The following is a 105,898-nucleotide window of genomic DNA, read 5'->3' on the forward strand; positions in this document are numbered from 1 at the left end:
CAGGGAGGTGGGCTAGAAACCAGCCTGTTCTCAAGCCCCAGGCCCCTCTAGCATGCAGAAGAGGGGTACAGAACTTGGGGGGCTCCCCAAACTGGGTCCTGGTCAAACACTGTCTTTGTGGGTACCGAGCTAGAAGCAGCCTCTTTGTTGGTTCCTTGCAGGGCAAGCAGGGAAATGACGGGGTTAGGGCGGGGGTTCCCCATCAGGTGGGAGCCAGATCAGTGGGATGAAAGCTGTTGGGGCGACTCGAGGTCCAGCAGCTGCTTAAGCAGCTCACACACAGGCCTCACTTTAGGTGGGGCCCCTGGCTTCCCCTTGCTACTGGGACCCTAACCCCAAGGAGGTTGCACTCATAACCTACTGTGTCCTGGGAACCACGCTGGGTGCTGGGCCCTCCACCACTGGTCTCACGGTCCCAACTGCCCTGTGCTAGTCAAGGGCAAACAGACCTGGCTCTAAGCCTGGCTCAGCCACAGCCAGCTGCATGACCTTGGGCAAGTGGCCGATCCTTCTGAGCCTTACACTTGTGACCTGTAAAATGGGATAATAAGGTGCAGGCTTCATAGGGCAGCTGGGAGATGAACTGAGAGAAGGTGTGAAAAGTCCTTAGCATAGAGCCTGCCCTTCTGCCCACAGCCTGCCTACCCACCTGTGGCATCCTCCCTTCCCCCCATCGCCCCATCCCACCCCCTCAGAGCCTGCCGTTCCCCAGCCCTGAGACTGTCCAGCCCCCAAGAAAGTACAACCGACTGCACACACACCTCTCAGCAAGGACCCACTGGCACCTGGGAGCTTCGTTGTGGAGCTTAGTGCATCCGTGACTTGGCTCATGGGACCCTCCCCTAGACATCCCAGTGAGGGGAAGACCGTGATGTGCCCATTTTACAGAAGGATCAGAAAGGCTGCACCTGGATTGCACACGGTGCTGCCCAAGCCCCAGGCAGGGGCCACTCTGAGCTTTGAGGATCTGAGCACCTAAGAGTCCCACCCACAGGACCCAAGGCCACGGCAGCAGCCTGAGAGCCTCTCAGTCATCGTATTATGGTCCAGGTGCAGCAAAGGGCCCAGAGCAGGCGTGCTGGGGATGCTGTGTAGAATAATGAAAGAATGAATTTTATAGTCTTCAGAGCGCTTGCCGATCCATTACGTGACAGTAGGAAATAGGCAAGTGACAGCACCTCTGCGGCCTTGGTGTGTTTGCCTGTAAAGTGGGAATTGAATCAGGTGCCTCTTGGGCCCACTTCACGTCCCTCTGGCCTCATCCCTGCTCCCGGGAGCTCAGGGTGGGGACAGGTTTAGACTCAGCACCGGGCCCCTGCGCGCAGCCCCCACCCCGCCCCCCACCCCGCCCCCGTGCATCCTTCAGTTCATTGTCCGTGACCCCTGCCACTGGGAGCCCTCCCAAAGGCATGCTTCGGGGACTGCAGGGAACTTCTCACCCCCCAGGCCAACCCTCCATCAGTGAGGGGAGGGTGCTTGGGTGGAAGGCACCAGGTAGCTTCAGAGGGCCCAGCAGGACGGAGGCCCAGCTGCCCACAGTGGTGAGCAACCCCACAACCTTCCCTTGCACGGTCTTCTGTCTCCCTCTCCCGCCCCTCACACAGCGCCCTGGAGCCCTTCCCAATAAACCATCTGCACCCAGGTCCTCATCAGTCTCTGCTTTCAGGGCAACCCGGGCTCAGACAGGGATGAAAAGCAAGCCAGGCTCAGCCCCTATAAGCCTATGTGATGACCACACAGCCGACTGGCACACGTCCTGGAGCCCAGGCACAGCGGGTATGTGACAGGCCCAGCATGTAGCAGGTGCTCAATTAACAGCTCAGGGTGGGCACCCATTCATCCACTCCACGCATGGTTGAGAGAACATCCATCTCGTGCCGCGCCAAGGCGTGGCCCCAAGAATAGGACAGTCGCTATCCTCAAGGGCCATCGTCTCCTCAGGCAGATGGACAAGTCCACCCCAGGGGGGAAAGCCAAGGGACAGGGGTCATGTCAAAGTGGCAGAAGTGAGTTGAGTGCCGCGGGAGAAGAAAGGAGGGCGTCCCCTGCACCCCCTGCATGAGGGGTGGGAGAAGGCATCCAGACGTGAGGAAGAAGGCGTGAGTGCTTACCAGGTAGACAAGGCAGGAAAGACCCCAAGATGGAGATGGCATCAGGTGGGAGAAGTGGAGGGGACGGGCAGGGATGAGCCTGGGGGCCCAGCGCCACAAACTCTCAGCAGACCATGTCCCTGCCAGCCAGGCACTCACTGGCCTGTGGGTGACGACTGGCTTCTGGTACTGGCAGAAGCACCTGGACCAGTGTGGCACAGATTTCCCTCCACCCTGCCAGCAGCAGCTGGGGCTTTTATGGAAGGGCCTGGGGTTGCAGAGGGGTGCACACAGGAGGGACCCCAGCTGTGCCCAGTTTCCATGTGGCTCTGCCAGGTCTAAAAAAGCCCAACAGAGAAGGGAGGCTGCCCTGTGCCAGCCCTGAGCTGAAGGTCCTGCCAATGGGCTGGCGTGGACCAGAGGCCACATCTGCAAAGGCTGGAATATCCTGTGCAGCTGTGCAGCTCAGCCTCACGGAGACAGTTCTAAGAAGCCATGACTGGGCGCTCCCAGGGCCTCCCCCCAGGGCAGGGACGTGGAACAGTGTTCCCCCATCCTCTCACATGTAGTGGGTGCGGGCCTTGGATGTGCGAGACTGTGTGTTAGTCAGGTGAGGCTAGATTCTGCTGCAGGAACAAACAGCCCCAGATCGCAATGGCTCCACACAGCACGTGTTTCTAACTAATGCTATATGGCCACCACTCTGCTCCACACAGGGACCCAGCCCATGCAGGGCTCCCCCTTCATAGAGCTCCCCATCTGGAACAGGTAGCTGGCCTTCTGAGTCACCAGAATAGGGAAAGAGACAACTAGGAAGTCAACACTTCAGCCCAAAGGGGCACATGTCACTTTGTCCGGGAGGTGGGAGAGCACATATGGAACGTTTGGTGAGCCTGACCGTCCCTGCACAAGCAGCCACGTGAATTCTTAGGGTAGGGTCCCAGGCCTCGTGGCCTTGGGCGTGTAGCTTAACCCCCCAGAATCCCAAGCTCTTCACTGGTGGAGTGGGGAGAAGGGTGGTCTCCATCTCACTGAGGTAGAGTGAAGGGTTAAGAGGTGGTATCAGCAAAGTGCTTCCACACTGGCCTACAAACAGATGTCCCCTGTGTTTGTGGGTTTTCCTCACCATCTTTGACTGCCGTGGTTATTAGTGGGAACCATCAAAACGTGTTATTGAATTTTCTCTTCTTTTATAAAAATGAGTTGAAAAATGCAAGGCAGGACCATGAGCAAAAAGGGAGGAAGGGAGGGTGTCGTGGGCATAACGCCACTAAGGGCAGATGTCACGAGACCCACCAAGACCCACAGATCTTGACCCTCCTTTGGATGTGCTCTGGATGTAATCCAGACAACTGGGTTGGAAACTGTGAAGTGAAATGACTAAATTGAAAAACACACTTCCCGGAATGTTGACTTCACAGAAGAGGGAATATCTGGGGTTGACCTTAAAGAGTGAACAGGGTCACATCCCGGTGAAAGGGATGCTAACAGACATTAAAGGTCAGCTCTCCCCCATCCATTCCCAAAGCCTTACTTCCCCACCTGCCTCCCATCATAGAGGCTAAAAAAGCCACTTCTTTACTTTCCCAGAGGCCATAGGACCAATGGTATATAAGGCAATGTCTGCAGGGAAATTCAGGGAAAGATCTTTTCCTCCCTGATAAAAGGGGAGAAGCCCAGGAGGAGATCACCCTCTCACCACACACACATCCTCTCCCTTCCCTCTTGGGGATTTGGTTCAGTGAAGACACGGAGCCTGAAGCTCTGGCAGCCATCTTGTCACCATGAGGGTGATGCCTGGAGCTGAGCAGCCATCTTGTCACCATGAGGCCAAGATAATCACAGAGAAGCAACCCAGGGCCCTGACCCTGACCCCAACCCTGTGGCTGAATAAGCCCCATCGCAGATCTTCTTAGGAGGTAAACTTTAAATAATTTTATGGTTTTGGCCTCTGGGAGTTAGGTTTTCTGATACCTACAGCTTAAGGCACTTCTAAGGGATACAGGGAGCTCCAAACTGAGCCAACTTTGCCTCTAGAAGCCATCTCAGGAAAGCGGGTAAATTCCCATTTAGGCAAAGACTGCTTTCATGATATCACCTAACATGAGAACTAAGAGTATTCCCCAATGGCACCTAGTCCAAATGCATCCCGGGGCCCCGGCCACTTCAGCTGGACCCCACCTCCTCCAGCCTCATTTTCCTGCACCTTCTCCTCCACCCCCACTCTGCTTCAGCTCACTGTGCGGTGGTTCCTTAAACACACCAAGCTGTGTCCCACCTACAAGACCTTGTCTTCTGGTGCCCCACTGACTGCTATCCTCTTGTGTTAGCCAGCTCGGGCTGCCAGAAGAGAACACCGCAGACCACGGAGCTTAAACAACATAGATGGATTGTTCACGGTTCTGAAGGCTGGGGGCTGAGGTCAGGGAGCCAGCATGGTCGGGTTCCGCTGAGGGCTCCCTTCCTGGCTTGAGGAAGGCTGCCTTCTCACTATGTCCTCACATGGCCTGTCTTGGGTGTATTCATGTGAAAAAGGATCTCTCTCTCTCTCTCCCTCTTCTCATAAGGGCGCTAATCCCATCCTGAGGGCCCCACCCTCATGCCCTCATCCAACCCTAATTCCCTCCCAAAGGCCCACCTTCTAATGCCACCACATTGAGGATTAGGGCTCCAACATCGGAATGCATGGGGACACAATTCAGTCCATAGCGCCTCCCAAGCCTGCAGCTGGTATACCTGGGCACCAACCTCTAGTCATCTCGGGTACACAAATGGTACCTCTGAAGCCTCTCTTATACCTTCATAAGCCTTAGAGCGCTCCTACCACGTACCTGGTACTGAGCTTGGTATTGGTGTTACAGTTGTGAGCAAGACACCGAGAGTACAGCTAGCAGGGGACAGACATAAACCCAGCACGCACAACTCACTAAGGACTTCATTACATTTGTGACAGATGAAGAAATACAGGGTGCAGAAAAGGCATGTCACAGAGGACCCAGCCTGGAGGGGAGGAGAGGGCTTCCCCAAGGAGGTGACACTGAAACTGAGACCTAATGTCACCGACCTTCTCCAGTGGCTGAAGTTGGGTAGATGACCCCACCTCTCTGATCCTCAGTTTCCACACCTGTAAAATGGGGGCCTTGGGGGCCTCCCTCAGAGAGTCAGTGTGGGGCTTCAGGGGGCCACACGGCACAGTCTGGGCCTGCGTCACAAGTGTTTGACAGACTCCAGCGATAAGCATTACTCTTCAGGCAGAGTAGGAGTCTGTTGACCCCTTGTGATGGGCTCACGGAAGAAACGGCCTTGCCAGCACGTCTTCGGGCTTAGGGGACCATGGCGGGGAGGGTGCGAGCCTTGGGACACCCAGGAAATGAAGGGCACCTCTCAGGCACTGCACTCAGAGGGCAGGATGCAAGGAGACAGAGTCCAGGCCCAGGGCAGGCAGGCTGTGAAAGTCAGGGCAGAGGCCAAGGCCAGGCCAGCAAGAGGTCAGGGGTCAGAGAGGAGACCCCAAGGCTGGGAGGGGGCAAAGGGTGCTGGATTGAGAGGCCCAGGCCCTAGAGTCGGACAGACCCAGGTGGGCTCCAGCCCCACTGAGCGCTGTGTGATGGGGCAAGTCGGCCTCCCAGCCTCTAAGCCTTCACGGACACATGGCTGCACGTGGTACCCACCTCACCGGGCTCTGGGGAGGGCCCGTGGGATCACACACTGTGAAAGCCCTCCTGTTCCTCTACTCCAGCCCGGCAGTGCCCACACCTCCATGGCCCGTCCAGGCTGTGATGCCAGGGACAGGGGTGGGCACCCCCCAGGAAATTCTGGTCTCCTTCCCTTCTCTGCTCTCTGCATCTCACCCCCTAGACTACTGGGGGTGGATTACAAGAGGTCAAGAAAAGGCTTGGGAAAAGGTCGTTCCATTTGGGGTTGTCAGATCTAGCAAATAAAAATATAGAAGGCCTCGTTACATTTGAATTTCGGATAAACAAATAAACATGTTAGTGCAAACATATCCCGTGCAATATTTGGCACATACGCATATTAAAAAATTGTTCATTGTTTATCTGAAAGTGAAATTTAACGGAGTGTGCTGTATTTTGCGTGGCGACCCCACCCTAATCCCATTATGTCCTTACGTCACGTCCTCCCTTAAGATCGAGCCATGGCTCCCAGTGTCTTAGGCCAAAGTCCAGCCTGAACATGGGACACAGACGCCTGCGTGGTGTGGCCACTGCCTCTGAGCCAGTCTCAGCAGGAGACGCCGTGGAGACATGAAAGGCAATAGAGCAGCCCTCCATTCATGTCCCAGTGACAGAGCCCAGCTCTTTGCCAAGCCCCGCTCTGGGGGCTGGCGACCCTCCCTCTGCAGCCACCGGGGGTTTCCTCCATGAACCTCATCCCCTCACAGGCTTCAGCCTGAAAGCCACTTCCTTTTGTTTTAAGCCACTGACTCCTCCCTGCTTCCTTCTCTTCATGGGTGGGAAACCCCTGGTTTCAGATCAAAAGGACCCAAAGATTCACATGGCATTTCAAGTTGAACCCACAGCCGAACCATTGACTTCAGAGAGTTCCCAAAAGCGTCACTGGGCAGAGCTGCCCCGGGCTTTCACCCTCTCAGCAGAGGGGGGGAGTGTGGGAGAGACCTGCTTTCCAGAATTGGGGGCCAACAACCAAGGCCACAAGCCTCTCTGCCTTCAGGCTGGCAGCAGACCAGCTTGGGGGTGACTCTGGGGTACTGCAGGGATGAAGCCCCCAAAGGAGGGATCAGGGCAGCAACAGCCAGCATTTATGGGGTGCTATGTACTCAGCACTTACACCCAACCATTTAAGACTTGCCTCAGGTGGACCTTCCCTCACCACCACCCCAGAACCAGCCAGGTCCCCAAGTGACCCTGGGCTTCCCTCACCTGGGGAAGATCAGTTTCATTCAGTTACTTGGGGAATGATGTGTTCAAGGTCTGTCTCCCCCATTGCTGAGGGGAGGTGCAGATGGCCCATCCGTCAACCTCACTGCTTTCTCAGCGTCCCCTTCCTCTGGTTACCCCGACACCTGTCCACTTCCTGCAGGGCTCTGGGTGGTCGAGTGCAGGCCTGGCTTCCCTCAAATGCTACCCATCCCAAAGGCCACAAGCCAATGCAGAGGATGAAGGGGGTCGGGAGAAGGGGAGGAATTCTCCAGACTTCCTCCAGCCTCCAAAGGGCCTCCCTCCAGGGAGGTGGTTATTATAAGGTTCCTCTTTTAAAAGTATGGGAAGGAAATTTTTGCAAATATTAAAAAGTGGCCCAGGGCAAATAGCGGGATGAACTCCCTGCTTGCAGATAGGCAGGTCCTGAGCCAAGGAACCTCAGCTCTCCACGTGGGCAGGGGCTGGACCATTTTGTCCCTGCTGTGTCCCCAGACAAAGCTTGGTGCCAAGCAGGAGGAGGCGCTCCGGAAATATGTGCAGATTTAGCAAATAACATGAAGGAGAAGGGAGCTGAAAGGAGAGATGGGCCAGGATTGGGGGCGACAGGAGGGAGCCCAAGAGAGAAGACAGGAGGGGGCTCCTTGACGGGGAAGGGGCTTGGGCGGGAGGAGAGGGCTCTGAAATCAGGAAAACTGCTGAGCAAAAGCTATCTTTGAAAAGGCCCCAGATTATTCATCTAAGTCCTCATCTCGCTAAATTTCAGTTCAAGCGGCTGCAAATATTTGAAATGAGTAATTTCTCCTGATGAAGAGGGTCTGATTTTGATTCTGCCTAATTTATTTCGAGATTTAGGGGCGCACCCAGAGGAGAGGGGTTGAGTCTGCCATCAAGCATCTCCTGGCCGCCCTCTCTCCCAAGCTGCCTCCTGGTCCTGTCCCACCCTGCCCTCAAGTTGTAATTCTGAGGAGAGAGCGATGGGCGGTGCACCTGGACCAGGGGAGAGGCCTGGGCCACCCAGAGCCCCTGGGCCTACGCAGCAGAGGGACCCCCATCAGGGGACAGAATCAGAGCCAGGTGGGCCCAGGCCTGTATTAGCTCCTGGCCCCTGCAGCCCCTCACCCATGTGCAGAGGGGAGCATGTGGTTGGCTCAGGGCGATTTGTCCCCACTCTGATGGCACCTGCTGGGCACTTGATAAACACGTTTGAATGAATGAATGAAGAATGAATGAATGAGGAAGATCCTTCTTATTCTGGCACTGCAGGAAGGAACAGGGGGTCTGGATAAGCAGCCCTGGCTTCAAATGCTAGTTCTGCCATTTCCTGGCCTCGAGACCATGTCAGGCCACCGGCCTGGGGTGTGAGGCTCCCAGGGTGACTGAGGTGCCTTCTCTCCTGGGGGCCCCAGCAGCCCCGCTCCCTGACACCCAGAATAACAGCACCCACCATTTGTTGAGCACTCACCTGGTGCCAAGGCCTTTTTCACACCATGTGACCCACAAGTGACACCACACTTGTAACCGTTTTACAGATGAGAAAACTGAGGTGCAAAGAGGTAGAGCAACAGGTCTCAGTATAGAGAGGGGAAACATACACCCACAAATTAACTCAGGAAGATGTGGAGGGAGCACGGGACCCAAGTCTGAGCCTGGGTCTAGGCCAGCGTGCCCCTGGGAGGAGACCTCAGCCTTGCGTTACATCTGGCTCCTGTCAGTTACATCTGAGTCCACTGTCCCACGCTCCACATCCAACAGAGGTTGGGGGAGGGAGCAGGATCCGACAGAGCAAGCTCAGGCAGGGGACACAAGTGAGTTCTGAGCCCTGGTGACAGGAGGAGGACAGAGGCAAAGGTGTGTGACTAGGGTGGAGGGGGGTGAGCTCGGGCAGTGGCAAAGGGCAGTGACACTAGAAGCTAGGACAAGGTGATGCATTGACTGACAGCTGGGTGCCCGAGCTAGGTGCTCTCATTTGCATTTTCTCCTGTAAAGGAAAAGTAGCATGTGGGTGGGGGGTAGAGGGGCGGAGCAGGGCTGTCAAAATCACCCGGGCAGTTGGTGACGAGCTTTACACACATGTCCGAGAGCCTGAATGTGCTTCAATGGGGGCCACTGAGACTTGGGTTCATTTCAGAGGATACTGACCCAGCCCTGCAATGTGCCAGGTCCTGTGCTGGGAGTGGGGTACAGAGGTGAGTAAGGGCGGGGTCCCTGCCTTGAGGATTCAAGGTGGGAGTGGTGAGCCAAGAGGAAGCATCATTCCAGGTGGATGTGGCAGGAGCTCCGCTCCAGGCAGGTGGGGCGGGTGACTCAGGGAGGAGGGAGCCCACCACCGGGGATCAGCTTCTGGACCAAGGGGCAGTGGCAGGCCCAGCACTCTGCCCTGGCCTGCAGAGACCATCCTCCCAGCGCAGGCTGCGCTGGGCTTAGACCCCACAGGGGAAGGGTTTGCGTTGGGTGAGTGGGTGGGTTCCCATCCCCACTCACTCAGATTTCAGGATGCATATAAGGGCATGGGGTGGGGTGAGAAGGTAATTCCTGGTTTAAAATACAGATTCCCAGGCCCCACCCCCAAGGCTCTGATTCTATCAGTCTGGGCCCAGGCCCAGGAATTTGCATTTGACCAGCAGCTCAGGTGACTCTGGTGCAGCAGGTCAGGCAGGGTGTCACTGCCTAATACTGTATTGGTGGAAAGCTCCAGCTATGGGGCCTGACAGACTTGAGGGAGTCTCACCACCACCCCTTCCCTACTGTGTGGTCTTACACCCTCTTTCTGCTGGTGCCCTGTGCAACCATTAGAAGAGGCTGGCAGGGGCAGGGTTTAAAAGCTCAGGCCCCCCAGTCAGACTAGTGAGCTTCCGTCCCACCTTTGCTGCTCACTGCTGTGTGACCTTCCACAGGCTAATTAACCTCTCTGTGCCACAGTTCCTTCATCTTCATGGGGAGGTAATAGTAGCATCTGCCTCTCAGGGGTGTTAATGGAAAAATACATGTGTGCCGGCACCCACTAAACACTCAGTGAACGACAGGTATTGTGCATGAATTCTGGACTTCCCTACAGCCTCCCTGTACCTACCCTCACCCCCACAGCAGCCAGGGGATCCTGTATAAACCTGTGTCTCACTGGGTCACTCGCCAGCTGACAGCCCTCAGTGGCCTCCTGGCAAGTAGCCATCTTTCTCCCCAGGCACACTGGCCCCAGGGGCTCCCAGCCCTGCCTGTCCATGCCCTCAGCCCTGCCCCCTACCCGGCCCCACCCTCTACCAGGAACTCTCCCAGGTTTGGCTTCTCATTCAGGTCTCAGTGCAAATGTTGGTACCTATTGTGTACTGACTCCTTTGTTTGAAGAGAATATTTATATTTGCTTGTATCTGCCAATAGAAACTCTGAAAGATTCTTTAAAAACTAACAACAGTGATTATTGCGACGGGGAACCAGGCACATAGGGACAGCGGTAAAAGAGGGGCTTCCCCTTATAGCTTTTTCTCTATTCTGGGTTTTGAACCACGTGAATGCTCTTATATTTACACACACACACACAAAGTATGAATACATGGATGGATACATTTTTTTAAAATCTCCACCTTCTTGGAGGGGTTCAACCTTACTAAAACTGCCGCTTCCCACCACTCTTCGTGCCCTCACGTGCTTTATTTTCATTCATAATCCTATCACCAACTGTCATCGTTTTCAGTGTGTATTTGATTGATTACTGTGTCCCTACCATTGGAATGTCACCCTGTGAGCACAGAGCCATGTCCTGTCCCAGCACCATGTCAGAGGTACTTAATGGATCCCTGGGGAAGAGGGAAAATTGTCACAGAGAGGCTCCTCTGCCCAGCTGTATGCACCTCCACGCACTGCCCAGGGCTTACTGAGGATTGGACCTGGCAGACCATAGGTGCTCAATAAATGTTTGTTGAATGAATAAAGCAATGGATGTCTAAAAAGAAATCAACAACAACCCTTTTAATAGATGAACATATACCCTCCAGGGGGATAAGCAAAGCTTTTTAAGAGGAAAGCACCTAGAAGAGCTCCTGGCACAGAGCCGATGTTCAATACATAGTAGCTACTCTAATTATTACTAAAGTGTAAATGACTTACTTGGACCTCTTTCTGTGAACAAGAGGAAGGGGTGAGGCCAGGAGAGAACCCTGAGAAGAAAAGAGGAAACAATTCCAGAGACACCAAAGTCTTCTTTGAAGTGTTTCTCCAATAATTGTATAATTTCCTTTTTCTTTTCAAACTATCTCCGTTCATGTGGGTCTCTGCTTGCCTGCCTGCCCTCCTGGCTGTAAGTCGCCCCAAAAAACTCTATGGAGAGGAGCCCCCATCAGAGAAGCTATAGGTTTAGACTAGTGATCAGGCAGCGCATAGTTCCCCAGGTTCCAGTGGGGCCACACATAGGTGCTGGGGGTTGGGGAACGCAGGGAGTAACCGCCTCTCAACCCCCCACCCCAAGGCTCCTCCAGGCCCACCCCCAGCAGACATCAGAGGCCATAAACCTACCGCAGAAAGAATCAGCCTCTGGAATCTGACAGCCCTGGATCCTGTGCCAGCTCCGGACCCTCCAGCACATTCTATGCCCCAGTCACCTTACCCACTACTTGACATGCCTAGTCTTATTTCATCCTCACAGCATCTTCAGGAAGCATTTGTGTTTTATCGCCCCATTTCACAGCTGGGGAAGTTAAGGCTGGAGAATCACTTGCTTGAGATCACACTGCAAGAGTGTCCCAAGACAGAAATCGTGCCCAGACTATCTGCACTCTGTCCCCACAGCGTACTGCCTTAGGCCAGGTGCTCCACCCCTGTGAGCCTCAGTTTTCTTATCTATAAAATGGGGGGGGGGCAGGAGGCTCCTTTTCAAGTTTATTGTAAACATTTAATCACTTACAATGTGACTCACAGAAGGATTTGACCCAGGAGGGTGTCATCAAACATTCATCTCCTTCCGTCCCTGTGACAGCCCCTCACTGGGACGACAGCCTTGAACGGATCACTCCCTCAGTTTCTTTGTGAATGGGATAAGGATGGTGGGGGAGGCACCGAGGGGGAGGCTGGGAGGACCTGCAGGGGGTAGTGCTCACCAAGCCGGACACAGGGAGGGGCTCGGGGCTCGAAAGCAGCAAAGACTGGCCTGTCTGCCAGGGCGCTGCACCACCCCTGTCATCGCAGCCACGTGGCGCCTGCTGCCATCAGTCCTCCAGCAGTGCCACGAGGAGCCTGCAAACAAGGGGTGGAGAAAGAGGAAAAAGGAAACCCCCCCACCCCCATCTTTTGTTTCTTCCTCACAGTGCTGGTTTTTGTCTTTTTTTTTTTTTTTTTTTAATCCAGCCACTCTGTGGTCCCATCCGGGGCCTCCTGCCTCCTCCCACCTCCTCACTGGTGGCTGTCACACGACAGACATTTTTAGTGGTGACAGCTGGCCTTGTGGAACTCAGCTCGAGTACGGGAATGGGTTTTAAAAAAAGAGTGAGCCAAACCACCGCCACTTTAAATAGCAATGCAGCGTGAGGAGAGGCAGGGGAGCGTGTGCAGGCAGGAGCGCTGTGTGGCTGGGTTTCCACACGCGGCGTAGATGGAGGAAGGGCCAAGCTGGGAGGACCTCGGAGCTCATCGGTCCCAGCTCTGCATTTGCCTGAGGGAGAAACTGAGGCCCAGAGGGGGCAGATGTCACACCCAAGATCACACGCTTGTGAAAGGCAAGGCTGGGTCTCCAACCCAGGGGTGTGCGGGGCCAGCACCAGGCTCTTCACTGATACGGCCCTGCCTCCCAGTGCCACCTGCCCTTTCCTGACCTTAAAGACGGACCGCTTCGATGGGCATGACCAGTGGCTGCTTCTGAGACCAGCGGTCCCAGGTGGGGACACCATGAGGGCAGAGGCCCCCAAGGCCTAGAACAAGCCACGTCTTTGCAGGAACTCAGTTAACATTTGCAAAAGAATGACAGGTACAGGCTAGGACCCCAAAGGGTCCTCAAGCATCCCAGGACCCTCAGATTTGTAGCTGCAGGATTTGGAGCCTGTTCAGCTCGCCTCGGTCCAGTCCAACACCAGGTCCTGTCACTTCTGTCCCCACAACTTTTCCTTTGGTAGCTGGAAACTGACGAGCGTGGCATTACTGACACCTGTCCCTTCTCCATCCAGGTCTCCCCTCTCCGGACCTACGCCCCTTTGCTTCTGTCATCGCTAAGGGGTAACCGATGCTCAGAACAGAACCCCCACATGCCAGTTTGGCCTGAGCAGGGAGAGTGAAAAGAAGACATTCTTTCCTTGTTCCGAGATTGCACTTTCTTAGTGTAACCTAAGAATGATGCCCAAGGCTTCCAGACCCCCTCACTCCCTAGTCCCCTTCCAGTTTAATGTTCTCCATGACGCTTCCCTTCAACGTTGTTGGTTTGTTTAATGCCCATCTCCCCCCTCCCCCTCCAGAATGCATGCTCCACTAGGAGAGTTTGCTGCGACATCTGACATCCGCAGTCAAGCCAGGGGCCTGTCACCCATGAGCACTGGATAAACAACCACTGAGGCACGAACGGCTTCTCCAAGCCACATTCCAAAGCAACCTGGAACACTGTGGGTGATGTGAAAAGTTAGAGAAGGGGAATGTGAAGCAGAAGAAACAGATGAGATGTACAGCCAGATGGGATTTTTGTGTCCTAGGAACTTTAGTTTAAACGCACACTCTATATGCCCTCCTCTGCTGGGAACCTACTGGGTAGCTCTCATTTGATCCTCACAACACCCTTGGAGGTGGATTTTTTACTATCTCCCCTACTTCACTTTACAGAGGACATTAAGGCTCAGAGAGGTGAATACACTTGCCCAAGGTCACACTGCACTAAGTGTGGGACCCAAAATTCTAACCCAGGTCTGATCTGACCCCAGACTCTGTCCTCTTGCTATTAATAATCTATTAATAATCTCCAGTCCTGCCCAAGAGAGTCATCCTACATCAGGGCAAAGAGAGAGAAGTTTCTTCACTATGATGAAGATTCAGAAATGAAGCAGGCTGGTATATGAAACAGGGAGCTCCCCATTGCGATAAACATTCAAGCAGAGGCTGTACAACCCCCAGAGATGGACAGAATGGCAGGGTTCTGCACTGGGTGGGGGTGGGAGTGAACTAGAGGGACTTTTGGTCTCAATGCTGAGCCATTTCAGTTCTGTGATTCACACCCCAGGCTATGAGCTGTGGGTCCCAGTTTCAGTAAGCAACACTGTTACTCTGTGTTTAAAGGCTTAGAAAAGAAAAAAACTAACCCCAAGGAGTTAAATAAATGTATCAGCATGTCATGTGATACATTGAAAAACACTTACTTTTACATGAAAAAAGCTTAATACTATCGAATATTGTATAGAGTTACTACGGGTCAGACTCTAACACAATATTTTAATAGGTTAACTATATATTTTTAAATATATTATCTCATTTAATCCACGCAACAATCTGTAATGGGTACTATTATCATACATGTGGATTAGTCAGGTTTCTGCTACAATGCTACTGCGTAACAAAAAAAATCCCCACCAATCCAGTGCCACATTTCTCTTCCTCTTTTGTAGGTCTGCAGGTCACCTGGGATGACTCTGCTTCACTGTGTGGGTCACCTGGATTTAGCTCCAGGCCAGAGGTTAGAGTCAGGTCAGCTTCACTAGTGTTTCCTTCTAGAACCATCAGCTACCTGGGACATGTTTGCCTTGTAGCACATGGCAGAAGCTCAAGCCGCCAAACCAAAACAACCGTATTTTAAGCCAACACTTTTGTCACATCCATTAACATCAAATTGGTCAAAGGAAGTCATATGGCCAATGGGCTGGGGAAATATACTCTGCCTACTTCAGAGGGAGGCACTGCAAAGCCACGTGACAAAGAACATGGATGTATAATTCTATTACAGGAAGGAATGAAAATTTGAGAATAATATCCAATCTACCCCCTAGCGTTTTCACAGATGAGAACCCAGGGCCTCACATAGAGGCACAAGTGGCCCAAGTCACACAGCTGGTTACTGTGATTCCAGCTGGGATTCTGACCCATGTTGTCTGACATCAAAGCTGCTCTGCCCCCATAGGTTGTCAGGCAAGTCCCTGATTACATAATAGGTGCTCAATTAATTATGAGTTCATTGTTAAAGTGTTCACTTCAAATAGGTGCATTTATTGCATGTCAATTATATTCAATGCAACTGTTCAATTGTTTTTAAAAAGAAACTGTACAGGCAAAAAAAAAAAAAATCATCAGTCAGTGAATGAAATGTTAGTACCTGGTACAAGACTTGCTTTTGAAGATCTCAGCGTCCACAGCGAGAACCAGTGACCTCCCTAGGGGCTGGTCATGGATGGGGGTGGGGGTGGGGGGTGAGGCTGCCTCTGGGGGAGAGGCCAAAGGGAGGCCCACTTCCTCTCAAGAACCAAAGGCTGAGAGCAGGCAAGTATGGCCACCCTGCAGACGGAGCAGCCAGCGGTAAGGAGAGAGGTGGGTCCACTGCTTGTGGGGAGCTGTGCCAACGGTCTCACACACTGATGCGAAGAAGGTGACACACCCGAAACAGCACTGAGTGTGGGGCAGGCTGCGGGATTCAGGGAAGGTCAAGCCTGCAACCCAAGGTCAACTCCAATGTGACACCTGTCCTTTGATCTCTTGGGTTGCAGAAGAGACCAGTGGAAAATCGTGGGCTTCTTTCTAGCCATTGCCCGGTGGAGCCCTTCCAACCCCTTTGCTTTGTCACCCACAATTCAGGTCACATGTTGCCTCAGAGCCTCAGCTTACTCCTCAGTCAAAACAACAACAAAAAGGTGGGGGGGGGAGGGGAAAGTGGTGGATAAGGGGAAAGACGGAGCACTGCCCTGCCTCACCTGCTTTTGGAACATAGAGGAGAAACATCCCAGCTAGCAGAGGAGGAGGGACAGACAGCACTGGGCTGTCTCCCCCTCACAGACCTCGAGAATCAATGGGTCTAGCAGCCATGGGCAACCGGCTGCTGACCTTCCACAAAGGCGCACACCAGAGGGTACTGTGCCCTGGGGGGAAACCCACCACCCCCGAGATGTCCCCTTCCCCAAAAAGGCAAACCCGGTCTGGACAAGCTCTAGACCTGATGCCCATTTACAGAAAATACAGGGAGTGGAGAAACAGGTTCGAAACCGGGAGGATAGTCAGCAAACTCCATACTGAGGGAGACGCTCCAGGGCGAACATGTGGCAAGGAAAGAAACACAGGCCCCGGGGCCTATTGACAAAGAGATTTTAAACACCAATGTCAATGTGTGGCTCTTATTTAGATCTTGGTTCAAATGAAAATAATTACATATGAGTGGGTGGTGTCTATATTTTATATGGCGTGAATCACATATTAAACACATAAATATAATTACATATTAAATATCTAACATATGAACACACTAAATATTGTATTAAATAGAGCTATAACAGAACTATATATTAGAGCTACATAGAGCTAATATATTTATTTTATACCAATACAGCTATATATTATACTTATATGCTTATAATATACTGATAATATAAATGTACAGAGGGTGCCAAAAAAATCATACACATCTTAAGAAAGGAAAAAACTGTATTAAAATTGTAATAGTCAATATATACCGATAACAAAAGATGAATACAAGTCATGTGTATGCATTTATTTGGCACCCCCAGTATACTTATAAATATAAACTGAGACCAAGGGAAGTTTGATGATACTACACATGTGTTTTACACATATTAGGTTGGTGCAAAAGTAATTGAGGTTTTTGCAATTATTTTTATCCTTTTAAACCACAATTACTTTTGCACCAACCTAATATAAGCATGTATGAAAGACACATTCATATACATTTACACTTATGAGAAATGTGATATATTGGTTTGGTTTTTGTAGGTATTGTAGCTTTGTGTTACGTTTTGAAAGGCCCTTAGTTTTTAGAGCTGCATACTGAGGTATTTCCAGATGAAACAATATGATGTCCGGCATTTGCTTCAAAGTAAAGAGGACGAGGGAAAAGAAGAGGATGGTACAAAAGTGAAATGAGACCCATCGTGAGACATGGTTGGTACAGGGTGATGGACACACAGGCTCATTATACTATTCTCTCTGTTTTTGATAAATGTCTGACAATTCCATCATGAAAAGTTAAAGCTAAATAACTCCCATAGTGAAAAACTTAAAGATTGTTTTCCATTTTTTTATTATGGTAAAATACACATAACATACAATTTACCATCTTAGCCATTTTTAAGTGTACTGTTCTGTGCCATTGTTATATTCACACTGTTGTACGACCATCCTCACCCTCCATCTCCAGAACGCTTTCTGTCTTGCAAAACTGAAATTCTGTATCAAGTAAACGCTAACTCCCCATCCCCTCTCCCAGCCCCCAGCACCGGCACCCATCATCCTACTCCCTGTCTTTATGAACTTGACAACTCTAGGGACCTCACATGAATGGAATCATACAGTATTTGTCCTTTTGTGACTGGCTTCTTTCACTTAGTATAAGGTCATCAAGGTTCATCCATGTTGTAACATGTGTCAGAATATCCTTCCTTTTTAAGGCTGAATAATATTCCACGGTGTGGAGGGATCCCATTTTGTTTATCCACCATCCGCTGATGGCTCCCTGGGTCGCTTTCACATTTTCCCTGTGGTGAATGATGCTGCCGTGACCATGAGTGTACATACGTCTGTTGTTGTGTTTTCTAATTAACAAGAGAATGATGGTAGCCATCCTTTCCATGCCAGAAGTGGGAACTCATAGCCTTGCATGCCTGCAATATTCAAACTAAAATATATTGAGCACCTGATAAATGCTAAGCACCGTGCCAGTCACTATGGAAACGGCAAGGGCACCGGACACACCCTTGGCTTAATGGGACTGCCCATCCCATGGGGCCTGACAGGTCAGAGGGACAGAGCGTTTGGGGTCAGGCCTGTGCTTTCAGGAGCTCTGGCTGAAAGGGGATAATGCTCGCAGAGGTGGAACAAGTTCACCAGCCAAGCAGAGGATCACAGTGTAGACATTCCATGCGTCCCCATCAATGTCATTGTCTTGCACCCATCCAGGAAAGCGACCTTCTAGTCCCCTCCCAGTACCTTCCTCTGAGCCCTGGGATGAGGCAGCCTCAGCTGTCAGCCCCAGCCAGCCGAGCGAAACTCTGGGGTCACCTCTCCTTTCACAGGAGAATAACCTGCAGGCAAAATTCAGGGGTGATCTGAGGTGCCTCTTTCTCCGTTTTTCTAATCAGTGCCCAGGAGATGCGCGTAGTTGGTGAAGCTGTGATGGCTTCTCTTCAGAACCCCAGACAGCTGGGACAGTGCGTTCCACCCCTCACGGTGAGCCGCCACATGCCCGGGCCTTCACACCTGATGGCAGTGTAGCAAGGAACGCGGGGGAGGGGGGGGGCGGTGAGGTGAGTACAAACCCCACTGAAAGGGGAGACCTGGGCCGACTCCTAGAGGGTGGAAGGGTCTGCCTCCAGGGACTTGGAGGGGGAGGTGGCCATGGTGCTCGAAAAGAGGCTGAGAGGTGGGCAGGGCCAGAGAACTGAGAGCCTGCAGGCACAGAGGAAGGGTCTGGCTTTGATCCCAGGGCACTAGGGAGCCACTGAAGACTGTTCAGCAACAGAGAGACCTCAGCAGATATGCCCTAGAAAGTGGGAGGGGGGCAGGCTGGAGGATGGCAGAGGGGTCCGAGGGTCCCACTGCAACCACAGGGAGCATCTCCATCCCCATCTTAGGAACCTGCCTGCAGGGCAAGCCCCGCCTCCACCCCCAGCACTGGAAATGCCAGAAATCTCCAGGGCTTCTTCTTTGGCCTCCACCCACCCTCCTGCCAAGGCATTCAGGAAGACGGGGCTAAATTTGCTCGGCTGCTGCAGAACCCACGTGGGCCCGAATGGTGAAGAACTTGGGATGGAAGTTAGAGAGCCCCGCTGGGCCATTTAGTGTTTGCAAAGCCTCTCTGGGCCTCAGTTTCCTTCCTGTAAAATGGAGCAAGCCAGAGGGTAAGGGGGGTGGGGGGTGGGGGGTGGGAGATGAGGGTAAGGGGGATCGAATATATGGTGATGGAAAGAGAACTGACTCTGGGTGATGAACACACAATGGGATTTATAGATGATGTAATACAGAATTGTACACCTGAAATCTATGTAATTTTACTAACAATTGTCACCCCAATAAATTTAATTAAAATAAATAAATAAATAAATAAATAAATAAATAAATAAATAAATAAAATGGAGCAAATGCATGTGCTTCCTCTACAGGGAGGAGGACAGAATCAATGAGAAAATAAACATCAAGTGCCAGCCCAGTGCTTGCTCAACAAACAGTGGTTATTGGTTATCAGCAGTAGTAATGAGTATTACTATTGCATATTTCCCAACAGCCCACAAAATCCCAGGCCCTCCACCCCAGGCAGCAGGGTTCAACTGTTCCTGGTCTTTTCCACTTGCCTTCTTGTGACTCCTTCTGCTCTGATAGGTCCCCTCCCTGACTCTCAACCCAGTGAAATCCTGCCTGTGCCTCAAAGCCCAGCCAAAAGGTCACTTCCTCCGCAAAGCCTGCCCAGATTCCCTCTCTCCACAACACTCACACCCACCACCCCAGGCCTCACCTCTGCGGTGACTGTGGGTTTCCCATGGGCTAGAAAGCTTGTGTCACCTTGTCTCCTCTCCCTTCAGACTGTGAGGGCTGAGGTCCCAGCATAGGGGCCACTGTGGAGCAGGAGCTCAGCAAATGTGGGATGGATGGGTGGACAGATGGACAGACAAATGGGTGAGACAAGCTTTCCGCATTATTCAGAACTCATTGCAAATACGGAAACCCAACTCAAACTGCCATAAGGCAAAGCGGGAAGCCTGGCTCAAGCACGGCTAGATCCAGGTGTTCAAACAGTATCGTCTCTTCCTGTTTGTCTCCACTTCTCAGCGCTGCTCTCTCCTGCGCTGGCTTCACCCTTGCCCAGGCTGCCCACCAGGTTGACCCTAGCAACCCTGGCCTTGCCTCCTACCAGCCTAGGCTGCCCCTTACCTGAGCCCGAGTCCCAGGACTGCCTCGGGTTGGCCTGATTCAGGTCACATGACAGCACCCACCAAGGCCAGGACCACAGGCTCGACCTCGACACAGGACAGGGAACCACTTGAACCAACAACCTGAGGGTGAGAGTGGGGGATGCTTGGTAGTAGAAACAACAGCCACATCCCAGGATCCCAGTCTCATCCCCGGGGGGTGGAACTGTGAGCTGAGTCTGGGGGAGTGCAGTCCGCTGCCTGTCGTGGCTGGAGAGTGAAGAGCAGACAGAGGGCAGAGGACCCTGCTCAGAGAACTCGGCCCCAAAGAGGAAAGCAGCCAGTAAACACAACACCAGGAGCCATGCGTGCGGCCATCAGCGCTGAGCAGATGGGCCACAGAAGGTGTCTGCGTTGGAAGCCGCAGCCTCTGCTTGGGGGGTCGGGGTGGGGGGCTGTCCTGAGGAGGAGATCCAGCAGGGTGTGGAGGGCCATTGTACTCCTCCCGGCCACCGCCAGGCATCCTGGACCCTCCTCCCACAGGGATAAACTGTCCCACCCACCTCCACTAGCAGATGTTTCCAGCCACACCCCAGACCCCCGCAGGAGAAGGCCAGGAGCCTCCAGCTCTGACGGGCCCTGATTCTGGAGGGTGGTTTCCCTCTGAGCACAAGGGAAGGTACCACATCCCATAGTGTGCAATTGAGGCGAACTGGAGTCATTTAGATGGCAATACATTCAAAAGCAGTTGCCTCCTCTTCTTTCCTCCCAATAACAATAACAATAACTGTTCATACTGAAGGTTATGCACACCCTGTGCAACCGTGAGAGGCGGCTGGCATTATAACCACTCGATAGACAATGACCCGCGGATCAGAGAAGAGACGTCACCCACCCCGTGTCATACAGTAAGGCTGAGCTGGGCCTGGAGCCTGGGTCTGGGGGAACCCTTCGCTGCTTCCTTTCACTCTAGAGCAGTGGTCTCCATACTCAGATGCTCGGCACCACTGCCTCTGGAGCTGCTTAAAAATCCACGTTCCTGGGCCCCTCCTCAGACCTTCTGCATCAGGATGACAGGTGGAAGGGCAGGGAATCTTCCGGTAACCCGCCTCCTGAGAGGTTCTGGTACAGCCAGACCAGCAGGCATGGGGGGAAACATTTGGTTTCCAGAATATCAGCCCAGAAATCCCACCAAACGGGTAGATTCAGGTGGAGACAATTCCAATCCTCAGAAGCCCAAGAGTCCCACTGGGAAAGGGACCTCTGAGGGACAATGTCCCCCCCACCCCCGTCCTTCCCTGCCCCTCTTTGTGGTCCCACATACCCTAAGTTTTTGACCTAGATATTCAGGTCCCTTTCCTGTTTAAGCACAGATGTGCTGTTCCACCAGGATTTTTTGGGGGGGGTTGGGGAGTCTCAGACCAACGCTTTCTGTGTGTTCCAATCTTTTCATGAAGAAGAGGCCCCAAGCCTCAAGAGATATTTTTTCCTACCGTCTGAATTACATTTGTGAAGGGGTAATTGATTTGCTTCCCCATTTTTTATTAATCAAAGACAAACCACAGCCAGCCAGGCCTCTGATCTGAGGGACGAGGCCACATAAGATGCCATCCTTGCCCAGAACACAGACATCCGATGTTTCTGTTGGGGCTTTGTTCCTGAGGGGCTTTCTCAAGTGTCCAGAACACTTCTCAGAAGTCCAGGGGCCCGAGGTGCCAGGCAGGGAGCCTGGGTTCAGGGCAGAGGGAATGGAGAGCAGGCCGAGAACAGTTTGGCAAGATTCCCATAGAAGCAAAGCCCAGGTACTATCAGCATAGAGGCCTGGACCTTCTGTCTCTCTCTTTAGATGTGACCAGAGCCCGAGAGCATGTCCCCTGAGGTCTCTTGGCCATTGGTGCCAGAGTAGGGGAAACCAGAATAGCAACCCAATTAGGGTTCATGTTCAACAGCGGAGCTCCAAACACAGGCAATTTGCTGGGCCTGTGGACCCCCAACATCTGGCCTGAATCCTTCCTGCTTCTGTCACATCTGGGATGGGGGGAGGATGTGAAAATGACCCTCCCCTATTTCCCAGGGCTGGTCCCTGACAGTTGAAGAATCTGAGCAGGAAAAGGCTTTTCTTGGATCTCACATAGAAGCTCATTCAGCAGACATTTGCCAAGAGTCTCAGTTTCCCCTTCAAGTAGCCAGCGTGCTGTGCCTTCTCCCACCTCCACTCCCTGCCTGGCTCCTGGGACAGCCCTGGGCCAGCTCTTGCTGCAACCCTTTCCTGGGACATCCCCTGCCCCCAGGGACAAGCCAGAACCTGGAAACAATGCCCCTGGGCTGAGTCCAGGCTCTGCCATTAACCCCTGGTCAAGCTCGGGTCAAACTTGGTCATCTTGCCTAAGAAACAGTCCCCAATTAATTTGAGATCAATGGACATTCCTCACTGTGGTTCCAGTTCCTCCAGATGCCCAGAGTAGACATGCCACCTCTCTCACTGCCGCCTCCCCATTGCCATCTGCCCCCAGCCCTCTCCCATTCTTTTGCTTCTCCAAAAGCCCCAAGTCCCCTCTGATTCCAGAGCCCTCTGTTCCTGCTGGCAGGAACACCTTTCCTTGCTCCTGACCTGGCCAACCCAGGCCCAGTCTGAATGTCACGGTCCCCTGAAAGCCTTGCCCATACGTTGGGTCCTAGTTCAGGTCCCTGTGCCGCCCTCCCCACGACTCAGGTGGGTCATCTGATGTGTTATTGATGGTTGACTGTGATCCCCCTTCTCACGCCCTCCCTGACCGTAAGTGCTGTACCCCAAAGGGCCTGACGCACAGTTGACAATCAATGTTCGGCCAACGGAGGCTGGAAAAGTTTCAGTGAGATCACGGGTTTTAAAGAGAGGGATCAGACGCCGCCGGGGGCTGACGTTTGTGAGAGGAGGGTGGGGGAGTCAAGGATGGGGCAGGCACCCGGCCCCGCCCCTTAAAGGGCTCCCGTAGACCGCGACGGAGCTGTCCAGGGGGTTCCCGGCGTCGTGGGCGTTAATTCAAAGGGCTTTCCACAGGCGGGGACCCCACAGTGGAGAGGGACCTGCGCTCGGTCCCCCAATCGCGAGACCCGAGGGCGCCCAGCTGCTCCGCCCAAGTCCGCACCGGGGCCGCCGGGCTAAACTACAACTCCCATGATGCCGCACTACCCGGCAGGCTGGGCGGAGCAAGCGCCGGTGGCATCGCCCCTCGCAGCCTTCTGGGGATTGTAGTTCTCCCCAGAGGGGCGAGCCTGGAGACTGAGGCGCATGGGAGTTTTCTGGGGGCCGGGGGCGAGGTGAGTCCGGAATGGGGAGCCTCAGCGGCCACTAGCAGGGAAAGGCTGCGGACACTGGCTGCCTGCTGCCCAGCTGAGGCTCCTTTCACTTCAGCAGCTATCTCTCCAAACATCATTTCTTCTTCACCATTATCACCATCACAACAGCTACTCTATTTACTGAGCACCTACTATGTGCTGGGCCCTGTGCTAATCTCTTGGAGGTCAGATACAAAGACAGACATGGACCCCGTCTTTGCTGGCACACAGTCCAGGCAGGGAAACAGACATGGGACCTTTAATCGCACAAATAATTACTTGTGCTGGATCCAAAGCAGTGCAGCGAGCAGTTAAAATAGCAGGGGCGACAGGGAAGGTGATGATGATGATTTTCTGAGCCAAAGACGGACACAGAGAGTAGACAATAGACTGGAATCTTTGAAATTCAAAGGGTGAATTTGATGGGTAGGGTGGGAAAATCCAGAACCATCCCTGCCAGCCCCTTCATTATCCCCAAGAAGAAATTGGCCCAGAGACATGGGACTTGCCCGAAGTCACACAGCACATAAGAAGAAGTTGGTCCAAGGAGGCAGCCCCACATGTTAAACTCCCCCAGGACAGGGCCTGGGTCCTATGTGTCTTCTAGAGCCCCCTCCAACACACACACACACACACACAACCTCTCACCCAGCTTTGCAAACAGTGCATTTGAGGAAGGGACACAGACATCTAATGCCTTTGGGTTCTCCCTCAGGGTGGCAGAGCCCAGCCTTTTTGGGTGCAGGTCTTCACCTCCCTGAGCCTGTTTCCCCATCAATGAAAGGACACCGTACACCCACATTGTGAGGTAGTTTCAACAGAAAAACCAAAGACAATGGCTATGAAACTGGCGTTTAACAAGCAGGAGAGTGCCAACGTGAGTCACTTTCCATTCTGTGCCCTAATGTGATGCTATGGGATAGCCAGGAGCTATCCATGGACTGCTGCTGAGTGCCAACTGGGGGATAGCTGCCAGGGAGGAACGTGCACGAAGGAGAGAGACCCTAGGGGCTGGAAGCCCTTCCCCTTCTCGAGGAGTTTAATCTGATCCCTGAGGACTCCCCAGTCAAGTCTCCAAGGAGAGCATGGGATGTGTCTCCCTCCGCTTCACAGGTGCTCTGTTTAAATAGCAGAGCTTCATTGCAAATCTGACCATGGCTTCCTCCGACCTCCAGGTGAGGCCCACACTCCTCAGCCTGGCCCCTGCCCACTCGACCTTCTGCCCCTTCAAACCCTCCCCTCCTAGGGGCCTTTGCAGGCCTTTGGCCTAAGCTATGGACTGGCAACCCAAAAGGCATTCCAATCCCATCTCCCCTTCCTTCCTCTATGATAGAGACAAGCAAAATTTTAAAACTTGATTTTCCCAGCCTCTCTGGCAGTTCAAGGTGGCCATGGAACCCAGTTCTAGCCAATGAGATAGAACAGAAATCCCTGGGAAGCAATTCCCTTTCTGAAGAAAAAGATGGAGCCTGGTGAGGAAAAGGCCTTTTTACCCTTTGTTCTTCGTCCTTTTCCTCTTTCCCCTTGTTCCTTCCTGGAACAAAGACATGAGGCCTGGGGGCTCAGCAGTTAAATTGTGGCCATGAGGCAGCAATGTGAGTTCAAGTTCTCCATCTGAGGATAGTGGAAAGAAAGAGAGCCAGGGTGCTTGGTGTCATTTATAAGTCACCTCACAGTGACTTCTCACCCCAGGCCACTGTTATCTAAGTCAAATCCCCTATCTGTTTAAGCTGCTGTAGCAGAGTTTCTTTATTTGATACATGACCCTGAATGAGCGGCCCCTGCTAAGCTTAATCTTATTGCTCTCCTTTGGGCTCATTATACTCCAGCTGCTGTACTGGTCTCTTTTGGTTCTTTGACCATGCTGAGCTCATTCCTGCCTCAGGGCCTTTGCACTGCCCACATCCACTCATGGCTGGCTCATTCCATCCTTCAGCTCTCAGCTTAAATGCCATCTCCTCTGAAAGGCCCTCCCTGGCCATAGCACAATCTCAGGGAGCCTCCCAGGCACCTCTATCACATGACCCTGCTTATTTTTACCACCATTCCTACTGCTATCTGACACTTTCTCATTATCTTTAATTCTTCATTTGCTTATTATACGGAATGTGAGTTTCATGGGAGAGGGTCAGGATTTTTGCCTATATCACTCGCCTCTGTATCCCCAGTGCATGGCACATAGTAGGCACTCACTAAAGGTTTTGGATTTATTAATGTGTTAATGAATGTTGCTCTCCTGCCTGATGTGGTCTCTCTCCCTCTTTGCTTGGGAACTGGAAATTCCCACTCTTTCCTTCCAGCCACCGCCTCCTAGGAGCCTTCCCTGATACCACGGGACGTGGACTGGGACAGGTCTGGTGCCCCCACCCGTGTCAATGTCTCTCTCCTCTGCGCTTTCACACTCATAATTGCAGGACACTAGCATCTTCATCTGTCAGATGTCATCTCCCCCTCCAGGATGCAAACTCCAAGTGGGCAGGGACTGTCTTCTTTGTTCCTTGTTCCATGGCCAGTGCCTGGCACAGGTAGATGTGTTTATTGAATGAATGAATGAATGAATGAATGAATGAGCTACTTACTGTGTGCCAAGCACTGGGGAAGAGGCTACTTTAATGACAGTTCACTGTCCCAACCTAGAAGATTTCGGTCTCAAGGGCAGGGACCATTTATGTCCCCCGTGTCCCCCAGCTACAAGTAAAACGAAATCAAAGCGGCATGTGGGGTTCAGATCTGCCTTGTTCTGAACAAAGGGGCAGCTGCTGCTTCTGCCCAGACAGGCGCCTGCATCAGCAACACTGAGCAGAGCCATCCTGGCTGCACAGCCCAAGGGGCTCTGGGGCTGTTTCTCAGGAAGATTCCGCCCCTTCCCTCCACCCCATCCTCCTGCCTTACCCTCTCCCCCAAATAACAGCCCAGGCCCTCAGCCCTTGGGTAGAATTTTTCGTCTTCAAAGCACTCTATAAACATTGGCTCATTAGCAGAGCAGCCCCTTGACACAGGAGGCTGCTCTCTGGGTGTCTTCTGAGTCATAGCGCCAGAGTTTACTGACAAAAACAAGTTTTTCCCATAGAGCGAATGTGGCGCCACAGCCAAGATCACTATGTTTCTGAAAAAAGGAAGAAGGAAGGAGAGAAACGCTGCCTCTGGCGAAGACCAGCCGAGCGCTGAGCCAGTGTCAGAGCCAAGAACTAGGAGAGCCGAGGGGTGCCAGGCTCAGGGAGGTGGCACCAAGAGCTTCTGTCCCCTGCCCAGGGCCCTAGCCCTCCACGGGGGTATAGTTGCTGGAGCATGGCCCCCAGCAGACTGGCACTTCTTCCTGCATCTCCCTCCTGACCCCCTGCCTTTCCACCACTGGAAAGTTCTCCACCCCCACTCCCCACATCCCTACCCCCCTATACACAGCCACAGCCAAAGGCGCGGTGACCACTGCCTCCTGACAGAGGACAGGTGGCGTCAACCACCCGGGACAGACGGTGGTTGCTTTGGGACTAGATGACCTGTGCTCCAATCCCAGATCTGCCATTTACAAGCTCGAGGACTTTGGGCAAGTGACAGACTCTGTTTCCCCATCTGTAGAATGGGGCCATATTGGCACGGCCTCTCCCAGGATGAATTGTGAGTGGTCTGTGAGATGCTGCATGAAAAGCTCCGAGCACTTGAGAGTCAGCATTGTTCTCAGCAAAAGGGGCAGCTCCCAACCTCCCTGGCTTCCCATGCAAAGGTAGGGCAAAGGTCTCAATGTAGGGTACTAAGCCCTGTGTAGCACCACAAAAGGTGGGGTGTGGTAGCCTTCTCCCCGAGGGAGGGCCTGGTCTTAGCCCTCCCCGCCTTCACACCCCACACCGTCTCATCTACAGAGGGGGCATTTAATAAGGCCCAACCTAAAAGCCCAGAGGACACCACATAAACCACTGCAAAAAGCTAGCCTGGCTCATTGTACAAGCCCTGGCAATACTGCCTTCTAGAAACTCCTCCACTCTGTCCCAACAAATATCGAATGAGCCTCTACTGTGCACCAGGCACTGCACTGGGCACAGGACACTGACTCCAAGGATGATAAAAGATTGCTGAGGGGTCTCTTCTGGGCATATGCCAGCTGCTTCCTACTTCGTACTACAGTGAAAGGTCCAAATCTGTGTGGTCCCCAAACGCAGGCTCCTTGAGGACAGAGACCCTGTTCAGCAGGTAAGAACACTGCTGGCCAACTGGGTGTCCATTTCCCCATCTTCCTTCCTAACAGAATCTTGGTTTTGTTCAAGTGGGCAAATATGCTCAGATAGAAATATGCACCTCCCAGACTCCTTTGCACCTAGTTGCAAAAGACCCATTCTGGCCAGTGAGGTGGAATTAGGAGTTTCCTGGTGAAAACATCCAGGAAATCAGTTGTTTTTCAAATAAAAAGAGGAAATCAGCTGGCAGGGACCATTTGTCTTTTGCCCCTCACCTTTCTCCAATCTTCATACAAATTTTCCTGCCTGGAATGCTGTCATGATACCTGGAGGGAAAGCAGCCATTTTGTGCCACAAGGATGAAAGCCACATGCTAGAGACAGTGGAGCAGAAAGACAGAAGGACATCACGAGAGGCTGGGGCAGTTCTGACTGCCTCCTGTAGGTCTGTCTGGGTTCTGTGCTTAAGCACCGTGGTCAGCTTTCTGTGACGTGGAGAAATCCTGACTCATCACCAGGCCACCTCAGAGACCCTCACAGTACTCAGCAAAAGAACCAGCACAGAGCAGCTGCTTAACAAACATGAGTGAACGACAGTGAATGCATGGATGAGACCGACCAGACCTCTCAGGTTCCCTACAGCCCTGGGACTACAGGGCCTGAACTGCAAACTCAGCCCAAAAAGGAAGTGTGAGACAATTCCATCAGAGTTAGGAGAACTGATTCCTGGCCCAGCCCTCCCCGAGCCATGCTGTGTGATCCTGAGCGAGTTCCTTCTCCTCTCTGAGCCTGTTCTCCTATCTGAAAAATTAGTATGTGGGATTGGTGGTCTTTGGGTAGGTCTGCAAGAGAAGTAGCCAGGTTCATGGGCAGTGCTCCGACCTCCCTCCACGATTCTTCTTTCTTTTCTTTCTAATGGGGAAAGATGGGGGCTCCTCTCATCTTCAAAATCAAATTCCACAGAGGGGACAATAGAGGAAGAAGCTGCTGGGTTGGTTATTATCTGGGAAGGGTTGGCCTTGACTGAGCTTTCCTCCTGTGCCAAACGCTATGGGTCATCTCTCTGAATCTTCACACCCTGCGAACTGCGCTGTTCTCATGATCCCTACTGAACTAATGAGGAAACTTGGGGCCGGCCAGATGGCTCGGGTAGTTGGAGCTCCGTGCTCCTAACTCTGAAGGCTGCCGGTTCAATTCCCACATGGGCCAGTGGGCTCTCAACCACAAGGTTGCCGGTTCAACTCCTCGAGTCCCGCAAGGGATGGTGGGCTGCGCCCCCTGCAACTAACAACAGCAACTGGACCTGGAGCTGAACTGCACCCTCCACAACTACGATTGAAAGGACAACAACTTGACTTGGAAAAAAAATTCCTGGAAGTACACACTGTTCCCCAATAAAGTCCTATTCCTCTTCCCCAATAAAATCTTTAAAAAAATAAATGAGGAAACTGAGGCTTGGGGGTTAAATAGCTTGGCCTAATTTTCAGGGTGAATATGCAGCAGGGCCAGGACTGGAGAGCTGAAGAGATGAGGCTGGACATAACTACAATCCCCAGTTATGCGGGTCCACAAAAGGTGAAGTCATTTTTTCCAAAGTTCCAGGGGAAAATTCAATAGGCCAGACCCCGGGTCTTTCTGACTCCAAAGCAGGTGCCCCTGAGCATAGCATCCCCTTCCCAGGAGGAACTGGTCACTGATAGGGGAAAAGGATAGGCTAGATAGACACCCATATCAATCCAGCCCATGGAATGTTTGTTAAGCAGCGATACTCAGAGCCATGGGAACAAAGGGAAGTGAATGGTCCTGATGGGGACATCAAGGAAGGCTTCCTGGAGGAAGCAGCCTTGGAAGGGGACATTTTGAAGGGATTGTAGTTCACGCTCGAAGAACCCACAGGAGGGCTGGGCACTCGCTTCACTGTGTTCTCTGAGTGTGGAAGGAGGCTGACTGTGGAGGCAGCCCACACATGACTCTGTTTCCCTCATCAGACCACGCACCCCTCCAGAATCTTCCTCAGCACTTGGCACAGGTCAGGGTTCAGGGGAGGGAGGAAGGCTGAAGTCCAGCCATTGGATGTGACAGAAGAGGAGGGAGGGAAGGAGACTGGATGAGGCTCAACTGGGTCCCAGGGCACCTCAGGGTGAGTGGAAATGAGGGCAGAAGCTCTTGAAGGGCACCAGCCTGGCCTACAAAGCACCTCCTTCTCTAATGGGCTCTCACCTGCTCCTGCCTCTCCCACCTTCTGAACCCATGACAGTCCCACTAGCCCAGAGACTCCTCCAGGAGGCAGGAAGTGCTGGCTGGCAGGGGAGGCGAGAGGGAAGGGTTTGGCTCATGTTAGAATCTGTGTGACCTCACTCTCCCTCTCAAGATTCTTCATTATTAACAAGCTCCTGATTGGTTCTGAAGCACAGCCAGGTTTGAAAACCACTGACTCAACCTGTGCAGGCCTCAGTTTCCCTATCTGGAAAATGGTGGAGTATAAGTCCCAGCCCTGCAGCAAAGCTGTGATGATGGTGAGTTTAACATGGGGAAAGAGCCCCGAAAATAAATGATGGTGACTATTATTCCACACACGGGACCAGTAACTGGCCACAGCAATGAAGCAATGGCCCTGACCTCTACAAAGCTCAGGTCCAGAGACTATGCAAGAAGCTGGAGGAAATTCCATTTTATTTGTGAAAAGTTTATTATGACCAAATAGTTGTTCAGTATCTCCCAGATCATTTTTTTAATGCAAATTTTACCAACAAAGAGGAGAGCCTAATGAAGTAATTAGCAGAGGGGAAAGCAGAAAAGTTAATAAACAAAAAATCAGCTTCCTCCCCACCCTAAACACGCCCAGCAGGAGTCAAATAACCACTCCTTCCACTTGGACCCCGTTTGCAGAATTCACTTGTTTGCTATAACAAATGCTGCGGGAGCCAACCAGCAAACCCCATCTCTTCAGAGGAGCCCAAAGTCACCCATACCACTTGGCTGGACTGGACCTTGGGGAATTTTTTTCTTTAAAAAATGCACCCCAATTTTCAGTTATTTGTATCTGATACCAAGAAGCAGAGGTGTGTGGGGGGGGAGGGGGGCAGGGGAGTGATTAATTTTACCTGTATTGCAAGTAGCTGGAGCTGTCAAAAACTTGCACTCTTGAAAATAATAATCCCACAGAGCACTTAAATAATGATCATGGTATTCAGGCACAAAGACAATTTCAACAAATTCCAAAGTAAAACACATTCTCAACACAGTGAAATAAAAAATTTAAGTTAATAGCTAGAGATTTTTAAAAAATCTAACTTGGTGGAAATTTGAAAACTTTTCCAAATAACTTGATATAAAGAGGGAATGCAAAGGAAATTACATATTACTTAGACATTTCATACTATTTGGATATTAAATGAGAGCATTGGATACTAAAACTTAGAGGATGCAGCCAAAGCAATACTCAAAGGAAAATTCATATCCATAAATATACCTAAAAGGTATTAAGTTCCTAAGAAAGAGATTATTTTAACAGAAAGTTGGCTTACCCATCTGACAGCCCTTGATAAGGGGAGAAACTTCTGTCTAATCATTTTACCAAGTTTCCTTAAAGCTCATACAACAGAAAGATTGCTAATACATGGTTTTCTTTCCAAAAACTCTGCATCTCCAAACTTGAGATGTATGGTGATGAAATTCCAGAAGTAGCCAAGATGTGTTGATATATACTGGTTTGACTATCTCCATTAGACAGACAAAGAAAGGAAGCTAGAGAAAGTCCGTAATGCCTACAGAGAACCCTCTCTCCCTGTTCTGTTCTCATTACTGGATGCCTTTACCTGATACCTCCAGATAAGCACTGGATAGAGAGAATAAGGAGGCCAAAATTCTAGACTCTATGTGTGTGACCTTAATCAATTCACTTAACATTAATGTAGTAGTCAGCTTTTGACATAATGATGCTGTGTAACAAACAACCTCAAACTCTCAGAGGCTTCCTACACAAATATTTTTTCTCATACTTATTGGTCTGTATGTTGACCGCAATTGGCTGGTCTAGGTTGGACTCAACTAGGTAGTTCTGTTTCAGGCTGTGGGTCAGTTGAGCGTGGCTTCAGGCTGTGGGTTGGGTCCAAGTTTGCCCCATGTGTCTCCACATTGTTTTTGGATCAGAAGCTAAATGGGATATATTTTGTCATGACAGATTACAAACATGCAAGACATAGGGCAAAAACATATGATATCTCCTAAAGCCTCTTTTTAAGAGGTGTGCTGTCTCTTCTACACAGCCCATTGGGCAAAAGCAAGTCATGTGGCCAAGGCCAAAGCAGTGAGGCAGGAAAATCTATTCTGCCTCATGGAGAAGGGTAGTGAATGATTGCTGAACGATAATCCAATCTATCCTACTTTCTTAGCCTCAGTTTTCTTGTCTGTAAAGTGGGGTTGAGAAAATTCCTACCTCATGGAACAAAAGTCCTGAGCTTTGCCCTTACCTAACTGTACCTGAATCCTGCACTGGTTGACTCTAGACCTGGGTTATTTCCCACCGCTACTTGGTGGGGAGATGGGGTTGCCAGGTTTGGAGCTGGGGATAGAGCCAATACCACCCAAACCACAGGTCTGTTCCTGGATGGAGAAGAACTGGAACCTGTGTCAGGAACTTTACCACAAAGCCCACTACTAGTGTTGAACACATTCTTGTTAGCCATCAGATTTAGTTCCTGAGTTCCCCAAATTACTTACGTCCCACTAAAATGTTCACCACAGGGATTACCTCCCATTACTCAGGCCCCTCTGGTGCTGTAAGTGAGGCTGGCATCACTAATTTTACCAGCTGCCTTTTGGGCTTCATCAGTATTCTGAGTCCCCCTGGCCCAAGACTAGCCCTGTGGGCGTCCTTATCCAGAACCTGCTTTAAGGTTTGGGCTCAGGGGGATTCCCCAGTCAGTCCAGGCTCATCTTCAAAACCATGGAGAAGCTAAAGGCAGGAGATTAGCATCATGAAGCATTTGGGTTCTGAAGAAAAAAAGGCTTGAGTTCAAACTCCAGCCCTGACACTTTCTGACTCTGTGAATTTAAGCAACGCACCTCAGTTCCTGTATCTGGGAAATGGGGCTAATGACTACACCACAGGTAGGCATGTGCATGGACAGGTAGAGAGGTGATGCAGAGCATGGCTCTAGAGAATCCCTTCCAATGAGGGATTCTAGAAAAAGCTTTGGTCTCTTCATCTGTAAATTGGGAATGATACAAGCTGCCTGATGCGTGTATAAAACTTCCATGCTGTAAACCAACAAGCGCAGTGCCTAGTAGATACTCAGTTCTCAATAAAGAATGTTTCCCTCCTCTTCTCTGCAACCCTAAACATACCACAGAGGCTGCCTTAATCAACATGGGGATAGAACTAGTCTCTAATGTGGAATGATGGGGTATATTGTATGATGTGCCTTATAAATGTTAATTAGCCCAAAGAGTGAAATACCAGATTTTGTCAAATCTAAGGTGTTATCCATGGCAAGACACATTCGCTTGGCAGAGATGTTAACTATGGACGGGGGTGATGGTGAGTGGGGAGTGGGTGCTTTAGAATAGATAAAATTCATTCTGTGGCATTACAGGTAAGAAATTAAGCTGTGGTTTCATAGAATTAAACAGCGTCTGATTTCACCACCTTGGGATACCCTTGTCTCCCTGAGTATATTGCATGCCATCGGAGAGCTGACTGTCCTTTCACCTTCTCTAATGACCTGTAAAGGGTTTAGCACAGTAGATACTCAACTAATATCTGTTGAGTCACTCAATCTATCCCTCCACTTATCAAAGAATCAATGAATGAACCAACAATCAATGACGCTTGTTGATTAAAAAAACTATTCACCACTAGGGAAGGTCAAGACTGGTTACAACTGTTTTTTCTTTTCAGAAGAGACTTCCATGCTAGACTGATATTAAAATACATTTTTGTACACACCTGATACATGCAAAGCTAAAGCAGTTCTTCATCCAGATCCTTACACACACACCATGTTTATCTTTGAACAGACAGTAGGTGGGCACCTATCATCTCCTAGGGACTAGTTAAGCTGCCAAGCAGAGACTTATACCCTGCCCACAGGGAGTTTAGTCTAGTGGGGGAGACAGACTAAACTGAATGAAACTTTTCTTGGTAGCCATGAGATGAGAAGCCCTCCTGGCCCCCAAATAAGAGTGCTTTAGTTTCTTTTGGTGACCCAAGAATGGGTCAAGTTTCCCTCTTTGCTTTCTTCAAGGCCTTTATGTCAGTGGCAAAGCTGTGTGTTCACTGAACTGAACCTAACCATTTGCCTCTTGGGTGCACCTGAGGACTACATTTCCCAGCTTCCCTTGCAGCTAGGTGGTACCATGTGACTCCAGTCTGGCCAATGGAAGGGAGGAATGCTGATTCAGCCTTCACTATAAAACATCTTGGAGCATCATCCACATACTTGCTTCACCTCCCATCTGCAAGGCTAGAAGCAAAAAAATCTGGGATGGGGGCGGTCGGATGGCTCGGTTGGTTAGAGCATGAGCTCTGAACAACAGGGTTGCCGGTTCAATTCCCACATGAGTCAGTGAGCTGCACCCTCCACAACTAGATTGAAGACAACGAGCTGGCTCAGCTGGTCAGAGCGCGAGCTCTCAACAACAAGGTTCAATTCCCGCATGGGATGGTGGGCTGCACCCCCTGCAACTAAAGACTGAAAACGGCAACTAGAGTTGGAACTGAGCTGCGCCCTCCACAACTAGATTGAAGGACAATGACTTGGAGCTGATGGGCCCTGGAGAAACACACTGTTCCCCAATAAAAATAGAAAATAAAAAACACAGACAAAGAAACAAAAAAAAAAAATCTGGATGGTGGAACCGACAATGGGAGGAGCCTGGAAGAAAGCTGCCTGACCCACACTGAACTGCAGCATGAGAAACAAGAGACTTTTATTGGGTCAAGTCCCTAAGATTTCAGGAGTTATTTGTTATTGCAGCAGGACATAATCCAACTCACACAGCCCTTTATAAAAATCACTCCCATTTCTTATGAGTAAGACTAAAGATGTCCTCACTGCCAAGGAGGAAAAGCAGGCACTAGAGAGAGTCTCTGACACGAGGAAAGACGGAGGCAGCACAAAGGGGACATGACATTCCTGGGGCCATTGCTATGCCTAGAGGAGCAGTGATGGGCCAAACTACCCTCCTGACTCTGAGCACTAAAAACCAGTGAAATCGGGCTGAAAAGATAAGCCAGAACAGCATCCCATGTTCTCAGGTCCACAAAGACGGAAGTTCATGAGCCTCAGCTCTCATTCCTAGAAGCTACCTTCTTCCTCCTGCCATCTGCTTGCCAGGTGTCGGGGTTAAAAGAACGGCTCTGGAGGCAAAGCAGTCTAGATTGCAGTCACGTCACCTCTCTGAGCCTCAGCCTCCTAGTCTGTAAAATGGGTGTGATAAGAACAGTACCTCAGTCATAGATTCTGTCATGAGGATTCAACAAGGTGATTCATGGGGCGGCCGGATGGCTCAGTTGGTTAGAGCGTGAGCTCTGAACAACAGGGTTGTGGGTTCGATTCTCACATGGGCCAGTGAGCTGCACTCTCCACAACTAGATTGAAGACAATGAGCTGCCGTTGAGCTTCTGGAGGGGTGGCCGGATGGCTCAGTTGGTCAGAGCGTGAGCTCTCAACAAGGTTGCCGGTTCAATTCCCACATGGGATGGTGGGCTGTGCCCCCTGCAACTAAGACTGAAAACGGCAACTGGACTTGGAGCTGAGCTGCACCCTCCACAACTAGATTGAAGGATAATGACTCAGAGCTGATGGGCCCTGGAGAAACCCAATATTCCCCAATAAAAATTGTTTTGAAAAGTTCACTTTAAAAAAAACCAAAAGACAACAAGGTGATTCATGTAAAGAACTTAGTGGCTAGTATACAATAAGTGCTCAATAAATAAGCTAAGAGGAGGGCACTGGGAGCCACCACCAAGAACACAAGGCAGAGACCCACTTCTACATCCTCGGGTCAGTTCTGGGGAAAGGCTCTGCCCACTCCCCCGCCCTGGCACAAACCACTAGGTCCACTCTCCTATCCGCCACTGTGAGGTCACCAGCCGGGCTCCATCTCTCATTTCCATCGTCCTGAGGCCAGAGGACGATGCAACTTTAGGGCAACTCACTTAATCCTGAGTGTGTGTATGTGTATGTGTGTGTGTCTGTGTGTCTGCGTATGTGTGTGTGAAGCTGCAGAAAGAGCTTAGTGTCCTAAGTGGGAATCTTGCCCCCCACTCCACACTCATTAGCAGGAGGACCCGGCACAGAAGCTTCTTGTTTCTGTGCCTCAGTTTCCTCATCCGTATTACAAAGGTGATGATAGTACCTGGGCCCCCAAGGGCCTGGGTGGGTTCACTGAGGACGTGGATGTCCAGGGCCCTGTCGGGTGCCCTTTCACCAGTACAAGGTCCAGAACTGAAATCCTACTTGGCCCCATTTTTTTCAAAAATAAAAAAATAAAAGAACCTCAGGAGATGAATTGAGGACAGGCAACCAGTACTCACTGGGCTGTCTCTCGCTCACTCTCCACAGACACTTGAGAAACAATTTTTTTTTTTGAGAAACGCTCTCAAAACAAAAACTCTGCTTTGTTCCACGTAAGCAGCATTAAAAATTCACCAGTTGTGGGGCGCAAGAGGGACAGGAGAGCAGCCTGAGCTCAGAACAGATTGCTGGAGAGTTTGGGTCCAGAGAAGCCAGGATAGTCACTCTCCCCTCCCCCCAGCCTCGTTTACTTCCTTTATCGCCCTCATAGTAATCTTGTTTATTTATCTGCTTACTTATTTCTGTTTGTTTCCCATCTGGTCTGGAATGTCAGTAAGGTCCATGAGAGCAGGGTCTGCCATAGTTCTAGGAGCTGGAGCACAGCCTGGCACACAGTAGGCCCTTAATACTTGTCAAAGAACAAATGGATGAGGCAATAAACGAACAATTAAACGAATGGACAACGGAGCAAGGGCAAGGCAAGGCTGGTCAACGATGGATCTTGCCCTCACTCAGACCAGAGACTGGTCTCCACACAGCAGCCAGAAGATGTGACCTCAGAACTTTTCTGTGGGTCTCAGTTTCCTCAGCTGTAAAACAGGGATTGTACTACTACCCACCTCGTTAGATGGTTTGGAGCAGTAATGAAAAATCCCTCTTAAACATAATTCTGTGTCTGGCACAATGGGCTGTAGTTTCAGTCACTCAGTGGGGAGATGGGGGAGGCAGGCAGAACACACACCAGCTCCCACCACTCAAATGAAAAACAAAAAAAAATTCTAAGATTCAGTTCCTAAGATCCAAGGAGCTTCTCCTTAGAAACTCCCAGCTGAGCCCTGTGTGGGGACAAAGGTCTGTACTAAGTGAGTTACAAAAACAACTCTGAGCCAGGAACCGCTGAGCTGCCCCCCACCCACCCACACACACACCCCCATCCAGGGCCAGCCCAGGATTAACTCTGGCCTGCCCGGTCTGCTAGCCTCTGGCAGGACTTTGAGAAAGGAGGAAAGAGGGAGAGGAAAGTTTTCCATTTCATTTCAATCCTAATCCCCTCAACTCTTCAAATCACTTTCCAGTTATCTGATGCTCACAAAGCCCCCAGGAGGAAGGTGTTAGCGAGGAAACTGAGGCCAAGAGTAGTGATGCATATTACCCAGGACAAGAGGCCAGCCGGGCTAAAACCCATTTCTCCTGACCTCCGGGCCCCACTCTGTCTGCTAGGCGCCCTCACCCAGATGTGCAAAGCACTGAACAGACAGATAGTCCATCCTCATCTGGGGAGCAGCTACCCAGCAGGTTTGCCATAAAGGCTCCCAGCTGAGCCCTTGGTAGACATCACTAATCAATTGGGGCATGTGCCAAATCCCTTCCAACCCTGGGCTCCAGGCAGACACTACTAATCAATCAGAATTGGCCTAGGAGATTAAAGGGATCCTCAGCCCTGCCCTGGGCAGCGGGAGCTGCCTGGTGTTACCCCAGGGCTGGTAGCACAGCTCCTGCACATTGGCCAGCATTCAGTCCTAGGTGACTGAGTGAATGAATGAGTGAATGAAGAAATGGACACCCCACTTGTGCCGGGTGTTTGGACAGAGACCTCTAGTTGGGAGACCACATTTGCCCTCATGCGCATTCCACTGGTAAGCACTGAATTCATTCAAAAGGCCAATGAATCCAAAAGGAGCAGCACGCTCCGTTCCTCTCCAGCTGCTCATGGTGCTCCCACTTCCCCAGAGCGCTGGGATTGGAGTCACTTCTCCTTCCTGCTGTGTGACCCCAGGCACAGCACCGAGGCTCTCTGTGCCTCAGTTGCTTCGTCCCTAAAATGGGAATTGTAACCAACCATGCCTATAGGTTTTCATGGAATTCAAGGAGACCACCAGGGGAAACACTGGCCCAGTGCCCGGCACTGAGCAAGTGATCCAAAAAGCCAAGCTGCTGTCACCCTTTCTCCTTACTCCTAAGGACCTTGAAGCCAGGGGTCATGATGTCTTTTGGGCACTGAGCCTGTTGCCCAGGCCCACGCTGGGCTAGCATAGATGCCAGTGGGGGCATTAACCTCCACCGGGGACAGTGACAGGGTACAGATTCTGGGGCAGGAGGAAGGGCTGCCTGGGCTCCGGGACCCCAGACAGCTCCCCAGTGCCCACTGGCCAACAGAACAGCCTTCTTGGGGTGCAGCGCAGGGCTCCCACATACCCAAGCACCAGTGGCTCCATGGCCTCGGAGAGGACTCAGTAGTGACCCCTGCGGTCAGCTGCACCCCACTGCCTTCTCTGCCACTGCTCACAGTCCCAGGGCTCAGTGCCCACAGAGCAACACCCACTCCAAACCATAGAGACAGTGAGCTGGGGCAGCTGGAGGCTGGAGTGGGAGGTGGGACATCTGAGGTCCAGCCCCAGCTCCAGGCCAACCCCCTCAGGGCTTCCCTCCTCCTCTCTGGACCTCAGTTTACCTGTCTGGAAATTAGGGATGGAGGCAACCTGATCTTCAGGGGCCTCCCAATTCTAACAGTGTCTCCTGCATACTTATATTTATTGACTGGTTTATTCCACGAGAATTTATTGAGTGCCTGCTGTGTACCAAGCCCTATGCTGGGCCCCTTGCTGTTCTCTCGGCTAAAAGGCCCCTCTCCCTTCTTGGTCTCCAAGTCTCAGCTTCCTGAAGGAAGCCTTCCCTGACCAGTTCTGAGGCCCCTCCCGGCCCTCCCCCCGCCTGTCCTTCTTCCTTTCACAGACTCCTCACTCTGTATCGGTCTATTTATCTGTCTGCTTCCCTCTAAATGTGGCCTCCTGAGGGCAGGATCATGTCTTTTTCTTTGATCCCTTTGCAGGGATTCAGAGTAAGTTTCTGGAAATATCTCTTAGGCAAATGAACAAATGAATGATTCCGTGAATTCCAAAACTCTGTCCCCAATCCTCCCCCAACACAAGGCCCTCAATTAAGTTTTTTGTCCCTGCATTCTCTTCCCCAAAGCAATCCCTGGAAGCCCACTGGGCAATTCCCACTGCCAACCAAGAAGCTTCCTAGACATGTCTCCCACCTCTGAGCTGGGTGACCAAAAGGTGCCCACAAGGCATGGGTGGCATTTTTGAGGTGTTAACTGCTCTGGGGTGGGGTTGACAACACCTGTGGTTTGACGGGAACCCAGGTCCTGATTGGTTCTGGGCCCTGCTCCACGCTGTCCCAGCAGACACTCAGTCAATATTTAAGCATTAATTAACTTCCTCCAGGGAGCACTGATTCAGCGCCAGATGTAATTGCCCAGCACCAGGGGAAAGGTTAGTGCCCCAACCTTTCTCGGGTACCCAAATAGGTCCAGTCCTCATCCCAAGAAGCCTTGTCTCACTGGGACCTGACCCCCTGCACAGGATGCAGGTCTGAGGGACCCTCCTCCCCACAGGTATGCACACAGGTCTCATACACACACGTGCACACTTGCTGCCCTGAGTCGTTTATAGCACCCTGCTCTGAGCCACTGTGCATCCAAACAGAAGCTTGTCTGCGACCCACCCATTCTATAAACACTTGTGAATTCCTACTGTGTGCCCCCCAAGCTTCACTGCTCCTAGGGGCACCAAAGCTCAGCTGTTCCATTACCTCCTTTGGCAAGTGTGTCTTACAACAGCTGTGGCAACTCCCCCTCCCAGGCCACCCCAAAAAAAGACCAAGGGTTTTTATTAAGCTAGACAACTGCTTAGCCCTCCCCACTAGCCCATCCCTTGATTCTTGAGGAGGGGAGACCAAGCGAGCATGGACCCCAAACAAGAGGGCCCAAGGAATGGGGTCCTGTACATGGACTGATAACTTGTCAGCTGGCCCAGGGAGGGAAAGAGCCTTAGCAGAACTCAAACTCACCTTGGGGCAGAGGTGAAGCTGGTAGGCTGGGAAGTGCCAAGAGGAGCCGCCCAGGGAGCCAGGGCCTGGCTCCCCAGCCCCCAGCCTATGGATGGAGGATCCACCATCATCCCTAGCCTGATCTGGGCCCTTAGAATTATGGGGTGCAGCTCTGAGAATGGCTGTGAATGATGCGCTGAGGCTGGGACAGATATTGGCTTCTTCATGGGCTCCTGCAGGCCCTGGTCTTGGAGCAGTTGGCAAGAAAGTGGTGGGATGTCAAGCAAATCAAGGTCACATTCACATGAGCTGAACCCTGAGAACTGGACTTAGACTTACCAATGGCAGAAGCAAGCACCTAATTTTGAAGAACCTACAGCAAGCTCTGGTCCCAGAAACAGATGGGGTTCGAATCCCGTCTCCATCCATTCTTGGCTGTGTGACCTTGAGCAAGACAATAAACTGTAAGTCTTACTTTCCACCAATGAGTTCTGGACAAGGACAGAATAAAGGCCAAAGTCAGCATTAATAATGCATTCTTGGGCTCTTGTTATGGGCCAGAAACCGTGGATCCCAGACTTAACTGTTGCATATGGCGTCCTCACAGTTATAAAGCCAGATAGGACCTCCTGTTTCCCTCCACATGTCAGTGATGTAGCAAAAGTAAACTTCAAAAATAAATAAAGACTTTGTGTGCCTTTAACACAGACTCTAAGGAAGTAAGGAAAAGTATATTTTTATTCCTACAGGTATTATCACGAGGACAAGTTCCACACCTGTGTGTCCCTGTCATCACATCACCAATAGAATGGAATTAAGATGCCCTTTCTCTGCAGTCCCCCTAAAATGTCAATCCTGGCTTCTCTGGTTGGGGGTAGGGAACATTACTACTAGTCACAGGGGATCAGACCAGTTTGAGATTGTCCGTAGAATGCATGGAAAGGACAGAGCACTGGACCTGGAACCGTGGGACCTTGGACAAGTCCTTTCTGCTGTCAGTGCCCAAGTTTCCTCATCTGTAAAACTGGGTAAACACTCTGTAACTTTGTTTTCACCCTGGCACTGAGTAGATGCTGAAAATTTGTTTGAGGAAACAAATCTGGAGAACTCATAAGACTAAAGGGAGACCCAGAAACTGCAGGATGGGTCGGCTGGGTATTTCCACTCCTGCCAAGGGACGAAGTACGTGCTGAAGACAACAGGCTCAAGGGAAGAAGAGACTCCGAAGAAACCCCAAGGAGAGGGTGACACAGCAGGAAATTTAGTTCTGAGCATCTCCCACCATGGCCCCCACAAGGCCCGCCTAGCTCTGAGTCTCTGTGAAGCCCTTGCCTCCTTCGAGGGCTCCCCTCTTCAGGCAAAATTCCTGACCACTTTAAGGAGACACCCACCCCTACCCCAGGCACCTCAGACCCCCCTCTCTGAGCAGCAGTCAGCCCCCTTGCAGGCCTCCCAATCTGGAGCGCCCCCCCAAGATCACAATCCTGTCCGTCTGTTCTCTGTCTCAGTCCCCAGCTGGGAGGAGGTGGTCCATGAATGCTTCAGGACAAGAAGGAAAACAGTGTCAACAAAAGTTAAGTCGGTGAATTCCTCAGCCCTGGGTATTCACCTCCCCTCTGGAGCTCACAGTCCTGGCACAAATCCTGCTCTGCCCCTTCAGAGTCGTGTGATTCCCAAGTCATCCGACTCCTTTGAGACTCAGGTCCCTGCTCTGGAAGCAGTCACAGTGAGAGATTCAGGGAGTTTCTGGCAAGGACCTGCCCCATACTAGGAACATAATAGTCCCTATTGTCATTATTAGTAGTTAGAGAGGAAAGGTTACAGAACTGGTGATTGGGACACTCGGTGTTAGCTCTCACAGCGACTTTGGACCTCAGCCGGTATAAAGCCCTCAGCGAAGCATGCCTCGAAGCCTCCTCTGTCGGAGGAGACCAAATTCAAGAGGTTTTGGGTTTTCCCATCAGACAAATGGGGAGGACGGTCCTTCCCCAAGTATTCCCTGAGGCCCCTCAGCCAAAAAGGTCAAGGGGTAAGGCCTAAAATTCTCTACGGTTTAGGATACCTCCAAACGTTTCTCTCTTGAGGGCCTCCCTAGTCTCCTGGCCTTGGGTACCACGGGTCACCTGGGGGAGGGGGGGCGACAGAATGCGAAAGGAACTGTCGCGTGGACAGGAGCGGGGAGACGTGCGCACCTGCCGCAGGTGAGGCCCAGCCGTGCGGAAGGGGGAGGAGCCGTCGCCGCGGCACGCAGGTGAGCCGACCCCCAGCTCCCAGGAGCTAGGCCGCGGGCGGCCGCGGGCTCCAACGTGGCGGTTGTGAGGCGACCCATGTTGCAGACGGCAGCCCCAGCGCCTCCGAGTCCCGCGCAGCGCGGCGGCCCCAGGAGAACATTCGAGGCAGCAGCGGCGTTAGAAGCCCGGGGTCCGTTCGGTATTTGAATAGCACAAAGGAACCGCCTTGGTCTGATTGGCCAGCCAAGTGGCCCCGGGGCGGGCAGCGCCTGTCACTCGGGAAGCTCTGGGCATTTCTATTGGCTTATCCGGCGTGGGGCGGGGTCTGAGTGCCCGGCTAAATAGCTGGGGCCGGGGCCGGCCGAAGCTCATTGCTTTGGCGCCGTCTGGGGAGCACGGTCCCGCGGGTGGCGCGCAGCGCAAGGTGGCGGCTCCTCTCGGAGCGCAGCCGACCTGCTGACCCGGACTCCGTTTCCCCTGCCCGGGGCGTCCCGTGGGCCGGCTGGAGGCCGAAACAGCAGCAGCATTAGCAGCAGCAGCGGGTGCGGCTGCTCCGCCGCCGCCGTCTCCGCGGGAGCATGGAGTGCGCCCTGGACGCCCAGAGCCTGATCAGCATCTCCCTGCGCAAGATCCACAGCTCCCGAACCCAGCGCGGCGGCATCAAGCTGCACAAGAACCTCCTGGTGTCCTACGTGCTCCGCAACGCGCGCCAGCTCTACCTGAGCGAGCGTTACGCCGAGCTCTACCGGCGCCAGCAGCAGCAGCAACAGCAGCAGCAACAGCAGCAGCCGCCCCACCACCAGCACCAGCACCTCGCGTACGCAGCGCCGGGCATACCGGCCAGCGCGGCCGACTTCGGCCCGCTCCAACTTGGCGGCTGCGGGGACGCGGAGGCGCGCGAGCCGGCCCCCCGGCACCAGCTGCACCAGCTCCACCAGCTCCACCAGCTGCACCTCCAGCAGCAGCTGCACCAGCACCAGCACCCGGCGCCCAGGGGCTGCGCGGCGGCGGCGGCCGGGGCGCCCGCGGGCGGCGCGGGGGCGCTCTCGGAGCTGCCCGGGTGCGCCGCGCTCCAGCCGCCGCACGGCGCGCCCCACCGCGGGCAGCCCTTGGAGCCCCTGCAGCCGGGTCCTGCTCCGCTGCCGCCGCCCGCGCCCGCCGCGCTCTGCCCGCGGGACCCTCGCGCCTCGGCCGCCTGCTCCGCGCCCTCTGTGCCCCCTGGGGCCGCCCCTCAGGCCGCTGCCGCCGCCTCCCCTCCCACCTCCCCGGCCCCCGCCTCCTCCCCCGGCTTCTATCGGGGCGCGTACCCGGCCCCCTCGGACTTCGGCGTGCACTGCAGCAGCCAGACCACCGTGCTGGACCTGGACACTCACGTGGTGACCACGGTGGAGAACGGCTACTTGCACCAGGACTGCTGCGCCTCCGCCCACTGCCCCTGCTGTGGCCAAGGCGCCCCGGGACCGGGCCTGGCGTCCGCTGCCGGCTGCAAGCGCAAGTATTACCCTGGCCAGGAGGAGGAGGACGACGACGACGAGGACGCGGGAGACCTGGGGGCCGAGCCCCCCGGGGTCGCCCCGTTTGCCCCCTGCAAGCGCGCCCGCTTCGAGGACTTCTGCCCGGACTCGTCCCCGGACGCGTCCAACATCTCAAACTTGATCTCCATCTTTGGCTCGGGCTTCTCGGGGCTGGTGAGCCGACAGCCGGACTCTTCGGAGCAGCCGCCGCCGCTCAACGGGCAGCTGTGCGCCAAGCAGGCGCTCGCCAGCCTCGGCGCCTGGACTCGAGCCATTGTCGCCTTCTAGGGACCCCTGAGGGCACGGGGACCCGGGGCCCCGCGGGGCTGGGGCCAGACAAAGACTCGGCCAAGGGGCGAGAGGAGGGAAGGAACGGGCGCCCGGCCACTCGGGGCTGAGCTGGGGACGACCAGGGGGAGGCGGCTTATGTTTTATAAATTGTAAAATAAAAAAAAAGAAATCTAAGATCTTGGACTTTATTTTTGCAGAGAGAAAAAGCGCCTATTTAAGTATGCTTTGTGTTTCTCCTACTCTTTTTTTTTTTTCTTTTTATTGTAGTGATTGCAGTGGTGTTTAGCGAGCAACCAGCCACGTGAGGCAAGGCTGCTGCCCGCAGGAGGTGCGGGGCAGCCGGGGACGAGGCTGGGAGCCCGGGCCACCGGGGCGCGCCGGGGGCGCAGCGCAGGAGGGCTCGGGGCCCCGGACGCCGATCCCAATCAGTTGTCAGACCCAGGAAGCCCGGCGCTCGGTTCTCTCGAATCCCTCCGTGGGGTGAGGAATGGGTCTTGTGAAATCCTGAGGAAAAACAAAGGCAAACTCTATCTCCGAAAGGGACGTTTGGGTCACATTTCCTCTCTGGGGGCGGCCTCCAAAGTTCGCAAAATGAGAAGGCAGAAATGAAAACACTTCAACTTTTTTTTCTTTTCTTCCCGGGGCGGGTGTCTTGAACCCCTCCTCTCCCCGCCCCTCTGGCTCCGTTCTCCTCCCCTCCTCCAACCGTCTCCCGGACTCGGGGGTGGCGCCGGACACCCCGACACTCGGACACTGTTTGGGGAAGGGGTGGGGGGCGGGCACCGCGGACTACATTTCCCATCATGCCCAGCACTGCGGTCCTCACTAAACAAAAAAGGAAGTAGATTCCTTCACCTGGATCCCCCGCGGCCCCGAGGGAGGGAGGGGCCGGGACCGCCGACTGCGTCGGAGACTTTTCACTAAGTTCCTGGTCAGATGTGGTGTTTGTGTGTGTGCTTCTAAGTTGCAGTGTTCTGGGTCAGCCTTCAGTTGCATTTCATGAAACCAGCATTGTTCGAGCCTGTGAGAAACCGTCCTGTGTCTTCAGCTCGATAGATTGTTTAATTTAAAGCCTTTTGTTGTGAAAAGGTGGGGTTCTGCAGCCCCTCTGGTTCTCTGCCATCAGTACCATGTGGACTCCAAAACAAGTTGCCAACCCTTCCTTTCTTGGCCCTTCTCCCTCATTCTCCTGTATTTTTGTGCATACTGAATTGTACATCACCGGGTGAAACTGTTCAGATTATTTGTTTAAATTTATAATCTTAATAAAAAGTCGATTATAGAGGATGGTGGTGCCTTGTTTTCAAGTAGGCCTGGAGGTGGCGGGAGGATGGAGGTGGAAAGAGACCCCTGCCCCCATGCAAATCCTTGCTCTCCTGGGCCTGGGCGGCTGAGATCTGCCCACATCCGCAAGGGCTAGGAGTGGGGAGCCGGATTGGGGTAGGGTGGCTGCTGTTTGCTGGGGTTGAAGCCAGTGTTGCCCGCCTCGGGGCCATCCTCCCCAAAGGAGCCTGCCCCCCACGGGAACAGGCCGCCCCGGGGTCTCCTGCAGGAAGCTGAGCAAGCCTCCAGCACATTTCCTGCCCAGCCAGAGGCGAAGGGTCTGGTCGGCCTCAAGTCTGAGCTCTCTGCGGCAGGGGAGAGCTGCCTGGGGACGCCTGGGGGCTTCTGGGCCACCCACACTTCCCTCCCCGAGCCTCCGCCCGCACGTCCGCAAGTCTCGGGCTGCAACTTAGGGAAGTTTTTTCCTTTTCCTTTTTTTTTTTTTAAGTTGAGTTTGTTATCACTGCTCGGTGCCACTTGGTGGTGTGCTGGCGGCGTCTCCCTCCCTCCTCGCGCCCCTCCCCTCTCCCTCTCCCCTCCCTCCCGCTCGCCTCTCTTCCCTCCCCAGTGGATGGAGGCAGGAAGGCTCCAGGCCCGCTCTCCCCTCTGACCACCTACGGAATGACCTCAGAGTGGGAGAATGTGCCAAGGCCCCGAGGAAGGTCGCATTCTCCCCACTGGAACCAAATTCACATCTGGAGCCGCGGCTCGGGCCCGGGGGCGTGTGGGGTGGTTCCAGCTTTGCAAAGAGGGGATAGGAAAGAAAGACTGGGGGGGGGGGGGGAGCAAGAAAGAAAAAAGCAAAGTGGCTGCTTGCTCTGTTTATTTCATAGTATCTGTCTCTCGGTGTCTCTCTGTCTCTGGCTGTCTCCCCAATGCTCTCGCTTTCTCACCCCTGCGCTTCCCCCTCCTGCACCATCCACTCCGCAAGTCGACGCAAGCCCCCCACCCGAGCCTTCAAGCCTCTGGCAGCAAGAAGAGGGGCTGCTGCCGAGAGGCCCACACCCCAGACTCTGAAAGGCGGACGCAAGCCAATCCCAGGGGTCCGCGAGGTTCTAGGTCCCGGTGTCGCGCGAGGCGAAGTTCTCAGGGACACCTCAGAGCGCAGGGGGCGGCGAAGGTCTGCACTGGGGGTGGAGGAAGAACGAGGCTATGGAGGCTTGAGTTACGGGAAGGAAAGACACCTTCAACCCCGAGGGCTGTTTTCTCTGCCTCCCATGGGAAGAGTCGGGAGCTGCCAAGGAGGGGGAACGGTGTGTCTCCCCTCTCTCCATTTTTCCCCCTGCAAATCCCAGGAATCGCGCTGTTGCATGCCTGGTTTTGATTCCATCTACCAAGCCAGTTGCCAGAGCTCCCCCTAGCGTTGCTTCCAGGGCGCTGCAGTGACTGCGGCTGGGAATGGGCGAGGCACAGTCGGGGGCGGCGGGGCTGCGAGGGGTTGCTGCGCGCCCACTTGGGGCGCCGCGCCGCGTCCGGATCTAGCGGCGGATGGAACCGGAGCCTGGGGCCGCGTGTGTCCCCACTCCAGGCGGGCGTCGAGGAGGGGACACGTGGTCGGCCGCCTTTGTTGGGGGCGTGGACCTGGGAATGGAAGGGATCAGCCAAGTGGCTTGAGAACTGCCCACACGTCCCCGGATCCCTATGGCAAACGAGTGTGGGTGGTGAGCTGCAAAATAAGAGCTCCGAACTAACAGGACCCCAGACCAGAATTATCCTCCGCTCTGCCATGTTTTCTGAGCTTCAGCTGCGCCGAGAGAGTCAGGCACATTAGGATCTAGTGAAGTGAAGGGATGAGGATGGAGGGCTCTAAGAGCATCGAGAAGAGAGCTGCCCTTCCACCCGTTTATCTTTTCAGGACCCAGGGACCTTGGGCAGCCACACAAAGGGTTAATGCCCTGAGCATAATCCGCAGTGACCCAAAACACAACCCACCGGCGGCCATCTGCATCTCACAGAGACATGCCACGCAAAACGGTAACACAAGCCCAGCCCTGATGTTACACACTGCACACCGCTTTGGGGGCCACACCAGCCAAACGCACTGTCCCCAACACAGATGCTCTAAGTAGCATCCTCACGCCACTCACCCCCCTCCCCACCCCCACCCCCCTAGTCCTGGTGCAGCATGCAGCAAGCCCATCCAGAACCTCTGAGAGACTAATACTACTCCGGGTATAGCACTATTGAAAGGCTGGGAAGGGGCGGGGTGTGTGTGTGTGTGTGTGTGTGTGTGTGTGTGTGTGTGTGTGACGGGAACATATGCCTGGCCATGAGGGTCTTCCAAAGGGGGAGAGGAGGCAGGCAGCCTGGCAAACCAGGAGTCCACAGACCCAGGTCCACAGGCAAGCCTCTCTCTCTCCAGTAAAAAGACCAAACAGACCCCACAAGAGCCCCAGGTAGAACTTGGGGAAGCTTCTTGGAAGACACTGGGGGACTCAGGGAGCGATGAGGGGGAGCCTCCAGAGAATAGCGGCTCTAGAAGGGAGAGCTCCAGCAAACCCCTGGTGCCCCCAGGTCAACTAGCATCCTCCCTCCCCTCCCCCCCCCAAACACAAACACTGCCCCAGCTCCTAAAACACTGCAGGTCCTGCTGCCCTTGATATGTGGTATAGGGCTGAGCTAGGCTCCAAACTGCACTCCCAGCCACGTGGAGCTGCTGGAATGACAGCCCAGAGCCTGTGAGAGCTGCAAGCTGGCCTCCAGAGAAAGCCAGGGGCTGGGGATGCCCTAGGATCCCAAGGGGGCCACTGCGCAGGGCACTGAGATCTGAGTGCTTCTATCGTGTGTGTTGTGCACACCATGAGCTGTCTTTCTGCATCTCCACTGGGCAGGTGTACAGAGTGCCTGGCCTATGCAGAGCCCTGAGCTGACCACCACGAAAAGTTACAACAATCCCTCGGTATGGATTCACTCATTTAATTTTCCCAGCTACTCTCTCAAATAGACACTACTTAGCATTCTTGTATTAGAAATGAGAAAACTTGCCCAAAGTCACACAACTAAATTGTCAGTCCTCCTGTTGGGATTCATAGTCTAGTGGGAAAGAATTTAAAACATATAACATGAGCTGGCGAACGACCCTGATGTTGTCTAAATAGTAACATTGATAAGTTCTAGCTGAAGCTGAACTAGCAGGTTGGGAGCACCTCCCTCCCCCAACGCTCCATGCTCCAGGTCCTGGGATCGAGGGATAAAGAGACACACAGGACAGAGGTGTCTGTGTCCCATTCCACCCAGGGCAGGGACTGACCTTTTCCTGGTGTCTGTCAGGATTCGTGGTAGGGGACAGCAGCCCAGCTGGAACCAGCCTGGGCAAAAGGTGGGATTTCTTGGCTCATGGCTCAAATTGGGCAGTGGGCAGTGGTGCAGCTGGCTTCAGGTACAACTGCATCCAAGCACAAATCTCTAGCTATCGCTCTCTCCCTCTCTGCCTTTCCCTCTCCCTCTCTCCTGTGATTTTTTTCCTTCACTTGAGCTTCCCAGTCTTCTATTGCAGGCCCACTTCTCACTAGACCTGTAAGAGGCAGCTCTTGGCATCTCATCTCACAACTTTGCCGCCCAAAAGGGACCAGCCACTTCTCTTATTTCCAACTCAGAAAATCTCAGGATAGGATTCTATCCTGTCCCAAACCTGTGGCCAGGTTGGAGGATGGTTGCTAGCCCTGCACCGGAAGCTCATGGGCAGAGAAAGGATATTCTTCTCAGAAAAGGGTGGTAATGGGTGACAGGCAAAGATGTCCTCCAAAGAGAGGGGCTATAAGCCAAGCTAAAGGAGGTGTGTTCATGTGGGACTTGGGGCGACAGGGCACAGGCATGGCTGCCTAGGGCATTGGGGGATGAGTGCAGCCCACACAGCTCTGGGGAAGGAAAGTTGTCCTTGGCCCTCAACAGGACAATGGGGCTTTAGGGCCATCTGGTGCTGCTCAGGTTTGCCACTCAGGAATCACCAGGGGAGGGGGTTGGGTTGTTCCAGCAGGCTCCATGGCAGGGGCAGTGACAGGGGCCACCCTCAGGGGACTTAGGGCAGTGGACATCCACAAAGAGGCCAAAGTGGAAGAACTTGACTGGAGCTCAGATGTGGCTCCTCCAGGCCCTCCCAGCTATAATGGAAAGTTTCTGAGGGGAGGCGAGGTGCTGGCCAGAGGGCGGACGCGGAGAGGCTGCACTCAGGTTAACGTGCCCATCTTTCTACCCCCAGCTGGTGGGGTCTGGGGACATCTGGGGACCAGGTAACGTGACCTAGTCACATGTGCAGGTAAAAGAGGCTGAATCGAATTTGACAATGTTGAAATTGTTGGGGGATTACAGATGACCTTTGTTTTATCATTCATGCATTTCTGTATTTTCCAAATTTTCTACAAGGAGCATGTATCACTTTTATATTTAGAAGAAAAAAATTAACATTACATTTTTCAGAGAAAAAAAATGTGATGTGACAGGTGCTATAACCGATGTACAGCGTGCTACAGAGCAGGACGGGGAGCAGCCATATTCAGCCTGTCTGGGGCAGGGTCAACCCATGCGAGATACTAGCACATTCAGCCAACAAGCCTCAATTCCCCAGAATTCACCCTCCTGCACTCTGTCCTTGTTAAAAGAAGTGTAAGACAAATAGCAAGCTCATCTGAGGGATGGAGACATTCTGGAAAGAGGGCTTGTTCACTCTCATCTCTGACCCCCGTCCTAGCTCTGCCCAGTCTCACCATCAGTCATCACAGAATGATTTGCTCAGAGTTGCTAGGTCACCTGGCGAGGTGGGTTGTAAGAGGCAAATCGCTTGGGAAACGTTTTCGGCAACTTAGGCTGAAACTGAGGAGGAAGTGGCCAAGTTTGGCAGAAAGAGCACTGGACCTGGAGTCTGGAGACCCAGTGACAGGTCGTGACTCAGCCACAGGCTTTCCTTGGGACCCGGGATGAGTCACTTTCCTAGAAGGTCCACATTCCCTCATCTGAAGAGATAGAGTGTAAGGAGAGAAGGCAGGTGGTCCTAAACCAGGGTTGACGCTCTACCAGTCAAAAAAGCAACCATTGCCTTTTGATGATTGGAGGCTTGTGTCCAATCACAGTAAGAAAAACGCAGGTGGCAATCATATTCCACATCTACCTATGAGCATGGTCATGTGCCTATTTCACTCACTCTTTCAATAAATGTATTCATTCATTCAAGTATATATTGAATACGTATACATGCTAGGCACTGTCCTAGGCCTCAAGGGTGCAGCCATGAATAAGACAGACAAGGGCCCTGCCCTCATGGAGCTGACATTCTGGGGAGGAGACAATACCCAAGTGAATCAATAAATAATTAGGTGTTAATTAGGTGTTAAGTGTTGTGGGGAAAAATTAAAACAGGGCTAGAAAAAACAGGTGAGGAGGGAAGCCACCACTTTAGATTTAGTGACCAGGGAAGGGGATACTTGAGCTGAGGCCTGGCTGAGTCAGCTATATTAGTCAGTACAGGATAGGCTGTGCTGCGGTAACAAATGAGTCCCCAAATCTCAGAGATTTTACACAACGGACTGATTTCTTGACCATGCGAAATCTGACTACATGGGACAACTTTCCTAGGCCGCCATCTTCCATGACAGAAACTCAGGAGCTAGAGTCCTGCAAGGGAGGTGCTTCTCCTACCTTCCACTCAGAGCCCACTGGCCAGAAGTGGTCCTCTGACCCGTCCAACTGCAAGGGGCCTGGGAAGGACAGGTGAATCACAACTGGGTGAGCACTAGGAATCTCTACCATACCAGCTGGACGAACGATGGTGGAAGAGCATTCCAGGCAGAGGGAATAGCAGTTGCAAAGATTCACACAGGAACTAATCCGGCGTGGTCAAGGAACTGGAAGAAGGCTGACATGGCTGAGGCAAAGGGCAAGGGGGAAAGTGGCAGGAGACAGGGCCACAAAGGAAGGCAAGGACAAGAAGATTTGGTTACAACGACCCATGAAGGGACTTTATGCAGTACCTGGCACACAGCAAGCACTCAAGAAATGGTAGCAATTGTCGTGTGGTTATTTCAGGGAGCTTCCTTCCTTTCCCCAGGCCAATGGGGAGAGAGTGCCTGGGGGGCTGAGGGAAGGGACAAACCAGCATAACCACAGCCTGGGACAGCTGCCCCAACCAGTTTCCTTGGTCCTGCCGGGCAGGCTGAGTCTCCACGCCAGTCCAGGCTCTGTCCGTCTTCCCAGTGGACCGGACCTCATGAACATACCCATCCAAGGAACCCTCAGCAAAGAGGGAGGATGGGAGGGGTTGTTCCAGGGCTGCGAGAAGGTTCCTGGTGCAACATCCTCCCTGGAAGTTGTTAATATCACATGAGTGAATGTGGATCACCAGGCATAGGCCAAGCACCAGAGGGCTCCCGGGGCCACCAGGGCCACCCCCATCTGGGGCGCCCTTCCAAAGCTCAGGCTCATGGTTCCAAGCTCAGCCACAGACCCCAATACAAACTGGGCACTGCCACTTTCTAGGTGATGATGGACTGTCACTTCCCCTCTCAGAGTCTCTGGTCCCTTGTCTATAAAATGAGGATGGTGGGTGCCCACCAGCATATAGTAGGTGCCCAATAAACGAGAGCTGCAATACTGTCACCAGTCAGCTCTGCCCAGATAATAACTTCTCACTGCAAAATGCAGGATGGTTTTCCTTCTGACTCTCTGCTGTTGCACAAAATTGGTGACCTAAGAAGTAAAAAGATGAACCTTTTTCCAGAGCTGCATCTTTTGGAAAAAAGGTGCAACCCAATCAAGATCTTTTTACTCTGGGGCTAAGAAAGGAGAGCAGAGGAAATGCCCTATAAACTTTGTTGGATTTTTTTTTTTTGTCTTTCCATAAATTGGCACTCGTGTTTTCAAAAAGGTTAATCTCCAGGAAGGTGTGTGGGTATCTTCAGAGCCTGACCATGTCTGACAGTCAACATTTATCAGTGAGTGTTTAACAATTTCATTCAGCACGTATGCTTGGCAATTGAATGAATGAATGAATGAATGAATGAATGAATGAATGAATGAATGATGGGTGAATGAATGGACTATTATTCATTCCAGGGAGTGGTTTAAAGGGGAAACAGTTGCTGAGAGACTGTCTGCCTTCCGCCAATCAGGCCCTTCCCTATCCCCATCTCCCTCAGTGGCCCCCTCCTGCCCCCTAACCCAGTCATTTCCTGATGTTTCTTGAACATTCCATGCACCTTCCCACTTTCATTCTCTAGCTCCCAGCCACACTCCAAGCCACCACACACACACACACACACACACACACACACACCTACAGCCCCCACCTCAGGGTGGAACTTGAGGGTCTCCTTTGACACATCAACCAGCCTGGGGAACGCTGGGAAGGCTGAGGAATAAAGCTTCCCTTTGTTCCGAGGAAAATCTGGAGGTCTAAGACAGACAAAGGACCTGGCTGAGAACAGAACAGGTCCACATGGGGAGGAAGCAGTTAGATCTGTAAGTGACCTGCAGACATTCCGATCGATGGACAGTTCCAAAATGCTTTAAGTCAAGAAGGGAAGTCGGTGCCAGATTCCCAGGCCTGGATCCCCACCTCCGTGGGTCCCGCACTGCTCAGGCCTCAGAAAGTCAACTCACGCTGACTTAAACAAAAAGGGCATCGATTGGCTCAGGAACTGGGGAGTCCATGGGTGTTTTAGCTCAGGGCACAGCTGGACCCAGAGGCTCCCATGATGTCATCAGGGCTTGCTCACTGTCCCTTGGCACTTCCTGTCTCTCCTTGGCTTCTTAGGTTTTCTCCGGGGCATGAGCAAGATGGCCGCGGGCCAGGGCCAGCCTCACAGTCATGTGACCGGGGCAATTGCATAGGGCCCACATTCAAAGGACCCCATGCTTGGGGTTTAATATTCCGCTATCTTCATGGGATTTAATGTTAATGCTCTTCTGAAATCCATCATCATTTTGACCTTGAATCTGTGTTTTGTAAGTCTGATGGGACAGTGAAGCACTGCTGAGGGCTTAGAGCTTTCGACTCGCATGCTGTCTTGCTCCTGCCACCTCCTTGCCTCCCTGGGACAGGTTCTTGGCCCCACTACCCTACCCACTGGCACCCCAGTCCTGCCTGGCCTCCTCCTCCTCTTGACCACTGCCCCCTCCACCCTTGGCACAGGCACAGAGAGGGCTGGGGTCAGACATGCTTGCCCAGCACCTTCCCAGGGCATGATGGCAGCCATCGTTGCCCTGGATTGGCAGAACCACAGCCCATCTGGCAGCCAACCAGAGACTGTGTGTAGGCAGGGCAAGCCTCTCACCTACTCCCAATCTGATTCGGGCCCGAGATCCTTGGGGATCACCCCTCTATTGCAGGTTGAGGTGGGGGCCTGTGGGAAGTGGAGGTGCCTGGTCGACTTCCCTGGGCCAGGGCTTGGGACATCAGTCTGGTGCTTGGTGGGAGGGGTAATTCAGCACCTGTCAAGCCCAAGGGAGCGAGGGAGCATGTATGTGGGTGCACATGGCGGGGTGGAGGGGTGCCGGGACAGGCTGCTTCCCTAGCCCGGAAGCACTCCCTCGGCAGCTCCACATGCCTGGGGATCCTTTCCTCCTCCCAGAACCTTCCTGAGTCTGGCTGTTAGTCTTTTCTGGTCAGTACAAGGCACCCTCAGGGACAAGCTGCAAAATACAAGTTGTATCATTTTGGTGATTCCACACAAATTAGATGCTCTGATATTTTCACTTAAAACTGCTATTGTACAATATAAAGATAAATGGTAAAATTCGTGCTAATCATTTAACAGTTTAATTTTTCTTTACTTAGAAAGACATTAAATAGCAAATAATAAACACTATGACAAATTGAGAGAAAGCCTATGGAAGGAAGGAAAAGCATTCTATGTACCTTTAATGGCACTTTCTCCTGCTTTTTGGGTAAGGGGCCCTGCATTTCCTTTTTGCACTGGGCCCCACAATCACACAGCTGGCCCTGCCACTAGCATCCTGGGCATAACATCTTCCCAGCTTAGCAACCCTGGCATAAGGGGCATCTTCCCAACAGCTCCAACAGGAAGTAACAGGGATGACATTCATTGGCACAGCCTGGGTTACATGCTCATTCCTGAACCAATCACAGCAAATGGGGAGGCAGGGGCCCTCTGATTGGCCAGATCTGAGCATGTGTCCATCCCGACTAGGGGGCTGGTCAGCCCACCTCAGCCCCTTCTAATGGCTTCTCCACAGGGAAGAGGGATTCTATTTCCAGAGGAATGGGGGCTACACAGCCACCAACCCTCACTGTCCTTCCATTACACAGCCCTCATGTTTAGTTAAAAAAAAAAAATACCAGCTGGGCAGAGAGCAATTTAGTTCCACTCTTGTGGCCCCTGTCTCTCCAGTATCCTTTGCTGGGTCCTCCACCCCTTCTTCTAAATGCTGGGGAGGACCCAGGCTCGAATCTTGGTCCCCTTCTCCCTTCCTGCCACCTCCTCCCGGTGCAGTTCATGTGGTCTCATCAACCCAACCCGCTGACAGTTCTGTCTCCAGCTGAGAGTGTATGCCGAGTGCAGCTCGGGGTCCCAGCCCAGCTCCACCTCTCCTCTTGGAGTACCAGCCATCTCAGAGCTCACCTGAGAGCCCCCGCACACCTGCTTCTGCCCCAGTCTTTCCCATCCAGTCAATGGCACCACCAGCCTGCAAGTTGTTCGGGCCCAAAACTCCAGAACACCTTCTCTCCTTCTTTTCTCATGAACCCAAATCCAGTCCATCGGCAAAGCCTGGCAGCTCCTCCAGAAAATATTCATGACCCGCGCTCTTCTTACCATCATGGCTTTTGCCTCCCCGTCCAGCCACACCGCCTCGTGCCTGGAGCGCTGCACTAGTCTTCCCACTTTTGTTCTTGCCCCCCCCCCCCCCACTGTCCATTCTCCTTCTCTCCATTCTCTTACATGTTTAAGTCAGACCATGGCACTCCCCAACTCAGGGGAATAACGTCTTCCCAGCTTAGTAAACTGGACTCACTCCCCAAGAGTGTAACCATCTAAAACTGACTGGGGGGCAAAGCTCATCTGTAGCATCTACCGATCTCTGTGGTGTAAATGCTCCCACCTTGGTCAATTTCCAGCTACCAAGGTGACATCCGTGACTGTGGAAAGAGACGTGCACAATCCGCTCTCGAAAAGCCAGCCTGAGTGCCTCCAGCACACCTGGAACAAAATACGGCGTCCTCACTGCGGGCTACACGGCTCTACACCACTCAGCCTGGCTGCCTTTCCGCTCATTCTCCCACTCTCGCCACACTCGGTGCCCTCCAGCCTCCTCCTCGTCTCCTGCTGTCAAGGCTGTTCCCACCTCAGGGGCTTGGCACTTGCTGTTCCCTCTGCCAGCAGTTGTTCAGGCCTCCGCTCAAACTGCCCTGACTGCCCCTCTAAAATAATACCTCTCTGTCACACTCACCTTCATTGTGTTCACAGCCCTTATTGCTGCCCGATGTTTTACTGCGTATTTATTTGTTCATTCGTCTGTCTTCCTCCCTAGGTTGTAAACTCCACAAGGGCTCCCTGCACCGTCCCCAGCCCCTGGAGAGAACAGGGCCTCACACAGTCAGTGCTCAATAAACTTTTGGTGGCTGAACGAACTCACTGCCTGGGGTCAGGCAGGCACTGGGAAGATGGCCATGAATGAACACTGGTCCCCCATCAGTGAGACAGAGGAGGCCCCAGGGGGAAGCCCAGAGGTGTGGAGAGGACCCGACTGTCCCCGCGAGAGCCTTGAGTGCCCAGGTGACCACTTGGACCTTACCCTGCTCTGTCAGGTGGCATCTTCATCAAAAGCCGGACAGCTGCTGGTTGGTCTCTGTTCCTGCTGCCCCGCCTCAGCCTACCCAATGCCAAGTCCACGCAGTCTGCCTCCATCAACTGTGCTTCCCAAACTTGGGAGTGAACATAAAACCTCAGAGCTTGGGGCACTGGGATGTCGTCCTGCCAGTGTGACCCTCCATGGGGCCCCAGAGCGCCTGCAGTGGGGTGGGGGAGGGGCAACTTGGCACCAGGGCGCTGTCCAGCTCCCATTCTCCAGCCTGCTCTAGGATAACCCCTTGGACAGGGAGCTCTACTCATTCGTTCACTCAACAAATAGCTGTGGGGCACCTACCTACTGGGGGCAGCCACTGTTCCAGGTACTAGCGATTCAGTGGTGACCACACAGATGAGACTTAGGAGCTCACCAAGCTTACGTTCTACTGAGAGAGGAGATGATAACCAAGGAAACAAGTCAACAGATAATAAGCTTTCAGATCATAAGGAGTGTCATGAAGGCAACCAGAACAGAGGGCGGGATGGAGAACAGCTGGTGTGGTGGAGACTCCCTCGGCAGCAACTCAGAGAAGCAGGGTAGGCCCCTTGGAGGTGATGGCATCTAAGCTGAGCCCTAAACTAGACTTACCACGCGGCCCAGGCAGTCCAAGCAGACAACAGCAGGTGCAAAGGCCCTGGGGCAGCAATGAGCTTGGCATCTTAGAGGGCCAGGGAGAGGGCAGTGTGATTGGAGCACAGGAGTGGGGGGAGTGTGTAAAGGGTCAGAGGGGTGAGATCACGTGGTGGACTGTGGTGTTGGCAGCGAGAAGCCGCTTGAGGAATATGATGGGACTCATATAACGGGCAGCTCAGTGTGGCATCCAGGAGACCAGAGAGAAGGCAGCACAGTGGTCCAGTGAGAGCTGACAGCAACTAAGAGTGAAGTGGCTGCAGTACAGGTAAGAGAGAAGTGACCAGATTTGGGTTATAATTTGGAGGCAGATCCAATAGGACCTGCTCACGGGTTGGATTTGGGGCATGGAAAAAAGAAGTAAGGATAATACTTGGATTTGGGGCCTGATGGCTGCTGCCCACTGAGATGGGCGGCCTGGGCCTGGGGCGGAACGAGGAGCCCACTGGCCATGAGCAATTTCCTTGACTGCAGAGGTCTTCTCCTTGGCCAGCCAGAAGTGCTCATCCTGCTGACCCACGTGGGATCCGTGTCAGACAAAGCTGATTCCACTTTGACGCCGCAGGATGAGCGGAGACCCTGGCAGTCACGAAAACCCTCCAAGCCCCAATTTCATCATCCCTGCAGTGGGAAAGCAATGCCACTTTCTCAGCTCACCATGGGGATTCCACGAGGGGACACGTAAAGCACGTCTTGCAGGCTGACACATGGCTATCAGCCAAAATTGTCATTACTGTCCCTGCTGTCCTGCCTCATTGCCATCTTTGTGGAGACTGCCCCTGCCTCTTGGAAAGAAACTGGGCTCCAGGAGGAGGTACTTCTCAGACAGGGCGAGGGCCCGGGACCAGTCCTGGGCTTTGCAGCAGCAAGAGGAAACCTCTTGGGCCACCTGCGTGGGGACAATACAAGGCAGCTGGGACCACCTTAGGCCCCAGGGAGAGGCTATAGGAATGTGAGCTTGGGCGTAAAGAGACTCAGCACCTCCCCTGCCCAACAGTGAGTTGACCCCCCTGAGTCTCAGTTTCCTCCTCTGTGAAATGAAGACATAGTCAGCCCGTGGTGAGCATGAGGTGGGACATGCTTGTAGCACTTCACCCAGGGCCGGACACACAGGCTGGGCTCAGGAGCCACCAGCTCCAAGGTCTCTGGGGAACCCCCAGGGCTCAGGGTGCAGGCAGCTTTTGGGGCCTGGAGTAGCAGTGGCAAATGAGAACATGGTGAGGGGTGGGAATTTGCATGGGTTGGGGTAGGAGCCACTCCTAAGGGACCTCATTGAGCCAGGGAGGACTCAGCAGGCCACCATGGTCCAGGCTGGGGGTAGCAGTCAGCTGTGGGACAATCACCTCAGCTACACCTCAGAGCCTTCCCAAGGGGTCTTCGCTCCTAGAGACCCTCACCCATCCTCTCCAGTACCCATTGCTCTCTGCAGGGCCTCGTACATCATTCTGAAACCTCCACAAGGACCTAAAGGCCATTACTGAGCTCAGTGGTTAGAATGTCCAGGTTGGGTCCCAATGGTCCCTTCATACCAAGAAATCCTTACCTGTCCTTACCCCTCTGTGCCTTGGTCACCCACTGCATACCCACCCCGTAGGGTGACATAGTGCAGGCAACGCCCTGTGCTGAGTGCATCCCTTCAATGGATCATGCAATAACCCCTGTAAGACCGTGTTTACTTATCCCCAATTCATACATGAAGAAACTGAGGCTCAGACTGGTTAAGTAACTGGCTCAAGGTCACATAGTGTCAAGTGCAAGAGCTGACTGCAGAGCCCATGCATGCCTTGACCACTACACTTCCCATGCCTTGCCGAGGTTAGGTTGCCAGCTCTCGGAGGGTCTGCCCAGGTAGCAGTGCCCATTCAAATGTCCCCAAGTGGAGGTCTAAGCAGTCTGGCCCACCTGCAGCCTCCCACCTGTGGCTGGACTCTAGTTATCTGGGAATGAGGTGTCTGTACTCTGCCTGCCTTTGAAGTATCCCTTCTGGAAATACCCAACCTAGTCCCAAGCAAATAAGGAGGGAAAGGGGATTTGTTCATAGCCAGGCCAAGAGGTGTATCTAAAGGTCAGCAAAGGTCCAGCTGGAGAGGGTGGTAAATATCGTGGAGTGACGGCCACAGATAACGGAGATCAAGACCAGAACCAGGGACACAGCTCGCTGCCCTGCCAGAAGGGGACATGTCTCCCACCTCCCACCTCTTCCTGTTCCTGGAGCTCCACCTTCATGCCAGGCACCGTGGACACTCGATCTCAGCGTCACTGTTCTGGACTGCCACCCATGTGCAGGTAAGAGAACTGAGGCTTAGAGGTCACACAGGTCACAGGTCACACAGGTCTGCCTGATTCCTGGGTCCTTTCCACCATCACATTTCATAGAGACCTTGTGATGTCCCAGGATTCCCTGGTACTGGGCACAGTGTCTTCAATGCTCTCTGCCCAGAGGAGCGTGGTGGATGAAACAGGACTCAGCAGGAGCTCTGCCCTTTGCTGGGACTTGGGAAACTGCCCCCTGCAGTATCGCAAGCATTTGTCACTTGGTTTGAAACCACCAGCACCAGCAGCACCACCACCACCATCTCCAATCCAGGCCATAGGCAGAAGAAAGGGCACCTCGATTATGGGATTGAACTCTGAGTCCCAGAGGTCACTGCCAGGCCAGCTAGGCTGCCGATGGCCACGAGGGAACTACTGGTTCTCCTTAACTCTCCCCATTCAAAGGCTGTGAGGACTCCTGACTGCCTCCCCTCCAGCCCGCTGGTCCTCATCACTGATCCCCCCTTAGCTCCCGAGCCCACCTGCCTGCCTGCCTCTCAGGGAAGCTCTGAGCCAAAGCGCCTGGTGAGAATCACCTCCTGGTACTTAATCCTGACATATCTGAGCAAGGGTCCCCACTCCCACCTCTCCCTCCTGTCTCCCCGCCAGAGGTAACCAGACTCCAGGGATCTTTGGGGGGGGGAAATTTTTCAAAATCAGTTTCTTCTTTCTTATTACAAACTGTGGACAGAGATTTTAAAATCAAATATGAAAAACAAACAGTGAAGTTAAAACTTACCCACAATCGCTTTCTCTTTTGTGGTTCAGTAATGTTTAACATGTTTATAACCATCTTTTGAGAGCAGAAAAAGCAACAAGGATTTCCCCAAAACCCTCACATCCCACCATCAAGAAATAAGCATATTACTACCTGGAGAAACAACCTTCTGGTCCTTTGTCCATGTAGATGGACAGAGACAGATGGATCAAAAATGTTGATTTTTTGCTTTTTTACAAAAAGAAGTTGTACTTTACCTACAGTCATTGTGACTGTTTTCTCCGCTTAACAGGTCATAAATAGCTTCCAGAAGAAAAAACAGGAAGCGTGTCATCTGATGACCCGTCGTATGACTGCTCCATTCTCTAACAATCCCCAACTGCTGGACACATAGGGTATTTCCAATGTTTCATCAGGATAAGTTATGCTAGAATATTCTCCAGGAGGGAGGGCCCTGTCTGTCCTATTCTCTGCAGCATCCCAGCACCTGGCACAGAGCTCGGAGCAGAGAAGGTTCCAGCAATGTCTGTTGGACGAGTGATCCAATACAAGCCACAGCGTGCAGCCCCCCAGCTCTGCGCTGACCAGTGCCTCTCCAGCCTGCTCTATCCCCATGAGGACTCCGGGTCCTCAGCCTGTAGTGGCACTCAGGATCCCCACGGCTGCTCCAACAGCCCACCTTGGGCTCTGCTCTTTCCTCCTGCCCCTTTTTTCTCTGCCACCTTAACTGCACCCTCATTTCTCCCTAGCCCACGGCACTTCTGCCTCAACCCCAGTGCCCTGAGAGCTGCTCTGAGGTCCCTTGCAGTCCCCAACTCCAGTGCTGGCCTGCTGGCCTCAAGGCAGCAGGGGACACTGAGCACCCCTTCTGCCACCAGCTGGTCTCCCAGCCTCCAGGCTGTGTGCCACCTGCAGCCTCTCCCGCAGGACTCTGATTGTGGGGACAGAGCCAGGAGTGCAGTTTCCAGGCTCTCGGTCTCACGTGGAAAGGTGCTCAATAGGGTAGTAAGTGGCCATCAACTGTGATTGGATAGCCGTCAGCTGTAACCAGTGAGCCATTGGCCAATAATATAACTGTCGTGGCTATGCTAGCAGCAGAATGGGAGCTAGCAAGAAGAGGGTGGCTGGCAAGCGCGGATTGCAGTTAGGATGGCGGGTTGCAGACAGTGTGGCTCCTGCTTCCTGTGTCTCCAACCCAGCCGCCAGCGAAAATATAGTGGTATGAGTCCCCTACCTATGGCTCTGTGGGTGTTCCTTTTTGGCCTCACCATGTCCTGCGTTCTTATGTGGGGAGCGGGAGCTGAGACCCTGCAGGCCGCTCCCCCATGACACTGATCTACCTCGGTGCTGCCATCATCCCTCCACAGGAGGGTTCCTAACTCTATCACAGACATTCACAAATATGGCCTGAGCTCCTGCTGTGTGTGGCACCCTCCTAGGACAGACGTGGACGGTGCTGATATTTGGGGGACAGGCCTCAGCCCCCCCCACGAAGCAACCTCAAGTAAAGAGAAGCTGTGTCTGCAAACAGCCCCCACCACCCCCATCTTCTAACTAGGTGGCTGCCCCTTCAACAATCCCCCTAAAGATCCTGGAGCTGCGGACGCCACAGACACATGCAGCTAAGGTGTGCTGAGAGCTGGGACAGGTGGGCTGCATGTGAGCACATCCAGGACACCTGCCCTGGTCTAGGGAGCCAGGTGATAACTCAGAGGAAGTGAGGACTCAGCTGAGCCCTGAAGAATGACCAGGGGTTCCTAGCCGGGAAAAGGATTCTGGGAAGAGGACCCCAACTGTTCAGTGGCCAAGGGAGTCTGAGGAACAGAGAGGAGGCCAGTGTGGCTGAAACCAGAGAACAGGGGGAGGGAAGGAAGCCTGAGGCTGGAGCACTGGTAGGGCCCAGGGGGTCCTGGGAGTCCCTGCAGCCCGGGATCCCCCACCGGCCTTGGGCTGGGTCTCAGTAGCCGTGCCAGCCCCACCATCAGCCAGGTCCAAATGTCTACCCAACAGCTCTGCGAACTCAGCACCCCAGCTGAGCACAGCATCCACCCCCTGGCCTGCTTCTTCCCCTGGGGTCCTCCCAGGTACAGAGCAGGGAGTCCCCAGCGTTGTCGAGAACTCCTCCTTCCTTGGGACCAAATCCTACCTGGATCTCCCGCTTCCCAGCCCAGGCCCCCTCTGCCCTGCACAGGGCCTTCGTGATCTCTTACCTGGGTCGAGGCCCCAGCCCGGTCATCTACATCGAGCTTCTGATCCAGCACCCGGACAGCCCGGAGTTTCCTAAATCTCAAGCCCTGCCCCCTGCCCCCAGCAGTTAAACATCTTCCTGGTCCTGATTTAATGTTTCTTGGTGCCTGCTGCGTGCCAGTCTCCTGGCACTGGGATACAGCAGCGAGTGGGTCCCTGCCCACCTGCGGCTTGCCTTCTAGCAAAGACAGACATTAACCCCATACATCACGTGATAATTAAAGACAGTTGTGTTGCGCATTGAGGGGCTGCGCAGCGTAGAGCTGTGGAACTCTCTTACGAAGTCACTCGGTGCCCTCCGTAGGCCAGCTCTGCCTCCTGTGACCCACGCTTCCCACCTCTGCTAACTCACCATAATGCCCTTATCTGTGCCCATCATTCAAGGTCCCATTCAAATGCCACCTCCTCCATAGAGTGTTCCCGAAGCTCCCCCTGGAGTCCATCATCCCCTTTTCTCCACAGCTGGTCAGCCATCGGTTTCCCCCACCAGGTTGAAGTATTTGAAGGCAGAACGCTCACCATTTTCATCTCCGTGTCCCCCGAATGCCTTGTGTGTACGTACTTAATACTTGTTGGACTCACCGACTTGGCTGTGGCTCGCGCATTGAGCCCTCACCTTTGTCCTTCCAACCTAAACGCTGTCTTGCAGGGTTTTTGTTCTCTTAGGAGGCCTCTTGGCCCTCACCTCCTGTGGGCGTGGTGTGACCTGGGACCTGAGAGCCAGCTGGAGTTCCCCGTTCCCTGGGGCCTCTCTGGCCCAGAATGGAGAGAAGCCAACCCCACCTCCCCAACTCTGGGGACCAGCCCCACTCAGGTGCCCTTCGGACCCACTGACCCTCTAGGGATGACAGCACAGCAGACATCCTTCAGAGCAGTGTGGGCAGGAAGTGCGAATCCTTGCTCCATCCCATGGGTCCTCAGCAGGCTTCCCACCCTGCCCTGAAGCCCTAGGCCATGTCTTCCCTTCCCCTCACCCTGCCTCATGGGCAGCCTGTAGCCTCGACTCACATTTCTCTTAAGTAAACACAGAAGCACGCGCCACACAGGCGCTGAGGGTCTGCCGTCCGCCCCGTAGAATGGACGGGCAGGCTGGCGCCTTTCAAGGACTTGCTCCCATCTGTTCTCCCCTCACCCGCATCACAGCCTCCTCCCCACTCCCTGATGTTCCCAGCATACAGGGCGTGGCACGCAAACTGGCCTGAACGTCACCCCCTTCAAAAGCCTTCCTCACTTCGAGCCCCTGCCCACTCCCTGGGTCTGGGCTTTCATCCCTTTACAACAAAACTAAAGGCGGAAGTGACGTGTCGAGATAGAGCATATGAGGTGTGATCAAAAAATATGGTGAATGCTGCTGCCAAGTGCCATCCCAGAGAGAGGCAGCGAAGCAGCACGTCGAACCTTAGTACCAGTGTGTGACAAGTTTCAACTTGTTTGGTTCAGTCAGTCAGGTGTGAGCTACAGTTGAGAGGAGGTATGTTTTCAAGTGTGCCGTAAATCATCCTCCATCATGACAATACACCGTGTCACACATCGTTTCTGGTATATGGCAATTTCTGTCAAAAACATTACGGTGTGTCCTCATCCACTTTATTCACTGGATCTGACACTGTTTGACTTCTGCTCTTCCCCAAGGTCAAAACGATTCAGGACATTGAGGCAGCCACAACAGCACAACTAAAGACGCTCACGAAAGAGGACTTCCAGAACTGCTTCAGAAAGTGGCAAGAGTGATGGGATAAGTGTGTTTGAAGCGAGGGGGAGTACTTTGCGGGGGATTAATGGCAATGTGTCTTTTACTGTAATAATTTTAACACTCACTGTATTTTTTGATCACAGCTCGTTGCTCTGCAGCCAGACTGCCCACCTTCGCACTCCTGCCTTCAGCTGCTGGACTTGGACGAGGGACCTCTTTGCTTCCGTGAGCCATCTCCATGTCTCATTCCCATTACCTCCCCACCCTCGCCCAGCTGCCCCCTGGCCCTCCAAGGTGTCTTTCCTGACCCTTGTAGCTCCAGTAAACGCCCCTCACCAGCCTAATTAAATGCCGTTACTTACTTCATAATATGTACCCCTACCTAACATTCTGGTGTATTTACATCTACTGCTGTCATCCACACTAGAATGAGGAATCTGCAGCCACGACATATTTGTGAAATGAATGAATCTCACAATCTATGATCTAAATATCATTATGCCCATTTTTCAGATCAGGAAGCTGAGGCTCAAAAATGAAGTCAATTATCAGGTCTCCTCACGACTAAGTGGCAGGCCCCAGGTTGAACTCAGGTCAGCCTGGCTCGAGGCAGGGCTCTCAGACAGCGGCTCTCCTGTGCTGTGCAAGGCCTCCAGGGCCAGGAGAAAGACCAAGGGTTCTGGTTTCCTGTGAAGACTCATCTGAAGACAGAAGCCCCGGAATAGGAGTGTCTAAAGAAGTATCTAAGAAGTTTCGAGCACAGCAGCCCCCCCAGACTCCCAAGTCCGCCATGACAGGGACACGAGTGGAGAGGAGGGAGAATGGAGGGCGTACCCCTTAAAAATTGCAGGGGCATGTTTCATAGCCAAGTCCAGTCCAAAGACTCCCTCAGGCCAGCCTGGGGCTGACCCAGGAGTCCAGAAGGGCTGCCACAGTCAGCCCTGGGCATTTGCTGTGTGCCAGGCCCTGGGCTGTCAACTTCATAGCCTTCCTTCACTCCTGGCAGTCGCCCTGTGATTGTCCCCATTTATTAGATGAGGAAGCTGAGACCTTACAGCTGGAGATAGAGAGAACCAGGATTTGGGCCCAGGGCTCTGCTCCCACACCTGCTTGGGCAAGCATTACTCGTGCAGTAGGGTGCATTCCCACTGCCCAGGTAAGGCTCACCCCAGACCCCAGTGAAACAGCTCAAGTCCCAGACTCCGTGGCATGAAGGAAGGGATCTTGATGGGAGAACAAAGAGTCCTGTGGAGATGGAACAAGCACGTGGCATGAAAAGACACAGTGACAGGTGCAAAACAGAGGCTTTAATCCAAACAGCAATGAAGGTGCGAGGGGCTCGGGGCCGTGGGGGCACAGGAAGGAGGGGCCCAGGAGGCACTGGTCTAGACCCCAGGAGAGGCAGGCATGGAACCTCTCCTTGGAAAACTGTCTCTGTGACTCATGTCCCAGCTTCCGCCCAGGCCATCAGCCCACATCCAAGGGTCAAGCCCCTGAACTGTGTTTCTTGGGTGCTCCCCCTTCTCAAAGGTTATGTGGCCCCAGATACGAGGAAGGGATAGTGAGAATAGGCCTGGGCTTGGGCAGGGGAGAGTCTGCAAGAGCCAGGCCTGGGAGCTGCCCTAGAAGAAAACTCTGGAACCGGCATGCTGCTACCAGTATCCCTAACCCCTCGGGTAGGCCTCCGGAGCCCAGGCCAGCTGCCCCTCCTCAGAGCCAAAGCCCGGGCTCAGGGAGCCATCACTAGCTCATTCTGGAAGGCCAACAGGTGAATTCAGGGAGGTGGGAGGACAAGGGAGTGGGCTTTCGAAGCCCTCCTGTGGCCAGCTCCCCTCCCCACCCCACTGCCACTCCAACCCGTCCAGAGAGCCAGGGAAGCAGGGCCAAGGGCCTGGAGAAGCAAGCAGCAGTGAGGAGGGAACAGAAGCGGCCCTAAGAATGTACCGAGAAGAATCCAGATTCTCACCAACCAAAACTGGCCCCAAGCCCCACCCCTCCCAGGCAGAGCACGCTTGGCAAAGGCAGGCCTCACCCAATCAGCCCTGAGCAAGTCCTGCTGGGCCTCTCCCAGGAGCCCAGCGCCCACCCCAAGGGCAGCTTCCAGAGGCTACTCTAGGGAGAGGACAGGTGTGCCTATGGCAGGAAACCCCGCAAAGCCAAGGGCCAGAGAACAGAAAAGCTGGATGAGGCACTGGACACAGGTGCCCGCAGGCCCAGGGGCAGCCGTGAGGAGGAGCTGGGAGGGTCACCGGCCAGAAGCGCCAACGCTGCCCACTGCCCCACGCCAGCCCGGCCTGGCCACCAGCCTCAGCCTCCAGCCCTCAGGACACCCAGACGGCCGCCCCAAACATGGCTTGGGAAACTGACCCACCCTGAAGGGAGCAAGTGCTCCAACCCAGAGAAAGGCAATGGGACATGGGAAGGGAAAGCAACGGAAGCAGCAAGATACCTCCCTCTCCCCACAGTGGTGCAGAACAGCAGGTGTCTCCAAAAGGGCCTGGACAGCAGGGAGCGGAAGAAGGCGGGGAGCAGGGGCAGGGCCCAGGGACCGTGTCCCAGCCCCTCTTCTTACCTGTCCACCACAGGGGAAGTCAGGAAACTGGCCATACTTTGGTCACTTCTCCCAACTTGGGTCCTTCAGCCTTATGCCCCGAACCTTCCTCAACCCTGCGCTCACCACCCACCCCAGTAAACAGCCTCTCATCAAACAGAAAGAACAGAGGGAGGGGGTGGGAGGGGGCGCAGCTGGGGTGGGGAAGGGCGGGCACAGGGACTGCAGCCGGGACGCTCTGGCTGCTCAGCGCCTCCTAGCACGAAGTGACAGGCTGGATGGGTAGCAGGCTCCCGAACTTGAAGTGCTGGATCACGGGGAACTTCTCCAGGCACTGTGAGGAAGGAGGTGGGAGAGCGGAGAGGTGAGGCCTGCACTGCACCTGCCGAGGCCTCATCGGGCCTCCCAGGGACCCCTGGACAACTCTGGGCACTCAGAACAGCACAGTTCCCAACGGTGTCCATCCAGGGCCCAGGCAGTGGGCCAGTCTCAGAGCTGCCCCCTGGCCTTTGGGAAGGACAAGGCTTCCTTCCTGTTCCCGACCACCCCCTCCCATCCAAAGACCCCACTCCATGACAATCAGATCCACCAAATAATGACAATGAGAGTGAGGAGTGGGAGTGGGACAGGGAGAGGGAGAGGCAGCCCAACCCCACAAAGCATAAGCCAAGAAGAAAGTCAAGTGACATCACGGCCCAGAGGGGGAGTTGGGACCAGAGGCAAAAAGAAGGTCCCCGATCACTGGGGACCTTCTAGCCCAGGTCCTAGCCCTGGACAAGAGGTGTGGGGACACCGGGACACAAGCATGAGAAGGGCCCAAGACCTATTTTCTCCAATTTTCAATTCTTTGGACGGAAAAAGGCATCTTGGCACTTCACAGTGAGACAATAAGAACCAGCTGACAGCCCCCCACCCCCAGGGCAATTCCCAGCAGCCCTGTGCGTGGGGCAGAGAACAAGAGCCCTGAGCAGGGGGGTGGCCCTACTCCCCAAACCCTGCCCACCAGTGCCTCAGCCCCAGAGCTCTGGCAGAGGGAAGACGGAGAGAGCAACTGACCTACCACAGCAGGCAGCCGGACCGCAGGCCCGCACCCCTCTGCCCTCAGGCATGGGACGTGGGGAGGCCCTAGCTCCCAGCACCGGCCCTGCTGTGCCTACTGCACAGGCCCTGGTCACCAGCGAACTCTGAGGCAGCAGCTCCAGGCATCTTCGGATCTGCCTCCTCTCACAGCTTTGGCCACAGAAACTACCACAATGTGGTGGGCACCTCCCGGCTGGGGTGGAACAAAACTTATGGCCTCAGAGGGGGTGAGAGCCCCATTCTGTGACTGGGGTCTCAACCTGAAACTACCTTCGAAGGGCCAAGGCATGCGGTGACTGGCCCAGGTTCCCTCAGTTCCACGACCAGCTGCAGAAACGAGGTTGTCTCAGGCAGCTGTGTATCGGGGCGAGGGGTAGTCCACAAGGACCGAAGGGAGGCCAGAACGTGAGCAGGGAAGGAAAACCGTTTGTGTAGTGGAAGGACGGGGAACCACGCTCAGTGTGGGAGCAGGACTCCAGGCCACATCCAGGCTCCCAGGCCTGGGGCAGAGAAAGTGGGGAGCAGGCAGCTGGGGGTGGTCCCTGGTGGGGAGGAGGAGCAGGAGCAGATCTAGGCCACAGGGAAAGGCAGCTGCCATTGTGCTTATGTCATGAAGGAAGTGGTGGGAGTTTGTAAAAGGGGGAGCCAGGGCCCTGGAATTCCAGAGTCAAAGGTCAACCTGCTTCTAGCTCTCATTCAGAGAGAAGCCACAAAGGCAAGAGGCTTAGGGGGAGGGGGCAGGGGCAGAAGTTCTGCCCACTCTGCCCTCGGGGACCCTGCACAAGCTTCCCTGGGGCCACAGGACAGGAGAGGCTCCAGGGCTGACAGCGGAAGGGGCCTCTCCGGTGAGGCCTTTCTCCCATCTAACTGTGCACCTGTGTACCAGGCCGAGCCTGTCCCCAGACAGACCTTCAGGTTCGAGGCGCAGGCCTGCAGGCCCTTCGGGGCCTGGTGACTCCAGAAGGAGCAGAGGCTCTCCGGGCCCTGAGGAGGTCCTTCTGAGGGGAACGCCAGCCCAGTGACAGCCCTCGGCAAGGACACGCCCCGCCACACACAAGGGCCCTGAAAGCATTTGGTTCTTCAGTTCAGAAAGGCCAGACAGCTTGGAAATGTACAGTTGGTCCCAAATCCTGAGGCACCTAATGCCAGCTCAAGTCCCCCTCAGCAGCCAGCTCTGGCTGGCAGGCCTGGCCTTGCTAACCCCTTCCAGACTTGAAGACAGGTGGGCTTCGCCCGCAGACCGAGAACTGCCTGAAACAGCAAGTGCTCCCCTTGGGCCTCCCCTTGGGCAGGGAGCATGGGACCCCCTGGACTCTCAGGGACCAAAGACTAAGGGCCACCTGCTGGAGTCCGACTGTCACAGAGAACTGGTGTTCCTCCACTAAAGTCGGGAGTTCAGCACTGTCCTGCCAACGCGGCTTCCGCCACACAGCGCCTGGCAAGGCTGCCAGCTCACACTGTGCCTGTGCACCCAGGGCTGGCACTTTCCGTTTCAGAAAGGACACTCGGTCATCTGCTCGTCTCCCTCTGTCTGAAGTGCAGGTAGTTTTCAGTCACTGTCCTCCTAGTGTTCAACATCCGCAGAAATACTGACAACTGTTAACACCTGAGGCTGTTTTGTCCTGGCTGCACTATAGCCAGTTCCAATCTTCATTTGCTCCTCCCTCATCCTGTCAACTCAACAGTTCTTCTGCCTCTGGAAGGGGCAGGTCGAGAAGGGTGGCAGGGTCTCCTGGTCTGCCTCTAGGGGCCCAGGTCACAATAAGTTTAGTCACCCAAGTGAGAGCCTGCAGGAAGGACAGCATTTAAGACCCAAGCAGGAAAGGCACCCGAGTCCTGCCTGGGGTGGGGGTGGGAGGCTGAAGGGGGCCCTGAGCACAGCCCCCAGCAGTGGGGAGCGCTCAGCAAGGTGACTGAGTTCCGCCTCAGCACCCACTGGGGGACTGGTGGGGGCAGGGGGTGTCAGGAACCACAGGACACCCAGAGGGCAGTGAGAGAGCCAGAGCAGAGTGCTGGCGGCTGCCTGGAAGGTGCAGCCCAGCTAGCCTCCTCTCAGATTAGAGAGGTATGTGGGCTGGAACCTAAACACAGGATGTGAAGTCCAGAGGAAGGGGATGGAGGGGGAGGGGCGGAAGGGAAAGAGGGGGCTAGGCCTGGTCAGTCCCAGCACCATTAACCCCTTCAGGGCCATGCAGAGCGAGCCAGGCCCAGCCACAGCAAGCCGCAAACCCCCTTTTGTCTCTGCCCCCCGACTCTGTTGATGCGATCTGAGTAGGCTCTGGGTGTACTGCAGCAAAACCCTGAGAACCTCCCTTCCGCCCGCCACGGAGAGGGACGACCAAGAGCGGGATGGGCACCGCAGACAACATCTGAGACGCCAGCCTGAGGCGAAAAGAGGAGACTGGGGATCCGCTGCTCCAGGTGAGGGACTTCACATCCAGGCCCTTCCCTAGCCACGGTCAAGCAGTTCCAGGACTGGTCTGCCCAAGATGTGGAAGCAGCAAGTGGGAATGACAGGGTGGAAAGCAAATGTCTCCTCCCCACTTGCAAGAGAAAAAGCCACCTCGTTGGCTGGAGAAGGGCACCATGGACGAGGAGAGAGGTCAGGAGCCCCCTCAGGAGCTGGACAGCTGCCTCCCAGCAGGGGCAGCTCCGGAACCTGGACCTCTCCCTGCCTTTCTGACTTGAGCAGGGAAGACCACCTGAAGTGGTCAAATAAAAATGCCAGCTCCCACCTGCCCAGCGATCAGACACCAAAGTTTGAGAAGCACCACTTTGGGTCATGCCTTCAAAGGCTAAAACCCTTTCCCAAGCGTGTTTTCATTTCTGTGTCCCCACAGGTGACAGCTGCCAGGGGCCTCCAGCCATCTGACAAGTGGGAATGGAGATTTCCCCCTCCCCCCACCAGCAGCAGGGCCTTGCCTCACTCAGTGCAGAGCTGGGCCTCAGTCCAGTGCTTCTTTGACAACCCATCCCACAGATGGAGATTCTGAGGCCACAAGTGTCAGCGGAGCCGGCCTAAGATTCAGAGCAAACCAGTGGAGTGTGGAGGGGGGGGAGCAGCCGAGGACCGGGAGCGCCAGCCAGCCAGCCCCCACTCACCTCGGCCTTATACATGCGGATGAGACCCTGGTTCACTTTGGACCAAGAGGGGACAGCACTGATGTTCCACAGCTGGTTGGAGTGCTCGGCAAAGGGACCCGTCTTCATCTGGAAAAGAGTCCACGAGCTAGAGAGGTGGCCTCCTGGGAGCCCAGCCCTTGCTCCCCTGCAGCGAGGTCAAGCGTATATACACACACACACACACACACACACACACACACACACACACACAGATGCATGCACGCATAAACGCACGCACATACGTCAGCACGCACGCATGGGGACCAGGCCGCACACGCATACAGGCACACAGAAGTGCCAGGGACAAGGGTCCCCCTTAACCTGCAAGATCCACTGGGAAAACATAAGCCCCACAGTCACCCTTTTCCTTCCACAGCCAAAAAAAACGGGGCCTGATTCCCACGATCCACTAAATCGAGCAACCTCAGAAAAATCAAATCTCCATCCAAGCTCCTGGTGCGGCTCCCTCCGAGTTCCTGAACCAAAGAAGGTCCCCCCAGCACAGGGACCCTCCCCCATTCAGATATCCGCAGGAGCAGCCTGGACCCCGACCCCCCAGCCCAGCCCCATATCCAGGGTGGGTCTGCCACAGGGCACTTGGTCTCCACCTGCCACTGGCAGAGGTGGAACAGTCGAGGGAGGGGTCAGCTTGGAGGAGGGCCAAGGGGGTCAGACCAAATCCAGGCACTGACTGCAGCACATTCAGGAGGAAGGTCTCTTTAGAAAGCCAGCCTGACCTCGACAGGAAGTGTGAAAGGGGTGGCAACCACAGCGGCAGGGACAGGCAGGAGCAAGGACAGCTCCACTCCTGGTCCCTCCTCTGGCCAAAACTCTGGCCTCGGGGAAGGAAGAGAGCAATTCTGCAGCAAGCCCCGGGGAGTTACCGTGACATCAGAAGCCACAGCACAGAGACAGGGAGTCTGTGTGCCTGAGTGTGCCCCTCAGACAGCATGAGGCCAGCACATTTGCACAGATTAACAGGCAGCTCACGGTCCCCTTCTATGCTGCCTCCCTTCCCCGGCCAATAAGCAGTATTGATGCTGGGGAATCAGGGTCCATCCAGCACCTTGAGCCCCAGGCTTCAGAACAAAGTCTGCAAAGCAAAGAGGCTAAGCTGGCAAGGAAGCATAGACTTGGACCCTGAGTGTATGGAAGGTTCCAGAAGAGGCTGTGCTGGAGGCGGGCCTGAGGGAGAGCGATTCTAGGGAGAAAGGAGGGGTCCAAAGCTCTCTCTGCATGTTGGGCATCACAAGAATAAAGGCTCACAATCCCACCACCCTCACCCCAGCCCCTGCCCTTTGGCTGTGGTCTCTGCCCAGTGCCCCACTCCCACCGGCTTCTCCATTTCTCCAGTAAGGGCAACTCTTACAAAGCTCATTTTTACCCCTGTCATCTCCCTCCCCTGGCCCAAAAGCCTGTCTCAACCCCCCAGGTTCAGTAACAAACTCCTTCCTCCAGCAGTGAGGCCACAGCCCACGTTGCTGGATAAACCCACTCTGGTGCCCACGGGGCTTATCCTGTGCCAGTCTCTTCACCCAGAATCTTTCCCCTCCTCTATCTAAAGCGCCCTCCTCCAGGAGGGCAACCAGGCATCCCCGCCTGCAGTGGGCCTGGCCTTCACAGAGCTTTGTTCCAAGGATCCCACTCAAGCAGGCTCCACCCCCATCCCTCCCCATCCCCCTCGCCCCGCCCCTTCCCCATGCTCTCTGCACCTTTGGGACAAGGGCCAGGCTCCAGCCCTCTCTTGCACACTTCCAGGCCCTGAGCTCAGGGATCATGGGAGCTGTGTGACCAGTTTCACTCTGGTCGGGGCTCCGTGAGCAAGCCACCCAGGAGGCACCCTGCTTTCTTCGGCCCACAGCAGCAGCTCCTGGGGAGTGCTCAGCAAGGCAGGCCTATGGATGCTGGGAAACCAGAGGCTCTGCTTCCTGGGCCAGCCTCACCCACTAAGGGCATGGGGGGGAGGGGGCGGTCTCTCTAGACTGCTGACAGAGCCTGAGCTCGAGAGCTTCAGTGGCTCTGCCCTCCCACCCATGGGAACGCTAGAGATGCTATTTCTCTAGAGGGGCTGCCCCATTCCCTCCCCCAGACCTTCAGTGTCCCAAGATCTCCTAAGTCCTTCAGAAGGAGACTTTGCAACTCTGGGAAAGGAAAACAGATGAGGGGGAAAAAGCAATGGGAGCGAGAAGACCAAAAAAAAAAAAAAAATTAGCTCATTCTAGCCACAAAGGGAGAAGAGAAAGAGCGAGAACAAGCAAGCAAGCTGCAGTCCCGCAGTGACCCCAGGGGAATCGTGTGAGTCAGAGCAGCCATATTGAGCAGGAAATTACTCACAGACGCTGCGTTCCTGCCTCTCCACTCCCAAGAGAATCGGCCTTTTGTAAATGGTTCCTCTGTCAGTAACTGAGGGGGGATGGGGCGGGGGTGGGGGAGGCTCTGCACAGCACCTTCCTGTCAGCTCCTTCCCTTCCAGCTGAAATCTGATCCCTCCCTTCCCAAAACTCCAAATTTAGAAGCCAGATTGAAACTGAAATTCTTTTCCTGCCTGCCCTGGGCTCTTAAAGGCGCCAGGGCTGCATTTCCTGAGGCAGCAGAAGCCCTGTGAGATGCAGTCCCTCGTCTGCGATGCCCACGGGTAGCTGCCCAGGTCCCAAGCTGGTCTCCCAACCCCGTAGGAGAGCGGGAGGAGAAGCCTGGTTCCATTTCCAACTTCTTGTTTGGTTTCCTCTCCTGCTTGCACCAGCCCTAGTGATCCCAGGTCTGCAGAGGGAACACCGCCCCCTTCCAGACCAAAGCACCCAGAACCCCACACGGGCCTCCTGGTCCCGGCCAAAGTGTCAGACCTTGGGCCTCCCTTTGTTAGGGGGTGCCAGGCCAGGTGGCTCACTCACCAACTAAGGGCTGCAAAATGCAGGACTGAGGTGGGCAGGGGAGGGGTGGCGGGTGGCCCAGACACAAGTTCTGGAGAACTAGCACTACGTGCGCTGTAATCAGCAGCCCGACCAAGTGGGTGAAAAGGGGCCCTCACTACTGTCACCTCGGCTCTCACTACCTGCTAGCGTCCAGTGTGTACCCAAGCACCTAGACCCAAAGTGAACAGCAGGCCTTGCAGAGGCTGCGGAACAACCCGAAGTCTAGGGCCTGCCCCCGTTCCCAGTTCAAGCCTCTTCCCCAGTAAATGTTACTCGAGCCGTCTCCAAGTTCAATGTGCCTTTAGTGCCACCTAGTGGCCACTGTAGGATTTTTCTCTAGCAGAAGAACTGGGTCTCAAACTTTGTGAAAGCATTTGGGTTTTTACACCAGCATAACCAACCAAACAAACAAAAACACAAAGTTTTAACCTGGATTCAAGTCCCATATTCCCTGAAGCCCCACCTGGCCTTCCTCCTTGTTAGTTACTGACAGGGACCCAGGGGGTTGGTCTACCACCCGGCGGAGCCAAAACAGCTTAACCGTCTACCCCCAGTAAGCAAAGCCACAGCCGAGCAGAGAAGGTGCACCACCCCTTTCCCTCCCCTGCTCCTCCTGGGGTCTTCTGGGGCTCCGAAGATCCACGAGTTTCACTCCAGAGAGAGCAGCACGTGACTGGCTTTCTCGGCAGTGAGCCAGGCTGCCCCGGAGTCCTTCCGACCTTGGGCCGGCTACACTGCTGAAGGCAGCAGATCTCAGAATGAAGCGGTGGCCGCCCAGCCCTCAGTCCGGGGTCCATTTGCTGACTTGGAAAAACATGTCATTCCCCTCTGGCCTCTGGAGCTTGGTGGAAGCCTGAGCTGAATGCTGACCAGGGGGAGCCTGGAGCTACGGCTGCTTAACCAGGCTTCTTCCCCTTTGCAGGGGGGCTCAGAATAGGCAGCTAAGACAGCAGTCCCACAGGTGGGGGTCCACAGGTAGCCAGGCGTGGCACCGAGGCCAGGAGACATGCATGTGGGCATCAAGAAAGAAAGGAGGCAAGACCCTCTCCAGATAGGAGAGCCAGGGCACCCTCTGTAAGTCTGCGGGGGCGGCGGGTACTCAGCAGGGAGGACGCAATGTCCTGGTACCTCCTGGAAGAGACGCCCTGAGAGCAATGGGTCCCTAACTTTCATGTGCAGTCACCTAAAAGTATGTTTAAATACAGGTTCCTGGCCCTTGTCCCCCAAGATTCTGATTCAGAACGCTGGGGTGGTGCCTAGGAATGTGCATTTAACATGATCTGCAGACAATCTTCAGGGAGCAGTTCAAGGCTGCACTGTCCCCTGCCTTAGCAGGGGACAACAGCGCTGTTAAACCACCCCTGTGGGGTGGGCTGGGGATCCAGGCCTGCTTATTTACACCTCCAGCACTATCCTTGGCCCACGTCCTCAGGCACTGACAGATGTGCCCCTGCAGCAGAACTCTGTCCTGCTGTCTGCTCCAGGATCTCTCCAACTCCTGCCGTGGTTTCATACACATGTCCCCAAACGTGGACCTTGTGGCACCACCTGCAAGATGCTGACACCCATCCCCCCCTCCGACCTGCTGCATCGGTCACCAAGTCCAGCTAGTGAGCGAGTCTTAGTCCCGCAGCGCAAGGAGAAACCCCGGACCCCTGATGGGGAAGGAGATCTGGGCGGTCAGGAGATGACCTGACCTTGCAGAGGCCTCGTGGGGCTTCCTTTTCAATCACCTGCCTCTGGGGCCAGGCCTGCCACCTGTGAGCGCAGCTCTGGCTCCTGTCCAAAGCCACCAGCCTCCGTCCATTTCAGCCTGGAGGCTGCCGCGGGCTTCCCGCTCCCCCTCCCCTCACCTCAGTGATAAACAGGATACACTCCAGGAACATGTAGTCCTTGTGATTCTCGTTCACGGCCTTCTCATCCACAAAGTGCCTGGGCTCCAGACACGGGTGATCTGGGAACAGCAAAGAGTGCCGGCTTCAGAACCAGGTGCTCACGCCACCGGGGCACCTCACCCCACACAGGACCGCGAAGGAGCAATAACCGGCCTTGTGCGTGTGTACATTCTAGTGTAATAAGCTCCAGCTCTGCCACTTGCTGGCCCTGCGACTCGGTCCCCTCCTCTGTGCAGTGGGGATCAGCACAGTACCTCCCCTGCAAGGCTGCTGAGTGCCACCTGACACTCACGGTGCGTACACAGGTGTCAGTCAGTGCTGGCAGAGATGCTTCCCAGGGGCACTGAGAAGATTTGGGGAGATAATCTACCTGAAGCCCTTAGAGCAGCGCCTGGCACAGAGCAAACACTCAGCAAATAGTCACTTATTAATCCGAGTTTGTCGGCAGTTAGTGCTACGTGGAAACAGAAGTCATCCCCGCCCCCTCACCCACTTCAGCTTGCACGTGGGAAAGTGGGAGAACCACCAGAGTGGGCCCCGAGCAAGCAGCCCACCGTCCAGCACTTGGTGGCAGCTCTCTGATGGCCCCACACACACGGCTCAATGATGACAGTGCATGACGTTGGTCACGAAGTCAAAGAGCCCCTGATTTTCAACCTAAAACCCCACAGCTGCTGCCAGGAGCTGGGCACATTTCACACCAGTCCATTCTGCGCCAGGCAAGGGCCCCAGCTCCAGCCCATGTCACGTCCCGTTATCTCGGTGGCGCTCTGCCTCCGCCTCCCTCAGCCTGCCACGCTGGCGTGGCAGAAGGTCGACAGCTCGCAGCCTCCGTGAATAGCCAGTCTAATGCCTGCTTTACAAGCTGTCACTGTCTGGGCAGCAGGAGAAGGAAGGAGGGGAGGGGGGCTGGGGGGAGGGACACAGAACACACTCTGGAGAGTGGGGGAGTACGTGCCCCCTTCAGTACCTATCAGCTGCGAACTGCCCCATATGAAGGGCAGAAACTGGAAGTCATCCAGGCCCCACACGCCCTGGCTGCCCGCTGGCTCCATCCTGTATGTTTTCTGGAGTTTCCGCATCACCTCAAGGTACCTGCACAGGAGGATGGGGAGGAGAGGGGAGGCAGCAGAAGTGAAAAAGACAGTCCCGCTGGAAGCACAAGGAAGCCGGAAATAAGCACCTAAGAATGTGCCTGGTCTCTATTTCAGTGAAAACCTACACGCACAAGTTATGATCAGCTGGTACTCTCAAAATACTGTAGCTTTCTTTTTTTCTCCCACACTCGGCCTGCTTTTGGCCCAGGAAAGGGGCAAAACACCACCTGGGAAAGGGAGTCAGGGCCATCAACTCCTGACAACGTGAGCCCCTTGGCAGGAGTCTCAGCTGCCCTAACTCGGCCTTACCCATCGGAAAGTGGCTAGGAAGTGAAGAAGCTTGTCTCCTAGGTCCTTTCAGCACCATCCTCCAAGGAGCTATGTCCAGTCCTCGTGGAGCTTCAGCACTGGCATTGGCAGTGGGCCTGCAATGGGCACCATCAGCGCCCTCTGGGGACTGAAACTCACCTGTGCTGCCAGGCAGGTGGTTTGGGTGGTGAGGGGAGGAGGTCAGATCACAGCCTGACCACCTGGGTTCACCTAGCTGTGTAACCTCAAGTGAACAGATCTCGTTTCTCTGAGCCTCAGTTTCCTCATCTAAAAATGGAAATGACAGTTGCTACTTCCTAGGGTTGTTGTGAGAATTACAGTCTTGCGCCACTTAACGACCGGGATGCGTTCTGAGAAAGGCATCGCGAGGTGATTCCGTTGTGCGAACATCACAGTGTGCGTCCGCAAACCTCGATGCTACAGCCTAGTAAACGAGTTGTGTGTAAAGCGTGCCTCCGCGTGGTGAACACCATGGAAGTGTTAGCGGTCGGTGTGTAACCTTTCCTTCACTTGTTTTTACTTGAATTTGAACTTGTTGGAAGGAGGAGGCTTGGACACGCCATCCACAGCCAGAGCTCGATTAGGACAGGACGAGAGAACCCTCCAGCACCCTGTCCCCAGTCTGACCGTACGGAGGAAAGAGACCCCCTCGCTCCTCCGCCCACTGGCAGCCACCCCTCCTGCCCTCCTCTCACTCACCGATTGAACACCTTAAAGACAATAGCTATTTGGTCATCCACCCGGAGCACCCCAATCTTGCAGAGACAGCAGAGGAAAGCAGCAAAGGCTGCTTCATGTCCTGGGGGAGTAAAAACAGCCGAGGTTGACAGTCTTCCAGAAAAAGGAGTGGGATTGTTCTTGGTCTCACCAGTGTAGGAATCACGGATAACTGCCCCCTCTAAGAAGGGAGGTCAACATGAAAATAATGGGGCCTCTTCCCCATCTAGAAAGACCTAGGGTCTTTTAAGAACCACCAATACTATAATTCTACTCCGAAAAGGCCCAGGCTGCTGACTTCTTAAAACAGGCATTACATTTCATTTTGTAGGTTTATCTCACTCACCAATTCCACCCTATTTATTGAGCACCTACTATGGGGACAGTCACTGTCGGTGTCAGGCACTAGGGAGGAAGGCCCCATCCTTGTTTCATAGCTTATGACAGACATTAAATATACAATCACTTCTATGATTCTAGCTCTAAAAAAGGATATCGTGATAATTGCAGGATATCACAGGCAGACCCTGACATAAGGTTCAAGGTTTCCCTAAGGAAGTAATGCTAATTGGAAAGATGAATAAGAATTGGCAGGGCATGGGGGTGAAGAAAGCAGAAAGAGCATTCTAGCCAGAAGAAACAGTGTGTGCAAAGGCCCTGAGGCAAGGAAACAATTCGATGTGTTTGAAGAACCCTAAGAAGGCCAGTATGGCTAAGGCAGAGAGCAAGGGAGAAAGTGTAACAAGGTGAGATTAGGGATCAGACAGACCTGAACAGCCATAGTAAAAAGCTCAGACTTGATTCTGAGAGCAGTGGGGAGCCACTGAAGGCTTCTCAGCAGCTCACATTCTAAGCAGGGTCACATTACAGGGTCAAAAGGCACGCCCCTTCCTTTCCCAGTCACGTCAAATAGGAACGGTCAGCACTACAGAACCCACTGACTGGACCCTGGACTGAACCCATGGTTCATAGTGTCATAGGAAATGTATTTGGAGGGAGGTGAAGAGAAAATATTTTAGTGACTTCCTGTCCTAGCTCTGCAAAAGGAAGGTCTTTCCAAGGGCCTGGAAGCTTGTGAACTGTTACTGTCACCTGCAGTTTCTGATCATGAGCAGCCAGAGTCCAAGTCACATCACTGCACACCTGAGAGCACCTGAGAGTGGAAGAAAACCCCACCCCCTGCTGACCTGGCCACTCTCCCCTCCAGAGTCTTTCCCTGTTAGTCTTAGTCATAGCTCTACCCCAGAAAGTCTCAAAATACTTGATAAACCTGTTTGCTAGCAACACAGGAGCAGACACAAAACTTCCCCAGGGCCCAGGTCCAAGGGGGCCCTTCTCCGGGCCTGCCTCTGTAGCATGGCTCCTTCTGAGGCTCCCAAGCCCCAGCAACGAGTGTGTGTGTGTGTGGGGGGGGGGGGGGTGGGGGGGCGAAGGGGCAGCAGCATTTGCATTTGCCTGCTTCAGGGTGGAAAGGAGAGGCAAGGCGGGCCTACCAAAGCAGGGATCCTCTCAGCCACCCCCTGACCTAGAGAACACCCTTTTAGGGTGCCCGCATGCTCCCTGTCCTTGGGAGCTCAAGAACACAGGGACCGTGGCTAAGAGCAAGAGGTGTATGGAGAGGGAAGCCACAGTGATGCCAGAGGACACCGACCTCTTTCATTTCTCAAGGCTTCCAGAAGCAGCTGCCTTGAGATACAGTAAGTGCTCAGTAAACCATTATTTTGGAGATGATGGTCTCTCACAGAGAGACCATCTTTAGAACAGGAATCGCTTTCAGCATACAGGCAGCACACGTATGGCATGAGCTCCCCCTGGTGGCCCCAGCCAGGGCTGCAGGGGCAGCACAAGGCCTCCTTGTACCCAGCAGCATTGCACCCCAGGGGGCCCCCACAGGCTGCTTGCTCAGGGGTGCCCCAGAGACAACCCGAGAGCAAAAAGGAAGCAGCCCAAGAAAAGACCACCGTGAAGCGAAGAAAGTGCTGGGCATGGCAGGTACCTGTGCCATAGTCGATGCGCGTGGAGTTCCCCACTGACTCCTTTAGGTAAACAGCCACCTCAGGCACAGCAGCTGCCAGATGGGTGGGGACCACCGTGGCCACCAAGTTTTCTGCTTCCTGATAACACAAGAGACACAAAGTGGTGGCAGCAGATTAGGCAGCATCCTGGTAGGCGGGTGCCCAGGGGCAGCATGTGGCTAGGGGCCAGACTGCCACAGCAGGTGGCCTGGCTCCCTGCTCTGACTGGCCACAGAAGGAAGAGGGGGAAGAACATTTATTCTTACACAACAGACTACCCTGGGGTGGCTTTTCACCTGCTGACCTTTCCTCCAGGTGACAAGGTTCTGGTGGCAAGACAGCAGGGATCTGAAAAGAAGCCATTCAACTCTCCCATTAGGTAATTCATCGACATTCCCACAGATGTCATCTTTCTTCATACTTCCAGCAAGGGAGTTCGCGCCATGTGTCCACCAAAAGACGTATGCAGGGATTACATATGTATAGTAGCCAAAACATGGAGACAACCCACAACTGAGACGTCCATCAACAGGAGAAGGGATAAACTGGTATGTTCACACACTGGAATAGTATGCAGCAATGAAAAAGACCCACTGCCATGCACAGCAATGTGGATGAGTCACACAGACGTAACATTGAGCAAAAAAGCCAGATATTTATATGAAGTTCAAAAACAGGCACAGATCTATCTCTGGGAAAGAAATCAGAAGAGCTGGGGGGATATCAACTAGGAACAGGCACAAGGGTGCTGCTGGAGTGCTGGAATGTTCTAAAGCTTGATATGGGTGGTGGGTGCGAGGGTAAAATCACGTTGAGTTGTATAGCTATAATTTGTCAGCTTTAAGCTACAACTTAATAAAAACCTTTAAAAAAACAAAACAAAAATCAAGCCCATGTGCCATCTTAGAATCCAGAATCAGACCAAGCTACTCTTAGGGAGAGAAAGTGTTCTGCTGGGTCCTTGCGACTCCCGAGCAATTAGGACCCAAGTTTCTCTAAGTTCAGTCTATGGACCCCTGGCATGAGACCCTCCTGGAGACCTGGTGAAAACCTGGATCCACAGGCCCCACTCCAGACCTCCAAACTCTGCTTTTCTAAGGAGGGGGTTGCGATCCTGCATTTGTTTGCTTTAGACAGGTATCACCATCATATGATTCAGAAACAAACACGTAATAAAAGGGATGCATTGCGAAGTCCCCATCCACCCTTCCCTCCTCTCGTCCTCAAAAAGAAAGCGCAGCTTCACTGGTCTTTTGTGTGTCCTTCCAGTGATGTTTCTCTATGCAAACCGAGGAACGCAAACACACTTTCTTCTCCCTCTTACCAAAAGGCAGCTCGCCACGTGCGTCCCAGGCCTTGCTCTTTGACCTGACAATACATCAGAGTCCCTTCCCCGAGTTCCCTGTCAGCCTCCTCCTCTCTTACAGCTGCATAGTGCTCCGCGGGCAGTACTAGTTTATTTAATGGCTCCCCTGCAGATGGACACTTGGGACATTTCAATCTGTTGCCAATACAAACAGTGAGCTACTGAACAGCCCTGTGCAGAGGACTATGCACCCACATGGTGATTCCCGGAAGCCCGCGGGGGCAGAGATGCCAGTGATTCTGATATGCAGGGAAGCTCCGCCCAGCCCAGCCCAGCCCAGCCCAGCCCAGCCCAGCCCAGCCCAGCCCAGCCCCCACGCCTGTCTGTGGCAGCCTCACCTCTTCGAGTTTGGCATACCAGGTCCTGTAGGCCTTGTTCCCAAATCGAGAGGGCTGGTCCACTGGAGGAGTCTCATCAATCCACCTGTCCAGCGTGTTGAGAAGAGCGACCAGTTTCTCAATGGCCTGTTGAGGCAAAGTAGAGGGGGCCAAGCTAACAGTGACCAGTGGCTCCAAGCTAGAGACACAGACGGCAGTCCCAACTGCTGTTGGAAAGTGAACCCAAGGCATGGCACTAACTGGCATCTTCCTTGCTGTCCCCGCTTCTTCCCAACCATGCTCCATATGAAAAAGAGGTCAGGGGAGCATAGCGAGCTTTATCGAAAGGGACCAGCACCAGGTGGAAGGGACAGGTGTGGCTTCGGCACCTGGGTCGTCTCGCTAGCTAGTATCCAAGAGGAGCTGCTGGGTAAGCGCAAACTGCAGCCCTGACCTTCTTCAATAGATTTTTGTGGGGCCTACACCTGCCATCACAGAAAACAGAAATGTAAAAGGAAAAAAACCAAAAGGACCAGTAATCCAGCCACCAAAAGTAAACACTACTAACCTTTTATTAATAACATACTCTTAACATTCATCTTTTTCTAGTGTTTTCTGTTGCTTATCAGGGTGAGAATTTGGAAGGCAGCTGAACCTGCTGGACCCCAATCCCGGCTAAAACACCATTTAGTTGTCGCAAGACCTTGAACAAGTGACTTGAACTCGCAGCCTGTTTCTTCATCTCAGAAACGGGCACGACGATAGATGCCGCCTCAGGCGCTGACAAGCACCACACGGCCACCCGTGAACAGTGCCCGGCACAGGGGAATGGGGTGTGGTTACACACATGGAGTCGAAACACGGCTCACAGGGCACGCACAGCTTTGGAGCCTGCTGTTTCCTCAAGAACCTCATTCCACGTCAAGTGTCAGTACCATTTTATGAGGGAGAATACGTCATTGTGACCGAGTACTGCAACTGATTTACTGCTATCCTTGCTGTTAAAGGCCTGGGTTAGTTCCAATTTTTCAGTACCACAAACAACACCATGATAAACCTGGCAACTCACCTTTGTGGAAATGCTGCGTCAGAGGCACGAACAGGGGTCGCCCCTGTAGGGCTGCCAGTGTTCGAGAGCCCACCCCTCAGGTCTACCTTTCCCACGGGAGGCGGGCCTCAGGAGTGCAACGGGCGTCACAGGTCAGGGCAGCATTGGCACACAATGTTACTCGGTGAGGAAATCAGGTGAGGCTGCCTCTCCAACGTGGCTTACAAAAACGGGCCAAACGTGGGGCAACGAAGGGCTCGGGGAGCGCCCGACGCAGGGGACATGCAAAGTGAGGCGGCGGCCCTGGGAGGAGGGACCCTGTGTCTACTGGGCAGATGGTAGAAGGAGATGCCTCCCAGACTTCCTGCTGGCACTGGTAGGAACCAGCAGGGTGGCTGCCCACAGGAAAAGTTGTGACAAGGAGGGCAAGACATGGTCAGGAAAGCTTCCTGCAGGAAGCTTCCCGAGAGCTGTGTGTGTATTTGGGGGGTGGGAAAGGCGGGCTTGAGCTAATGAATACAAGTTAGCCAGTGTCCCCGCTGCGTAGATCCAGGAGGCACGAATCACATCGCTATCCATGAAAATGGTACCTCCGGTCACTGCTCAACCTGACGGCGGCCCTCCCTCACCTCCCTTTTCCCCATGCTTGAGGCCGGGGAGGAGAGAAAAAGACACCTGTAAGAAGAGAACGTTCCTGTTATATCTGGCTGAGGCAGAGAGCCCGGGTGACAGAAGGCTGCCTTGCTGAAATGTGACAGAGTGCTGCCAGAGCCTGGCTTTGCCAAGAACCAGTAACACCGGTAAGAACAGAGCAAACCTGAGCCCGGGCAGCACTGGACGTGGGAGGGCCGGCGCAATGAGCGGGCGCCAGGAAACACCCGCAAGGCCCAATGCCGGCGATCCCAGCCTGGGGGAGGCTGACGGGAGAAAGCAGCCAGGCCCCAGCTGCCAGCTCAGCTGAGCCAATCAATAATTAAAATGCTCCGAGCTCTTCCTTCTGGAGAGGGTTTGGGGGCTGTCTCTGCTGTCTGGCTAGTTGGGAGGGAAGTGAAAGGGGCGGCACCGTGGGCTGGAGCCCCTCGGAAGCACGAAGTACACGTTGAGCCACACTCCTTCTCCCTAATCCACTGCTTCCTTTTCGGATTTCATGGACAAGTAAAAGTTTCTTCCAAATTTTACTTACCAATTTTTTATTTTGCCCTCATTTTAAAAATCAAACAGAGGGGCAGCCAGGGTATGAGCTCTCAAAAACAAGGTTGCGAGTTCAATTCCCACGTGGGATGGTGGGCTGTGCCCCCTGCAACTAAAGACTGAAAACGGCAACTGGACGTGGAGCTGAGGTGCGCCCTCCACAACTAGATTGAAGGACGACGACTTGGAGCTGATGGGCCCTGGAGAAACACACTGTTCCCCAATAAAAAAATCAAATAAAAAAATCAAACAGAACAACAACAAAACACCAGTCTCCTATCTATTATCACCTTTATTTTGCAAACACTTTAACCCCCAAAGAACAGGACAGACATAATCTCAAAATGAAGGCGAGCCCTCCTAACATGGTGCAGACAAGCTCACATCGCCCATCTTGTCCCTTTGTTGTGGGCAGTCTGGAGGCCCCCCGCAGCCCGGCTGCTCCCTCCCCAGCTGCAGCTGCCATCCCTGCCCTAGGAGGCAGGAGTGACGAGGAGGAGGAGACCTAAGCTGCACCAGAAGAGCCCCCACCTGTGGGCCGAGGCCACACGCTGTGAGCAGGCCTGCTGCTGCCCCTGCCAGCTGTGGGCAGAAGCTGGGAGACCAAACTCGTCCCCTCTGTCCACCAACTGAGCAGCACCCACTGCCCGGCACCGGATGAAGCCCCGCTCAGGAAGAACCCTAACTGAAGCAAGCACACTACTGCCAATGAGAAGCAGAAAACAGCTAGTCACGACAATGTCATCTAGTCTGTGCCAGGCACTGTGCAAAACAGCGCCCTGCACGGGGGATCTCAGCGAATCCTCCCAGGGGCCATGAGTAGGTCTGTGGCTCTTCCCACTCTACAGATGAGGACATAGAGGGTCAGAGGGGACAAGTCCACTCAGCTCAGAAGTGAGAGGTTATCAAAACCCAGTCAGCCTGACTCTAGAACCCCAGCAATTATCCGTGCTGCACACCTGCCAAGAGGGCAGCTCCTGGGCTAAGACAATACCTGGTTGGTGTGGACAGCTACCATCAAAGCCCCAAGGGCAAATAAGGGGCTTGAGAAGGATTTGGAAGCTCAGGACCTGCTGGGGTAATTAGAACGCTCCCCTTTAATTAGCCTTCCCCACCACATTCCCCAGCCCACTCAGCACAGCTGAGCACCCCTTGCCACCGGCTCAAGGAGGAGCCCTCTCTCTCCTCAGCCATCTGTGCCCACGGCGAAAGTCCCATAGCAATGGGTGGGCCCAAGAGGAACCAGGAAGTTGCTGGTGGGCCAGGTCCCAAGAGAAGGCTGTCAATCCCCAGCACAGGCCTGGCTCCCCACAAGTGAGAGAACAGGACTGTGGACATCCAGCAATCAGGGCCCAAGAGTAGGAGGGTTAACAGGGCAACGTGAACCTCAGGACAGGAGGAGAGGCTGGGCCCCGAGGGCAGGGCCCGGCCTTACTCAACAGGCAAGGCTGTGGCTAGAGCATAGAGCAGCAAAGAGAGGCTCCCAGGCCCTGGGGTCTGAGATAAGAGGCTCACGGTGGTTCTGGGCCACAGGAACAGGAATCCAAGAGGCCACTAGCAGCCTGGGACTCAGCCCTGGAAGATGGCATCCAGCAGAGCAAACAGCCTGCAAGACCACACCTTCCCATGGGTATCAGCCTCCCCACAGCTCCTGCCCTCCCTCCACAAACAAGCCTGTCTCTGAAACACAGCCAAAAGCACCCACCTAGCAGTGCGTGCCCTTCAACTTAGTATTTCCACCACTAGGACTGAATCCTTGGGAAATAACTCCCACAGATGCAGGTGCAAGAATATTCAGAGCAGCAGTGCTAAAAGTCTACGGTTACGGAGCAGTTTAAACAAATAAGGGCATGGCTCAAGGAGGCAGCCATTTCCACGGCAGAGAGGAGCAGCTCACAGGACAGGTCTGGGTGACACTCCCCAAACTAACAAGGCTGCCCCTGGGAGTCAGGTATGAGGCGGGCTATGGGAAGAAGTCAGCTTTTTGGTTAATGCTCTACATTTCTATCAGTAATCTCTTCAGTCAGCATGTTTTCCTCTTTTGTGATCTTTCTTAATTTAAAAAGTTACATAAAGACACCAGTTAGCAAAAACGCAGGCTATAAAATGGCATATTTACCTTGATCCAATTTTATAAATATACATCTATTCACAGATTTACAAAGATTAGAAATATCGACAGCAAAATGTCACCTGCACATGTGCTTGGGGACCTTATTTGCAGCACTGGCCCTGCTGTGGGCAGTGAGCACACGTGCCTCTGGGGCTATTTTTGGACAGGCCCTGCGGAGGCTCCCGGCCCTGCCTACCTCAGAGACTTTGTACTCGAAGGTCAGCTTCTTGCCCTTCACACCTTCGTTGAGGGTGAGGATGAATCCGATGTAGTCGGCATACGCCTACCAAACAGAGGGGGGTGGGGCGTGAGACGGCTGAGACCCCACTCCCCCCAGCCCAGCCGGCCCCCAGCTCCACCCGGTTACAAAATTGCTCCAAGCTGCCCCTGGCTCCTAACCCAGAAGCAGGAGCAGTAGGAAGGTCACACCAAGCAGCCACCCCGCCCTCCATCACAACCACTGGCAGGCCAACAACACCTGGGTGTCCAGCCAGTTCACTCTGCTCACTAGTGCTGCCATCGGTTTCTTACACAACAATGTCATGACCTAGATACTATCGCTGTCCCCTTTCTACAAACAAGGAAGCTGAGGCTTCAGGGAAAGTGACTTGCCCAAAGTTTCCCAAGACCGAGATCTCATGAAATGGGGAGTAAGATCCAGGAGGCCAGACTCCACGGCCGAGTCCGTGACCACGGCACTGTACCAGCAGGAGTCCAAGGAAACCACCAAGGGTTCCTCCCCTGGTCATCTTCCAGATGTTTCCTGCACCAGACGGGCCAGGCTGTCTGCCGGCTGTGCGGATGCCCTGCTCCCACGAGAAGAAACTGTTTTCTGCCCATGGCCAGGTCTCTCAGCACACCCACCCCAACGTACACCTGGGCTGCAGGCTGTCCCCAGCACAGGGATAAAAAAGCACGGAGCTGCAGGCCCCTGGAGAGGCAGTTCCTGGGAACAAGCGACTCGTGTTCAGGCTTCTTTCTTCTTCATCCCTTAGCCCCTCACTTTCCTCCTTCCTCCTCATCCAGGGTTTGCGGATGCCGGCAGCACGTGCAGCAGGCCCTGAGATGAGCCGTGAGAACCGACCCTCAGTGCCGAGAAGGGAACATCCTACAGCCTGGTCCTCCTGCGCGTCTAAGGAATGGCTGCAGGGGGAATGAGGGGTCCCCGGCAGGCCCGGTGGGTCACACACAGCCAGCCACTCTCCCAGCCCAGAGCAAGTCTGAACTCTCGTCCTCACTCTGGCAAAGCACGCTGGGATGCAAGGGGAGGGAGCAGCAAGGGACAGCGTCACCCTCCACAGGCCCTGCTCCCACACCGGTCCAGGTCTCTTAGTGACTGAAACTCAGGACACTTTCATGAACATGACTGTGTGCAAAGTCTCCACCGACGCCGCCATCATCATCGTCATCACAAGAATAAAAAAAATCACACCTACTGCTCACTGGATGTCTAGCACTGGGCCAGGTGCATTTTGGGCTTTGAATCATTTAAGTCTCCAAACAACCCATTTTATAGTAGAAGAAACCGAGGCTTGACCAGGTTAGACCTTGCCTACGTCACAAGAAGAGAAAATGGCAGCCCGGGCTTCAAGCCCTGACCCTCTGACCCCAGGTCATGCTCCTGGCCACTGCGCTCTGCTGCCCAGTGAAACTGTGGGCCACAGCAGAGTCACTTGCCTGGTCACAACAGGTCCACGCACTTCGCTGGTGAGCTTCAGAGGGAGTGAAGGCTTCTATTAGGTATGCTCAACACGCACACCGGAAGAAACAGTGGCCAACGCTTCCCCAAAAGTGCTGCTACCTACAGCAGGGCTGGAAAACTTTGCCTGCAAAGGGCTAGACAGTAAATACAGACGGTGCCAAAAAAAGGTGTACACATTTTAAGGAAGGAAAAAACTGTATTGAAATTGTAATGCTCAATACATACCGATAAGAAAAGAATACAAGTCATGTGTACGAATATTTTTGGTACCCCCGGTATTTTAGGCTCCATAGCCCATACAGTCTGCTTCATAAATTCTCAATTCAGCCCTTGTAGCACGAAAGCAGCCATGGACAACAGATAAATGAGTGTGGCTGTGTTCCAGTAAAACTGTATTTACAAAAACAGGAAGAGAGCAGATCAGGCTGGCAGGCAACAATTTACCAACCTGTGGCCTAGACCAACGTAAGCACAGCAGACTCCTCATAAAGAACCTGCCAAACTTGCCAGGGACCTCCCGAGCCTGACTTTTTCTACAGGTGACACTCCCTACCCCAGCCGACCAGACCAGGTGTTGGCACCTGGCCGGAGCTGGCCCCAAGGCCTTCCCTGGGGATTTGAAATTGCCTTTCTTTATCTTAGTCCCGGTCTTTTCCCACAGCCTGACCATAGCCCGGGAAGTATAAGCTGTTAGCATCTGCCCACCACGTGGACTGGGCAGCACAGAACGCTGGTCTACCCCACGCTCTAGGTCCCAGTTCCCAGGTGTTTTTAGACTCAGCCACTTCCCTGCACTAGGATTTCATGTGATCACCTCCTCTCCCTTTGATTACTGGCTCCCCAACTCTGTTGTTACTTGTAACCAAGAATCAAAGTGACCTACTCCATCATTTAGGGTATTCACGTCCAGCCAATATAACAACACTCCAGGGGCGATGGTGCAAGAGAACCAGGAGTAGAACTCTCCAGGGTTACCTGGCCCCGGCGCCCAGGGACCTTCCCACTGAAGCATCTCTGAGTGCTGGCCTGGACAGGGAGGGACCGTCATCTCCCCTGTCACCTCTCTCCCTAGCCTCTAACAGCTCTGGCTCCAAGAGCAAGAAGGATCAGGAGCTCAGAACCCCAGTCATGTCTACAAAACACTGCCTTTGAAAAATCCCAAGTTTCTCATCCCAGTTCTGACCCTACAATGCAGACACTACTGGTACCTGAGAACGCTTCCATTTGCCCATGTCTGGAACCGTATGGATCTCCTTTTTTGGAATGATGAAGTTCTGAGTGGCTGGAGGGATATCCTCCGAAGAATCTGGACAAAGAAAATGAAAAAGGAAAGAGATAAATCAAACCCTCCCTCCAACTAACTCTCTCTCTCTCTCTCTCTCTCGCTCTCTCGCTCTCGCTCTCTCTTAAACCAAGACTACAATACCCAAGCCCTAATGTAAACCAGACAGACATGTACTCCCAGGATAGAGTATTGGCTAGTTGAACCAAACCCACTGGCCTCATGCCATTCCTTTCTCTGCAAGGAAAGTTAAGGTATCAATTGTTGAGGGATAAAAGTGCCAGGAGACCTGGAGACCTAAGGAGAAGAATAGAGAATCTGAGATAAGAGCAAGGCAAACCTCTACCTAATTCAAAATTCAAAAAGCGTCCAAGAAAGAGCAGAAAAACTCTCTTCCTCCTCGCACCTGTTCTGCAAGCCCTGTTCCCAGCACCCAAAACTGAGAACCCCCCTACTATTAGTAAATTGCTATTTTAAGATGCTAAATAAAAAGTTTTGTAGGTCAGGCTGGTAACCTAACCACATTGTTTTTAGGGGAAAATGTGTTCCACATTCCAAATAATCAACTTGCAAATGATCTTTGGGAACAGAGCCCTTTTGTGAGTAAGCTGGAAAGAACTATTTCCTGCAAGGGGATAGCCCTCCTGACATTATTTCACAAGGAGGAAAACCTCCAGGCCAGGCTCTATTGCCAGAGGAAAGGCTACCTTATAGGAAGCATTGCAACAAATCACTGATGAAACACACACACAAATCGCCAGAACATAAAATGCTAAACAAAAAAAAAGCCTTCAAACTCAGGACTGGGATAAATGAAGTCACACCCACAGTCTCTCCAGTGTCAGATTCTGCCTCTGACAAAGGGACCAATGGACAATTGGATCCCCTAAAACCTCTCGGTATAAGATGGAAACATCCAGTTTTAGAGATGTTCCTAAAAAAAAAAAAAAAATCCAGAGAGTAAGTATAATGTGTAATACATTTGGGAGCCAGTCCACATGTACAACCTGTACCACTTCTGAAAAGGTTCACAGTAATCCACACTGACTGACTTACCCGCCATGTCCCATGCTTCGTCCACATCATCTATGGAACACACACTACAGCTCTGTGAAGAAGGTATAGTAGCCCCCATTTTAGGAGATAAGAAAACAGGCTCACAGAGGCTGCGACTGGCCAAGCAGATTCTCTATGTCTGTAAGAGCCTCTCTTACAGAGAGTCTATGTAACTCCGAAATCCAAGGTTTTCACCACTACACTGTCTGAGTTAAGTTGTTCTCTCCACTTGTCCCAAAACAGCCTGTTTCAACTTCAAAGAAGGGCCACGTGCAGGGACCCTGGATCTTCCCAGCCATCGCTAACCTCCAGAGCCTTCCTCTCTGCCAGCACACAGCTTCCCTCCCCCACCCTATGCCCCACCACCATGTTCAAAGACATTCATCTCAGTGACAACTCTGGTTGCCTTGTATCTCCTGACGTCATACCAAGACTTCTAAGAGAACACGCACAGAAGTTTCGTACCAAACAAATGTCAGCTCTTTGTTCATCTCTTTTTTTTTTTTTGGGGGGGGGGCCCTCTTTTGATCTTCAGAGTTTATGAGACCTTCCCAGGGATCACAGAATGCACGACAAAAGAGAAGGACTATCAAATGCTTTCAAAACATTACCTACGTTTGTCCAATCTATTTGCTCCCAACAGAATTTTTAAAGTTTTCTTAGCTCAAGGTGGGGGGGCTGATGAGGGAATGTCAACAAACAGCCTTCCCCTACACAGTTCTCTAAGAGCAGATTCTTTCCCTAGCACCTCCATCCCAGGTATTGGAGATGCACTAGAAAGAGGCCAGCCACAGTGTAAACAGAAGTTACAGATGGTGATGCTCTAGAGACTCATCTCCTTGCACAACCTGCCTTTTTAAATTAGTGGTTTAGCGGACCAGTTTCTCTCAGGCAATTCCCCGCCACTACAAACTCCAGAGGCGGCTTCCCAGAGAGAGGGGAGGTGGATGCGCGGGGGGCAGGGCACGGAGGAGGCTGGGAACCGGGTTGAGCAGGCCCAGGCCCACAGAGCACCTAAGCCCAGCATCCCTCGCGTCGTCCTCACCAGATCAAGAGCTCAATTCAGCACGCGTAGCCCAGACGTGGAAAAGGCCCCCCCCTCTGGCCAAGGCGCTGCCCACCCGACCCACGGGCAGCCGGGGCTCCCCAAGTCGGCTGCTGCGCCCCACCCACCACCCCTTCGCAGCCCCGAGTTCTTGCCCTCCGCTCAGGAAGGTCCCCTCCTCACCACTTCTCCCGCAGCGCCCCTCATCTCTAGTTCCTCCTCCGGGCCCATCAGCTCTTGCCCGGCGAGTTCCTCCATCTCGCGGTCATTCCCTTGCTAAGACCCCCGCACCACACCTCTTCCCCGCCCCCACGCCTGCCGCCGCCCCCGCCTCCCCCACCCCGGCCGGGCCCGACGCGCCCTACCTGGCGGCGACTGCCGCTCGCCTTCAGCCATCTTCCTCCGTCAGGCGCTGGACCTCACTTTTCACCTCCGCACCCACCCTTCCTTTTCCCCGTGCTCAGAGCTTTCTGAAGAGAGATGAGCACCCGCCGGCTATACCCGAAAACCGAGAATTAAAGTCACCCCAGCGAAGGCGACCGCCATGTCCGTGCGGGGCACTCAGGGAGTATGACCAGCAACGGCCGGCTCGCGGCTGCAGGGCTCACTGGGAGGCGGCGGCCATGTTGGTGCGGGGCGCCCGGCGCATGCGCACCAACGGCGGGCTAACCAACCGTCAGGCCAACCGCCCGCGGGGCCCTGGGAGCGCGGCAGACATGCTTTTGCGGGGCGGGCGACGGAAGTTGCGCAGCCATGCTTTTGCGGGGCGGTCTCCACCTGTCATCTTTGTGCGTGGCTCTGACCCTATCCTGAGGGATATTAGAAGACGTTCTCCTGTCAAACGGTTGTGTTTTCCTACCACTATGAGAGTAGCGCTCAAGGACACCAAACGGACTGAGAGAGGTGCACGCCACTGCCTCCAACAGATTGGACGGCATTCGGAGGTGGGGAGAGCGAGCTGGACCGCTGCCCCCGCCTTCCCCACTTCCCGGTTGCACCACCTCACTGTGAACGCAACCCGCTAACTGCACCCCGGGTTTCGCCCCTGTGCTGTGGCCCCGCCCCCGCCGCCACTGTGGCCCCGCCCTGCGCACCCTGCTAGCCGCGGGGGCTAGCAAGTGGCCGTGGCCCCGCCCGGAGAGGCCTCCTTGAGCCTCCAGCCGACTAGCCGCCGGCCCACCACCCGCCAGGCCCGGTGGGTGGGCGCGGGGCCACCTCTACCGGCCCGCGGCGGTGACTCGGCGACCTTGGCTAGGAAACTCTAGCGGGGACCCACCAACGGAGGTGGCAACGCGGACTTTGCCCAGCGCGGGGGCGGAGCGGACTGTGTGTCCACTGGCGGGCCGCAGAGATGTTGGCTTTCGCGGCCAGGACAGTGGTAAGTGAGGCCGGAGCCCGACCTGGCGGGCCCTGGACTAGGCGGGCGGGCCGGGCCAGCCACGCAGCTGCGCCCGAATAGGGAAACGGGCACACAGGCTGTTGAGGCGATAGGGCCGGGGAGGCCGCTGTCCAGCTCAGCCTGCAGCTGCTGGGGTGGGGTGGCAGGTGGGCTTCCTCGTTTGTCAGAGGAGGAGACTGAGGCTCAAGGTCAGAGGCCGGATGGAGCCCGTGTCCTGTCGAGCTAAATTCTGACGACCCAGAAAAGACAGTGGCACCCTGGCTTCAGGCAACACTCCCACCCTTAGACCTGGAGCCAAGGAGCCCGCTGCCCAGGAGTGTCTCACCATTATTCTCTGACTCACACACCCTTCTCTCCCACGCTCAGCCTAAGCCATCTCTGCCCAGGCCAGAGCCACTTCTCCAACCCCATCCAGTTGGTCAGCCTGCTTGGGCTTATCAAATGGTCCCTGGGTAATTGTGTGTGGCCAGAGAAACTCGCATGGAGACATCAAGCTGGGCTGCTCAGAAAGTCCTGAGAATTGACAGGAGGTGGCAGGTTGGCAGCCCCATGCCCTCCCTCTCTGCCAGTTTCTCCCCTAACCTGTCACGTCTACCCCCCCACACCCTCAGTACTCCCCAGAGGGCAGCCTAGAGCAAGAGGTGCTGCAAACCTGATTTGAGTTCCTTTTCTCTCTATTCCAAGCATACCTCTGCTTGTATCTCCCTCTGTGCAAGGAAGAATGTTCAAACAGACACTACCAGGCACAGATAACTGAGGGTACTCATCCGCTGGCCTCTGGACGAGAGGCTCTACCCGGTCTTCCAGGATCCTAAGGCTCCACCTCACTCTTGCCGCTGTCACCTGAGCTGTGTCCCCACCCCTCAAACAGCCTCTAGGTCATCCTCCAGGACCTGCTGGGTGGCCTGATCACTTTCCTGCTGGGGAAACTGAGGCAAGGAGAGACTTGGCTAGAATCCCCTGGATGTGCTGACTTAAATTTAATCCAATCCCAAAGAGTCCTTTGGTTTATTTTTAATGCCCAAAGTCCTCCACTCTTGGCCCCCAACTGAATGAGCCACTGCTCGAGAGAATGAGGGTTTGGCAGAAGGGTGGCCTAGAAGGGTTCCCAAGAATCTTGAAGGGAAACGGGATGGGCGGGGCTCTTAGGAGCCACTGTCCACTTAGAGTTTTTCCAGTGTCTGTTCCCTTGCACCAACCCCAATTTTCAGGACTAATTCCAGGGTTGTTGTATACTCAGCAGCCAGGCAGTTTCTGCCCTCCAGCCAAGTTTTCCTTCATCAGACCTACGCACATTCTAACAGGTGGATTTTTTAATACTTCTTGGCCTGCCTCCCTGGCTCTGGGCCCATCCAAAGAAGAAGGAGAGTTTTCCAGGCTTGCTCCTATCCAGTTCCCACCACCGGCCCTCTCACCCACTCCCCAATCCTCCACTTCTGGAAGCTAGGGCAAGTGGAGCAGCTGTTCTTGCCACAGCCACAACCCCACATGCCACCACAGCCACTATAGCCATCACCACTGCCACCTCTACCTCCCCCCTGAATCTTGGCTCTTGTCTTCTCTTTCCAGCCCAGGCAAGTGGCTGCCTCTTGCTAGGTTCTGCTCACCCACTTGGTAGCACAGTTAGGCTTAGAGATCCAGCCCAAGGCAGACAGACAGGGCTCAGAACCTCAGTCCTGCAATGGAGGACGGGCAGCGGAAAGAGAAGGTATGGACCGGAGCCTCTGCCGCTTGCCTGCCTACTGCTGCCAGCAGCCTTGGACCCTCCTGTCTCTTTTTCTGCCCACCTCCACAGTCTACCAGAGTCTCTCTCTCTCTCTCTCTCTCTCTCTCTCTCTCTCTCTCTCTCTCTCTGCCATCTCTCACCCTCTTTGCCAGGCCACTCAGCTCTCTCTTGCCGCAGCGCCGCCCCCATGCCACTTCTATCCCCACCCCACAGACAGGAAACAAATCTGTGGCTTCATCCTCATCTAAAGGTTCTGTGATCATCTGGCTCTCCCTGATTTTCTCTGCTTCACTCCTGTTTCTCAACCTGGCAAGGGCGGGAGAAAAGGAGGTGGGGACCTCTGGGAGGGCCCCCACTGCTGGCTGGCTCATCACCCCAGGGTGAGAAAGACGGGACCCTGAGCATTCAGACAGGTGAGAGGTTCCTGTCACCTCTGCCATTCCCAACAGGTGCCATTCATCCTGACTTGGTTCACCTGAGCCCTGCCCAGATCAATGGCCACACCCCACCCTCCCCCACCCCTACCTGCATCTCTAGGCTCCTGATAGGTGGAGACACCTATAGCTTGAGGGCTGGGAAGCCAGGGCGGGCACCACCCAAGAGACCATCTCTGATCCTGGGATGGGCACATAAGTGCCCAGGGCTGCAGCGTGGGACTGGCAGGGCCTCCCAGAGCTGGTGAGAAAATGAGCAGAATGTTCTGCTGCCTGCAGGTGAAGCCCCTGGGCTTCCTCAAGCCATCCTCCTTGACGAAGGTTTCTGGCCGCTTCAAGGCGCACCAGGACTCACTGCCCCGGCTGCCCGTGCCCCCACTCCAGCAGTCTCTGGACCATTACCTTAAGACACTGCAGCCCATCGTCAGTGAGGAGGAATGGGCCCACACCAAGCAGCTGGTGGAAGAGTTTCAGACCGCGGGGGGCGTAGGAGAGCGCCTCCAGAAGGGGCTGGAGCGCAGGGCCAGGAAGACGGAGAACTGGGTGAGTGAGAACCGAGGGCACCCCGGTCCCCCAGTTCCCATGGAGGGTGCGAGCGTCCCACACTGTGGCCTGTTGCTGCTGCACACAGAATCTTCCAGTACAAGCTGCTCTGGGGTGTTTGCTGGTGCCACAGAGTTTCTTGAGTGCTTACTGTGTGCCTGGCAGTGAGAGAATGCTGCATGAGCAAGATGGACACGGTTGATGGCTTCTTGGAGCTGATGTTCAAGTAGGATGGGCGAGAGGTGATTAAACAGGACACAGTGGGTGGATGAGGTCATTTCAGGCAGTGAAATTCCATAGAAATAAAAGGCAACGCGAAAGAGGAGCGGAGCACAGCAGCATCTTTATTCTGAATAGTGGGGGAGGCGCCCCAGGGAGATGGTGGTGGTGGATCTGAGACAGACAGGGAACAGCACTGGCAAAGGCAGGAACAGCCTGGAGAGTTCAGGAACAGACAGAGGCTAGAGTGAGCTCAGTGGGAAGGGGCCATAGATGGCTTCAAGCAGGGGGTTAGTGTCCAGTGACAGATCACCTGAATTCTGTGTCTCAATCTGTCGTGCGGGTGTTCAGCTCATGGAAATGTGTCTACTCTAATGGTCTGTGCAGTTTTCTGTATGTGTCTCTTTTTTTTTAAATTTATTGGGGTGACATCTGTATGTGTCTTATACCTCAGCATAAAGTTCAAAATGACTGCGTTGGCCACTGTGGGGAAACAAGAGTGGGAGCAGGAGGCGGGTGGGGAGGCTGGTGCCATCACCCCGAGGTAGATGCTGGCAGGGGGAGGGTGGAAAGTCATTTGGTCCAGAATAAGTTTTGGTCCCAATGGTAGTTGCTGATGGGGGTGGTGGGAGGGGGTCCTGCCCTGAAGCGACTGTGAGGGGGAAAGGAAGGGGGATTTACCAAGAAGGGGACGACCGAGGGAGAGGTGGGTTTGCAGGAAAGAACCGAAGCCGGGTCTAGCCCCATAGAGTAGGAGGTGCTATGAGGAGGCAGGTGCAAGGGTGGGGGCTGCACATGGGAGGTGGGAGTCATCAGCTGGGCGGCAGCCGTACTGAGCGAGCTTCGGCCTTGCATTCTGGAATCGGGAGCTGAGAGAGTCTGAAGTCTGGCAGTTTTCCAACTTTGTTTAGCCCACAATTCCGTCAAATACAATTTTCTGGCTAAAGGGGGAGCACCCCATCTCCACTTACAGGGTCTGCCCAGATTCTCACTGGGGGAATGCCCACATCTGCGGGGTCTCCCCTTGTCTTCCGAGGTCTGGTCAGAGGCTCTGAGATCCCTGGTAGAGGGGGGGCTCCTGGCAGAAGGGCAGTTCTACTGTCCCCAAGGGGAAGGAGTGCCTGTCCGCCCCTCTGATCTACAGAGGAGGAAACAGGCCCAGTGAGATAAAAGCACAGAGCCACACAGCAGCTCTCCAGGAGGCTCCGAGCGACACAGGGGGGTCTGGCTGAGGGGCGCTGTCCTCAGGCTACCTGTCAGCAGACAGCAGTCACCCACTGGCCTGCTGTTGCAACCTGGGCACGGCGCCATCCCTCGTCCCTTGCCAAGAGCCCAAGCCTAATGGCCTGGTGCCACAGGCCAGCAGTTCCCCAAGGGGAATCTGTGTGCTGACGAGATATGTCCCACCGCTGTTTGAGATGGGATACAGAAGCACAGTGGGGGCCCAGGTCCCTAAGGATTAAGAGACCTGCCAGAGAGAGGTGTATTGGACATGTGCTTGGGAGGAGTGGGGGCAATGTCGCAGTCAAGTACATAAAGCTTGAGGGTGACAATTACCTGGGAGTCTGCATAGCCCCCAAACAGGAGCCTGTAACATGTCCATGGTGGGTCCCCAGAGAGACACTGCCCACCCACCAGAAATAGCCCCACCCCGAGCAGAGGACAGACTGCTGAGTGGAGATGCTGCATGTGTCACTAGTACAATGATTTATCCTCACAGTGAGCTTCCCCCAGACAGCCCTGACCTTGATATTCAAGTGAGTGTCCACTCCTCAGTCTGACACCAACAGAACTGAGGCCACAAGGGACCACAGCCCCCTGGGCTACACTGCGCCTGGGCTCCCGCCTTCCTGCAGAATGCCCGCCTGAGACGAGCAAAACCTCATTCATCAGACTTTCTTTTTCTCTGTCTTTCTCTTCTTTTCCTTCGTATCAGGCATAAATTTTTATTTCTAAAATTAATAAACTCAATCAAAAATTTATAAGATAAACATGATTCACATTTTTGCCTCTTTTCTTCCCCCATCCCAGGTTTCCTGCCAGTCTTTTTTCTTCTCGCATCTTTTTCTTGACAGTGGTGCCTGATTTCTTCTGCTAACGCTGATTGGCACAGGCTAAGGGCAAGATGATGGGACGCTGCTGGTGGGTTTGAGGGGGCAGAGGGTTCTGGGTCTGAGCATTCGCTTTGAGAATCTGTGCTCCACAGAGGGGCCAGAGGGTACCCAGTCAGGTCCCCTGGCCCTGGGGGGAAGGGGCACCAGGTCCCTGCCCACCCCTCCTGACAGGCTCTGGTCCTTTCTCCAGCTGTCTGAGTGGTGGCTGAAGACGGCCTACCTCCAGTACCGCCAGCCCCTGGTCATCTACTCCAGCCCTGGACTGGTATTGCCCAGGCAGGACTTTGTGGATCTGCAGGGCCAGCTCCGGTGAGTGGCTGAGCGTGGGGGAGCGCGTTGAAGTCTACTTCCCCTAGGAGATTGGAGGGGCCCCAGCCCTGTTCATTATCTTTCATCCCCACAAATAGCCTTATGAAGTAGGGAACATCATCCCTTTTTTACAGATGGGGAAACTGAGGCTCAGAGCAGTGTGAGGGTCTGCCCAAGATCCCCTTTCAGGATTGGCTGACCTGGGACAGGAAGCAGGGACTTCCCAGCTCCAAAGCCTCAGAACTGTTCACCACGACACTGCGGACTGGGTTCCCTCCCTGCCCCTAAACCTGAAGCTATCCCCCACCCCAGTTCTGGCACTTTACCCCTCCTTCCCTCTTTCCTCAGTTGGCCACAGGGTTGACCTTTGTACACAGTCCCCTTTTCCACATTCGGCCATGTCACTTGCCCTGGCCTCTGTTCCAGTCCTACCAGCGATAAAAATACCAGTGACAGGGATCTCCTCCCCAAGTATCCGCCACTCACAGCCACCACCTGCTTCTCTTAAAGGCACCAGGGGACCCTGGGAAGGTTTGGGGGTTCAGGCCCAGGAACTCTAGCTGGTGGTCCCCATGGTGGGGGCCAGGGCATGACTGGTATGGCCTAGACCAGGTGTGTTCAAACTGCGGCCCGCGGGCCAACTGCGGCCCACAATCCATTAATTGGCCCGCAGCAAATTCCAAAAATATATTTAGTTTACTTAAATAAACCAGGTGAGGCAATATGTACTTCACCTCAAGTGAGTGGCCCGGCTGTTTGTGTATTTTACTGCATATGGCCCTTGGTGAAAACCGTTGAAAAAAGTTTGGATATACCTGGCCTAGACAGTCCAGGGAGGAAGGCCAGGTTGAAAGGTGGCTTGGGAGACACAGAGGCCCAGAAATAGGGAGGACCTAGCGGAGGAGCCTCTGCCCGCCCATGCGTCCTCCCCTCCCCTATGGTCCCGGGTCCCTCCATAACTGATGCCTGAGAGGAAGGTGACCTCCTTCCGGTCTCCAGAGTATGGTTCAGAGCCTCAGGCCCTTTGTGGGTGGAAGCAGCCAGCACTGACCCGTAATCCAGTCGCACTCATGCTGCCGATTGTTAGCCCCTAAGTCTTGCCAGGCACTTATTGGCCAACAGGTTTTCCTTGAGCCTTCCTCCCTCTAGAGATTGCAAGAAAGCAGGCTCAGAAGAGCAAGCTGGGACTTGAACACAGGTCCTGAACTTGAACTCCTTCAGACTTCTGCAAGCAGTGAGCGAGGAGTGAAGTAATGGATCACTTCCTACACATGTCCCAGACTCAGGGCGCTTCTTCAGGGTGTCCACACAGCTTCTGATCTCTACTTGTTTCCTTCAGGTTTGCTGCTAGATTCATCGAGGGCGTGTTGGATTTCAAGGCCATGGTTGACAAGTGAGCAGCCCCGCCGGACCCCACCCTGCTTGCCTAATTAGCAGTCACTCCAGCCTGGCCCAGCCTGACCCCAAGCCATGGGTGCTGGGCAGGCCCAGAGCTCAGTTGCTTTCACTTCCTTGGCCCAGCCTCTGTTGGGGTTGGGGAGACAGAGCCTGGGAATTGGGATTCCTGGGTCCTCTGCTCCAGCTGCTGGGACTTTCCCCTTGTGATCCTATCCCAAGAGGCCCCTGGGATTGGCGTCCCAGCCAAAGAGGGCCCTGGGAGCTGACTGGCTGCTTCATCTCCGAATGGCAAGCTAAACCCCGAGACGGGCAGGGAGTTTCCAGGCTGACTCACAACAGGCCTCCTGACCCCAGCCCAGCTCTGTCAGGCCCCCCGCATAGGCTGAGGGAAAGTGGGGACACGAGGAGCCTGACACTGCTTGTGTGACCCTGACTCGGCCTGGCCCAGCCCCAGCCGTCCCCAGCAGCTCCTCCTCCCCTCGTACTTGCCCCGTGGCCTCTCACTGTCCCCCTGCCCCACAGTGAGAGCCTACCCGTGGAGTACCTGGGTGGCAAGCCGCTGTGCATGAACCAGTACTATCAGATCCTGTCATCCTGCCGCGTGCCAGGCCCCAAGCAGGACTCAGTTGTCAACTTTAGCAAGACCAAGAAGCCACCCACGCACATCACAGTGGTGCACAACTACCAGGTGGGCGCCCGCCTCAGCCCCACACTGCTGCAGGGCGGGGCAGGACCGGAAGTCCGCTTCCCCGGCGTGCCCCGGGCATCTCCAGTGGCTGCCCGGCCTCGGAGACCAGGAGGGGCCGTGGGCCTGCCCAGCCTGGGGAGAGCCATGCAAGGGCAGCCTCCCATCTCTGAGCCTTGACCTGACCCCGTCCCCTCAGCTGGGCCCGGGACAGCACTGGCTGTGACCTCTGGGCTGCTGGGACCAGGAGGAGGCCGGGGTGGGAGGTGACAGCTCTCAGTGTGAGACCCCTACCCGCCCCCTTCTCTCCACCCGCCTGCTCTGGACAGTTCTTCGAGCTGGACGTGTACCACAGTGATGGGACGCCCCTCACCTCGGATCAGATCTTCGTGCAGCTGGAGAAGATCTGGAACTCCTCACTGCAAGCCAACAAAGAGCCCGTGGGCATCCTTACCTCCAACCATCGCAACTCCTGGGCCAAGGCGTACAACACCCTCATCAAAGGTATGGGCGATGAGGACATCGCGCTCCTGCTCACACCGAGTCCTCTCACCTCCCATCACCACGGCTCCTGGGCCAGGGCAGACAGCACCTCATCAGAGGTGCCCCTGGGGTGGGGGGCCCACACCAGTCCCTGCGTGGCCACATTTCTCACTGAATCCTCAACTCACCGGGTGGTGTTGGCCCCATTTCACAGATGAGGAAACTGAAAGTCAGGTTAAGTTCATTTCCTTCTGTTAAGTAACAGCCCACCTCTGCTGCCATAGCCCCTCCAAACCCCGTGTTAGGGGCCTTGTCCCCGCGTCAGACCCCTCTGTGGGATCCTTCACTGCCAAGCTGGCTCTCCGTGAGATCTTGGGCTTGTTTCCTCATTTCTAAAGTGGGCCAGGCATTGGGCCCTGCTTCTCGGGGTGCGGAGGGGCTGCAGGGCCCTGTGGAGTGTAAAGCTCTGAAGCTTGTCACAGCAGTTGGTGAATGTTCTAGAGGCCTCCCAGGCCTGACACCCCCACCTGTGCCACCTGCAGACAAGGTGAACCGGGAGTCAGTGCGTTCCATCCAGAAAAGCATCTTCACCGTGTGCCTGGACGCACCCGTGCCTCGGGTCTCAGAAGACGTGTACCGCAGCCAAGTGGCCGGCCAGATGCTACACGGGGGCGGCAGCAAGCTCAACAGCGGCAACCGCTGGTTTGACAAGACGCTGCAGGTGAGGGCCTGCCAGGGCCGTGCCTCCCACCCAGACACACCCCCACATGGCCCCTGTAGCCTCCGGACTTCCTGCCCCTCACCAGGGCGTCCCTGGACTGCCAGCTTGTAAAGCAGGTGGACGCAGCAGTAATTACCAGGCAGTCAACCTGTCATTACTGGGCCTGGCCCAGAAACTGCTGTCACTCCCAACACACTCCTTCAGCACAGCAGAGAGAGCTTGGGATGCGGGGCCAAGCAGAGCGGCGCAATCTTGGCCATGGCTGTGCGTCTCTGCACCTGTAAAATGCGGGGGCTCTTCAGGAGAAGAGTAGCAGAGACTCGATGAGGTGTACAAGCATGGAACGGGCCCCAGGGCCCTGGCGAGTGTTAGTTCTTGTTAATAACAGTAATAAATCAGTGTAACTCCTGAGGTGGCTTCAGAGAGGCGCTTCCTATGGTGCCCATGGCTGTAGGGACCTGGAGCTGACAGGTCCCTGTTCCCCTCCACAGATCATCGTGGCAGAAGATGGCTCCTGTGGGCTTGTTTATGAGCACGCGGCAGCAGAGGGGCCGCCCATCGTCACCCTTGTAGACCATGTCATTGAGTACACGTGAGTGTGGTTCTCCCATCCTCTACTCATTGCCCCACTTCCTGGTGACAGGTGACACAAAGACAACCGGCTAGCTTGTGGGAGAATGGCATTCTCCCTTGTTCAAAGGAAGCCAGGAGAGGGCATGGCTTTTAGAGCCAGACAGACCTTGGTTTGAATTCTGGCTCTGCTCCTTCCCAGCTGTGTGACCTTGGACAAGTCCCGTCCCCTCTCCAGGCCTCCTCCATGTGGCTACTTGAAAGTGGGACTGAAGGCAGTTGCAGAAGAGCAAACCCGAGAGTCTCCCTGGGCTGGCCCCCTTGAGTTTCAGGGCCCCAGCCTCCCACCCCAACCCCAGGAGTGGACCTGGGCTGCCCAGTGCGAGCATGAGCCTGAGGCCCCCATGTCCATGCAGGAAGAAGGCCGAGCCCGTGCGGTCTCCCATGGTGCCCCTGCCCATGCCCAAGAAGCTGCGGTTCAACATCACCCCCGAGGTGAAAAGCGACATCGAGAAGGCCAAGCAGAATCTCGGCATGTGAGCGCTGGGTGCTGGGTGGGGGGCCAGGCCCCTTGAGCTCCCGTTCCGGGTCTGTCACTGTACCCAGCTCGTTCTGACACCGCCCTCCCTGGGCTTGGCAGGGGCTGCCAGGTGCCTGCTCTTCACCTGCCTCTTCCCCGCCCCCAGCATGATCCAGGACCTGGACATCACTGTGATGGTCTTCCACCACTTTGGGAAGGACTTCCCCAAGTCAGAGAAGCTGAGCCCCGACGCCTTCATCCAGATAGCACTACAGCTGGCCTACTACAGGTGCGCCCACCCTGCCTGCCCATAAAGGATGGATAAAACCTGGGGCAGAGGTGGGGACGACCTGCCACAGGTGTGCTCAGCCCCGTTTCCCACCCAGGATCTACGGGCAGGCATGTGCCACATACGAAAGCGCCTCCCTGCGCATGTTTCACCTGGGCCGTACTGACACCATCCGCTCGGCCTCCATGGACTCGCTGACCTTTGTCAAAGCCATGGATGACTCCAGTGTGACGGTAAGAGGTTCATGGCGAGGGTAGGTGAGCTGGGCTTGCTTGAGCTATCTCCCTTTCTGTTCACTCTCAAAACACATTGCTTGAGCACCTACTGTATTCCAGCCCTATGGTGGGCACTGGAAATGTAACAGAAGATGGAGCCAGGAATTTAGCTCCGAGCTTCCTGGCAGACAAAGAGAAAAAGGGAACTATTCATTCACTCTTCAGCCGTGAGCATCTGCCCTATAGTGATGGTAGTTCTACTTCCTCCTCTCAAGTTGCTCAGAAAGTAGTGCTGGGTGGGGAGTGGGCCACTGAGAAGGGTGACAGGAATGGGGAAGGGACGGTGCTTCAGCTCCCTCTTACCCTCACCTCACCAGGAGCACCAGAAGGTGGAGCTGCTGCGGAAGGCCGTGCAGGCCCACCGAGCCTACACCGACCAGGTGAGTGAGCGCTTCCTGTCCCTACTTGCTTGACCCGTGGCATCGCCCATCTGTCCATCCATCTGCCTGTCCATCCCTGCAGCAAATGGCTGCTCAACCTTGGCTTGAACCACCCTTCCCCTGAGCCTTGGGGTATTTGGAGCAAAGCTGAACATCCCCATTTTAAAGTTGGAGAAACTGAGGCTGGGCCCAGTGACTGCCCTGGCCCCAGGCCTCAGGTGAGCCTCTGGAGTGTGTGTCATGCTGTCCCCAGTGCCCTGGAGTCCAGGATGCTGAGGGTGTACACAGGTGGGCAGACCTCAGGGTTCATGCCATCTGACACCTCAGGCTCCAGTGGGGAGGCCTGGGTTCCCATCCCGGCTCTCTGAGACCTGTGTGCCGGGCTCTGCCCATGTTACACAGATGTCCATTTAGATCTCACTGCCACCCTGCAAGGGGAGTTCAGTGACTATCCCCATTTTACAGATGGGAACACCGAGGTTCCAAGATATAAATGCCCTGCCAAGGTCCCACCGCCAGGATGCTCAGCTCCAGGCTTGGGCTCTTACACCCTCCAGTTCCTGCCTCCCTGGGCAGAGCCCTGGGCTTCAGTGGCCCCATCTGTGAAGTGAGGGCTCTCCTGCCTGGACGCTCTGGCCTCGGGGATCCCAGGACCAGTGAATGGAGGAGGTGTTGCTGCCACAGGCTTCGGAGGAGGGCAGTGGCGCCCTGTGGGCCCGCAGCTCCTGCTCTGACAGTGCCCCCTTCCGCAGGCCATCCGCGGGGAGGCCTTTGACCGGCACCTGCTGGGCCTGAAGCTGCAGGCCATTGAGGACCTGGTGAGCATGCCTGACATCTTCATGGACACGTCGTACGCCATCGCCATGCACTTCAACCTCTCCACTAGCCAGGTGGGCCCCTGCCCCAGGGCCGTCTGACGGTCCCTGCCCTCCGGGTCCCGCTACTGCCCTAGGTGCCCTGGGCTGCAATGGAAAGGAACCCACCAGAGCTGGAGCTGAACAAGCGCTGCACTGACTAGAGCCAAGGTTTAGAACGTGGTCAGACGTCGGTGGTGGTGTGGCCCGTACAGGCCACCACAGGCCACTGCCGAAGCAGCTGAGTTCTAGCAGAGGAGCTGGGCTCCGGGGGTGTCACTGCAGCTCAGGCAGGCTGATTCTCCCCAGGGGAGAGGCAGCTTCATTATTCACTGGGCAGACATGGGACAGACCACTGTCCTTGCCCCCAGGGGCTCACAGTGTAGGCTGGAAGCACAGGGACTGAGGCAATGAGGGCCCTCTGGGGAGTCCCGAGGAGGGAGCAGTTAAAGGCCCCCCAGGAAGGTCAAGGAAGGCTCCATTGAGGGGTAACACCAGGACAGCACCCCGAGGAATGAGAGGGATGGAGAAGAGCAAAGAGCATCTCGGGCAGAGCACAGTGGGAGCAGAGATGTGGGAAGGCAGGCAGGCACCACCATGGGGGTGAAGGGGGCCGGCAGGGTGAGGACGAGAGCCTTAGCCGTGTGCCGCCCCCAGGTCCCTGCCAAGACAGACTGCGTCATGTCCTTTGGGCCTGTGGTCCCCGACGGCTACGGTGTGTGCTACAACCCCATGGAGACCCACATCAACTTCTCTGTGTCGGCCTACAACAGCTGTGCTGAGACCAATGCGGCCCGCCTGGGGCACTACCTGGAGAAGGCGCTCCTGGACATGCGCGCGCTGCTGCAGAGCCACCCCCGGGCCAAGCTCTGAGCCTCCCGTGCTCGGGCCTGCCGCTGCCACAGCCAAGCCACCTTCGGGTGGGCCACTCACCAGGGCTCCACTTTTGCTCCCTCTACCCATGGACCCCGGAGATCTGACCAAGCTGGGGACGGCACCCCCAGTGGGGCCTGCAGGCCCAAGCCAAGTGCCTTCCATGGGTCATCCCCAGTACCTGTTGGGGCTGTGTCCTGGGCTGTATTCAGAGGCTGAGCAGGACATAGGCCCAGACTTTCCTCCTGGGAAAGCAACCAGGTGAGCCCATCCCCCATCAGGGCGGGAACGGGGAAGTCCTTTTCTCCATAGCTCAGCCAGTCCCTGCCATCTGCACAGCCAGCCCGGGTCTGTACCTGGATCCCCAAACTCCCAAGGCCCTATAGACAGGAACGCCCGGGCGCTCCAAGCCTCCCCAAGGGAAGGGGAAGCCGGGGCCCCGCCTTACCTCTCCCTGTACCGTCTCCCACTGGACTGCCATGCTCTTGTGGAGAATGTGTCTGAGGCGCTCCGGCTCGCTTGCTTCCACTCAGCTTGATTCCTGATCCACGTTCCTGGTTGTCTAATAGTAACATGTGAGGTAATTAATAAAGGGGAAATTTGTTGGTGAACAGGCATCCCAGCTGAGGAGACAGGCAGATGGGGGCGGACGCCTGCCCTTCTTCCAGCTTTCCCTGCATCTCGGAGCTGGTGTCCAAGCAACCAATGGACCTAAGGGCTCCCGGGGGAGCCAAGAAGAGGGACCCTCACTCAGGCTTAGATCAAGGAGCCAAGGCCAGCACCAACCTCAGAGCTCTGGGCCAGAATGGCAGCAGACAGGACTCCACTCTTAAAGACAAGTCCCACCCACCCATGACCTGGGCTGTGGGTGGGGACAACTCTCCCAGGGGCTGTGGGGCCCTATAGACCTCAGAAGGGTTTCCAGGTGGGAATTCGCGCCCGTTCTCAGGAATTGTTTTAGCTTTCCCATTCCCAAATCCTGAGATATAAACTGTTTTCTGTTCTCCACGATGAATTGTTTCCAGTGATGGCCAGTACTACCAACCACCTGGGTTCAAGGCGCTGATTTTCCCGATCAACTTTTCTCAAGATTGGGAAACAGGAAAGCGAAAAAAATTCCTGAGAACGGGCAGGAATTCTTGCCTGGAACCCCTAGGCCTGGGGCTGGTGGGCTGTGTGTGGCTGACCCCCAGGGCCCAAGGCCTCATCCTGCTGCTTCCCACTGAGCCCAGCAGAAGGTGCCCTATCAGGGCCACCTGATGGGAACCCTGAACCTGCCTGCCACCCTCAGGAACCTGGCAGAAGCAGCGTGTCTGGCCAAAGTTCATTGAATTGTTTGTGGAAAGCAGAGTCTCTCCCTCCAAGGGACACTCTGGCCCTACAGCACATGTGAAAACCCAGAGCAGATGACGTGGGGTGGGGGTGGGAGAACTCATCCAGCCTATGAGCTGCCTCATGGCCTGCCTGACCTGTGACAGGCACGTGAGGATGGGTCCTGTGGTCGTCTTCAATTTTTCAGACGAGGAAACTGAGGCTCAGAGAGGTTATGGTCACTAGGCTACTAAATGGCAGAGATTCTCAGAGGCCACACTTTGTCTCCTTCAGGCCAGGGTATGGGGAGCCCCTATAGCCAAGCCCCTAGCCCCATGCCACACCCACC

The 105,898-nt window shown here is 54.4% G+C and overlaps 3 protein-coding genes across 6 annotated transcripts; 2 read left to right on the plus strand and 1 right to left on the minus strand.

The window, feature by feature from the left end:
• The first annotated feature begins 42,436 nt into the window (after positions 1-42,436).
• IER5L (immediate early response 5 like) lies at positions 42,437-45,167 on the plus strand. The gene has a single exon (XM_074331171.2). It carries the CDS (start codon positions 42,659-42,661, stop codon positions 43,880-43,882), a length of 1,224 nt encoding a protein of 407 aa, XP_074187272.2. The 5' UTR covers positions 42,437-42,658; the 3' UTR covers positions 43,883-45,167.
• Positions 45,168-64,891: 19,724 nt separating this feature from the next.
• On the minus strand, positions 64,892-91,097 carry PTPA (protein phosphatase 2 phosphatase activator). Of its 2 annotated transcripts, XM_019728805.3 has the most exons (10): positions 90,812-91,097; positions 88,272-88,369; positions 85,558-85,644; positions 81,031-81,156; positions 79,308-79,425; positions 77,294-77,393; positions 76,138-76,262; positions 75,126-75,226; positions 70,340-70,447; positions 64,892-66,491 (listed from the first exon to the last, which is right to left on the minus strand). In XM_019728805.3, exons 1-10 carry the CDS (start codon positions 90,840-90,842, stop codon positions 66,414-66,416), a joined length of 972 nt encoding a protein of 323 aa, XP_019584364.1. In that variant the 5' UTR covers positions 90,843-91,097; the 3' UTR covers positions 64,892-66,413. The 2 variants fall into 2 exon arrangements, with proteins under 2 accessions (XP_019584364.1, XP_074187270.1); XM_074331169.2 differs by lacking the exon at positions 85,558-85,644 and having other exon boundaries at positions 90,812-90,981.
• A 196-nt stretch (positions 91,098-91,293) lies between these two features.
• CRAT (carnitine O-acetyltransferase) lies at positions 91,294-104,849 on the plus strand. 3 transcript variants are annotated; one of them, XM_074331168.2, is made up of 16 exons: positions 91,573-91,824; positions 92,530-92,779; positions 93,415-93,553; positions 94,285-94,548; positions 97,072-97,190; positions 98,530-98,583; positions 99,111-99,276; positions 99,603-99,777; positions 100,299-100,477; positions 100,969-101,069; positions 101,464-101,583; positions 101,734-101,856; positions 101,954-102,089; positions 102,449-102,511; positions 103,264-103,401; positions 104,023-104,849. In XM_074331168.2, the coding sequence occupies exons 3-16, from the start codon at positions 93,527-93,529 to the stop codon at positions 104,236-104,238; spliced, it is 1,881 nt and encodes a 626-aa protein (XP_074187269.1). In that variant the 5' UTR covers positions 91,573-91,824; positions 92,530-92,779; positions 93,415-93,526; the 3' UTR covers positions 104,239-104,849. The 3 variants fall into 3 exon arrangements, with proteins under 3 accessions (XP_019584362.2, XP_074187269.1, XP_019584363.2); XM_019728804.3 differs by lacking the exon at positions 92,530-92,779; XM_019728803.3 differs by lacking the exons at positions 92,530-92,779; positions 93,415-93,553 and having other exon boundaries at positions 91,294-91,824.
• Positions 104,850-105,898: the final 1,049 nt, after the last annotated feature.

This window comes from Rhinolophus sinicus, chromosome 16, assembly GCF_057876585.1.
Source record: "Rhinolophus sinicus isolate RSI-liver-muscle chromosome 16, RSI-T2T, whole genome shotgun sequence".
Taxonomy (NCBI): Eukaryota; Metazoa; Chordata; class Mammalia; order Chiroptera; family Rhinolophidae; genus Rhinolophus; species Rhinolophus sinicus.

Excerpts from the sequence above, each read along its gene's own strand:
- PTPA (XM_019728805.3), bottom strand. The coding sequence starts at position 90,842 with ATGGCTGAAGGCGAGCGGCAGTCGCCGCCAG. Across the intron at positions 81,157-85,557 it reads TCGAGTACAAAGTCTCTGAG|GCCATTGAGAAACTGGTCGC; the intron begins GTAGGCAGGGCC and ends TTGCCTCAACAG. Across the intron at positions 70,448-75,125 it reads GTATCCTGTTTATCACTGAG|ATGAAGACGGGTCCCTTTGC; the intron begins GTGAGGGGAGGG and ends ACTCTTTTCCAG.
- IER5L (XM_074331171.2), top strand. The coding sequence starts at position 42,659 with ATGGAGTGCGCCCTGGACGCCCAGAGCCTGATCAGCATCTCCCTGCGC.
- CRAT (XM_019728803.3), top strand. The coding sequence starts at position 91,798 with ATGTTGGCTTTCGCGGCCAGGACAGTG. Across the intron at positions 99,778-100,298 it reads GTACAACACCCTCATCAAAG|ACAAGGTGAACCGGGAGTCA; the intron begins GTATGGGCGATG and ends TGCCACCTGCAG. Across the intron at positions 102,090-102,448 it reads TGGATGACTCCAGTGTGACG|GAGCACCAGAAGGTGGAGCT; the intron begins GTAAGAGGTTCA and ends TCACCTCACCAG.